The sequence below is a fragment of the Periplaneta americana genome, chromosome 4 (genome assembly GCF_040183065.1).
Source record: "Periplaneta americana isolate PAMFEO1 chromosome 4, P.americana_PAMFEO1_priV1, whole genome shotgun sequence".
NCBI lineage: Eukaryota > Metazoa > Arthropoda > Insecta > Blattodea > Blattidae > Periplaneta > Periplaneta americana.
This window is the reverse complement of record NC_091120.1, coordinates 135,473,649-135,580,003: the sequence shown is the minus strand read 5'-3', so window position 1 is coordinate 135,580,003 and position 106,355 is coordinate 135,473,649. Positions and strand designations below refer to the sequence as shown.

Genomic DNA, 106,355 nt, shown 5'->3' with positions numbered 1-106,355 from the left:
AAACTCAGTGAACTTTAAATCCTGTAAATACGAAGTGAAAAGAAATATGTTTATAACTAATTTATTACAAAAAAAAATAATAAACAAACCTTGAAAACCATCAAAGTGAGTGTATGCATCTACAAATTATAGGTAGTTCTGACGTATAGCAGGCATTCCGAATCTTAAAACTGCAACATTCAAGGGATCACAAAACAGCTGTTTACAATGAACTTGAAAATCAACGGTGTAACTTCATTGTTATAGCAGGCAAGACCCAACAATTTGACTAGAATTCTGGTACACCACAAACCACAAGTAAGATTATAAAAATGTAATTTATACAATAGGCCCCTATTTAATATTTAGAAGAATTGTCAATCATTTGTCATAAAATGTTACATTTATGTGGAGAAATGAGGGTCCATCCACACATGTGTGGCTTGCGAGAGGATCATCTTGACTGTCTGCACATGCATGGAATGTGCGGACTTAGTTACTAAAAGTCTAAACTAACCAAACCTAACTTTCGTATATGCAAGATGTGTAACCGGAGCATGAAGGAAGTTCTTGATTTGGTCTGGAATGTGCACGCGAAAATAAATCCAGGTAAGAATCACGCTGGCACTACATGAGAGGTTTGCGCATGCGCCACAGCCAAACTGTTCCTGTTGTGAGCCTCTCCTATCCACACTCCAACCATTAATAATTCTGTTGTTATGCATACAGTCTCTTGGAGGAACAGATGATATGAGAGAATTGTGTAGGTGTATTTTCAGTCCATAATACTAAAGGGAAGATTAGAGTCAATTCCCTAAGAGTCACCTGATTTTACTTGTCATTTCTATAAATTAGTGGATCTCACCAACAGATGTCCCTGACATTTTTTATGATTCTGGTTTCCTATCACACTTTTACCATGTCGTCATTGTGATTGTTGAGAAAGCTCTGCATTTGGTATCACCAAAACTCTTAGATCACCCAGTGATATATTTTTAATTGAATGAAATAGTCTTTTGTTCAACCTTTTTTTTTTTTTACTTCGCAATTCTTCACAGTATGAATTCAGGTAATTGTTGCAAGTCTCAAATACCCAATTACCTAAGTATTACATAATGTCAATGAGAACTTCACGAGATGGGTACAGTTATTAATGGTATGAATATTAGTAAGTAGTTTACATGTTCCATTAAATGAATGCTATCATTAAGGAAATCAGGCCTTGTTAGTAGTTGGCCCTTCGCCATATAATTTGCATGGACTTCGGCTAGTGACCTGTGACTCAGAGATAGAAAAGATGTAAAGGTCATGTCCGTTAGGCTGGTATTGTGTCACATCATAGTAATTGTTTCTTATGTATAGTGTCAAGATTTAAGATCTTTATTAGATCTGTACATTTACATGAAATTGTGGAATTTTTAAAGAAGTAACATTTTATGTGTAGTGGTATTGGTTATTGTTCACTGGTACAAGAAATAAAATTAATTGAACGTAGTTATGATTAAATTATTTCCAATTATAGTTAGTTATTGCTCTAGCAAATACTAACAAACATGGTGATCAAAGTGTTAGTGACGTTTGGAATTTTTGTGTTAAATTTTCTTCTGTGTACAGCTGTAAGTATGTGACATATGTCTTATAAAATATTTTAATACCGGTATATAAAAGGAACGCTTGATGGTATTAATGCCTGCAATTTCTATTCAAAATAAGTCGTTTGCTAGTAAATTTGCACTAAACGTTTATTATTTGCCATATTTGCTGATGTTATGCAAGTAGCTTCTTAAAGTTAGCTGTGTAACTTATTCATTCCAGTAAGAATCTGTGACTTCTTAATTTTAATTTAATTTATTTTTTTTATTTTAAGTAATCACACATTGCTATAGACATCGTTATAAATACGGAATATAAATGAAATAAGGAAACCCAATCTAGAATGGTATATTGATTTGTGAGTAAAAAAACTCTTATATGCTATAGTAAGGGTTTTCAAGTAACAAACGATGTAAATCTCTCAAAATTTACTACATGATCTGATAGAGGCAACTTATTAAATAATTCAATTGCTATATCCTTTCTTTTTTATTTCATCAATTTAACCTTTGGCAAAACAAGCGAATATAAAATCTTGTGAAATAAGAGTGTCATTCAGAGCCATTAATCCTAAGTAGGCTTTCAAATATACAGAGTGAGTCGTAAGTAATGTCATTAATTTCAGAGGGTTATTCTTTGAAATATTTCAAACAAAAATTTTAATACTATTTTGCTCGTTTTTGTTTCCTTTTCAAGAAAAAAAAAAAATGTTTTATATGAAACATTTTATAGCGTGGTTTTGGGAAAACCATTGATTTAATTCCCAATGTACTTAGTCAATTTAAGAGAGCAGCGTGTTAAGATAATATTACCAGTTGTTCTGCATGGTTGTGAAACTTGGACTCTCACTTTGAGAGAGGAACAGAGATTAAAGATGTTTGAGAATAAGATTCTTAGGAAAATATTTGGGGCTAAGAGGGATGAAGTTACAAGAGAATGGAGAAAGTTACACAATGCAGAACTGCACACATTGTATTCTTCACCTGACATAATTAGGAACATTTGCTGTCCAGTAACCGTTTGATTACATGGAAATCTCATCTGGCTTTAGGTTGATATTAGTAAATACAGTGAAATTTCCCTTAACGGATACTTCCCAATAGCAGATTCCTCTCAATAGCGGACATTTTAAAATTCCCCTGCAAAATAACATTGGCCCTTATAATAAAATTCTTCCAAATAGCGGACACTGAAATGTATCTCCCAACAACAATTAAAACTTCCAAATAACGGACAGCGTGAAAGAAAAAAAAAAAGAAAAAGACGGTTGTAAATTAAACGGAATTCTTTGCAACAATCATTATCGTGCATTTGAACGTTCTTGAACTTTATTGAAGGTAAGCAGCACAGTTGTTAATTGTGATACTGTACGTGAGCAGTCCGTAAGGTTCATATATATTACCTTAAGCAGTCTGTACTTTCTTAGTTTATCAAGTTGAGTGTTCGGAAGTACAGTCACATTAAAAATATCACAAAAACGTAAACGTTTGTCACTAAAAGAGAAAGTGAATATTGTAAAGCATAGTGAGAATAAGAAATTAAGTGTTCGTGAGCTGCCCACAAAGTTTAATGTGGGAAAAACTCAGGTTAGTGATATTTTGAAAAACAAGGATGTTATTTTAAAATCATACACTGAGAATGCAAAAGAAAACACAAAAAGAGTTTTTCCTACAACTGATGGGTTTGCCATTGACAATTTAACATAAATGGTTCTGCCGTACTAGAGCAAATAAGATGCCTTTATCTGGGATTTCTCTCTGGATGAATACTGTAAACAATCTCCTGTCTTCTGTACTGTACTGTAAAATGTAATGTTGAATATGTATGAGAAATTTTAATGTACTGTATACAGTACATACTAACGATTTTCAAAATAGCAGACACTTCTCAATAACAGACATTTAATTTTTCCCCGGCGGTGTCTGTTATTGGGAGGTTTCACTGTACCTATATTATAAAATAATAAATTATATACATCTGAAATATGCAAGAAATTAGTCATAGAAACGAAAACAAAAGAAAAGATACTTGAACATATTCAAGTCTATAAGTCAACAGAAATATAAATAGTCTAATGTTACTATGTAATCAGTGGATTATCATACCCGTATATATAGAAATTCTGTGAATGTAGAGGATGAAATGTTTTGACATTTCAATAATCCATTGGATCCAAGAATTTAACGACAGAATAAAAATGAATTAGGATCAGGAATAGGAAAACATTATGTAGATTATCTACAAAAAAACTTGTCATACTGGCAGAACATGACCTCTAACAAGCAACAGGATGGAACTTAGATGCCTGAATGTCATGCATCACTTGTACAACAACAGGTTTCAGAAAATAGGAACTTATGATGCAATATTATGAATGTCATCAGTTTATTCTTGCTCTTTCTTTTTGAAACCATATGGATTTTAGTTTGTTCCATGCCAGTCCTAATGGCTGCAGTTCCACGCATACAAAGTGCAAATCATGCTAGTTTTGTCGCGAGATGACAGTCCCCAAAGTACTGCATTAGCTGTGATATTCTGGAACGAATTGAAGAGCACAATGACTACTTTAAAGGGGAACACAACACGTATATTGAATGTTTTGAGTGTTGAGCTTATTTTAAATTGAATGGTATAACATTAATCTTTCGACGACAATAGTAGAGTTATTCGCAATTTAAAGGTACGGTCACACGTCGCTACTTTTGCAGCGCTACTTTTATACTGCAGCTGCAAAAGTTGCGTGTCGTGTTCACACGTAAGCCAAAAGTAGTGCGCTGCACGTATTTAGTAAGTCTATGGCTGCACGCTACTTTTCGTGCTGCGCAACCCGAGTGCTGCAAAAGTTGCAACTGGAGGTTGCGGGTCTGTTCACACGCAATGCGCTACTTTTGCAGCCGCAGTCATGCTGCAGGTTTCCATCTCCGTATTGACTTCTCAATATACATTTTGTGGTTACGTTCGCATTAAGAAACTCATGCGAAAGCTTCCTTATCTATTATTTGCTTTTCTGTCGTATCTAGTATTCAGAAATTGACATTATTTTTACTATAAAGCTTTTAAAAACGCCTATATACTTAAATGATAACCAACAGTATATTCACGTAATCAATGTTGGCAACCTTCCTGTTTGGAACTACGCTACGGAAAATTAAAAAAAAATGAATCATATCGTCACCAATTATGCTCAGACTGTGTTGTGTATTTAATAACTGTTACAAATAATTTATTTTCATCACATTTACCATTAAAATATATCCAAGCAATAAAAGCATCATTGGCACATTTGGGTGGTAACACTGGTTGCAACAGCAGCAAAAGTTTCAACAAAACCGATATAAAAAATGCTGCGGCTGCAACCCTGAGAACCCTGTTCACACGTCGCTACTTTTAAGTTGCGCGCAGCATGGAAAAGTAGCGGGCAGCAGGTTCGGCAGCCGCTACTTTTCGGGTTGCACCGTTGTTCACACGTCGCAGTACAAGAGTTGCGCAGTTTTTTGTACTGCATCGCTGCAAAAGTAGCGACGTGTGATCGTACCTTAAGATTTCCCGCATGACGTCAGTAAGCCAGAAGCTGACCTTGCATTGCAGTCTGCTTGAGTTATGTTATTTAACATGCCAGTTAATGGCTTCACGTGTTTTCATGTTTATAACCATTGTTAACAATTTACTATTCACAATAACAATAAATTAACTTCATTAACAGTGGCGGCTTCTCCCTACGTGCTAACATGCTGCAGCACGCCATAAATTATCGTTGAAATGGTATTGTTAAAAAAACTCACACAATACAAATTCTACTTATAATAGTTCCCTATTTTCGATAATAATTTAGTGTTATGGACTCAATGAAATCCATCCTTACTCTCAAACGTTTCCAACGTGCTAGCAGTGTCTGCTCATGCGCAGAATAGCATTTCACCTTGCCCCTCCATGATATTTTGTCCTGTTTTTTCACACAGCACCGTGCTCATTGTTGTGCAGCCCGGTATGCTTTTCTTCACTCTATTTTGGTGAAACTTGCTTTCTTCCCTTTTATATTCTTTGGTTTGTAGCAGTCGACGGAACAGTACTGCCTACACACCGCTAAAGATATACCGGTACTTAACTTTGAAATCTAGAAATGTTATAGCCTATTATAATCTCAGCAGATAGTTGTTTATTTTAAGTTTATTATCTACGAGTTACGGGTCTATGTTGGCATGCCTTTCCGCGGGAGTCCGTTAAAAATAGGGGTAATTTTCCACTTTCAAAACAGTGTGTGCAAGTTCATATAGCTCATTATCTTGTACTGTGGACATTTTAAAGGTATATTCTATATTTTGTGCCTAGTGTAAATAAAAATGTGTGACATGTAAGTTTAGTGTGTGTGTGTGTGTGTCCAGAGGTAGCCTAATTTAAAAAATATCTGTCTGCGTTTGTCGAATGCGCGTCATCATGCTTACGAAAAGGCACTTTTCAGTGCCAATAGGCCTAATTTATTAATTTGTGTGCACAAGGTTGAAATTTTGAAGTAAGAGAGAAAGTAAGGAATCCGTGTTCTGAAATTTATCCAAAATATACAGTAACTAGCCTATGTAACTTACACTACTGCTTGTGAAAAGTGCAACACCCAGAAAGAATGGCCCGAACGACTCCAAACTCGGGAAATGTGTAGTACAGTTTGCTACTGGTCAATAATTGATTACGTTTCCAGAGAGATGGCGTACACCAGTGGCGTATACTGGTTAAAGGGTTTGGGCTACCGCTGACCCTATTATTACACAAAATATATCTTAACAATTACTTTAATTTTAATTACTATGGTAAAACTAATAATACAAAATTATTACATTATGTTATATTATAAACTTTTTCTTTTGTAATTTCCTTGGGCTACTGCCGGTAGCCCGCAAAATACGCCCCTGGCGTACACATAGACCCAACAGTGACGTCTCTTGTGTCACGAGCAAGGTCAGTGTTATGCCTTGCACAGTTAGTGCAGAGCTCCCAAACGAAGTGGAAACGTGAAAGCTAGTGCAGGTATGCTTCTTCAACGTGAACGGGGCAGAATGGTTGGTCTTTGGGAAGCAGATTTGTTATACTGTGATATTTCACCCTGCATGCTGCTACAACAGTGATGCATGTGTGGAGCCAGTGGATAGAAGAGGATCGTACGCAGAGACGAGCGGGTACTGGACTACGTAATGTGACTACAGCACGGTATGACTGCTATCTTGTCCGTATGGCTGTGACGGACTGTGACCGTACAGCTTCATCCACAGTGTTGAGGCCACGTTGGAGTACTGCAACGTGTGTAGACCTGTCTGTAGTAACGGTTCGTCGCTGGCTTTTGAGGGCTGGACTAGTGACTCGCATGCCGTTGCGTCTGCTTCCATTGTCCAAAAACCACCAATGTCTCAGACTGCAATGGACATGTGAACGCCGTCACTGGCATGCTGAGTGGCAAAATATAGTGTTTTCGGACGAGTCCCACTTCAACTTGTCCTGCAATGATGACCGCATATGTGTTAGACTCTACTGTGGTGAATGCAATTTGAGAGCCTGCATTGTTGAGCGGCATAGCGGACAAACGCTTAATGTGGTTTGGGGCGCCATTGGATACAATATGCGATCTCGCCTCCTACGTATTCAGGGCAATCTGAACACCAACCGCTACATTAGGAAGTTTTTAGAGCCCGAGGTACGGTACTGCCCCTCCTTCAGACAACTCCAAATGCCATATTTCAGCAGGACAATTCCCAGCCACATGTGGCGAGGATTGTGCAAGTCTTTTTCGAAGAACGACGAGTATTACTGCTTCTCATTGAACATGTCTGGGATATGATTGGTTGGTAACTTGTTTGTCATAGTCCTTCAACACCCACTCTTGACGCATAAAAACTGCGTGGAGGGAGATTCCACAGGAACATATCCAGGCCCTTTTTGATTCCATGCCATGACACTTAGAGGCTCTGATTGCACCGCATGGAGGCTTCACACCATACTGAAATCTCACGATCACAGATCAGGTACAGTTCTGTAATTTTAATCATTTGTGTATTGTCATGTAGCCTAGGCCTACCTGATCTGTGGTATCAATTTCATTTCAATCACATATATCCTTCCTGGTGTTGCAATTTCCACAAACATTAGTGTAAATGTTACCTTTAAAAGCCGAAATACATCAAAACCAGTTTTAACTAGTAAAAACTAGTTTTAAAACTAGTAGATAGAAAGCAAGATTTCGTAAGATGTAGAATCAATGATAGGTCAGGTTTTTTTTTTTTTTTTGGTTTGTTTATCAAACAAAAACCTAAACAAACCAAAACTAACCTATCATTGATTCTAGATCTTACGGAAACTCTCTTTCTATCTACCTACATTTGCCTAAACTAGTTTTTACTAGTTGAAACTGGTTTTGACGGATTTCGAGTTTTAACGGTAACATACTGGTATATAACTTAATGATGAACTCTGTCGATTCATTACTCAAAACTGCTTTTTCTAAGCAGTCTTTAGAAGATAAAATTAGAATTAAAAATCTAGAGCAGCCAACACCAGAGCTCAATATTGTGCAGAAAGCAAAGAATGGTAAAAACTATGCATAGCCTACACTAGAAAATTTATGAGAACAGTAACAGGATGTGTTCTGCTTCCCTTGCCTATTATTTGGTAGCAGTAATTCATGATCTGCGACAGGTGTCAAAGAAAAAAAAAAAATGAGGATGAATTTCAGAACATGGATACCTTCCTTTCCCTCTTACTCCAAAATTCCAATCTTGTGCACACAGAATAAATTATTGGCACTGGAAAGTGCCTTTTCAGAAGTTTAATGATGCAAATTCGACAAACACAGACAGACCTGCTCCTTTTAGTATTTTAAGATAATTGTCAGTGAGATATCCGTAAGTGTACTGAAATTTTCCCAATATTTTGTAGCACGCTATTATTTTGAGGTATGAGCTGCTACTATTCATTAATAAAATCAGTGGCATAAACTTTACATGCAACTGTTATTTTGTTGTAATACAGTAATATGAAATGTATTTTCGTAATGTTGGCTAATTTTTCTCTACTCTAAACCAATACTAATAAAATTCTGCCACAAACTACTGGACCTGCGTCTGACATTAAATTATTATAAAATGTATAAACGAGCCTAACTTACCGCTTGATCAGTGTTCTATTGGAAATCGGGTGAAATTTCTGCAACTCATTTTCCCTGCAGGTGGCTCGTGAAATACACTAAACTGCATTCCAGATAACATTAATGCTGATGCAATTAACACATTGCCTCTTGGACATCGACCTTGCATTTCCTGTGAAGATCACTGTACATTATGAATTTATGACCCTCTGGTCATCCTACCTGTGAAAACGGTGGCGAGCTGGAAGTGAAAACTATTGCGTTGTCGCTTTGAAGGATGAGTACATTAATTTAAAAAATATTCTTTTTTTTGTGTTGTGTTCCGCTTTAAGCAAGTTTGTTTCTCTGATGATGCAATCTTTTACACCTCCAGAAGTCAACAGACACAATGTTCGGATTTGGGGGTTGGTAGATTGTCTCCAGAAATTTTGTGTAAGGCCATTTGAGCAAAAGATATCAATTGCCTTTCTTGTGACCATTCTTACATTTCGATTCAATACCGATTTTCGTAAATATAAAAATAATAATATAAATAATTATACATCTTGATTACACAGCTTTTAACACTGTATCACTTCGGAGTATGTATGATAAGAACTTCCTTGTGTTAAATATTAACATACCTTGTTAACATGTTTCGACCTATTTTCGGTCATCTTCGGAACTTCCGAAGGTACGTTAATATTTAACACAAGAAAGTTCTTATCATACATATTCCGAAATAAATAATTACATTACAAAGAGTTTTATGTCAATTTCTTGGAAATAAATTATATTTAAATAACTCAGTTAACGAAGCCATATTTTTATGGTTTACCCAACAACGTGCAACAGGGATGCCATTATCCAGACCTATAATTCAAGAAAAGGCTAAATTATTAGCAGAGATGTTACAGGAAGAAGAAAAGATTTCAGTGCTAGTTCTGGCTTGTTAGATAGATACTGGTAGGTATAATATAGACTTATATAGCATACCGTACTTCAGTTACATCGAAGTGGAGAAAGTATATTATATTGAAGTGCATGTTATTGTTTACACTGTTAATATTACAGTGTCTTAATTTCACTACTGAAAATAGTAGCTACCCAGGGGTTATCCGAAAAACATGTTATCCGAAATAGCTCTGCCCCTTTAGTTTCGATAAATGGGATTCTATTGATTATAAAGGTTTACTTTGGCGTGAAGTGTATTAAAATAATGAGTAGCTTTAAATTTGTGAAGCTGAAAATGCCTTAAATCGTTGCACACAATTTAATGGGCACAAGGTTACATGAAGTCGCAATTTTACCAGTACAGTACATAACTTGTAGGCCTAATAGTGGTACCGGTATGAGAAAGAAGGTCTATTTATATTTTTATCGAGTGTTTCATTATTTTTATGTGAAATGTTATTGAAATATCTTAAGCAGCCACAGGAATTCGAAATTTAAAAGTATTTTTGTTACTAGTATTGTGTATTCCTGCTAAGGTGTAATATCATTGGTATTTCAACTGGCTGAAAGGCAATTTAGAATTATTTATGAGTAATATTACTCCTGCTGGTCAGAGAATATTAATTTTATAATTTACTCCTTGTAAAGTGAAGCTGTAATTATTTTCAGATTGTCGATCCTGAAGGTGACGTAACAAAGCCACCTAAACAATGGGTAAATCTTCCTTGGCCAGTACGTGGGTCTAAGAACAGTAGTAGTGCAACTGGGGGACACATATATTACCCACCTACCTTGGAGCCTAATATTATGAGACGTATGTCTCCTGAAGATAGAATACAACATTTAAAACCAGAATCAGGACAGATTGTTACAAACAGCCCTACTACAGAAGATGATGACGAGTGGGATATTGTTTCTGATCCAAACAGTGAAGGTGGTTTCAAACTAGTTAAGAAATCAGGTCAATCACAACCATCAACTACTCAGCGAGTAGTAGACAGTGATGCTATTATCTTCCCAGATGATCCAGTGTTCAATGTTTCACAAGAACCTTCAACAAATGTACTTGGTTATGGAATGGGAAGTGGTTCGATAATTAGCACAGGAGTTTCTGTAGCTAATACTCCTCAACGGCCTTCCTCAGTTGTTTTGGGAACTGGAATATCAGGTGCTTCAATTGTAGGAAAAGGTGTTTCTGTAGGAAATCGATCTCAGAGATTTTCAAGTAATGTTCTAAGTAAAGGATTACAGAGTGGTGCTAGTGCTTCTTCAAAAATTGCAACAGTTACAGGACGACAACCTCAGACATCTCACTGGAATATTGGTCCAGCGGTTGCTACAGTACAAGGAAACCATTCACCATCAGCCAATAACAGTGATTCAGAAGAAGATTTAATTGGGGCTGAATCTAATGTTGGCTGGGGAGTTTCTGCTGCAAATCAACCAGAATTACAATTTTTACCAGCAGCACATTGGTATGCTTCTTCATCTGCTGTTAATGAGAATTTGACGTCAGTTGGTGATGGAATTGAATCTGCAAGTGGACATAAGTCATCATCGTCCTTGGGTTCAACAGTAGTTACTGCAAATTCTTCTGTGTCATCGTAAGTATACAATATGCAGGGGCAAGTATTTATGGAGATTAATTTTATCATATGTTTTTTATTTATTTATTTCTTCCTGTAACCACTACAGGTTGCCATTGGCAAAGAGTACCATGGTACGATAAATAGAGTAAATGCTTTGAGGCTTAGTGATACATTGTTGTTAGAGTGAAGAATAACAATTTGAATTAGATTGAAACACATGATAATAAACGAAGTAACGTTAAGAAGATGCGAATTAAAGTCATGGTCCATATGCATGATGCCTGAAAATAGTTATTGATCCTTTGGGTGTAGCAGGCCAAAAGATTTACAGAAGTCGACTAGAAACCGGAGTATAGTCCCACGGGCTTCTATCATTAGTTCCGTAATGACGATGGATTCCAGATGGTATTTGTACTTATAAGGCAGGCTTTAGTCCTACAAGGGCTGTAATGCCACAGATGATGATGATGATTTGTACTTATACAAATTGATGGAAAGTTCATATATATTCCTTTTTTCCTCGTGTACTACTTCTGTTCATGCAATTCGAATCTCACAGTAGGGTCTATGATGTAACCTTCAAGAGAGGGAGGTTTAAATGCAATTATGTCGATTCTTCGATTACTACCTCACTGGATATGCTGTGTACTTTTTCATATACTGAATAACCTTTGTTCCTTAAGGCAGTTGTTATTATAGATTTTACTGTATGATGCCGCGTATTTCGTAGAAGTTCACCGTGTGGACAGGCCCCCAGGACATGGGCAAGGGTTTCAACTTCCCTGTCACAACGTCGACAGAGGTTACTGCCCGAAGACCTGCCAGGTACACTATGCACAACTGACACATTCGCATTCATCTTGATCACTTCCCTCCACTCACTACAGGAGAGACCCTTGTGATTCCGGATCCACTTATTGGCCGGGGCATATTGTTGGTATAAGAGCTCGTCTTTACCTTTATCTTTTTTCTGGCTCCAGTTCTCAAACGCTTTTTCTCTTAATACTTGCCGTACCTTTCGCGTATCTACAGTGCTGTATTTGTCTAAAATATTTAGTGATTCGATGATATTGAGTGCTGTTAGACTAGATGTAATTTCTTGGGATAATTGTCTTGTAGCATGTAGGAAGGAATTATTGGATATAAGCAATATCTTACATATCTTATATGTTGTAAGTGTAATTCCCATGCTGAACAAAATAAACCTGATCCCTTGAATTTTGTGTCTGTATACAACATGTCTGTAGGAATTTCATTAGGCAGTTGCAGTATTTCTTTCAGCACACCCCTTATAATAATATCTGCATCCACTATGAATTTATTATAAATTTTTTGTGGAGGCATTGTCTGAAATGGATATATTAGACTAGGACAGATTGAGGTGTTAATGATGTTGTATTTTTGATCCGCTTGTAAGTGTGGTGAAGAAATAAGCAATTCTACATTTGTTCTTAGTTTAGTCAATGTTGAAAGAGGATCAAAATTAATCTCGTCATAAAAATTGATTCCTAGATAGTGAATGAAGTCACCTCTTTGCAAACCAGCTATTTCATTTCCAGACGAGATGTGGAAATTTTCTTCAAACAGTTAACTTTTTAATACATATGCTTTTATACTTGTTAATGTTAATATGTAGTCCGATTTCATGGAATTGTTGAACTGCGTGATTGAAGAATGTTAAAGCGGATTTTTTTCTTTACCAATGATAACAATATCATCTGCGAAGACCATTACAGTTAATTGGTCTTCAGATGGACTTAAGTTAAATCCATACTGAGAAGTCATGCAGTGTTCACTTAGTTCGTTCAAAATATGGGCAATGCATAGATTGAAAAGAGTAGGTGACAAAGGGGAACCTTATAACATATCTCTGACTATGGTGATGGGTTTTGTTTTACCATTGTTAGATTGATATTGCCTGTCTGTAAGCTGAAGACCAGATTTGTGAGTTTAGTTGGAATTGATAATGTGTTTAAGGTATTTCTTTAAGTGGTTATGACCTATGTTATCAAAAGCTTTCCTTATACCAATGAAAATAACAGCCAGATCTTTTGCATTTGTTTTGGCTTCACGTAGCAGAGAATCTAGAATTGCAGTGTTGATGTGAGTACCAGAGGAGTTGGTGAAACCTCTTTGGTTGGGGTTAAAACTCACGAATTCGCGGATACGTCAGTCAATTACACGTTCAATTACTCTTCTGATCACTGAACATATTGTGATAGGCCTCCACTTTGTTAAATCCATTGTATCACTACCTTTATGGATTAATATGGTTCGGGCTTGTTTAAACTTGGAGGGTACGAAGCCAGTTTTTATCATTCATGTAGCGATGGAAGCTATTATTTCTGTTGCTGTTTTATTTTTAATTACTCTCACAATGATGTGATCAGGGCCAGGCATTGTATCTACTGCATACTCCTTAGGGCTGTCTCAATTTCTCCAGTACTTACTGTTTCCATGAACATGTCATCCATTTCAATTTGTTCATCTACTTCTAGGGTGGAAGAATATTCAGTGCGATCCATATGATCAGGCTGTCTGTGTGTATAAGAAAAGTATTTAAATATAGCTTCAGTTGAAACATTGGTGTTCGTGGAGATTGTTGGAGATTGATTTGTATTCTTGGCAGAAATTAATGAAAATTTTGGAAAATACAATTATTTTGGAATTGGAGTATTAACTCAGTATGAATATTACTTTCTAAATAATTAACATTAAGGGTTCGTTGATTCTGATAATGGTGCAATATATTAGAGAATATTTGTTGAATTGAGACTGTATTTAACACACATTCATTAAAAACGAAAAAAACTTGCAGCCCTCAAATTAACACTTTCAAATTATTAATGAAGTATGAATTCTCCGTCATTTGAGTTCACTAATGTAATCATAACACCTGAAATACCATGTAAAGTAGGCTACAAGTAGGCTATAACAAATTCAAATGAAAAAAAAAATCTGAAAAAAAAAAAAAAAAACACTATAAAACGACGCAATAGTAATAATTTGCAAATGTGTTCATATTTCGCTATCAGAACTCTATTTCGCGATTTGTCGCGATTGTTTTATCCGCATATTATTAATCAGTATCACTAACTTCGTAAAGATTAGTAAAAATCTATTGTATGTCTATTATGTCGTGATTTTCGTGATCTCCATAAATACCCGGCCCTGACAATATGAAACTTGGAAGTAACCTCATGGAGCATTAAATAGCACATTAATATATTCATTCATGGATCATCGCCATGATAACTCAGTACTAGAGTGCTAGACTAATAAGCCATGGGATCTGAGTTCAATCCTGATTTACCCTTAGTTTGTAACTTGTGTTGGGCAAGCCCCATGATCCAGACAGCACAGGGTTTTTTTCTGAGTACTCTGGTTTCTCTGTGACATTCCATCACCATCATCATCCATTACGTGTAGCTAAAATGAAGATCCACCGCCTATGGTACACTCTGGATAGTCTCTGACAAACTAAATGGTCTACGCTTCTTGGCACTAGCAACATCTATGAGCCACTCACAGAGTTGGGGCGAATAATGACAAGTAAAGGGCCCTGTCACTAAAAAAAAAAAAACATCCATGGCAACTTATTTTATGTCACACCAATAGTCGAATGCCTAGAACATTAACTTCAGATGCTTTAGTTTCCAGATTAAAATAAGGCAAGCACCATTGGAATTTGAGGTGGAACGAACCAGTATCAGGACAGATTTCCTTGGCTTTTTCGACTATATTTATTCCAACTTGGCTTAATCATCGCTGTTGTTTTCCCAGTATCATTATAATCACCCTCGTCATGTCATCATCATAGTTATTATCTTTGTCATGATTCTCATCGTCGATATAGTTGTCATTATTATTACTTACCCCATCATTGTTGTAGTAATAATCATCGTCACCATAATCTCATCATCATCATCATCATCATCATCATCATCATCATCATCATTTATCATAATCTTGTGATCGAGGGCATCATGCCTTGGACTAGCATTATGGAATGAGCACTGGCTCTAGTCTTCTTGAGGAAAGAAATTTTCTCATGAAATTTCAGCCAGTAAGCCTATATTGAACTGTTGCCCACTCAGCATCGTAGTGAATGTGGGGAGCTATAGTGAGTAGTGAAATTTGATTTTGCAAGCCAGCTATACTGGCTGGGGAACCATTGTGCTAACCACACATGGATGTGATCCAGCTGTCAGCTGGTAGATCTTGATGCTCCATGGGCAGTTACACAAAGGATTTTTTTTTTTTTTTTTGTTCATCATCTTACCATCGACATCATTATTGTCCTAATCATTATCGTGAAACATCACCTATAACATATGTATTTTATTTTTTTTTATTGGGTTATTTTATGACGCTATATCAACATCTAGGTTATTTAGCGTCTGAATGAAATGAAGGTGATAATGCCGGTGAAATGAGTCCGGGGTCCAGCACCGAAAGTTACCCAGCATTTGCTCGTATTGGGTTGAGGGAAAACTCCGGAAAAACCTCAACCAGGTAACTTGCCCCGACCGGGATTCGAACCCGGGCCACCTGGTTTCACGGCCAGACGCGCTAACCGTTACTCCACAGGTGTGGACTATAACATATGTAATTGGTATAAGTCTGGAAACGGATTTTGCTTAGTATGACACCATTCTAAAACTGACATAAGCAAGTATTAACCTGCTTAACTATATTTCAGCACATCAGTTTTCAGCAATAAAATCTTGCGACTTATACATTACATTACAGATGTAATTTATTGGTTTATCTTATAATAAGTGCTGGAACTGTCAATTTCTGGAAATATAGCACTATACCTTTTTATGATTCCTTCATAATATACAATACGAATCATAAAATAAATGAAGATTCGCTGTTCTAATGTGCACTGTATTGCCACGAAATAAACTGAATTGCCGTGGAGTCAACTGTATACAGATCTCGTATTATATCTTTGCCTTTGTGCAACACCACAGTTTGCAGGGAGGGGGGAAGAGAGACAGCAGAAGGTTGTACTAATCTGTGAGATAAAGTATGACTAAACTCTCACCTTACACTAGTCAAGCAATGGCCAGAGCATTGAAATGAAGACAACCGGATGTCTTTTGTTTTGCTTTTAGTACTCTGATGCCCACGATCAAGATAAGCAATTTGAAACTCAATGATCAGTCACTGGCAGAGACATAATAAAACATCTGCACTAACGCTCTAATCTTGACATCCCTTCAGTCTGTGTTATCTGTCTACATTTCACAACACAAAACATTCCCACGATCAATCCAGAGGAAATGTAAGTTACACAGTATTTCCGTGGTAGTTGTCTTTGATATATAACACAAAAAGGCCGACGATATTTACCTGGATGAAACCTGTTTCCTGGCAAACGCTGTGAATATATTACTCTTATATACTACCGTACTATTTATATGCATACACAAATATACAGATGAATAATTTTAGTCAGATATTTTACAGTACCGATATCCTAAGTTATGACAGAATACAAGTTTTAAGAAATGAGCACCAAACTTACAGAAGAAGAATATGGGCTGAAATATTTAAATGGCAAGTCAGATGTCACGAACATTTGTCTTAGATGTAATTCTGTAAATTAACTATTTTATATATTTAAAATACCTAAATTCATTTTAATGAAGAGAAAAGTATGAGTAATATGTACAGTAAGTACAAATACAATTTGAAAATTCACATTATTTGACTCCAAAAGCTGTAGGCATTCCATGAATTGAAAAAAGCTTTTGGATTATATTAGAAAAGTGGTTAGAAGCAGTTGAATTGTTATAACATTATCAGTTGCCAATAATAGTACGGTATCAACAACATATGATAAAATAAAAATTTTAAATGTTTAAAATAAGACATTATTTAGGTTAAAAGATAAGTGAATATATATATATTGGTTAATTACAGTGATCCTACGAAATGCCCATTTGGCGCCACAGGACAGTATGCATATCGACCAGATTGTCGACAGTTCCTCAATTGCTGGAAAGGAAGAGGTATAGTCCAGGTTTGTGCTCCTGGAACTCTTTTCAACCCTGATACACGAGAATGCGACTTCCCAAGCAAGGTTAAATGCTTGGAAACAACACAAGATGATCGTTGGAGTAACATCGAACCAGACATAACAGGTAGGCCTACGTAGTAAACAATCCGAGCAACTACTCAGTTTTTCTCAACATTCCTATTAATTCACAAACCTACTGCTTTCCCCTTCACAATCGACAACAACAATTGATTTAAAATAATATATGAATCAATTTTGTCATTTTTTAATTTATCAATCGCCATTTCAAGATCGATTTGGTCTAGGAAATTGATTACAAAACCAACTGTCTTTCCTTTCACAATCTACAACAAAAGCTGATTTAAAATTATATATGAATCAATTTTGTCATTTTTCAATTTATCAATCGCCATTTCCACATCGATTTGATCTGGAGGTTCGATGTAAGACTCTGTCTGTAGTTGTTGGGCTTCACTTACCTGACTATTATTTCCATTACCAATAACAAAGCTCCATGTTTTGGTTTCATTTCAGCTGATGATTGTAGGGAAGTAACAGTAAGATGATTTTATAAAAACATTTCTCAGAACATATTTTTCTATAGAAAAGAAGATAAAAATATAAAATCTTGGAAGATCAATACCAACCTAAACATTTTACAAAACTTAATATATGAAGGTGATGATGATGATGATGATTATATTATTATTATTATTATTATTATTATTATTATTATTATATCTGTTCACAGTAGAAAGACGTAGTGGGAGGGAAGGTCGGATGCTAGGGAATACACCAGCACCTTGGAATGCAGTCAGACCTGTTGTACAACCACCCACCTCTGCACCACAGGTGAAGAAAGATTGTCCAATGGCTGGCGGAACAGGGCTTGCACCACATCCAACTGATTGCAGAAAATTCTTCAATTGTTGGATGGGTACTGCTCACACGCAACAATGTGGACCTGGCACCCTTTTCAATCCACGAACTTTAGTGTGTGACTTCCCTTATAATGTGGTCTGTGCTACCACTACATCTACAACTACTACTACCCCTACAAGTAAGTTATTACTACTACTACTACTACTATCTCTGCTGCTGCTTAGCCACTACTGCTACTGCTACCACTACTACCACTATCACCACCACCACTACTACCACTATCACTACCATTGCTGCTGCTGCTGTTACTGCTATCAGAAGCAAGTCGCTACTGTAGGATTGCTGTCATCAGTTTGTGGTTAAATTACAAACCTTCCAACTTCCATGCACAATGCGTGAGTCACCCGCAATTATATAGCGTTCAAATTAAAAAAATACCATTGGGTATATAGACTTCGTTTTAGTGGACATCCCCCTCTTGGTAATATAACTAAAATAAGTTATTTACGTATTTTCTAACGTACATAAAATAACGGAAGTAAACTTGTTTCATTTATTCGGTTATTGGAAATACAACGAACATTATTCCCCACATATCTTACTTTCTCCTTAAAAACTGTTTATTGATTCCTAAATTTAACTGCTTTTTGCGGACTACCCATATATGGTCGTTTCCATCCTTCCTCTGTCAAGCTGACAATATGCTACTTCATTACCGTACTTGGAAATTTTATTTAATATTTCTCTTAGTGACAGCAGTTGTATTCAAACTTCTCCTCCTAGCCTGGCATTAGAAAACAACAACAACAACTTCTCTACCTATTAAATTTGATGGGTTAGGTATTAGAAAATTGAGTGATATTTGTACGTCGGGTTTTTTAGCTTTTGCGCATGGGGTTTTTGACCGAATCAAATCTATTTTTCCATCTTACAGTGATTCGGTTCAGATCCCTTTTGTACAGAAGGCTTTGGTTCGGTGGGGTGAGGTTTCCAGTAACTCTGATCCTCCGTCTTTTCCAGCAGTTCAAAAGCATTGGGATGAAATATTAATCTCTCTTGTCAAAGAGTCTCTTCAATCATCTTTTTCTTCAGATACAGATTGTGCTCGTTTTTTGGCTCTCAAACAAAATGTTTCAGGGTCTTGGCTTTACGCAATTCCTTTCCCTGACATCAGTACCCTTATGGATCTAAAGTTTCCGAGGCTTTACGCCTCAGTTGCAAAATCTGTCACATTCATAAATTTATCTGTGGCAATATTGTAGATTCTTATGGCCACCATGCTTTCAATTGTGTCATAAGTAAGGGTCATCTCTCTCGTCATTCATCACTTAATGATATCATTAAAAGAGCATTAATATCCTCAGGGATTACATCCATCTTAGAACCTTCCAGGATCAGACAGCAAAAGACCCGATGATCTAGCTCTAGTCCCATGGCATGTAGGTAAATCCTTAAATTGGGATTTCACATGTGTGGATACACTCGCCCCTTCTCATCTGTCTTCAACTTCTAAGACACCAGGATCTGCAGCAGAGTGCCACTCCCAGTAAACACCATAAATATAAACATCTTTCAGATAATTATATTTTTATCCCTTTTGCGGTTGAAACGTTTGGATCATGGTGTAGGGAAGCTAAATCTGTTATCTTCACCATAGGCAGAAGTTTAGTGCAACTTTCTGGGCCCCTCGAAGCAATCATTATCTACGTCAGTGCATTGGTATTGACATTCAGCGCAATAATGTAACAAGTATTCTTGCAACCTTTCCTGAGTCCTCTTATTTCAATGAAATTTTCTTTCTTTAATTAATTAATTTCATCCATATGTACCTTAAACTATTTTATGATATTTAGTACCTATTTACATCAAAGCCACCGGCGTGGCTCAGTTGGTTAAGGCGCTTGCCTGTCAGTCTGAAGTTGCACTTGGGCGCGGGTTCGATTCCAGCTTGGGCTGATTACCTGGTTGGGTTTTTTCCGAGGTTTTCCCCAACCGTAAGGTGAATGCCAGGTAATCTATGGCGAATCCTCGGCCTCATCTCGCTATCACCAATCTCATCGACGCTAAATAACCCCGTAGTTGATCATCGTCATTAAATAACCAAATAAAAAACAAAACTATTTACATCAATGTATCATATTGTATTTTATTATACTTTGAACTATGTAGACAGCATTTACGTTCATGCTCATGACATTTAATATTAATTATTGTAATTTGTTGAATTTGTTAATGCAATTTTATCTTTTTATTATTCAACAATAAAAAAAAAACAGAAGACAGACAAATATATAGTCCTAACTCCATTTATGAGCAATATAACGCATTTATATTTGAAACAATGCTTAGCTTACAGTAGGCTAGATTTACTTCTGTTGTTTTATATACGTCAGAAAATACGTAAATAACATATTTTAGTTACCGGTACTGGTATATTTTAAAAAAAGGGGAATGTCCGCTAAGAAGACGCCAATATACTCAATGGTATTTTCTAAACTGTTAACTCTCTATAGCTCACAAATTCTGCTTTCCCTCATTGACATAATCATTGTGATTTATTAACTTTCGTGTTTAATGTTGTGTTGTTATTATTATCATTATTAAAGTGAAACTGGAAAAGATCGAGAAGTATAGGAGAGAGAGAAAGTGTATAAGCACATGTGTAGAATAAAATATATTTATAGGAAGTGAGAATAGTGACAATGGACTAGGTGTAAGTAGTGAGAAAGTGAAAGTGAGCGCAAAATAAGAATGAGTGAAAATAGCGAGAAAGGGTTAAAAGAAGTGAACAAGTGACAGCATAAAATTAGTACTAACATTTGAACGTTGGAACAGTAATTGAATAAAAGGTCAAAAAAACAAATAGGTCAAATAATTCAATAATATAATAATTTATAGAGAAAAATTGAAATTGAGATTTTTAGTGAATAGTAGTTAGAGGAAAAGGGGGGTGTGAAAGAAGTATATAATATTAGATATATTAGGATTAATGAACAAGTAAGAGAATAGCAAATGAAATGTAGGAGAAATACTGAAGGGGAGATTGACCAAGTAACAAAAAAAGTACATAGTGTAATTGGGAGTATTTGTGTAGACGTGTACTGCAAATAATGTGTTATTGTAATAATATGTTAATGGTGGCACCGGATACAGAAATGTGAGGTACACCATTACATGTAAAGAAGTGCTGTGAAGAAATATATATATATATCATATTATCATTATTGTTATTAAAATGATGTCCCTTACTAAATTCTCAAGTGCACATTCCACCTTTCGAAAGTTGGTAGGTTTGATATTACTCATACATGTGCATCACGATTGTCAAGAATAACATATGTACTTTTTATATTTATATATGAAGACTTCACCGTCTTCAATGAATAATCAATGACTACATGTAGTCATACATGTAGATTCCTATTATTTGAGAAAAATTCGTTCCGGCACCAGGAATCGAACCTAGAACTTCTCAGCTTTGCGTGCTGAGCGCTTTTTCCATCTGAGCTATGTCGGGACCCGACTCACGGAATTGGCCGAACTTTTCTCCTTTGTAGCATCAATAGCCTACTACCTGCATTTTAGACTTGTAAGTCATATTGCAGGAGAACGTACTTAAATGACTTTTTATGGCCATTTTCGACAACAGTTTATGAATCACTGTTAACATTGATATATACTTTTTGTATTCATATATGAAGACCTCGCCATCTTCATTGAATAAATCAATGACTATATGTAGTCATACGTGTAGTTGAAAAGTGTGCTCAGCATGCAAAGCTGAGACGTCCTGGGTTCGATTCCCGGTGCCAGAACGGATTTTTCTCCAATCATAGGAATGACATAAGATGTTTAGTCCAGTGTTTTGCCGATACAGCTGAGTGCTGGATCACTATTACTGCTGCTGATATTCTTCTCCCTCTCTTTCTTTTATTTCTCGCCTTCTAATTTCTCTTCCCCTGTTTTTAGAAACGTGTCAGAAATGTTGTACAAATGTCAATCAAAATATAAATCTGTTTGTTGCAGCTATTAACCAAATTATTCAGTTTTTAACTTAAAACGTTATTCTTGAGGTTGAGATGAAATGGATAAAATGTTGCGGAACTTTCAACATATGACGTCACTTAGCAATGGCGATGAGTTACGTCACTCTATTCTGACGTCACTTGCTTGACAACGAATCAGACACTTGCATTGAACCAGTATGGTGTTTGTTAGAGATATGAATTATAGTTCTTATTTCTCTTATCGTAGGTCAATACTCTAATAGCTTTCCAACAAACCAGTTCAAGTTATTCTATTGTAATGATGCATATTCAATAAAGAAATAAAGGAAAAATCATTAATAATACAGAACATAAATTTCATTAAATTTATTTCACTCTGACTCATATTCACAATGCTTGTAAATTAAATAAGGACCAGTTCTTTAAAATCTAGATAATTATCACAATAACTCTCACTCGAGAGCATACGTTTTACGCAATTACAGGGATTCTATGAATCTTCTGTCACTTTTTTTGTTCTGACAGTTTTTAAAACCTGCAAATGATCCCGTCCATGATAATGCAGTCATTTTGGGATGCCTTTTGCTAGAGAACAACGAACGAAAAACAGCAAGCACCAGAGTTTGGAGACATTAACTCCACTTGGGAACAAGCAACAAATCAAGAAGAGAATACGTTGGTCTGTGTCCCCTTAACACTGGCCATGACTGTCTCGCAGGCCATCTTAAAAGGATAAGCATTTTATAATCAGAAGAGTGTATGATAGACTAAGGACCTAATACCAAGACGGACAAAGAATACTTGCAATATTCAGGGTGTGAATTAACGAGGGGTATGGGGGGGATTTCTCCCCCTGTGGGAAAGTTATCCCCCTCTCATAAATTCATATTAACCTCCTGCCAGGGATAACTTCTATCCCCCTCACAAAATATAATTGTTTTAATACGAGTATATGTATTTTATAAAGTATAAAGTAAGCAAAGAAAATAATAATAGTATTTATGTATTATCATCATTGGCAAGCTGACAACAATCAATAACTTAGGAATTACACATCTTATCTTAAGCCTACTCGTGGATATAATTATTATTATGATCAAGATGCAAGACAAGAAACTCAGTGCAATCAAGTGTTCAGCCGTATCGAATGAGGATAATAATTATTTTATGTATGGTATTCTCTATCTAGGATTCTATCCACCCCTCATCACAAATCTTAATTCGCACCCTGGCTATACTGCAGAAAACTTCATCTGGCACATAAGGTGACGAAGAACATCTACAAACTAAACTGGGATGCCAGAGAGCTGATGGAATGAAATCCAAGCTAGCCATAAGCTACAGTCGCTTTCTACATTCCCTTCTTGTATTCTCAAAGTTGTTATGGTTCACGTCTTCATACTTGAGTATTTTACGAGGCACATTTTAATAGTAATCTCATATTATTTTCAGATATTGGACACCTTATAAGAGAGAGTCGCCTAGCAGGTCCCACATTGTCCTCCAGACATGCAATAAATTCTAATTCAGGAAAATCAACAACGACATCTACCACCACCACTACTACTGCTGCACCAATTACAAGAGGAAAAGTAGACTGTCCAATGCCAGGAGGCACAGGATTTGCTCCCCATCCTACAGACTGCAGCAAGTACCTTAATTGTTGGAGAGGTACCACACATACTCAGCAGTGTGGACCAGGAACTCTTTTTAATCCACAAACCTTAGTTTGTGACTTTCCTTACAATGTGAATTGCGTAACATCTACTTCAAGTACAGCAGGTGAGTAACATAAGATACATTTTCATGAATGTCGGCTTGGGTAGATGTTATCTTGTTGTTATAAAACATTTCACGATATAAAAGACACATTACACTGGTCAACAAAATTAAACATATTCTTGTTTAAAGATAACGAATGGGTGGTTCTTATAGCATTTTTCGTGCTTATTTCACATCTGTTTTCAAAATTTTTGTTATCTGTGACCTCTGATACCTTTTTCTGTGTCACTGCAGCTTGATGAGTTACGATCCACAGTCAGAAATAAATGAGGCCAGTATTCCTTAATCAGGTTTCAACATATCTAAACCAGCAGTATGCTATCTCTAATATACATATTCAAGAATTGAATTGAGGTGTAGTAGCGTAAGAAGAAAGTTGTGTGCAGTCGGAAGTTGATTTTTCTGAGTTACATTGAAGAGCAAGATTAGACCGGATTTGATGAGAGGTTTGCTAAGTGACAGGCCGAGGTCTGTGACTGTGACAGATAGCTCCGCGATCTGCAACAGGTAGCAGCAGTGATTTCATGATATTCTCACGTTCCAAGGTGGTGTTTACCAGTGGCAGCTCAAGGTACTTTTTCTGATTAGTGCCAGGACTTCCAAGTTAGAAAAGAAAAGTAACAATAATTCACTGGTCAACAATGATTTTGTTAAATGTACAATTTCTGCTGTTTCATATATAATGTCATCTGCTGATTCCAAAAACGAAATCAGAATTTTTCTACCACCCACCATTTTTTTGTAATTCTAGAAAAATTGATTTATTTTTATTGCTATATACAGTCCTTAACATGCTAATGGAAAAAAAAAAATATTTCAAATATTTCATTTTATTGCTTTAACAGTTGTGACCTATAACTTTACATCACTGTTGCTTGTGAAGTTAGAATTCATAAAAATAAATTTTATTCCTCATAAGACTGCGAGAGTTAGTATTAATTCTCAGTTGAGTTGGAAATTACAATCATGAAACAAGTTTCATAACCCGTGTTTCTTTGTTCTAATTTTAAGTTTGGTAAAAGTATCTTATAAAGTGAAACATACCTCGAAATATTGTGTAAATTACAAATAAATTTTGTTACGTTTGTGATTAATTAACTTTGAAAGCATACAGGTGAATTTTACTACACTAGTTAAAAGAGCTTATGAGTGTTCTTTTGATTGCAAAACAGATGAGGATACGAACTGGGCTCCTGAAATTTTTTGTGCTCCATGTAATTCTATTAGCCTAACCAGATGACTGAAAGGATCCCGTCATATGCCTTTTCCAGTTCCAGTGATATGCCCAGAACCTAAGGATCATTTAATAGACTATTACTTTCTATGAACCACAGATCAGAATATTACAGAGAACTTGTCAGTGAGCCGATTCAGAACTATAACGTGATGGGGTGTCATGTATCTCTTAAAATAACTTCTTGGATTCTCATCTATTTTTTTCCTTCCTCATAACCTTTGGGTAGTGAGCGATGAACATGGGGAGCATTTTCATCAGGATTTTTCTGAAATGGAAAGGCGCTACCAGGAAAAATGGAGCCCAAATATTCTGTTAGACTACTGCTGGACACTCAAAAGAAATGTTTCTCAAGTGAAGTAGGCCTATAGCCTAAAATCTATTTCACACACATTTTAGGTAAATAAATATGATTTTAGGTAAAATGTTACAAGGTATCGGTACTAGAAAAGTTTGAAGTACATTTCATATAATTACTCAAAAACCCTGAGTGATACAAAAATTTTGAAAACAGACTTGAAATAAGCACGAAAAATGCTATAAGAATCACCCATTCATTATCTTTTAACAAAGAATATGTTTAATTTTATTGACCAACGTAATGTGTCTTTTATATCGTGAAATGTTTTATAACAACAAGAGTAGTAAGAGTAATAATAGTAATAGTAGTAATAGTAATAATACTAATAAAACTAATAAATGTAGCAATAGCATACCTGTTTTTTTTTTTAAATGGGACATGACAGTTAAGTGGCTGAGCTTGAAACTACAGCACTATGTTGCCAATAGGGACTACCACACTGTCAGCTGGTAGGATTGACGTTAGGTGGCTGATGTTAAAACATTCATCAACAATTAACGTGAAGATAGAAAAACAATACAAAAATCGACAGAGAATAAGAGACGAAATGTATCAATGCTAACATTAGGTGCACAATAATTGTCGCCATGAGAGCTGTTGAGCACTCACACGTGGAAACTGTAACTCTGACAACTTAACCATTGTTACTATAGCAACAGGCCTGTCATGCTATGTGACATTCAGTTGTTTTTCTGATCGCAGCGCTAAAGACAGGTAGGCCAATAGTAGAGATGATAATAATAATGATAATAATAATAATAATAATAATAATAATAATAATAATAATAATAATAATAATAGTAGTAATGGAAAGAGTGAGTGAAGCAAGAATGATGCTGAAACTGATCAAGAAGGGGAAAAGGAATTGGTTGGGTCACTGGCTGAGAAGAAACTGCCTACTGAAGGATGCACTGGAAGGAATGGTGAACGGGAGAAGAGTTCGGGGTAGAAGAAGATATCAGATGATACTTACTTACTTACTTACTGGCTTTTAAGGAATCCGGAGGTTCATTGCCGCCCTCACATAAGCCCACCATTGGTCCCTATCCTGAGCAAGATTAATCCAGTCTCTATCATCATATCCCACCTCCCTCAAATCCATTTTAATATTATCTTCCCATCTACGTCTCGGCCTCCCCAAAGGTCTCTTTTCCTCCGGCCTCCCAACTATCACTCCATATGCATTTCTGGATTCGCCCATACGTGCTACATGCCCTGCCCATCTCAAACGTCAGGATTTAATGTTCCTAATTATGTCAGGTGAAGAATACAATGCGTGCAGTTCTGCGTTGTGTAACTTTCAGATATCAGATGATAGACGACATTAAGATATATGGATCATATGAGGAAACAAAGAGGAAGGTAGAAAATAGCAAAGACTGGAGAAAGCTGGGTTTGCAGTGAAAGACCTGCCCTTGTGCAGAACACTAAATGAATGAATGAATAATAATAATAATAATAATAATAATAATAATAATAATAATAATAATAATAATAAACAGTGGCGGCTCGTGGGAATTGAATACAGGGGGCCTGCATACAAAAATAAACCATGCAACTTACCTTATTTAAAGATTAGTTCCATGCGCCTTGTCTTGTAGGTTGCAAACTTTTGAATCATCTTCTTATTAAAATCCGTCGTTTAATCTTGTCGTTTAACATAGTCTTTACAATGGAAAACATAGCTAATGTGGTCAGTCTCTCTTCTCTCATCGTACTTCTAAGATAGGATTTTACTCTCTTCAAACACGAAAAGCAACGTTCTGGTTCGGAAGTTGTCATTGGTATGGTGATAGCTATGCGTAATAGTTTCACAACTTCTGAAAATGAGGTCTGCAAGTTCTCAGAAGAAACTGCAAGAGCTTGACTGCATCACTGATATTTCTGAATTCTTGTCTCTGATACAGCACAGTGAGTTCCGTTTTTAGTTTGTCTTTATCGAACATTAGAAAAAGCTTCACACATACATTTAGGTCATTTTCGGGAAATGAGCTTTTGTAGCATTCAAATTTTTCTTGACACAGAAGAGATGGTAATATCAGATGATCTATGAACTAGAATCAGGTGTTAGCTTGTATGATAATGAGGTCACACACTTCCTTGGCTGCCGCAATCCTTGTCTGAATCCCTTCGACCTTATGACGCTTTTTAGGGTTTTCATTTTCACAGATCTCGCTGCTCAACTGTGCACTGTTCCGTGTTGTCTGTATGGCATTAACAAAGTTTGATATGCAGAGTCGGCCTCGGTAGCATAGTCGGTTGCGGGTTCGATCCCGGCCCAGGTCGATGGCATTTAAGTGTCTTTAAATGAGACAGGCTCATGTCAGTAGATTTACTGGCATTTAAAAGAATCCTGCGGGACAAAATTCCGGCACAACAGCGACGCTGTTATAACCAGGGCTGGGCAGTATTTTGAAATACATGTATTTGAAATACATTTGTATTTTTTAATTGGTAAGGATTTTCGAAAGTATTTTGTATTTTGTATTTAAATACATAAAATTGATGTATTTTGTATTTCAAGTACTTAAAATACTTTTTTCTTCTTCTTGTCCTTCAAGTTTTGGATTTGGATTTGAAGAATGAACTTTTGTCTTATTTGCCTGCCCATTTCAGATATGCTAGCCATACACTTAGTTTTCTTGACACAACTGATTTCCTTAATGCCATAAAGAAATCTCCAACAGCATCAAGGATCAATCACCCAACACTTGCTAAATGTTCATCATTATAGAATGCGTCTAGGAGACCCAAATCCTTAGAAATGATATCAGATGTCTTGAAATATTCATTAAAGTTTCCTTGCCCAACTCAATGGAATTCCCTTTATGACTCAATCTCTCAAATACTGCAATTCAAACATGATATAAACAGTATATGTGAAAAACTGAGATTGCCAACCTTCAAAGATGTTTCATTACCTTGAAGAATATTGTGCAGTTCTGAAACCCACTGTTGTAGCCCTTGAGTTATTGCAAAATGAGAAGACCTACTATTATGGTCAACTTTTGTCCACATTAATTTCCCTCAAAAACAGATTACATATTCTGTTATCTAGTAATCTACGCCATCTATTGCAAGCAACTCCAATCCTAATAAGTTTGCTTTCATCAAGATTTAAAGCGATGTTTGATCTGACCCCAGAAGCAAATTGAGCTATTTTGGCAGCTTGCTTCCACCCATCATTGAAGATGAGATGGCTACCTGACACTGCCTCACCAAATGATAAGAAGAGGATACAGAATATGTGCGTAAAATCAGCTGAGCAGTTCTCTGCTACACCTTTGGTCAGTTCAGACAATGAAAACAATTTTTGTGTTTTCAACTAAAGTACAACAGACTTTGAAAAGCAAAAAGAAAAGAACTTATCTACTGCGGTGTATGAGCTCATACAATTCTTCAATGGCAAAGGGACAACCCTGTGCACTCTAGAGAATTACCCAACAGTGAAACAAGCTTTATAAAGTATAATACAAGTTTGTGTTCCTCTGCGCCTGTAGAAAGACTGTTCTGTTTTGCAGAATTTATTCATTCACCAGCAAGGGGATCCTTATCTGATAAACTTCTTGAGAAACTGTTTTTTTTTAAAAGGAGCAGTAATTATTCATATATAGCATAATTTCATTGCTGACTGGGAAAAGAAGAATGTTCAGTTACAGTGTTTATATAAAACTTCGAGATAAATATACTTTTAATGTTAATATAATATTTTAGATTTTCAGCAATATTCTTATTTCTTTAGACCTACATATTGTGTCGAGTATTTGAAATACAAATGTATTTTGAGTATTTTAAATACAAATGTATTTTGCTTAATTTTTTTAAAGTATTTTGTATTTGAAGTATTTTGTATTTGTGTTTGAAATACTTGGATGTCAGTATTTTGCCCAGCCCTGGATATAACCCCTGCAATTGCGAGTGTCGTTAAATAAACCATAATTTAATTTTTTATATGCAGATTTGAAACTTAGAAATATTTAACTGGCGATGTTATAGTTGGTTGTATAATATATCTACATGATATATCAATAAATGAAAAAAACTGAGCCAGAAATTGAATTCAGGATCTTCAAGAGTACGCACCAGGGCGCTTGCCTCATTTATTGTGATGTTGTTAGATGTTTCAGATTCCATTATGGTTTGAAAACATTGTAGCAATGGCTCCTTCTTCTCATGAACAACATTTACTGTTCTTATTTTAAAACTCCATCTTGTTGCCCCATCTGATGGAATTGTCTTTGAAACACATTAATCTAATACAGACTGTATGGAGATCGAGAGAAGAAAGCAGGGATACTGAATAAATTAGCAAAACATATGCGAGCCTTTGTATTTTGTTTAGCAGCTCTTTCCTTATGAGATTCAACTGATGGGCACTTAATTTCACATTTCTCCTGAACTGTTAAGGTACTGAACTGAATAAACTGTAAATATTGTACAGAATTAAACATTGTTGCACTTGTAATCTTCATCTTACGATGTTTGGGTGACGTCGCCAGTATGAAAGGATAATTCCGAGCCTTTGGCGTGAGACGAACTCGATAGCTCAGTGGTAGAGCGCCTGACTGGAGACCAGGAAGTCGCAGGTTCGATTCCCGCTCGAGGTTGTGAAGTTTTTCTTTCATACCATGGCATGATTGTGACTATAATAGTATTTAATTCATTAATATGTCACATCAACGGACGTATATACGTCACTCAAACATCGTAAGATGAAGATTACATTTGTAAAGTTTCTTTCCAGCCATAAGCAGTGCTGACTAAGATCAGACGCTATGGACAGTACTCTATAACAGAGTCGCCAGTATGAAAGGATAATTCCGAGCCTTTGGCGTGAGACGAACTCGATAGCTCAGTGGTAGAGCGCCTGACCGGAAACCAGGAAGTCGCAGGTTCGATTCCCGCTCGAGGTTGTGAAATTTTTCTTTCATACCTTGGCATGATTGTGACTATAATAGTATTTAATTCATTGTTGCACTTGTTATACTCACAACATTAAAGAAAATGTATTTAAAACTGCGTGCTACTGACAAACTGCTGCAAATTTTGCAGCGGCTGGAAACTCTGGATCCAGGGCGAGGGGCAGCAGGGGGAGGGGTAAAACTAACGCGCAAAGCTTCCGAGACGAGACTGGCAGCTCCAGGGGAGGAAGTGGCTTCACTCATAGTCCTTGTCTCTGGCAGCACCAGGGAAGGAAGTGACTTCACTAACGATTGCGTGCATGCCAATGAGAGCGGAAATGGATTTTTAATAAAGTATTTATTTTATTCATAATTGTTTCTTATCAAAACAGCATAGTTACATGCATAATTATGACGACAGATCGCCAGATACCATACTGTTTTGCTTACGCCCTTTTCAAATAACTGATTTGCCAGCAAGAAAGTTATATTGTTAGCCCTGGCATGGAACAAAAAAATATTCCTTATTTAGTGCTGCCATCTCGAATCGAGTTGTCAACTGAATGGCACGAAAACGTCCCCTGTCCTCCCACCATGATAGGTAGTTTAAATCGGAATGTCATGCTTGAATCACTCCATGAAAAACCAGTAGGCTATTTTATATAAAATTTGTAATTTTATAGCGCTGTGAATGTACAACTGAAAGTAAGAAATAATTACTGTACATTTTATTTGAGCAGTGTTATGGCACAAAGGCTCTACCCCTAAAGCTGTCCCTGGTGCTTATCCCGCGCAAAATCCAGAATCCACCATTGCATTGGTTGCTGTTCCTGAAGGATGTTTTTTACTATAGAATTCTTGGTGCTGGTAAATTCATGAAATGATGCAGTAAAATGTTGTTGCGTTGCTTTCTGGAGGAGGAGGAGGATGATGATGATGATACCAGTGATGTTGACAAGAGCAACACAATGAGAACGATAATGACATTGACAATTATTTTAAAAAATCAAATAGTAGAAATGGAAATGCCTCTTAGTCTACCACAAATTTCACTTTGTCTAATTAGGATGCACATGCAGATCTTTTGCCTCTGATTGAGGTTCTGGCTGACAGACCCAGGAACAAAATTTGAGCCACCTGAATTTTCCAAGTTCCAGTTATAACATACTGTGCATGCTCAGTGCTTTGTTTCTGGGTGTGTACATCTATTATCAGTCAGTACATCTCACTTGACAATATGTGTCAGAGGAAAAACTTATTGTTTGTATACATCTGAAGCTTGCTTAGTGTAATATGCAACTAGTCAGCGATGTATGCAATGGAGGGGGAAAGGAACTAGCCACCCTACTCCATTATCTCCTGGCTTAGTTGCCTCAAGAATGATGCCTTATTGGTGTCACTTATGAGGTTCAAACCTGTCTTCGGACAGTTGACTGAACAACAACGACTATACATACAGGTCTCTGGCTTGGAAAGTACCACATCTTCTCTAATTATTCTTTTAACAAAGAATCCGTAAAATAAAGTGTACTTATATGAATTGATTGTAATTATAACTTCAGTCACAAATTTTGAAAAAACGAGATATCAATGGAAATCATATCTTTATGGATGGCTCCATCGGCCTGTGCAGAAAGGTATTCAGTCCAGTGCTTGGAAAGATAGAAACTGAAGCGTCAGGCTCAGAGTTCTATGCTGAAAGGAATACAGTGTACAGAATATTTTTCTTTAGTTTTCTCAAAACTAGATCTAATGGACTGAAGCCCTTTCTGCATGAGACAATTCAAATATTAACTCTAAAGACGGAATATAAATACGTAATTGTGTAGATTTGTTATGGTTGTTTTTTTTGTTTTCCATTACAGTCATTGCCCCTGGGAAATTTTCCCCAAATAAACCTAATAAAACTCCTAAACCATCCATATCTGTAGCAACAAACCCTCCAAGAACCACTTCAACCACCACTGCAACTACAAAACCTACAACTGTTTCTACAACTAAATCTATGACAACGACTGTTACCACTACTGCCACACCTATAATCATTCAGAATGCGACGCTGTCAGAGAATCCAAGTGGTCAAGTGTTGAGGCTTCGAGGAGGACCAGGACCTTGGGAAGGATATGTTGAAGTTCAAGGGCCTACATCAGGTTGGGGCTTGGTGTGTGATGAGAAGCATTCTTGGACTATTGTAGAGGCTACTGTAGTGTGCCATCAACTTGGGTATGAGAGGTGAGACAAATTTATTTTACTTGTTTCCATTTGAAGGTATAATTCCTTTCTGAAATAGCTAATCGTAAGTTGCTATTGCAATTATGAATTCATAAATTAAGTCAGGCTGACGATTAATCATTTCTATTGTCTAAACTTTCTAGTACCGGTATATTGATAATTCTCTTACATAAAAGAAAATAAAGGATGCCATGTAAATGACACACACACCTTTTGTTAAACACCTACAGGTCGAGGAGAATTTCAAAATATTTACAAATATTTTAAAATTTCAAGCAGTATTTCGCCTATATACCACACTGTTAAAGCGCTGGTAGTGCCAAGATTATAAATTCTGTAAAAATTGCAGGCTATCACATGAAAAAAAAAGTGCAAAACCAAAACATTTTGTAATATCAGCGATTTTGATGGTGAGTTGATCAGAAAGAAAGTGTGTGAACTTATGAACAGGAGACAGTGCCTACCATCGATAAGATCCTTCTTACACTCAGAAAGAAAACAGAAAATATACAAAATACAAATTGTCATATGCTAGAACAACACTTTTAACCATATTCACATCCATGGGCGTCAAAAACTTACAAATGATGTGGATTTTACAAAATATATGTCTTTTGATATAATCATTCGTATATGTACTTTTCAAATAAAGGAAATGTTTGAGTATGACCTTTTTATTCTTGTTTTATAGTGTAGTGAATGTTCAATATTGATTCTGTAGAGACATGCTACTAAACTTGACCACTGCTCTATTTTTGGTTTTCCTGAATACCGTTTATAAGCACCCTTTATATTTATCTGCCATACTTGGTATTACAAACTGTCATAACAAATAATCTATTTACATTTGCATTTTTTAGAGGCGCAGAATTATCATGGCAAGGCCGGCCATTGAAAGCCACCGAAGATACTCTACGAGTTAGCGTGAATAAAGTGTCCTGTGGTGGCAATGAGGCAACCTTGTCTGCATGCCAGCTAGAGCCCCAATCAAGCACTGGAAAGCAGTGTTTGGTATCTCGAGATGCAGTTGGAGTGCGCTGCTACAAGAACTGGGTATCTCAATGCCAGCCTGGCGAAGTAAACCATGGCAAGAAGTGTTACAGACTTGTGGTTCCTAGTGTACGACATGCTCTTGAAGGGTTCAGTCATGGGGAAGCTATTAGAGACTGCAAGTCTCGTGGGGCTCAGCTCCTTGACATCATCTCTCAGGTAAAGAAATAAAAGTTAATGACACCCTATAACTTATGATTTATCAATCAAATCTAATTCTTATCTCAAGATATTGACAGTATTTGCAATAAATATTAGCTAAACAATATAAATTAGAAGCATGCAAAGCATAATAAATTATTTATTGTTTGATACACTTTTTAACACTTATAATCACTGTATAACTTTATGATATCTTTACTGTGTTAACTTTTGCAATTTACCTGGCTGAAGTGGTACCAATATCCTTCATTGTCTGAAGCCTAGTGAAGATCCCACGCTGTCTTCTGGTTTCCTGAGATGTCATGATTGTGTCGAAAAGGGTGTGTGTTTTGAAATTCATTTGAATGTTCAGGATGTGATGTGGGTGTGTTTTTGTATGTTTATAAATTTCATATTGTTCTAGGTGTTAAGTTTCTGTTTTTTGGTTGAATGTGTAGTATTTTCATGTCAGTGTTTATGTTGCTGTAGTTATGATTGGAGTTTGTGATGTGTTCTGCATAGGGTGAATTGTTGTGTGGTTTGGTTATGGCTGTGATATGTTCCTTGTAAGGGTACGTGCACGTTGGAGCAACGATAATCAATGAAAGAAACGATCTAGCAATTCTTTGGTATTATCAAAGAATCAAGTGTTCATATCGGAGCAACGAGGACGCAGGAAGCGAACATTTTGATTTGTCAGTAGAAGATATTCTATGCATCCACTTAATGAAAGAAGATAAGTAGGAAATATCAGCTGCTAAGTTCAAGGTTAATATATCTTAAATACGTATAAAATTAAACCCGTTTCTCATCCCGAAGATAGTATAAATTCGTTGTGTTGTGATTGGTTCTTGTGATCACATAATATATGACGAATAAATACACAACTGATCAATTTGCCAATATCCACAGTAATTAATTTAATATGCCGAAATAATAATAAATCGATTAATATTCGGATATATTGATAACCACCGGTAATTATACAGATTAATATTATCTTAATCAGAGATCATATGAACGACAAGACGGAAGAAAATGGAACTTATCTTTTTCGTCGCTTTTATCGTGTATCTTCGCTTTTATCGTTATTCCAATATGCACACCTCAATAACAATGCATGCTTCAATTCTCTCTGATATAGCATCGCTGCTTCTTTTATTGTTTATCGTCGCTCCAACGTGTAAGTACCCTAATGTGTTTGAAATGGTCTTTCAGTCTGTCCAATGCAGAAGTCGTTGCAGCTATCGCATGATAGTTTATATACACCTGTTAAGTTGTTTTTGTTTGTGTATTTCTGTGTGTTAAGATGTTTTTGTAATGTGTTCTATATACAATGTTGTATTTTAGTTTCTTGAATGATGATGCAATCTTGTATGTGTTCTTATTTTCGTATGTGATGTATTTGTTTTGTTCTTGTGTTTATCTTGCGTTTCCTTGTTTGAATTTAATCTTTCTTATGATGTTGTCTGTTATGTTGATGTTGTATCCATTTTCCTGTCTATATATTTGATGGTGTGTATTTCTTCCTTATAGTCTTGTTGGCTCATAGGAATGTTGATGAGCCTGTCTATCATGAACTGAAATGCTGCGTGTTTTTTGTTGTTTGGGGTGGTGGATTGTTGGAAAAAGTAACAGATCACTAGGCCTGTTATATAAAAGGAGAAGGAGAAGGAGAAAGAGGAGGAAGAAGAAGAAGAAGAAGATAACGACGATGATGATAGCATTTACTCTTGCCTTGATTATTTCTTATTGTTATTTTACAAATTCGCTAACATGGTAGAATCTGTTTTTATTTTTTTATTATTTCGTAATTAAGACACATATTCATTATTGATTACACAACTTTTAACACTATATCACTTAGTAATATATTATATGGTTATTACTTTCAATTGTTAATATTGTGTTAATATTGAACTAAGTAGTAGTTACTTTCATGTGTTAATGTAGAACTAAATTCTGAAGATGGCTCCCAAGCTGAAATTAGTCAACTAGGTACTGGTATTTATAAATTTAGTTCAATATTAACACGCGAAAGTAATCACCATATAATATATTCCTAAATAAATAAATATATTTAATTTATTGGTCTGATACTTTAAGAGATCTAACGATTGCAACACTCAACTCCAGCCCCGAAAGTTACCCAGCATTTGCTCTTAATGAGTTGAGGGAAAACCCCGCAAAAACCTCAACCAGGTAACATCCCAACCTAGGATTTGAACTCAGGCCCACTCGTTTCACGGTCATGTATGCTAACCGTACTCCAGAGTGGTGGACTAATTAAAATATTCAAAGTAGCCTCAATGGCAAGGCAAAATTTTTAGCTGAGGAAATACTTTTTAGTACTAGTAGAAGACAATAACTCTGAAAGTAAGGTTCATTTCCATCGTACTAACTTAGCAACAGGCTGCGAATTTATGGAGAATTTAATAAACATTGCATATTGTACTTGCATAAAACTTCATAACTTACCATGAAATTTTTTTTGAAACGTGTTCACACTTTCTCTTGTTACAGGAAGAGAATGATTTCATATCTGAATGGCTTGTACAATTGCATCCCAACATCACAAATGTTCTTACAGCAGGAGTGGGTGTGAATGTACAGCAACGTCCTCTGTGGGTTTGGGAAGGCTCTTCTGCAACATTTAAGTACAGCAAATGGTGGCCGGGTTTGTTCCAACACATTCTGTTATAAGTTAAATAAAGTTTATTTTACAAATGTTATTTACATGTACAATGAAGTTCATAAAATTTTATTGCATATTGGTACTACATTACATCCGAACTTTTTTCTTTCATTTTGAATTAAAAGTAGGTTGTAGATTATTATTAGACCTATATGTGACTTTGAGAAGGGAAGTTAGAATGATTAATTTGTGAAAATATGATATTTTAACTATATTCTCCTAAATTATTTGTTACAGAGGAATTTTAAAAATATTATATGCATTATTGATTGTTTATTTTAAAACACTAAACATTTCATTGTAGGTTGGGCCAACAATTTGAAAACTCCACCGAAAACTGGTAACAGGCCAATATGTGTAGTTGCAAAGCGAATATTTCCATGTGAACATGCCTACCACACAAGCGATGTTGTTACTGACACGGCTCATTCTCACGACAAGACCAATGTCAAAATGTGTGCTGCCAACTATTTCTACTGGGATACTGAAGGCTGTAGCATTACACATGGTCACCCCTACATCTGCGAGAGGCCCCTAGATGACATTGGTGAGTTTTTACGTATGTCTTTTTTTATTTTGATCGTCTTCAAACTTCTGTGTAATTTCCTGAGAATCGCTATGGTAGAATATAGTACCTACAATAGAAAGTAAGTGAAAGATATCTTGTTTTTCCCAGATAACTTTATTTCAACATCTAGTTCCCTGTATTTGATAAATTCTTAAGTTAGTATGAATTTTGTTTGTACTGAGCACAGTGCTGTAGTTGGAAATAAATTTTAGGGGGTAACTTACTGTTGAAATGTCCTTGGTCAGACTAGACTCTGTATGGACTCGTATTGCACTTCTTTTCCAAAGTTACTTCTTCGTCATGCAGTAACCTCTGCAGACCTCCTTCCAGATCGCAGCCACTATTGCATATGAGGCAAGAAATTAAATGCTGACACTGGTAGTCCAATACTTTTTAGGAACAAAAGTCTAGGATCCCTTTTACTGGAAGAGTATTCCTTTTCTTAGTGCAGATATCGTTCATTACAGTAATGCTCTTTCACATTTTTAGTTGAAATTGGAATAGAATCTATAACATGTAACTGGACTCAAGATTCATGAATGCACAAAAATTCCCTCCTCTATTAAACTGCTAGTATTACGCCTGAGCGAGTTTTAAAATTAGCGAATCAGTGCAGCAGAATTCTTGAGGTGCCACATCATAAAATTAGTGTTATGCGAAGACATCTACGCAAGTTTTGAAATTAGCGAATCAGTGTATCAGATTTCTTGAGGCGCCATGCCATAAAGTTAGTGTTAATTACTTATAGAAATACCACGGCGGTATGAAAGCTTTAAACTAAACAATCACAACTACTCCTGAAGTGCCAGACCATGGTTTCGATAAAACAACGAATGGACAAGCATTTAAGCAAAGGATAGGCCTATGAGATGTCACCTGCTACTTTCATGCCAGATGTCAAAATCAAAATGTTTTTCAAATAATTCTCCATTTCAAAATATATTAAATACTATTTATACATAATAAAAATATTTTCGAGCCTAATTTTTTCTGGTACGGTAATAGCGAGTTTTTATTTTAGATGGTACGGCGTACCGGCTCAACTACAGCACTGACTGAGCATGACAATATCATCGAGATAGTCTAGTTTTGCTTTGATTGTCCTTGAAAGTTACAGTATTGGTATTTTAGAGTGCTTAATATGTTCTATCATGCTAACTGTAATGATATTTCTGTCATTACTGTTACTACACTCACTGCTTTTGTTGCACCTCAAATTTGCAGGTTGTGTGGATGGTGACAAGTATAATTACCAGGGAATAGCTAATGTAACAGCCAGTGGTTTGCCCTGCTTCCGCTGGGATGATCCTCAGATTATTCCCAAACTGACTTACAGAGTGTCAGAGAGACAAAGAAATGCTACACTCACAGGTCACAACTTCTGTCGGAATGTAGGCAGTGATCCATTGCCTTGGTGTTATGCTGGGAAAGGAAAAACCCGAGAGCCATGCTCCATTCCAACTTGCTGGAGCAAAGGTATTTCACAACATGAGAACCAACTGTATGTTATATTTCTTCTTCTTCTTCTTCTTCTTCTTCTTCTTCTTCTTCTTCTTCAACTTTTTTTTTTTAGACGTACCAGTATCCCTGTTTTCTTTCATATAGGACTTACATAATATGAACTGACCACTGGCTGGTATTTTGCTTCTCAGCGGCTGGGTATGTCGCAGTAGGCCGCACTCATACGTTAATCTCGCTACAGTACTTAAAACGTGTATAAAATCGTAGTTATAGAAGATGCTGGAAATGTCGTCCTCCCTAGGCTAAATTGGTATTGTACCAGGAAAACACATTCCGATTGGCACGATTAAGTTTGGCCGCTATGATGTTTCTGATTCCATTTGTTCTACCGGTATATACAATATTGAATCTCACAATAATTAAAATGCTCAATTTAAGAGCAATGAAGAGTAAACAAAGTGTGTTCTACTCGTAAAAAATCGGACTGATTATTTGTCTTTGCGCTAACAGCACACCTAATTCCAACTTTTCTATCATGAAGAGGAATTTCTTTTACATAATGTGGATTTTGAGAACACCAATAGCGAGTTTTGATTGTTTACACGACCAATCAGTTGGAACCATGCCTCGTCTGAAATGAACATGAGCTGTGGGTCAATTGAACCTTCAGTCACTGTTGAAAAAACCACTTACAATAATACACTCGTGCTATTGGATTGCCTTGTTGTAAACAGTGGACACGTGTACACTTCTAAGGCTTCAGTTTTAATAATTTTATTGCTTTATGTGCAGAAGACACTGAAACCCTCACTTGTGCTAATTTCGGGAATGATTTTGTTGGCGACCTTTCAAGATGTGCGCCAATTTGTTCTAATTTGTCCTCTCCTAGAGCTGTATGTTTTCGCGTTTGTTTTTTCTTTTGCACTTACGCAGTAGACTCAAATCTGTTCACAGTATCATGAATTGCAGTTCTGGAAGAAGGTAATTGACCAGGTAACGTCTGAATAAATTCCGTGCGAACATGACGAGGTGATTCTTATTTATAATAAACTTTACACACAAAATTTCGATGCTCTAAAGTCAGCTGTCTAACATCTTCGCGAACGAATGTAGGCTACACTGTCCCGAGAGAATGGTATATTTATACTGGGGAAGCACTGCTTTCCGTGGTCGAGAAGCAAAACACTGCGCCAGTGGTCAGTACATATAAGAAGCCCTGTATAATCCTTTATTTCTGTGCCGTGTCTGTTTATCATGGACTTCACAATGGTAGGCCTACTTGCAGCTCTTACAAGAACTCCAAATTTAGACTTTTCTTAATTACATTTTATTTTATTTTTCAATCCCTCACTCTTTCTTGTATTATCCTGAATTGGCAATTTTGGTGTATGTACTTATTAATGAGTCAAGAGGCTCCAAAGATGAGCAAAGGAGCCCTCGAATTATCTGATATGTCACTGCTGTTGATGATGATTCAGAACTGTGAATCTACCTTTGTCTGTGTTTTTGGGTCCCTTTTATTTCCTCATTATTATTGACGAAAAGTTGCTGAAAAATTTCTGCTTATTATTAATTTTTTTTAACTTGCTGACTTTGCCAAGCTACATATTTATGACAACAATGAAATGAAATAAGTGTTAGAAGTTCAAAAAGTTAATCAAGAATGGAATGGTTTTGAAATTACTGTAAAAACTAAAGAATGCAATAACAACAATGGAAGAAGAAAACTATTGAACGTAAATCAATTCGTACCGTAACTATAAAGTCGATTAATTACTTGTTTATAACCAAAGCAACTCTTTGAATTTGCATACAACAGCTGTTATTTTGTTTTGAAAAAAGATGAGCCGTCGTGTAACATTTAAGAGACTTACAACCTTTAATTCTTCGACGTAAGTGCGACAATAGAGTCTTGACTGGTATATTATAATAAATACAACCGTATCTTCTGTTAGGTATTGTTTAACTAATTACCTATTGTTCGGTTATATAAAAATAAATGTAAAATTCTTCTGTCAAATGCGAGCGTGGATTAAATTTTTCAAATTCTCACAGCTCGAATAAGAGACGAGGAAAAAAATCTAGTCCCAAAAATTTGCCTCCCTGCAAGACTTGCCACCTCGGACTATGGCCTAAGGGCCCATGAATAAATACGGCCCTGGACATACATCAACTTTACGTGGATTTATGATTAGATCAGTGAAGTTCTCAGGAAATGATATTTGTCAGTTCTTGTTTCTTCATCAATATCAGTGTTATAGGAGCTAAAGCAAACATGACAATGACGCTTGTTTTAGAATCTATATTGACACAAGTCCTCCCTAATAATAAGAACTAAGAATTTTCATTCCAGCTTTCATTCTAAAAGTCTCCTCTCACATGTTCCTTATATTTTAGAAATACAAAGTTCTTTGAACTAATATTTCAGAAGTTGAGAAAGTAATCACGGTGATGCGAGGATGCAGAGATGAAGAATTTGAATGTAAACCTGGAGAATGTATAGCAAAAATATGGAAATGTGATGGAGATAAGGTACAGTATTATAATGGTATCAGTATTTACCTTTAAACTAAAATTTTTTACTATTGTTTACTTTTAAAGTTTTGGAATTTCTCGAAGTCGATGCTCGAAATGAGAATTTAGAAGTTCCATTATACTGGTATTTAAAAAAAAAAAAAAGTAAGGTTACATTAACCGACTGATGTAAGAGGATATGATTTTGAGTACAGTCTTCATCACCATTCTGAGCTGCCAGTATAGCTCACTCAGCTAAGGTGCTTGCCGGTCGATCCGGAGTTGCGCTCAAACACGGTTTTGATTCCTGCTTGGGCTGATTACCTAGTTGGATTTTTTCCGAGGTTTTTCCCAACCGTAAGGCAATAGATAATCTATGGCGAATTCTCGGCCTCATAGTTATATTTGCCAAATATCATCTCGCTATCACCAGTTCCATCGATTCTAAATAACCTCATAGTTAAATAACGAAGTTAAAAGAAAAATCACCATTCTGTAACCGTAATTGTGATGTTCTCTTTACATGAAAGGCTTGCCCAAACTGTAATCCCAGGTCGATTCAACTATCCTTCAATTATTACTTGGGGGATTTTCTGTATCTATGTAATATACACAGCTGTGCATATTGACAGCAACTGAAAGTTTAAAATTTGCTTGATCTGACCAAGAAGTTTTTCGAATGAAGGCCATCACCTTGTCTTTCTTCATTCAGAACTACCTCACAAAATTATAAATCGTAATCTGGATCATCTTCTAATAATCCATGAAGTAATTTAGCTCGTACATTTCCAAACTTAAATGTCAAATTAGACAATCCAAAGATCTGTAGGAAATGTCTAACTCAGTAGAAACTCTCTTTTGTGAGTAAATACCAGAGCAAAATATATTTCACTTACAGGGATTGTAACACTGATTTGTCGAGTACTCTTTCGCGCATTTAAGATGGTCCCAGTTTGATTAAATTTATTGCGCATTCTGTAAATTGTTAGTCTTATTGGCGGTGGTGTATTATATTCTTCAGCCCATTCTATCTAATCTTTCCACCGTTATTTGTATTTCAGTATTTTTTCATTACTCACTTTTGTTGGTCATTGGTTAAATTACTAGCTGGAACAAAAAACAAAACAAAGCATGTGTATTTTTCATATTAACTGTATATGCTGTATCTAAATGAATATCCTGATTTGGAAATCTTTCTATGGGCGAATCACAAAAGGTACAATAATCACAAGGGATTATGTAACAGAAGCAACTCACAAAGTTTAATTTAAGTCTGAAGTATGCGGCATGCCTTAGTTTCACCATCCGCACCTATAGTAGCTGCAGTTGCAGAAATGGCTCTAGGTGAGGAGCGAGTATTTTCTGTGTTAGGATTTCATTCTGCGAATTTGATGGTATCTGTGCAGTGTGACTTTCGTACGAAATTTAATCAAAACCCACCATATATGAAGACTATTCAGTAATGGTACTAGCAGTTTGTACCACTGCATACTTGTGTAAGGGCATATCACCCGGTTGACTGCCAGTATCACAAGAGATGAGTCAATTGTGTGTGGGCGTGCTTCCAGCAGAGTCTGCAGAATTCCACCTGGAGAGGCAGCAGAGAATTGGATAATATCCTGGATATGATTGTCTGGCATGTTTTACGCAAATGATTGCAGATGAAGGCTTACTGTCTGCAGTTATAAGCATTACAGCCCACTGAATACACTTGATGGTACTGGTATGAGTTCTGCACACAATTTCTCGATATCATGCAAGAGGACAACTTCTGGGACAACTACTGTAACAAATAGGTTTTTAGCGATGAGGCTACTCTTTTTTCTGAGTGGGAGAAATAACAGACGCAATGTGCGAATTTGAGGGATAGAAAACCTTCGAGCTTATGTGGAAGAAATTTGTGATACCGTCAAGTGAGGTGAGTTCGGACAGTTTTGAGACACTTTTTTATATAGTTTGTAAATAAAAATGCAATAAATATAGAAATTACATAAATTGTGGGGTATACGTCTAAGGACCATATATCCTAATTAGTTATTAATAGTTACTGATTACTGCAATTTATAGAAATTAATATAAAGTGTCTGAACTCACCCCAGCATTGGGGTGAGTTTGGACATTAAATAGTTACTTATTTATGTCTGAAGTTGTCCCACTGTGAGGTGAGTTAGGACACAATTTCTTTTTTTTTTTTTAATCCTGGGATAATAAGGATATATTAGACTAAAAAACATAAGTATTGCAAATTAAAATGACATAATTTGCATAAAAACATTCCCTTTATTCCTTTATAAACACTATAAACTTTATATGAAGGTAGGCCTGAAACGTTTCCTAATATTAAAATTTTCTCTCCAATAAGCTTAACATAATCAACTGTGAATAGATCACATTATAAATTCTTAAGAAAAAAAATCGTAAAAGTTGATATTAAACAATAAAAGCAGATGAAAGTGATGTTGATAATGAATTAAGAAAACTCTTTATATCTTTACACAATGTTAAAACTGGAACAAACTATTCTCAATTGTTATTCTCTGTTTACAAATATACACACTTTGGATGACTTTTTTGTTTTAACAAATTTCCCTTTGTCATGTGTTGGAGTTTATAACACTTTTCCAATTTGGTCTTTTGTTACGGTGTCCTCATCAGGCTCTTTTGGGAAAACAAACACTGACTTCTGTCTCCAGACAGACGTAAAAATTTCATTCCACATCCTTTGCCTCCACTTCAGTTACGACACCAACAAACTGTCTTGTAAGTTGTTTCTTCCACTGCTGATAAGTATAATTAACAACTACAAATGCTTTCAGTTCTAGTACAGCCCCTTCCTTTTCAACCATCATTTGATGACAAACATTTGAGGTTCCAGTTGTAGGGTAACGGGCATGTCGTGTTTGCTGCATTCACTTTGTTTTCCAATGTTGATCTGGAAATTCCATACAGGTCAGATGCCTTCCTATAGGATAATTTTCCCTCTTTAATGTATTTTACGGATTTTTCAAGCTTCTTCGGGTCATAATGACATGTTTGCCTAACACCTGGCATACTTTTTTATTCACGTAGCATTGTCCAAACTCATCCCACACAGTTTTCTTAGTCACAAATATGCTTACTACAAGGATACTGATAAACACTTGATAATGCAAACTGAACTGTGGCTTTCTAAACACTTTCAGGAACTGCAAAATGCACAACCAAAGCTTATCTTATATATCCCTCAGTCTACAACTATGAAAGTATCCACATTGTAAAAATCCAAGTTATTACATCGTAAAATTTTTGAAATTAAAATTAAGTTTTCCAAACAAAACCAAGCAGTGGAAACAGGAAGCATGTGTCACTTGCAGTATCTGTTAAGTGCGGGAGTCATAAACTCACGCTGTAACGTGAACTGACTGTCATAAAAGAGGAAATAACAGTACTGTCCGAACTCACCACTGCATCCGAACTCATCTCACTTGACAGTAACCCAAAAGTACCTACGGTACTTAATGTTTTCTCTATACTTCCCAAATTCAATGTATACAGATCTTTTTTTATTTATTTCTTTCTTTCTTTCTTTCTTTCTTCTGTTTTTTCTTTCTTATTTTTGTGAAAACACTGTGCCAGAATGGATCTACCTGAACATGCTACAACTTTGGCTGGTGTCTCAGCTGGAGGAGGACAGTACTGAGTTCATTTATCAACAATTTGGTGCTCTGCCTTACTTCCACAAAGATGTCCAGCAATTTCTGAACTCCAAATTATCAGACAGATGGATTGGTTATATAAGGAACAATGATGAGCAGGTCTTGTTCTGGCTTCCATGCTCCTCTGACTTAATGCTATGTGATTTCTACCTGTGGGATATGTTAAGGATTCTGTGTTTGTGCTACCGTTGCTGACAAATCTGGCAGATCTAGGAGCCTGTATTACGATCATTATCACACCAATCAATAGGGATTTGCTATCCTATACCATGTGTGGGATGAACTGGACTACTGACTTGATGTGTAAAGGGTAATGAAAGGAACCCATAATGAGCATTTATAGGGTATCAAAAAGTATAATTTTCCTATGTTTAGTGCATTGCCTGCAATTAATTTTTGAAATCGTTCATTCATTCATATGTAGCACTACTTACAGCCCATAAAGGGCCTGGGCTTCCTCAATCAATTGAAACCATTCGTCTCTGTCTTACGCCCATTGTCTCCATCTCCTGCAACCAACTCTCTGCAGATCATCCTCCACGTCCTGAAGCCATCTCAACCTTGGTCGTTCTCTTCTCATTGCTCCTCCTGGGTGTCCGTGTAGTGCTCATTTGGGTAATCTGTTTTCTGGCATACCCTCAAGATGTCCCAGCCGTCTGAGTCTACCTCTCTTAATAAAGGAAACTATGCTTGGCTCTCCATACATTTCCATTAACTCTGTATTGATTCTACTTCTGAATTGACCATTTTCGAAATGAGGGCGATATATCTTTCTGAGAACTTTTCTTTCCCAAACAGCTAAAATATTTTCATTATTTGTTGTTAAAACCCAAGCTTTACCAGCCATATAATGGTTTGGTAATTATTTTTTTCGCAGATATAGATAGTAAGCTAAATTTCAATAGTTTTCCGAGCCCAAACAGACACCTATTACCTTCCATTATTCTTGTTTCTATTTCTGACGTTATGCCATTATTATTTGTTATCATTGTGCCTAAGTATTTGAAACTTGTACAGTTTTCAATCATGTTGATAAAATATAACGTTATCTTGCGTCTCTACCAATCTTCTAGAAGTTTTTATGTATTTAGTTTTATTTTCATTTATTTCCATACCTGATCTAAATTTTTGAAATCAGAGAATTCAATTAGATATAACGTGTATATCTACTAGTATACTGGTACACTGAATACCGGTATCTACATATGCACACTCTGTATCTATATAATATTAGAATATTAGGTCATAACTATAAGGAAATATGGGTTATGTCATTAAACCGCACAATTATGGAAAACATCAAACAAAGATGTTAATACAATAAAAGCACCATATAATTATTGTTATAAATTCATGCAGGATTGTTCCAATGGTCTGGATGAACGTGGATGTGGAAGATTCCTTGACGAAGTAACTAAAATTGCTGATCATCGTCTTCAGCATCATGACAAAGAAAAATGGTTGCAGACAGATGTTCACACCTGTTCTAAACATTGTCATGAAGCCAAAGAATTCATTTGCAAGTCCTTCAGCCACAAGTAAGTTATCTGTTTTTATTTTGTTACTACAGTTGTTAGCTCTCATCAAAATAGTGTTTGATAACTACTTTAAATTATTCGTCATTAATTATCGAGATCGCGGGATGAAATCCAACTGAAAGAGATGAATTTTTAAGAACCATACAAATTCTAAGCATGACTTCCTTGCAAAGATGAGTATACTTAGAGTGCTATGTTACTCATTGGACATGCAAGAGCTCCTATAAGATAATTGGGATCCATAAACAATGGCTTACTTACTTACTTACAAATGGCTTTTAAGGAACCCGCATTTTCATTGCTGCACTCAGTGACGGCTCGTGGGTATTGAATTAAGGGGGGCTGCATACAAAAGTAAACCAAGGAACTTATTTTATTTAAAGATTAGTTCCATGCGCCTTGTCTTGTAGGTTGCAAACTTTTGAATCATCTTCTTATTAAAATCCGATGTGTCATTTAACATAATCTTTACAATGGAAAACATAGCCAATGCTGTCACTTCTCTCATCGTATTTCTAAGATAGGATTTTACTCTCTTCAAACACGAAAAGCAATGTTCTGGTTCGGAAGTTGTCATTGGTATGGTGGTAGCGTAGTAGTTTCACAACTTCTGAAAATGAGGCTGCAAGTTCTCAGATAGAAGAAACTGCAAGAGCTTGACTGCATCTCTGATATTTCTGAATTCTTGTCTCTGATACAACACAGTGAGTTCCGTAATTGATGTACTAGCGGACTTACTCGTGTTAATTATGTAAGTTTGTGCGGCTTACAGCTGTTTCGGTGCTTCATCACACCATCCTCTGGAATGAGGATGGTGTGATGAAGCACCGAAACAGCTGTAAGCCACACAAACTTACATAATTAACACGAGTAAGTCCGCTAGTACATCAATTACTTATATTCAAGTGTTAAAAGTAGTGTATGCAAGATTCGAAATGGACAGTGAGTTCCGTTTTTAGTTTGTCTTTATCGAACATTGGAAAAAGCTTTACACATAAATTTAGATCATTTTCGGGAAATGAGCTTTTGTAGCATTCAAATTTTTCTTCACACAGAAGAGAAGATAATATGAGATGATCTATGAACTGGAATTGGGTGTTAGCTTGTGTGATAATGAGATTACACACTTCCTTGGCTGCCGCAACCCTTGTCTGAATCCCTTCGACCTTACGATGCTTTTTAGGGTTTTCATTTTCACAGATCTCGCCGCTCAACTGTGCCGTGTTCCGTGCTTGCCTCATTTATTGTGATGTTGTTAGATGTTTCAGATTCCATTATGGTTTGAAAACATTCTAGCAATGGCTCCTTCTCATGAACAACATTTACTGTTCTTATTTTAAAACTCCATCTTGTTGCCCCAGCTGATGCAATTGTCTTCGAAACACATTAATCTAATACAGACTGTGAGGAGATCGAGAGAAGAAAGCAGGGATACTGGATAAATTAGCAAAAAATATGCGAGACTTTGTATTTTGTTTAGCCGCTCTTTCCATTATGAAATTCAACTGATGGGCACTTAATTTCACATTTCTCCTGAATTGTTAAGGTACTGAATAGACTGTAAATATTGTACAGAATTAAACATTGTTGCACTTGTTATACTCACAACGGTAAAGAAAATGTATTTAAAACTGCGCGCTACTGACAAACTGCTGCAAATTTTGCAGCACCTGGAAACTCTGGATTCATGGCCAGGGGTAGCAGGGGGAGGGGTAAAACTAACACGCAAAGCATCCGAGACGAGACTGGCAGCTCCAGGGGAGGAAGTGGCTTCATCCTATAATCCTTCTCTCTGGTTTCGCTCTGGCTGCACCAGGGGAGGAAGTGACTTCATTAACGATTGCGTGCATGTCAATGAGAGCAAAATTTTATAAAAAAAATTCGAGCCGCTAAATAGAGACTGTATAATAAATGTATTTCGCATAAAACGAGACAAGAGCCACAAATGTCTAGGGGTGCTGCAGCTCCGCAGCCCCCCTTCAAAAGCCGCCCCCGCCTGCACTCACATAAGCCTGCCATCAGTCCCTATCCTTCCTGTCGGTGCTGCAATAATCAGGCAAAATAATCATTTTGTTTTTTATCCATTTCAAAACCCAACTCTCGTCTATCATCGTATCACCTGCCTTGTAGATAACCCCACCTATGGCAGCATCAGCATTTTTAATTTAGGAGAGGGAACACTTGGATGAATAAACCTTTTTCTTTGAATTTCACATCATTAAAACTGTTACGGGAGCAAATCATTATTATAATATTGATTAGTGAAGTGCGAATTTTTATCGCACTTTTTAGAAAGGAACTAAGTCAAAATTTGCTACTTTTCAGGAGAGTAAAAATACATATTTTCACGAATAAATACCAGTGTACCAGTACTGTATTATAAACATCAACTTGATGTTAGAGATAGAGGGAAAGGTTTAACTAAGTTCCTTTCTTTGCCAATCAATGCATCTTAGAAGTATTACCTTAATCATATCATCAATAAAAATGAAATATTAAAAATTTTGACTTGGTTCCTTTCTAAAAAGTGCGATTCAATTATATATTATATTTTTTCTGTCGTCCTCCATGATCTAACAGTTATCATACTAGCTTTGGGATCAGGTTCATGGGCTCAAATCTGGTGTGGCAGGCGATAGATCACTTGGGCAAGATATAATCTGTAGTACAACTTCTTCCTGCTTAAGTTGTAGCATGTTAAAGATTCTAATGTTACAATGGAGACATTTTAATTGTCAACATAGACCTACTGTTCCTAACATTTGAGTCTAGATGTCTATGGCACCTGACCTATATTCCTCAGAGATATCTGGTAGTAAATTTAGGAATGATGTGAAAATTTGCGCGGTACTAACTAGTATAGCAAATACTGTTATTTGATGCTTTAGCCTTGTGTGTGCCTTGACACCACAGAGTTTGTATAATTTACTCAGGCCAGATACACGTATGAAAAAGTAGGTTATATTCTTTCTCATCTGTATATCTAAAAAGCATACGGTAAAGCTTTGAGTATTGTAGATTATCTTTGATATATTGAAATTTGCAGTACCGGTAACGTTATTCATTTTTACACATTTGACATATAAAAAATCACACACAGACATATACAGAGTGTTTAAAAATATGGGGCATAATTTCAGGTATGTATTTCCCACATGTAGACAATCAAAATAGTTCATTACAACATGTGTCCGGAAATGCTTCATTTCCGAGTTATCGCCTTCACAACATTGAAATTCACCGGAACGTTTTTCTTTTCGCAGGTCGTTGTCATTACAGAAGATTCAAAATGTCCACCTCCTGCTTGAATACAGACCTCACATCGATGTCTCAATGACCTGCGAACACGATCCCAAACTCCAGGAGTATTGCGTATGTCCTCAGAACATGCCACAATTCGATTCCAAAGGGATTCCAAATCAGGCCCCGGAGACGAATAAACCAATGATTTTAAATGGCCCCACAAGTAGAAATCGAGAGGGTTCAGATCAGGTGAGCGTGGAGGCCAAGCAATTGGGCCACCTCTACCTATCCATCGATCAGGAAACCTTCGATCCAAGTACCGGCGAGCCGTACGACTGAAGTGTGCAGGAGCGCCATCATGCAAGAAGTGAATGTATTGACGATTGATCAGTGGAGTGTCTTCTAAAACATGAGGTATGGTGTTTTCCAGGAAGTTTGTATACACCTGCCCCGTAAGTCTGTTTACAAGTACATGGGGTCCAACTAATCAATCACCAATGATACCGGCCCACATGTTGAGGGAGAACCGCACCTGGTGATGAGATGGAACAGTTGCACGTGGGTTTTCATACGCCCATACATGCTGATTGTGGAAATTTGTTATGCCATCTCGTGTGAACTGTGCTTCATCTGTAAATAATACTAAGGCAGGAAAGTTCGGATTTACACCACACTGCTGCAAGAACCACTGACAGAACCTAACTCGTGCAGGGTAATCTGCTGGTGACAGGGCCTGTACACGTTGCAAATGATAAGGATACAATTGATACTCTTTCAACAATCTCCAGACAGTCGTATGAGGAACATTGACTTGCAACGCTACCCTTCGTGTGCTGATAGAAGGAGTCATGTTCACAGCCTCCAGAATCTCCTCCTGTACTTCTGGAGTTGTAGATCTTGGTCGTCCCCTTCCCAAACCAGAAGAGTTAAATTTTCCATACTCGCACAGACGGTAATGGAGACGTGCAAATGTCTTCCGATCTGGACATTGTCGCTGTGGGTACCTCTCCTGGTACAAACGACGAGCCAGCGCAGCATTGCAGTCCGCCTTACCGCACATGAAGTGTATCTCTGCCAGCTCTTGATTTGAATACATGTCGCACAGTCTAACGCCTACACAACACTGAATGTAACCTTCGCCTCGGAATGAACTGCCAGAGTGCCCTCTTAATGTCTCCTTTGACGGCAACGACCTGCGGAAAGAAAAACGTTCTGGTGAATTTCAATGTTGTGAAGGCCATAACTCGGAAATAAGGCATTTCCGGACACATGTTGTAATGAACTATTTTGATTGTCTACATGTGGGAAATACATACCTGAAATTATGCCCCGTATTTTTGAAACACCCTGTGTAGTCTGTATATATATATATATATATATACTGTATATAGTGCATACATTCTATCTTACCTCTGATTGAGGTTCTGTACATCTATTATTAGGCAGTACACCTCACTTGACGATATGAGAGAAGAGGAACAAGTCTGATTACTGTAATATGTATCTAGTTAGCGATGTATGCAATGGAGGCCACCCTACCCCCATTATTTTTTAAGTAGGTTATTTTACGACGCTATATCAACACCTTAGGTTATTTAGCGTCTGAATGAGATGATAATGATTGTGTGCTGTATTGAATTCAATAAAATCTGAGATAGGTGCGTGGCATGCATACACTTACGGCAGTCGCACAGAAAGGCTGTTCATGAAGTATACTCCACTTGTTTAACAATGACATAGCTTTTAACAATAAATAATTATGCTGTTTTCATCTTAATGTCCTTATGGAGTCACATGCTACAGTGTCACTATCCCTAGAGCCGCCCTTGACTATGACTACAATAATGAATGTTACTGTAACAAAGTTAATAATGACAGGGATAGTGATGGTGGTGATGATGACTATGGTGTTGAGTATAACAATGTCATAAATGATTACTGTGATGACAACAAACAATGACATCGATGGTGGTGATTGTAGTGGTGATGGTGGCAATTATGAATGATTGTGATTTTTTTCTTCACAGAGCACAGGACTCAGTGTGTTTGCTGAGTGTTAGTAATGTGGGACTGTCTGGCAATTTGGTAGCGGACAAAGGCTGGGACTACTACGAGATCAAGGCTCATTCAGTACAATGTGATAACAAGTTCATATGCGACAATGACAAATGTGTAAATGCAAGTCTGGTAAGTAAGTAACCTGTGTAATTTGTAGCAAAACAAAGTAATGTTATATTTATTGTAATGTGTAATTGCCATGTTACTTTATACGCAGTATTTTCGAAAATAACAGTTGTGTTAATATTTTGCGGTGTTAACCTGTTTTATTTTATAATCCATTTTTATATAACATTTGTCCGAAGCTGAAAGTGTATAAGGATTGAATAGTTCATTATTATAATTATAATAATGATAGGTACCAGTACTACACAAGCTGAGAGAAACATAGAAATAGAGAAGATGCCCTTTCTATTATCAGTGGGAGAATGTGCGCATAAGGCCAGGATGCAAAAACATATTTTTATTCAACCATGCTATAATACGCTCATTACATATGACGTAACTGTATCTTAATGACATATATTAAAGTACTGCCATTCATTACGTTATTGCAACTATCGATTTCCAACTAAGCATGTGCGATATTGATTAATATCGTATGCGCAACATCCTGCAAGCCTTGAGAGCACCAATCCAAAATGGCAGGCATGAGTTTTGAAAGTGATGTTGATCGAATCGCTCAAATAAACATTAAACATTTGTATATCTGTCATTTTGTTTTAGGCTATATTTATATTTTTCCAAATATTAAGTTATTTAATTGATAGTAAATATTACAGGCTTTCTTAGTTCGGTTTAATATTTCTTCTTTTATTTTTACATTATGATGTATAATAATTCCAACATCTTCATATGTTTTCACCTGTTCTAGTTCTTCGCTGTCACAATTAATATGGATTGTATCTATTGTTTCTTCCATTCTACCTATTTGCATTACTTTACTCTTTTTGGTATTTACTATCATTTCATTGCTTCTTAAGATTCTTATCCATTAAACCACTCATTCTTGTAATTTTTATCTGTTTCTACTACTAATAAAATGTCATGTGCATACACCAACACCTGGCTATATATTGGCCTTATATTTCAATAACCAACTCTCAACTTTGCTGTCTTCCTTTTGCATATTTTAATTACTTCATCCATAAAAATAATAAATAGCAATGGACTCAAACTGTCCCCTTGCTTCATCTCTCTATGTGTTTTGCTTTGAGGTTAAAATCTTCAAACCAAGTCCTGCAAAAAATTAATAAATACGGCGTACATGCTTGTCATCTGTTGCACTACTCGGGAACATGCTGAAAAGAACTCACACTCGTGCCATCTGTTGCAATAGTCGAAAACACACTGAAAATATACTCATGCTCACCATTTCATTATCACTAAAGTAACAAGGTCAGATATTTGTAAAAACTCAAAATTTAGACATTTAATTAAGACGAACAAAAACAGTCGTATGCATCTTGCCTATAATGATGATCAAGATGCTCGTATGAAAATTATGAAACTCGCTTACGCTCATTTCATGAACATACTCGTGTATCATTATAGACTCATTGCATAATATACTATTATGTCAGTGGTTGTGGTGGTGGCAGTGGTATGTTTTGTAACATGCTGTTATTGATATCTTGCAAGAAATGAGCTGACCATTTCATCTAGTTTTGTTGTTAATTTTGCTTCTTTGAAATTTCACATGCTTCTCTGTTTTGTGCTTCTTTTTAAATGGTTCTTTAATAGGATTTAAGTTATGACAGCTCTATGTTCACTTTCTGCATTTGTTGTAACTATTTTTTAATAATTTCTATGAGATTTGTTGAGATATTATATAAACTCTGAGTTGAGTGGCTTGTACAATGTAAATAGGTACCGATATTTATGTTATCAACGATATAATAGTTTCACAGATGTTGAATCCAGCAAATCTTCTATTACTTTGTTAACACAGTATGTTTATACTCCATCTTGGGGAGTGTCCATTGAAATGCCCAGTTATTAATGTCTTTCTATTTTTTCTTCTTACTGTACATTCAAGTTTAATTCTTTTTATTGGAAGGATTGTATATGTTCCATATACAGGGTGTATCTATATATGTGTCCATAAATGTGGGGGCATATTCCTGACGCCAAACCATAACAAAAAGTTCATATGAACATGGGTCCGCAAACTCTTCGTTAGGGAGTTATGGGTTTATTGGTAATGGTACATATGATACATTCAACAACACACATTTACAAAAATTGCTCAAAGTGACCTTTTCCTGCTTCGATGCATGCCCTGAGCCTGTGTTCCATGCTTTGCCATACTCTGTGCAAATGTCCTGGGGTGTTACGGATTTGATCAAATCCATTTTGGATAAGCTCCCTCAGAACATCGATATTAGGTACAGGTGTTGAACACACCAAGGATTTTAAATGTTCCCAGAGGTAAAAATTCATTGGATTTAAATCTGGCGAATGTTACTGTGAATAACACAAAACAGAACAAAAGCAATCAGACAAAACAAAACAAATGTCATGACCAACTGTAATGAAGAAAGTGGGAAAAACGCAAGTTTGAGGTGAATTACATAATCAGGGGTCACTACAGGAAATTCCTTTCATAACTCCCTAACGAAGGGTTTGCGGACCGATGTGCATATGAACTTTTTGTTATGTTTTGGTTTCAGGAATACGCCCCCACACTTATGGACACACATATAGATACATCCTTTGTAAGTATTTTTTGTTGTTTCCTTCCTAAGTTCCATTTCCAATATGTCTTATGTATTTTCGCCGTCCATTTCTTTGATTGGTTTCATTTTGGCAACTAGGACAAATTTGACTTGCATAATTATACTGGTACCATATGCAATTTGTAGAGATTTGTGTGTTTTGTGGTGTAGTCTAATTTATGAAGTTATAAAATTCTTTGATTTCTGGGCTGATATTGGATTTCATTATTGTGAGGTAGTTTAATAGATGATCGGTTGCTAATTTTTCTGCTTCTGTTTTCTTAGCTGGGTCATACATCTTGCATTCCAATGATGGAGATTTCTTTTTCCCCTCAGAGGCTCTTGTCTGTGTTGCAAATCGTGTTTCATGGGTTATTGTATAGCTACTGTAATTAGTTGCTTCGATAAAAACAGTTGTACTTGTTTCATCCTACTTCAGGAGACACAGCGAGACGAATTGCTTTGCACTCCATATCTCTATAAATAAATAAATATATATATTTTTTAATTCAATGTAGTAGCATTTGACTGGAGTCATTGGCCGTACAATGGCGATTAAAACCAAAATGAAAAATAGACAACAAAATAAAGTGAACAATGTACAAAGTGAAACTACGAAGGAAGGATGTTAGAACTACTGCATTCTTTCTCTGGCCTCCCAGTATCTATCCACAAAGCTGACAGATGAAGGCGCTGAACAAGTCTTAATGTGACTTGAGTCCATGTTGTCTGAACAATCACTGAGCATGCAATAGGGGCTGGATAGTACACCCAGGCGGTAGAGGTGATTAGCCAGACAGTCATGACCTACTGCCGTGCAGAACGTCGCAATAGCTTCTCTTCTGGAGAGGGGAGAGGGGAGTTTAGTGCGTCCTTCCAGTGTTTATCCTTAATTTATTCCTCCAAACTGTAAGGAAACATTGTCTCACTCGACTTCTTACATTTGTAGATGCTCTATGGAATGGCAGCATGTTAGGATATGAAAGGGAGATAGTTGTTTCTTTTTTTGCCAGAAAGTCTGCTGCTTCATTCCCGGCAATACCGCAGTGAGAAGGTATCCACTGCAGATGTACAATTTTATATACGTTTGTGTAAAGAGGAAAATAATAATAGAGATGATTAAAATTTAAAATTGAAGAATAGCAATTTTGTACGTATTTCTGAAAAACACGATGTCATATAATTTTAATGTTTTCATTTTTAAGGAATAATTTCAAAAGCCCTGGTAAAATTACCATAAAATGTATAGTATTTGATTCCCACTTTTAAGGAATTCACGTTTAAGGAAAATCCCACTTTTGAGGAATGCATATGAATGATTTAGCGAATAAACAACCCGTTTTAACGAAATTTCGAACCTATTCCAAACGTTTATGATCGATTTTTGTGCAAGATATAGGCCTAATAACATAATAACCAGGGGCGGCCCGTCCTTATGTGCTACAGTGCTACAGCACAATGATAATTTTGGCTCAAATAATGTATTTGTAATACCACCATAGTATTTGATCTGTCATTTGACAATTTCCCGTGGTTATGTTCATGACGCGTTATAAAGTGTTTAGTCTTCGTGCCTTCTTTGGTGCCTCAGGGGGTTCGTTGTGCTACTCAAAGCTCCACATGAAAAATGTAGACAGTTATGCGCATGTGCGAAGCTGAAATCACTGCTCTGATTGGCTATTTTTACGCGGGAAAGTGCTGTAGTCAGCTTCAGCACAACACAGCTTGGAGATTGCAAAAGTAAAGCGTAACGAAAGAATGCTTGTTTGTGGAAGAATTCGGAACTATGTACAATGTAATTTGGTAATTCAAGTGTCCGACTGCTGCTGCCATCTACCTGTTGAAGTTGCTGTCAACAGCTATACTATACTGAACAAAAGAGTGTTCCAGATACAAGTTGGATTTCTATACGGAAGACCTGACTTCCGAAATATAAATGGCTGTTCAATTGTCACAATACATAGTATCCAACAATTTACAGGATCCATTCTGTGAAGTATCGAAGTTGTTAAATATTTTGGTTACAACATCAATGACCACTGCTGAGCCAGAAATATGTTTTTCTTCCTTGAAACGCACAAAAACGTTTTTAAGGAACACTATGTCCCAGGATCGCCTCACTGCTCTTGCAATACTGTCAATAGAAAAGAGTATGATGTCCAAGATGGAGGGGTTTAACGCCAAATGACAAGTTCTGCAGTACGAAAGAACGTCGTATGGACTTCATATTTCATCACTAGACGAGACTCCAAATTAAGATAAATACGTAAGTGTAGGCCTCTACAGTAGGCCGATATAGAGTTTGTAGCACACTCATTATTTTGACCACCAGCCGCTACTGATAATAACACTATTGTGTGGCCCTATAGTGTGAGTGTGGCACTAGCAGCCATACAGTGCGATTGACTTGTATGCATTGATATCTCGATTGAAAGTAAGATTTTAGAAATGCTATTTATGTTTGTATATGAAAATAGTAAATTTAATTACAGTAGGTCTACTTGAAAATATGTTGTGATTTTGTGAAAATATTCTTCCTATTGTGTGTTTTCAAAAGTTTATTATTAATGTATGTTTGCTAATAGTAAATTTTATGGGTATTAAAATATGTAAATGTAATGTACTGGTAGTTCAATGTCTAAGGGTACCAGTATTTTAATTTCTCATCCCAGCCCGTTCTTGCTTTTATATTAAGTGAAAATCCCCTTTTTAGAAAGACCTCTATGTAAGGAAAAATAATGTGGCCCTGAGAGTTCTACGTACCGGTACTGTATTTGAGGATCGTTTTTGCAAAACTTGCTAACTGTAAAAACTAAATTTTATAGGAAACACAAAAAACTGAAATAACTGCAAGTTTTGCTATAGCTCTCACATAGTAGAAAGCAAGTTTTGAAAAAACGATCATACTTTGACACACTACTGTGAAGGAAATAATAAGATTTTCCTAAGAAGCTTTTAGCATCAATCCACCAAAATCTTAATTTTGAAAATTTTGCAGTTAGCAAGTTTTGCAAAAACGGTCCTCAATTTTATTGTATCAGTATTCAAAAGTTACAATTTACAAATCAAGTCAGATATCTTAGTCTTCAGGCATGATGTCAAAGAGAAAGTAAATAAGTTAATGTCTTTTTTTGGGGGGATGAACAATAAATATTTCATTTATGTATATCTCATGATAGTTACAAAAAATAAACTTCAAACAATAGAGTTGTTGGTAACTGGATAAGAAACTGAACTATTGCTAAACATATATAACATACATAATGAGAAAATGTGTCATTTTCATGACACTGTCTATAATATAAAGTTTTATGTTTTTTATATTAAATTTTTACTTAATTATGAGATTTTAAGTTTTAATGTTATCAACTCATTGTACAATTATTGTTATTCATTTTCATCTGTTCCAGTAATGTTCTTAATTTAATTTAATTTTTAAAATTAACATTAAGTCTGATTTGATTTTATTAGGTATGTAATGGAAGGAATGACTGTGGCGACAGATCTGATGAGAAAAACTGTACTGTTGAATATCTTGATTACGATATTCGTCTTGCAGGAAGTAATGTTTCACATGAAGGCCGTATAGAGGTTAAAGGTATGTTTCAAGTAGAGGATAGCTTTTTTTTTTTTTGTTTCGTCAACTTTTCAAAGACAGGTCTAAACCTCAAAAGTGATACCAATAAGGCACCATTTATGAGGCAACTAAACCAGGAGATAATTGGGTAGGGTGGCTAGTTCCTTTCCCCCTGTAGAGTGTAATAATATTTATTATTTATTTAATCTGGCGGAGTTAAGGCCATCAGGCCTTCTCTACCACACCACCAGAATACAAATAGACATATACAAAAAAACATGCAGAGAGAAGAAGTAGATAAGAAACAAAAATGAAATTAAAAATTACAAATACAAAAAAACACAAGTGCAAAAAAAAAATAGGATCACAATGGCCACAAAAAGTACTAATGCATAGTTTGATCCAGGACTGTGGGTAGAAAGGTAACTATGATCATAGAAAATGTTATGTTGGCGCATTTCCTAGAAAATCTAAATTAATGACGTCTTCAACTTTATGGTCTATTTAGTCAATGCTAAAATGTTCGCTAAATTTGATATTGATATATCAAAGTTCCGTAATCTGAGTGCATTAAAATTTTGTAAACCATTTATGTATAATTTAAAAGCAGTTCGGCAAAGTGTTCTAGTGCAATAGGCCCTAAAGTAGTGCGGCAAAGTATCCAGGTGGTTACAATTAAACTGACAGTGTTCAGCGTGGCACAGCACAGACTGCACGTTATAGGGACCTGCTTGTGCAACACGTGATTCCAGCTTTGCAAGAACGCAACTGTGACCACACCATTATTTTCACGCAAGATGGGGCAACACCACATGTTGCTCGCCAGGTGAAAGATTTGCTGCGAGAAACTTTCAGTAACGATCACATCATCTCTAGGCAATTTCCAGATGTATGGCCTTCAAGATCCCCCGACCTAAATCCATGTGACTTCTGGTTGTGGGGATATTTGAAAGATCAGGGACATATCTGGTCTCTGCCTGATCTAAAGGCTAGCATATGACATGTCACTCTGATTTCACCAGATAATGAGCAACTGACGACCATGCCATGTTAAAAATGCAACATGTTGATATTTCCTGCCTTTTCTGCACCCATACTACGTTCTGACTGCTTACAGCGCCATATTCTCACCTGGTGGGAAAACCTGTAACTAATTATTTTTAGCATAAATTCGCGAGCGCATTGCTTAATTAGCATATCTACGAGGTTTCACACTCCTACCATCATTACAGTCCTGCTATGCCATGCTGAACACCATCAGTTTAATTATAACCACCTGTTACGAGTATTAACTGCCTAATATATTAGTGATTAAAGAAAACAACTAAATGTCTGGAAATAAGTAACTGATTGTACAAATATCAAGAAAAACAAAACAGTAACAATATCGAAACATTTGCAATAAGTTAGAATACCGGTACTCAGTGTACTGCATTGCACTCTACACAGTAAGAAAATGCTTAATAATTTAGTTTTTGAATACTGTTAAATATCGACAATCTCTGATGTCACTGGGTAGGGTATTCCACAAGCGCAATAGCGAGATTGTGTATGATGATGAATATGATGATGTCTTATGTGTGGGTATGGCTAGTATGCGGCTATTTTGCGTGCGTGTGTAGAGATTGTGATACAATGATAGGTAACTGAAGCAGGAGGCAAGGTATCTGTGAATCTAATCCTTTCCAGTTTTGTCCATTGGTTGAAATTCTGTTGCCTTAGTACTGAATTATGATATGTGCAACAAAGCATATTACAATTATTTGAGATTTATATAGCAAGTTATCCGTCTGGGTAGCTCAGTTGACAAAGCACTGGCTTACAATAATTGAAAACTTAGATTTAATTTCCAGCAATAGCAGAATGGTATTTGTGGTGAAAAAAGCCAAAGTTTCTGATGATTTTTCCCGTGATTCTCCAATTTTTCTCCTTTATTGCCATAATTTCAATAGTATTCGCCGAAAATGATGTAGAATGATGTAGTAATGTGACTGACGTACAGATGACTGAGGTATAGTAGGCCTACACTTTCAGGATGGTGGAGAACCACTGTAGTAGGGCTTCACCAAAACCTTAAAACGTGCAGACTGAATTGACATGGCATTTCACAACTGTGTCACGATAGCTGTAAGATTGCGAATCATTCCCAGTATAAAAGTTGTTATTTTTTTCTAATGCCAGGTGTTTGACAATAAAGTCATTTGACCTCTTGCACCCCAATATTTTTCAAAGATATTATCATGGTCAGCCACTGAAGCACAGATTTTGAGATGTTCCGAATCCATTTCTTGGTTTGAGTTGCACAATGGGCAGTTAGGGGACTGATATATTCCAATTCTACGCAGGTGTTTGGCCAAACAATCATGGCCTGTTGCCAATCTAAATGCAGCTACAGACGATTTTCGTGGTAAATCGGGAATTAACTGTAGTAAAAAGTATAAAAGTAGCAAACACAGTAAGCCCACTAGAGACTGCAGTAGTAGCCTTCGAGCCCTTCCTCAATACCGAAAAAAATATATATATATTAATTAAAAGATAAGGACCTCACTTCGATTATTTATTCGTAAAATCATTTTATCTTCTATTTTTATTTCTATTTTCCGTCATTTCAAATTCTGCTAAAACACGCAGTCAGATACTATGAGTATAATAAACAGGTTGAACAGTATACACCTAAGTGGGGAAACAGAATGGTGCATGAATATGGCTGCTACCTCTCCCATGACCGAGTGGTTAGCCTCTCTGCTTTCCACTCTGGGTTACCTGGGTTCGATCCTTATCTGGGTCAGGGAAGAATTTGTGGTGGCTAAAATGGGTTATTCTCGAGGTTCTCCCGTTTTTCATCACCATTATCATTGTGTTGGGAATATTATTTAGGAGTCTAAATGTTGATATCTCACAATGCTTTAATTACATTTCTGTTATTTCGTTCAAATTTGTAAGATGTTTGAAAGTTTATAAGGTGCGCGGAGATGGAAGGAGATAAGAGGTCATAATACTAAAGATATCTATACGACTATACGGAAGTAGGTGGAGGATGGAGTCTTATCCATCACGTGCGTTGTATATGTTACGAGCGTCATGCTCTCTCCTGTTCTTGACTTAGAACTACGTCTTTACCCGAATGTGGGTGATGGGATACATATGGAGTTTCGGATGTTCCAAGAAGTACAAAATTTTAAATACTTACTGCATGAAAACTATAAGAGCTACGTTAATGCTTTATTTACAGTTGGGGCATCCAGAGCATAATGGAATCAAGTCACAAATATAAACTTTCCAGAAAATTAGATTTAAAGTCTTTATGTATAGTTAATAACCCATTAAAGGTGAGTGTGATTTTAAACATCTGCACCATTACAAAGATTGTGAGGACATGGTTCCTTTATGCTCTGAAAGTAGGCTCATCTAAGGTATGTACAGACGAAATATCTCCCATTTAACCAAAAGTGGACTTCATTCTCTTGTGTTCTGAACGCTCCAGATGTTGCTTCTTAACAATATGTAAACCAATTGGACCAGATATGTGAGAAGTGAGGGGGGGGGGGAGGCGAGAAGGGGAGCGGCGAAATTGGCCATCTTTGGAGACCTCAGTGTGGTGTCGTGGTGTGAGTCAGGACCAATTGCGCCAATGTTATTTGAAATACAGAAGCGAACAATACCTCGTTCTGTAGCTTAAAGACAACGCTGTCAGTGGATAAAAGTGTCATTGATCTGCGAGTTAAATTACGAGAGATACGAGACCCAGTCTGTGAAAGTAGTAGTGAAAATTTCAAACATACCCAAGAAATTCGGAGCAAAATACCATTGCGACCAGCGGAATACACTATGAAGAGTGGCCTTCAGTACAAGGATTCAGAAAAAACACGTATGTTAGAAGCCGAACGAAAAGGAGAGTACAGAACCTGGTTGAAGGCTATGTGAGAGAGGAAATGTGCTTCATCGTGTAGTGGAATCAGAGCTGCTGCGAATACAGATGGCTTTTCCATGAAGTAATAGTTATTTATATGATTAAGATTTTTATAATTATTGTTTTGTTTTTATTGTAAGCAAAAAAGAAATTAAATGAAGAACGCAATTTATTAATTATTACCGTATATTTTTAGTGGCACATAGTATCTCGTTCTGTAGCTTAAAGAAAAAACAATTTATTTGCAAGTTGAAGTACGAGAGTTACGGGACCCAGTTTGTGAAAGTAACAGTGAAAATTTCAAACATTTCCAAAAATAGCGACTGGCGAAATGCACTAAAAGGGATAGACGAGGGTACAAGGATTCAGAAATACCTATCATACACATGGTCAATTTCAATTTGGACTTCATGTTTAATGAGAACTCTCAGTTTCTAAACTTCATGAGTTTTTGGCATCCAAAAAACAACCACTTTCGGTGGATCCTCTATAGATATGATCTTTGTGAGCCATTCGGAAGGACTTAGATGCACTCACCACATTTCACACTTCTCCTTTCATTGTCTATTACTTGCAGTCCAAGAATTCATTCCATCTACACCTTAGAAACTGCAACTAAGAATAATGGCTATCCCTTTTTTTTCAGTGTTTGGACAATGGGGCGTAATTTGTGACGATTTGTTTGGGTTGGAAGACGCAGACGTTATCTGTCGAGAAGTTGGCTTCCCTCTTGGGGCTGCTGAAGTCCTACCTCCGGGATCGTACATATCACACACTAACAAGAAAGATTCAGTTTTTCTGGTTGATGATCTCAGGTGCCGTGGCAATGAGACTTCCCTACGAGAGTGTGAATTTGAGGGCTGGGGAGTTCATGACTGCCTGCCTGATGAAGTAAGTAATTTTCAGCTATTCAGAATATTTCGTAACATGCTGCTATTGTCCTGATGCTTGAATGTATGTGCACGTGAAAATGTTTTTAAACAAGAGAAATATTGTAGGTTTAGTAGAGAAAAGACATTATTTAGGATTCGGATTTTTAGGATTTTTAAGGACCATTTTATAAAGAAAATAGCCTTTTTAGGTTTTTATAAACATTATAACACACAATCCTTTATTATACACATAATGAAATAATAATGGAAAAGAGACCAATTAACTTACTTTTTTACTGATCAGTGAACTGAAATACTTTTTCAACTGTGTTGATTACATTATGACAAGCCACATTTCTAAATTTTCTGGTGCAAATCTTTTTATATTTTCTGTCAACAATGCTTTCATCACCACAGTATGTTATGAGAGCAACTTTCATTGCCACAGATGCTGGACCCCAAGGTAATTTGCCCATAATTTTTTCCTCCTGAGTAACAACAGCACATTGTCCCTCATTTTGACAAATCCTAGATTTTGTTGAAAAATCTTTTTTTAGTTTTTGAAGACCAATCTGCACCCAGACGTGCAGACACCGACAATGTATTAATGTCATAATTTAAGCACAGTGTTGATATACAATACAGGATATAAAATCTTTACCAGCATAATCAAGAACAAATTGTATAAACATTATGAAACACTTTTCGGAGAAGAACAAAATGGCTTCCAAAAGGGAAGATCATGTTGCGATGGATATTTTACATTAAAATTATTGATGGAAAAACACCGGGAATTCAACTTAGAAACACATATTGCTTTCATTGATTTGGAAAAAACATCTGATAGGGTGAACAGAAATAAATTATTAAATGTATTAGCCACAGAACTTAATATCTATAAAACAAATCTAATTGCAGTAAGGTGTGACAATAAATTATCGCATTGGACAGAAATTCATACAGGAGTAAGACAAGGCTGTGGCCTTTCACCGTTGCTATTTATTATATATATGAATCAAATAATTAGAGAATGGAAACAATTGCCTCATGGATATATACAACTCAACAGACATTTACAACTAGATTCATTACTTTTTGCAGACGATTTAGCTCTGGTGGCATCCTCAGAAGACGAATTACAACGTTCAGTTTTTAATTTTAACAAAATTGAAATTAAATATGATATGAAAATCAATAAAGAAAAAACTAAAATTATGGCCTTCTGCGGAAAATACCCTGTGCCTAGCAGAATATGTTTAAATTAAAAAATATTAGAAAGAGTAAATTATTTTACATATCTCGGATAGCGGTACACATTATCTTTTTTCGATGAAGTAGACATTTCACAGAAAATTTCTAAATACACCAAAACAATGGGAATAATTAACAACATTATGAAACCTTCCCTAGTACAAAGGCATACTAGAATTCGCCTATACAAGACCTTGGCGAGACCTGTACTGTGTTACGGCAGTGAGGCATGGACATTGAGGAAGAAAGACGAAAGCAGAATAACAGCTAATGAAATGAAATTTATGAGATATACCGCGGAATATACGAAATGGGATCACAAACGCAATGAAGATGTAATGGAAGAATTACAACTAGAACCTGTAATTAATCACGTAAAACAATATCAGAACAACTGGATAAATCATCTGCATCGCATGCATAGAGACAGAATCCCAAAAGTCATGCTCCACTATCGTCCAAATGGGAAGAGATCTCTCAGTCGTCCAAAGAAGCACTGGATTGAAAATTCAACTGTGAGATCGTAACAGGTCATTTGGCCTAATACTTGAAGGGAAGAAGAAGAAGTTAATATAGAAATACATAACTATTAAAGCAATAAGATTAAGTTATTTAAAAGTCTTGTAGTATTAATACAGCTAGATTGTTTATCTTTTCAAGACAGTGTTTTCTTTTATTGTAAATATAATTATTATTTATTAAGCACCTACCCATTTTAGTTATTTTTGTCCTTTTTAGTCTTTCTTTAGCCTAAAAAGGCTTCATTTAGCCCCGTTTAGGTTTACATGCGTCATTTAGCCTTTTTTAGATTTTATAAGATTAAAGAGATAGGTTTGAAAGTAAATCCCGAAAATACAAAGTATATGATTATGTCTCTCGACCAGAACATTATACGAAATGGAAATACACAAATTGGAAATTTATCCTTTGAAGAGGTGGAAAAATTAAAATATCTTGGAGTAACAGTAACAAATAAATGACATTCAGAAGGATATTAAACATAGAATAAATATGGGAAATGGCTGTTATTATTCGGTTGAGAAGCTTTTGTCATCTAGTCTGCTGTCAAAAACGTTGAAAGTTAGAATTTATAAAACAGTTATATTATTGGTTGTTCTGATGGTTGTGAAACTTGGACTCTCACTTTGAGAGAGGAATAGAGGTTAAGGGTGTTCGAGAATAAGATGCTTAGGAAAATATTTGGGGCTAAGAGTGATAGATTAAAAGAACGAAGAAAGTTACATAACACAGAACTGCACACATTGTATTCTTCACCTGACATAATTAAGAACATTAAATCGAGATGTTTGAGATGGGCAGGGCTTGTAGCACATATGGGAGAATCCAGAAATGAATATAGTGTGTCAATTGGGAGGCTGGAGGGAAAAATACCATTGGGGAGGCCGAGACGTAGCTGGGAAGATAATATAAAATGGGTTTGAGGGACGTGGGATATGATGGTAGAGACTGGATTAATCTTGCTCAGGATAGGAATCGATGGTGAGCTTATGTGAGGGTGGCAATGAACCTCTGGGTTCACTAGGTAAGTAATAAGATTAATATATTTCATTGCAAGGTGCATTAAACTAAAAATTGTGTTAAAATATTCGATATATGTGGCAAGGAACAAAATAGGTACAAACCTAATAATCCGAACTCTGGTAATTATGAATAAAATACTAAGTCATACTGTAGAATTAGTAAACCAGTATGATTACTCTAATTGATATAGGATATATATTGTTCACATAATTGGGAAATGTTGGAGACAAGTTGGCTAAATTTCAAGACATGTCAAGAAGAACGATTTTTTTCAGTTGTCTTTGGGGACCATGCTAATTATGAGATTCGAGTTCATGTGTTCATACTAATTTGAGAATGGTGAATTTTTAAGAATTATACAATGCTTATCGTAGCTAAGGTTGCCATATGGATTAGTCATGCCTGGTTTGAAACCTTTCAAATATCGTTGATAAGCCATTCGGAAGGACTCTTAATGGTACTGTGATAGTCTGTAGCAAAATAAGAGGAGACATGTATTAGTTATTTTAGGTAAGAATTTTTTACTTTTTGGGCACAAATTAAAAAATTATAATAATGATAATGATGGTGATAATGAAGATAATGATTATAATGATGATGATGATGATGATAATAATAATAATAATAATAATAATAATAATAATAATAATAATAATGTTTCTGGTCTTGAAACTAGGAACACCTCTTCCAGAAAAATAAGTACCCGTAATCTTGTACGTTCAGCCTTTGCAGTAATAGTCTTTATTGTACACGAATGTGTGCAACTTTCAGCCAGTTTTTATGGTTCTGGAGGCCTGGCTCTGGACCTCAAAGAGTGAGGTTGATTGTGGAACATGGTGAAATAATGCTGATAATGGTGATGGGAAATGAGAGTACCTCGAGAAAAATCCCTCGCGCCTGCTTTATCCACCACAAATTCCTTTATGGCCCAGTGCGAATGAGGAAGAACTAATCAGAACATCATTCCCAATACCTGTCCAAGCCAGTGTAAATGTTTTACTTTTTTGCTATAACCTGATGCAGTACCATACAAAAGATAGAGTACTGTACCACATCAGGTACTGCACCTTAAATGGTATTAAAAAAAATTCCCTACATCTAAAATGATCGATGTTATGGAACATATGCTCTTAGCGCAGTAATTACCTATTTCCTACCTTTGGTTTCCTACCTTGGTTTCCTTTTGGTGCTATCTATCACCTCATGGATTTCTTAAAAGTATTTTTTCTGCACCCTGTTTAATTAAAATGACATATCTGAAAATGGACTGGTAAGATTAAGAGTCGAATCAAAGATTAACTTCAATCTTTCTCAGAAAGTTCTCAGGAGAAGTTGCTACTTAATATCTTTGATTTGACCATAGGATGCTGTGTCACTCCATATCAATTATAGCCTTATAATTCAAGAGCTACTAAAGTCCATCTACACATATAACTGTTACTTTCTTGCAGAGTGTTTACCTTGGGTGGTGTAAAGTATAAATGTGTATTGTGTTAAAAATTACTTCGTCTGACATTAAAGGTAAAGCACTGAAGACTTGTGACTTCAATTAACTTATTACATTAGTGAGATTACAAAAGTTTTCTCTCCTAATTTTTTTCTCAGAAACTTTAATTTTATTGCTAGTATTATGATATTTAAACGAAGTATTACTACATCTTCCATAGACGTCCTGTTATTTTTCTACGAAGTTGCCTTCATTTTCTACGCACCTGTACCATCTGTGAACGAAATGCTGTATTCCATCCCAGTAAAAATCTTTATTACGATTCTAGAGATCAGCATGAACACTTTGTTTCAGCTCATAATAGTGGACCGAGGTTTCATCTCCTTGATGAGTGAAAGAAAAATATCCCCTCATTTGCATAATGCTCCAGCAGCTCCGGACAAATGTCTTTCTGGGTTTGCTCGTCTGTCAGTCTTTGGTACTCACCAGGAGAAAACTTCTCTGTAATGAAGCTCTTTAACGATAGCTATCAAAGCTGGCTTTCCAATGCTTACTGCAGCACACAGTTCATGTGTTGTGGTCTTTGTTGAGTGCGTCGATTCGAACTTTGTTGCATTCTGTCACTGCCATTGCTGATGCATACAGTACTGTTACAGTACACATTTCTTAGACGAGTATGGTTCTCAATTGGACTAATTTTCTCCACAATGAGGAATTTGTTTTATATGGATATAAAAAACATTCGCCATTTTGAAAAGTTATTGTTTCACTTTCATGTGATGTATCGCATTGTCGCTACATATGGTGAAATAGAAACATCTTGTGGTCCCTATATGAAATTCACAACATTATGGGTCGCCAAGTTTGAAAGAAAAAAAAAAGAGTAGACATCACTTTCGTGCCAACTCACGTAGAACTGTAATTTTCGAAATGTCCCACTGTACCTTCAGGATAGTGATTTGAAACATTTTTAAGATAAAATGTTATAAATAGTTGAATTGAAATGGTTTGTAAGAATAGACTAGTTTTTATATATTGATTATTGGTTCCATAATACATTTTGTACGTATGGGAAAATTGAATGTGATTTTTTATTTTCACTCTCCTCTCCCTTAATTGCTGAATTAATCTCGTCTTACTAGTGAAACGTAGATCTACTCATATCTTGCAGGTGCTCTAGGGCAACACCAAGGTCGGCATAGAGATTTAGAAGTTTGACGCTTATTCCTAGTGGAGGATACTGCAGTCAGTGACAGATTTCAGAGCAGTGATTCAATTTAGCCAATTAATGGCTAGATCTAACCTTTTTAAAGTGACAATTAGCCACTAATGGCATTCCTAGCCATTTTTCTAGCCATTTTCGGTTTTCACTCCCTAATTTTTAAATTAAAAGCACAAAAGTAATTAAACTGTATAGTTAAATTTTAATTTTATTATGATAATTATGAAGGTATTTTAAACTCCCTGTTCCTCAATGATTCAATAAGTTACCACATGTGAGTCATGTATTGTCACCTACAAAGGTCAAACCTCTGATAGATCTCTGCATGTGATGCCAATGCTGTGGAGAGAAAATACCGGGAAATTACTGCGTCTCTGCTGAATCATTGTATCATTATTTTGAATTCGAGCTGCAACTTGCAGGTAGTGAGTGAGTGACTTATAGAGATTTTAGTGCGTAATTTGTGTGTGCGTATATTATGTTTGACTCCTAGAATATTGGAAGCACGTGTTATGCAGTCTCTAAGTGACTTGTGATAGTTGTTCTACTTCATTATCATGCCGAAACCACAGTATCCTCAAAATTATAGAAAGGAGTGGGAGAATATCAGACTTTAAGAAGTGGATACAGCTGGTTCCAACAGATAGAAACAAGACTTTTGTAGGTTTTGTGAGGCAGAAATCAGAGCTAAACTGTATGACCTAAACAACACACAGCATCAAAGAGACACATTTCAGCATCTCGTGCCTTTAGTAGCAAACGTCAAACACAAATTAGCTATAAGACTGTTAATGAAATCACCAGTAGTAAAAAAGCTGAAGCTAAACTAACATTGTACATTGCAACACATTCAGCAATAATGAACATTGGCCTTCTATCACAATATTATGCAATTAACACATCGTGCATCGCAGAAGAAAGGAGACAGAGGAGGTAGATGAGGATGATATTTACTTTTGCTAGATGGATCATGTATTTTTTTACTTATGCGGTTTGTTAATTTGGCTAAATTGGTGCTGAGCTAGTTCCCTTCATACTCCACTTATACACCTTGTATATACGAATCTGCGACAGGTTAGATTTGATTAGTTTAGGCTCTTATTATACCTTACATATACGATCAACTGCATCTTCATAAAAAAAATATCTTATAAATTCAATGATTTTTACTTCCAAATTACCGGAACTACCTTAACACTAATTTCACCATTAATTTTTATAAAAGTGTTAAAAATTTATAATTTAGCCATTTCTGGCCTTTTTGGAAAGCCAATTTTGCTTATTGTACTGAGTGATGGTTGGCAACACTGTTTCAAAGTACCCGTCTGTCATTTAGAAGATAGCTATCCTTGTAAGAATTATGGTGTCTGTTCTGCTACTTATGTCGATGATCTGTTCCCTTGAAAACGCAAGAATACTTGATATACAACAATTCTGCAGTGCTTGGGAAAAGTGACATAAGTCAGTTTTCACAAACCTTTTTTGATAATTTATTGACAACTTACACTGGTTTATGTCGATTTGATTTTTTTCTGTATGAATTATTGTAATGGGAGGAATACCTATGTATTTTTTTCCAAGCAAACAGATGTTCCGTAAGTTGTCAATAAATTATCAAAAAAGGTTTGTGGAAACTGACTTGTGTCACTTTTCCCGAGCACTACAGAATTGTAGTTGTTATGCCCAGTACTTGTAATAACCCATAAAGTTACAGATTTGCTCGCATGTTAGTACTTGATTTCTCTTTTTATTTTTTCCTGCGTTAATAATATCGCATGACTTATTTGTTTTTATTGTCAGGCTGTGAGCGTGATGTGTAAAGTACCAGGTATGACATGTGCGCCTGGGTACTGGCAGTGTGAGACTACAAAAGAATGTGTTCCAATTGCTTTCCATTGTGACAACATAGACGACTGTGATGATGCCAGTGATGAAGATTCTGCCCGATGTAATGTGAGTTCAGTCATATTCAATCTATTATAGTAGATACCTGAAAACACACGCGTTATAAACTTATTTAATTTTATTCTCTAGTTCTCTACTCTTTTTAGCTATATGCTTACAATTACCGTATTAGAGTTCTACTTTCAACTCAATGGAATTAATTTTTATACTTGGATATAAGTAATACTTAAGTAATGTAAGGAGTATGCCATTCTTGGACACACACACACACGTTTAAGTTGTAATAATAACTAAGAAAGTAATTTTGATGATGATGATGATGATGATGATGATGTGAACACTCAAACTTACTTTCTTAGTTGTTATTACACTTAATTGTGTGTGTGTCCAAGAATGACATCATCATCGCCACCACCACTGCCTCTACCACCTCCACCCCCACCATCACCAATTCCACCACCACCATTTTCATTCTCTTCTTCCTCTTATCATGTCATCATATGAAATAATGGAATGTTAACCTCTATTGACTTCATTTTATCTTTGAATGTTGTTTGTTTTCACTGCACTGCATATTTCTTCCAACATGCTCCTTAGCTTTATCCATTAGATTCATTGGCCTGCCAGACAGGCTTTCATCATTAAATTTGGCACTGTACTAAAAAAATGACACAAATATTTTGTTCTACGTAGTTGCCAGTAGAATTGCGACTTGTTGGAGGCTCGAACAAAATGGAAGGCCGTGTCGAAGTTCGGTACCATGGGATATGGGGGACAGTCTGTGATGATGACTTCGCTGTACCTGCAGCTAAAGTCATCTGTCGATCTCTTGGATTTGGTGGTCCAGCACAGGCGAAGAAAGACGGCTTTTTTGGTCCTGGAGAAGGTCAGATCTGGCTGGACCAGCTCATCTGTGCAGGCAATGAATCAAGCGTGTCAGAATGCTTACATGCTCAATGGGGAGAGCACAATTGTCAACACAATGAAGATGCGGCAGTGATATGCTCACCAGGAGATGTTCGTCAGGTTGTGGTGAGTTCAGTGTTATTTCTCTCTTTTAAAAATAGTCTCTGAATTAACAAAAAGTATGATAAGTATATGAAGTTTGGCAATGAAGTTCACGAATTCACCGCACTGTACTATAAACAGCTTGTGCTCTTTCTCCTTCCCCTCCTTTATTCCTTTTTTTTCTTCAGGGTAACCAACATTTTCGGTTTGTTTATTGTGTGCTCCCTCCACAAGGTTTAAGCAGGCAATCTATGGAGACAAGTCTAAACTTTTATAAGCATTCCCCTTCTGTGCTGATAACACGAAGTTTAAAAAATGTGTTGAGAATTTCTTTATAGTGTTAAATATAAATTTGCACATGTTGGCCAGTTTAATGCCCTTTGAATAATCAAGAACACATTTTTCTTTTGTTTGCCGCAGGGAAAAGTTTTGAAGGCTATCATTACAGTCTGTACTGGGCTTATTGTGCATTATCACTCCTAAACTGGGAATGATTTTTGAAGTCCAAACAGTCGATATTTTGTATACGGGGTTTGAGTGCACAAATTTTAACAGGAGGTTTTTTGTATGAAATAAAACCAATACTTCTAATGAAATATTTTTCTACAATGCATAGTTCAACCAATAAAAAATAAACTGTGTGGAAAGTTTTGTTGCCGTGTTTTCATATCTCTTTAAAATTTTAAGATTTACTGTGAATATCGCGGTAGATATTAAAAAGATGAACAATTTATGTCTTTGTCCTTTTTGCATGAAGTGAACCGTTTTTTCACAAATTAATGCTCAAATTTTATTATCTGTATGTTCTGTGTAACTAAACCATTAGTATTGTATGTGGCATTAATTTGTGAATAAACAGTTCACTTTATGCACAAAAGACATCAATTGTTCATCTTTATAACATCTATTGCGACATTCATAGTAAACCTTATAATTTTTAAGCGATATTGGCTGAACTATACGTTGTAGGAAAATATTTAATTAGCAGTATTGGTTCTATTTCATACAAAGAATTTAAACCCCTAACATACTGTATATCATGACTCAGCTGTGTGATGCCATCTGTCAGTTCAGCCTGCACCCCTTAAGATTTCAGTCGAGTTCCACTGCAGTGTCTTTTCACCCTCCGAAAGAGTACGACACTTCCACAGACTGATGCCATCTGTATGCCAGTCACAATAATACTTAAATCCGCATTATTTTAGGTGAATGCTATTGAAATTATTGTAATGGATATTGAAGTGAAGAGTGATAGTGGAATGATAGAAGGAAATGGGAGAACCCCGAATAAATCCTCAGAAACCTTGGTTTTCCATCACAAATACTACTTCACCATGGCTGGAATTCGAACCCAGGTCCGCATTCTGCCAACTGAACTACCAAGACATCCAAGAGCACGTATACCTTAACAACTCCTAAATTTCCAACCAAAGGGTAGATGATATTTTGTGGTAACCCCAAAACACTTGTAGGTCTAGAAGATCATAATAGATTGTCAGAACTACACATGCAAAGATAATTATGATAATTCTGATAAATCCTCAGGATCAAAATGGTTTCCAAGATACTTTAACCTCGCTCCATTCAATTCAGAACATTGGTATAGGCAGTAAAGGAAGTGGGGAAAAAACCAGAGGCAGTATGCTACTCCAAGATTTTCGTCTGGCATACCTCGATTTAAAAAAGGCATAACCTCTCCCTTACAACACAAACTTACATGATGTATGCAATAAATTGTTTTGTGCAGTCAGCAACGCGAATATTTGGAGCTTACGCAACTTAAATTTCTTAATAAAATAATTTCAGTTATTTACTAGATTATTTTGCAATGTCCATTGAGTCTTATCATTTAAAATAATGTTAAAGCTTCAAAGTGCAATAATAATATTAATAAAAAGTGCAACAACAAAAATGACATTGTCACTAAATTAGCAACAATGGCCACTACAAGCTACACACCATAGTCTTCTATACTGATATACTACCATCGTAAGCATTCCAGGGGTTGACTTATCAAATAAACGTGTCTAAATACACGTTGAATTCAGTTCCAAAAGACTGTGGTTTAGATTTAGAAGTAAACAGATAGTACTCTTTGCTGTGAAGAAATGTATGAACAAATTTTTACGAATCACATTTTTTCAGTGACGGTATGTCATTTTTCACTAATGGTATGTTTTCTGGCCATAGAAACCAGTGGTGGTATTCCATACCGGTACACACCATCTCACTTCCCTCACTGGGTATAGGATATCTAAGGAAATTTTTTTTCATTCTCAAATTGCCTGTCTATAGGATCAGTCAGTGAGGCATAGGATTTATAAATGGGCATTTCTTGAGTGAAAGTAACTAGTCAGCATTCCTGTCACCTTATCTAGTAGTAAAAGAGACATATTGAAGAAGACAGTTTTGAAACCTTAATGAGAAACTTGATATCTTTCATAGCAAACATTGTATTGTAAGCATTTCAAAATTTTAAAAGTATCTTCTTTCAGTGCTTAAAAATTTAATTGCATGCATGCTATAATTAATCAAAGTTATATGACTAGAAATTATACGCGGGAGATTATGGATTGATAATGGCGCAATTTAGGCTGGCCATTATGCATGCATTCCTGACCAGGAGCTGAATGAGATGCTGGGTGCTCTGTAGAGCCTGATAATTCTCGTTATGTAACCTTTCACCATTTACAAACTGCTGCTGCACCAGAAGCAGTAGGTGTTTCACCATGTGCTGGATGGAATTACATAGAGATTTTATCTTCAGGGAAAATAAGTACCGTAAAGTGGGGTGACTTTGAACGCCGAGGTGACTTAGAACAGTAATTTAGCGCCTTCCTAAATTAAATGCTGTACCCTATTGCGAAAGAACTGAACTAGTTTATTGACAACTTAAGCAGTTTTATCGCAATTGGGTACAGCATTTAATTTAGAAAGGCGCTGAATTACTGTTCATAGTCACCTCGGCGTTCAAAGTCACCCCGCTTTATGGTACGTTTTGAAGACTCACCTGCTCTCTTGGGCTCTTTATGCCTGGTACTGATACTCTGAATAACTGGCCCAAGAGAAGATCGTACTAATTTACTCTGAAGCTGAAATTCCGAAATGTTGGAGAAGTTCCAGTACACGGTATAATATCTAAGAGTCTTTTTCTGAACAGTCTCCTTGAAATGCTAACTCACATTATGCTCTTATACCAATTCATCATAATGGGTTCTAGAAATTCTTAATATTGTTATTGTTAATACGTATGTTTATTGTATTAGTAAGTTTCATATGTTGAGAATGATATAAAATTGTATTATTATTATTATTATTATTATTATTATTATTATTATTATTATTATTGTTATTGTTATTATCATCATCATTATACATCTTGATTACACAATGTTTAACACTATATCACTTCGGAATATGTATTATATGTCTTTCTCGTGTTAAATTTTACCGTACCTGGTTAACATGTTTCAGCCTGTTATGGGCCATCTTCAGAACTGTTTTATTTTTATCGTCATCATCTTCATCCTTTCAAGTAGTAGGCCTTGTGGTCTGTTATGGTCTCCAACCATCTCTTGCTGTGAGGTCTTCCAATGTCTTTTCCCTCATGGTGTGTAGCGAAGCATCTGTCTAGGTAGTGCGGTATGCTCCATTCTTTGCACATGCTGAAGCCAATCTTGTCTTTATTGTGGTAGATATTGTACAATAGGTGTTATTTCTAATTCGTCGGCTTATTATTATTATTATTATTATTATTATTATTATTAATTAATTAATTAATTAATTAAAAGTTTAATGGCATGCAACATTAGAAAATAAATTAATCAAAGAAAACAGAAGAATACTTTTTGAATCAATAAGTGATGTAGCTATGAAAGTGGATAATTCTTTAAAGCCCAAACCGTGCTCCAAAGATCATCATTTCCATTTCTTTCCAATTTTCTACAACAATAATGTGTGTACTGAAAGTTATAAATGTTGAACAACAAAAAAAATAGTGACCTACTTCATTATTACTATGATAAGAAGAAAAGAGTTTTGTTTAATAATTGTAGAAGTTCATAAACGGGACTTTTGCCACTGACTTGAATAGACTAAACTTACTTGATGTACATATTTTATATACTCATAGGTCCCCTCATTTCTCGTGAAAAACAACAACTGTATAGACTACAGTGGACTATGGTGGACTTTATGTTGTCAGCAAGCAGCTGGATACATTAAGAAGATTGATTGATTGATTGATATACTCATAGGTGAATATCAAATGGAAATCATTCATCCATATAAAGCCATTTATGTAGACCAATTTACCGACAGAATGAGCCATAGGAGGCTGTGTATTGCTACTGCTCTGGAGGAATGGTTATCCGACAATGAAACGAGTAGGTCTGGGTTCAAATTCTGGTTGGGTCGAGTTACCTGTTTAAGGTTTTGTCTAAGGTTTTCCCCCTCAGCCAACCAAAGCAGAATTGTTGGGTAACTTTCAGTGTTGGACCTCGTTTCATTAAATTGAACTTCATCTATGTATTATCTTTCAATAATAATTCTAGGTCGACTAGAGATGCAGCATATATAGTGTAGTACCGTGATTTGCATTCAGATGTCATCTATCTGAGGGAACTGCGTAATTCCCAGGGGGACGGAGAAGCTTTCATAATGGATTGCGTCAAACCAGATACTGTGTAACTGAATTGACATATGGCACCAAATAATGAATCACGATACCTACAGTAACGCGATCTTCAGGTCAGTATAGAATGTAACAGGATGTAGTAACGTGATTTATGAACAGATGGCATCAATCTGAGGAGAATGCAACAAAACTCTCATGGGATGGAGGGATGTCTTTGGTTGTTCCATGTGGACTTTGTTGGACCTCAATGTTGTAGCTGAACCGAAAGATGCCACCAAACAGTGAATCACGATACCTACAGGAAAGCGTTCCTGAGGATTTCAACAATCACCCCCATAATGAGGTTGACACAATAAGCCTCAGGATGTGGTGCAAGCCTTCCGGCCCTCATCAAAAACGGGAGGGGGAAACGTGCGAATTTTCCATACAGAATTGTTTAGAGGGACATAACGAAATGAACTATTCAAAATTGTCATTCTAACGTATTATATGATTTTAGGTGGAATTGTTAATTTCTTTTGGGTCGAAGTTTTAGACTTAGAGCATTATGATGTCGTTAAGTATTGTTATACATGAGTGCAGAGTTTGGTCAAAATAAGTAGACATATAAGCTATTGATGTTGTATGGAAACTCACAGATGCACACAGATAACTTTTTATAGGCCTTAAGGCTTTTGTTTATCCTTCTCTAGAAAAAAAATCTGAAACGATAATGTGACAGCGACGTGAGATTCGAATTCACGACCAGCGTCCCGCATGAAAGCAGATCGCACAGGCTGCACGGAACATTGAGTGACGTCGCGCGGTGGAGAGAAGAGAGAGGGTGTATTACGTCACGCGACGAGTTTGCGCGCGCATCTGGTGCTGGTAGAGAGGAGAGGGCTCTGGATTTCTCTGGAATGCCATCTCTAGAGACGGGTGGAACCTTCGAGGTTACGTCGGTGTGGTTATAAATTACGGTCGCGAAGGAACGACAGCAGTTTTCAGAGTTTTCAGTTATTCCGTCAGTGAGTAAGCCAGAGCAAGCAAGCCAGAGTTCGACTCGAGTGTGCGTCCGCATCTGCGTCAGCATCCGAAGGCCTGAGTTCGAGTGCAGTGGACCGCAGTTGGAGGGACCTGAGTTCGAGTGCAGTGGACCGCAGTTGGAGGGACCCGAGTTCGAGTACAGTGAACTGTCTCTGAAGGTCTGTGGTTCGAGATACTGTGAACTCGAGTGACTGAGATAGAAGAACTGTGAACTGAGAACTGATAGTTCTGATTTGTAAATAGTGCTTTGTAAATATTAGTTAAGATTAACAGTTCATTGTTGTTCGTACTAGTCCAAGTAAATTGTCATTGTCGTCGGTGGAGTGCTATAACGAATACTGTGTTGAGTGAAAATCCAATTGTTGACGAGAGCGTTAAGGTGAATTGTAGAAAGGAATTATTGTTGTGACGAATAAATTACATTGTTGTTACTAATAAAAGTCACACTGGTGTCAGAATCGGGACATTATCGACAATGGAGAACCTACAGCAGATCCTGCAAGCCATCGCGGAAATGAAAGCGGAAATGAAAGACGAAATGAACAAGCACATCTGTGAGCTGAAGAACGACATAAGTGAAGTGAAAACGGAGATGAAAAGTGACATAAGTGAAGTGAAAGGCGACATAAGTGAAGTGAAAACGGAGATGAAAAGCGACATAAGCGGAGTGAAAGATGACGTCACTACGCAAATTGAAAGCGTTTCAGCCCACGTAGATGGAATTGTCGCCATCGTGAAAGACGAACTCAAAGCCGATCTTGACAACCTAAACAAGAATTTTACAACTATAAACGAGACAGTAACCGAATTGAGACAGGAGGTAGACCATTTCGACGGCAAAATCCGCGATCTCGAGCGTCGTCAAGAGCAGACGAGCGAGTTGCTGGACAAGACGAGTGAGGTGATGGACAAACACGCCGAGGAAAACAAGCACATACTCACGTTGATGGACCGACATGCTGAAGAAAACAAGCACATTCTCGCGTTGGTGGATCGCCAGGCTAAAGAACAGAAACAGATAATTGCCGAGGAAGTTCAACGGGCCGTGGAAAGATCGGCGACAGAATGGAGGACCTCATATAGTGGCCCTGGGGAACCATCGCCTTCAGCCAGACATTACAACGTCAAGACGCCAAAATTCGACGGTACGACGTCTTGGGCGATATTCCGTCGCCAGTTCGAGGCCACCGCAGCACATAATGGGTGGACACCAGCGGAGAAGACTACTCAGCTGCTGACCGCGCTTCAAGGACAGGCGTCGGAGATTCTTCACAGCGTTCCAGAAGATGGGACAGCCGCTGAGATAATGGCGGCCCTGGAGGGACGTTATGGTGACCATCAACTTGCTGCAGCATTTAGGACCCAACTAAAAACGAGGGTCCAACAGTCAGGCGAGTCCCTGCAAGAATTCGCGATGGCGGTGGAACAACTGGCCCATAAGGCGCTCAGGGGCCTACCTAATGACTTCATCGCTGGAGAGGCGGCCTACACCTTCGGCAGCGGAGTTCGAGACCCGGAAATAAAACAACAGCTACTCCTGGCAGAGCATCGCACTATCAACGCAGCTCTGGCGGCGGCCCTCAGGATGGAGGCGGCCAAGTCGGCGGCGGGAGTCTCAGCACCGCACTGGATCAGGAGCGTCACGGCGACGGATGCTGGGGGGCGCCAACCGAAGCCACCCGAGCGGCAGTCAACGGAGCGGCGGAGACGACGGGCGCCCACCTGCTGGTCCTGTGGCAAACCGGGACACTTGAGAAGGGACTGTGACCAATCCGGCCACAGGCAGGAGAGAGAGGTGGCCGACGTCGAGGAGCGCCAGCAGTCAACGGAGCGGCGGAGACGACGGGCGCCCACCTGCTGGTCCTGCGGCAGACCGGGACACCTGAGAAGGGACTATGACCGATCCGGTCACAGGCAGGAGAGAGAGGTGGCCGACGTCGAGGAGCGCCAACAGTCAACGGAGCGGCGGAGACGACGGACGCCCAACTGCTGGTCCTGCGGGAGACCGGGACACCTAAGGAGGGACTGCGACCGCTCCGGCCACTGGCAGGAGAGAGAGGTGGCCGACACCGAGAGAAACCAACAGTCGCCTGAGCAACGGAGACGACGGGTGCCCACCTGCTGGTCCTGCGGTAAACCTGGGCACCTGCGGAGGAGTTGCGACCGACCTGGCAACAGTCAGGAGAGAGAGGGGGCCGATGCTAGGAGGAGCACGTCGGCGCCATCATCACCGTCCCCTCGGCTCGTCCTGAAACCGGTCGACAGAAGATGCGACGATGGGCTGATTGCTGAAGGACGGATAAGAGGCCGTCCATGCAGAGTACTGGTGGACACCGGGGCGATGCTCACTATCGCCAGACCAGACGTCGTGCGGGGCCTACCTGGGAGGACGCCGCTGCGCCAATACGAGCTACGGACTGCTTCAGGCGAGAGCTTGCCCATCCAGAGAGAGGTCTTCCTGGACCTGACCTTGGGGAAGAGGAAACTGGAGATGTGGGTGTTCGTCGCCAACATCACCGAGGACGTCGTCCTGGGACTCGACGCCATGCGGTTACTCGATGCGACGGTGGACGTCCGGCGCCGTATACTCCGTCTTGGTCGGGATGAAGTGTTCCTGATGGACGCCGAGGACCAACCCGTGGCCAGCGAGCTCTCCTTGGAGGGCCAAGTGGAAAAGCAAGATGGCGCCCACGCAGTACGAGTATTGCTGCCCAGCCAAGTCAAGGATGGGGTGGCACCACCATAGGGAGGGAGCAGCCGGAGGACCCCAAACGTTGGACCGACTAGCAGCCTACCAAGGGACTGCCCGAGACGAGCAGTCCTAAGGAGGGAGCAATGTGACAGCGACGTGAGATTCGAATTCACGACCAGCGTCCCGCATGAAAGCAGATCGCACAGGCTGCACGGAACATTGAGTGACGTCGCGCGGTGGAGAGAAGAGAGAGGGTGTATTACGTCACGCGACGAGTTTGCGCGCGCATCTGGTGCTGGTAGAGAGGAGAGGGCTCTGGATTTCTCTGGAATGCCATCTCTAGAGACGGGTGGAACCTTCGAGGTTACGTCGGTGTGGTTATAAATTACGGTCGCGAAGGAACGACAGCAGTTTTCAGAGTTTTCAGTTATTCCGTCAGTGAGTAAGCCAGAGCAAGCAAGCCAGAGTTCGACTCGAGTGTGCGTCCGCATCTGCGTCAGCATCCGAAGGCCTGAGTTCGAGTGCAGTGGACCGCAGTTGGAGGGACCTGAGTTCGAGTGCAGTGGACCGCAGTTGGAGGGACCCGAGTTCGAGTACAGTGAACTGTCTCTGAAGGTCTGTGGTTCGAGATACTGTGAACTCGAGTGACTGAGATAGAAGAACTGTGAACTGAGAACTGATAGTTCTGATTTGTAAATAGTGCTTTGTAAATATTAGTTAAGATTAACAGTTCATTGTTGTTCGTACTAGTCCAAGTAAATTGTCATTGTCGTCGGTGGAGTGCTATAACGAATACTGTGTTGAGTGAAAATCCAATTGTTGACGAGAGCGTTAAGGTGAATTGTAGAAAGGAATTATTGTTGTGACGAATAAATTACATTGTTGTTACTAAATAAAATTCACAATAATAACTTACATGTTGCTAATTGCTTGACTTACTATGCGTGTTTTCTTTTAAAATGAAAAATGCACATACTGGTTTGTAAAATATATTTTATAATTTTTTTCAGGATCCACATAAAATGGACACAGAGTCTTCCACAAACAATGTCGTGGCAGTAAATAATATACTTCCTTCTGAATGTGGAAAAAGAAACCTAGATTACATAAACCTTATTGAGGAACAGACTGCTCGTGTTGTGGGAGGTAATGAGGTTCAGAAGGGAAGCTATCCATGGCAGGTAATTGCGATACAACTTATCGTATTAGAATTAATGTTGATTAGGTTTATTTTATGTCATTTTTAAACAGTTGTTTTGTGTTGTACTTTCATCAGGCTAGTATAAGGGTGAGAACAGCAGGCAAGTCTGTTCATTGGTGTGGTGCTGTGGTCATCTCACCCTTACATGTCCTCACTGCTGGGCACTGTTTACAAGACTACACCAAAGGAGCCTATTTTGTCAGAGTGGGAGATCATGATACCGAGGTATGTATTACAGTAGCCTATATTGAGACGACATCATTATCTTCGTCGTCGTTGTCGTCCTCATCATCATCATCATCATCATCATCATCATCATCATCATCACAGCAATACAAACAACAAAAGTATAAGGAGTAGACCAATAGTTCTTACATCTTCATTCAAGTTCACTCTTTTATAGGATGGCTCACATTCCTCTTGTTCTTGGGCTTGTATAGTCGCTATGGTGACGAACTTTGTGTTGTATATATTTTTTTACACTCATCAATACTTCTAATGTCAAGCTGTGTTGTCACGTTTTCGTTGTAAAGATTATCACTAGTTACAATTACTAATAGAAATACATTAATTTCTATAAAAATACCACCACCGTCCACAGTGAATGAATTTTAAGCTGTAAGATGACTTTTCCATGTATGGTGGGTCCCTATCACCACGGCATGGCGCGTCCTCAGGTTGCGGATAGAGGAGACGGCCTCCAGATATGGAGGGTAGCTGCGAATATATTGAATAAGCAGTCGTGGACAGCCAATAAGGGGTGGTCCTCCAGCTTGGGGGTTGGGCGAAGGGCTAACAACCTATCACCGTAAAAAACAGCTTGTTACGAATCCCTACAATAAGCCTCGGAATAGGACTGATTCTCTGGCACGACCACAGCAAAGGAATAAGGTTTTGAGATTTGGCACTTGGAACGTAACTAGTCTTTATAGAACAGGAGGGGTAACATTAGTAGCTAAAGAACTAGCTAGATATAGAATAGACTTCGTGGGAGTACAAGAGGTTAGGTTAGATGGGAATGGCATATCACAAATAGGAGATTACTTGTTGTATTATGGGGAAGGAAACAATAATCACCAATTAGGAAAAGGATTCTTTGTTCATAAAAGAATAAAATCAGCAGTAAAAAAGGTCGAATTTATCAGTGACAAGTTATCATATTTAGTACTTAAGGGTAGATGGTGCGACATCATAGTTATAAATGCTCACGCCCCTACAGAAGAGAAAGACGACCTTATAAAGGATAGCTTCTATGAGTAATTGGAACATACTTTTGATCAGTTCCCTAGATATCACATGAAAATTTTATTGGGGGATTTCAACGCTAAAGTAGGACAGGAGGATATTTTTAGACCAACTATTGGAAAAGAGAGCCTACACGCAATTAGTAGTGACAATGGAGTTAGATTAGTCAACTTTGGCACATCGAAAAATTTAATTGTCAAAAGTACAACATTCCCCCATAAGGATATACATAAATATACTTGGACTTCTCCAGATGGATTGACACACAACCAAATAGATCACATCTTGATAGATAAACGGAGACATACTAGTATAGTAGATATTCGAACTTTCAGGGGTGCAGACTGTAATTCTGACCATTATTTGGTGATTGGAGAATTAAAAGAAAGATTATCAGTAGCCAAGCGAGTAGAGCAACAAGTTAATATTACTAAATTCAATATTTTGAAATTAAAGGACGAGGAAGCTAAGCAAAATTATCAGGTCGAAATTTCGAATAGGTTTGCCACTTTAGAAAGTTCCGACGAAGTTGAGAAAGAATTAGATGTTAATAGCGTGTGGGAAAATATCAGAGATAGTATCAAAATTGCAGCTGAGCAGAGCATAGGTTATTATGAAACTAAGAAAAAGAAACCGTGGTTTGATGAAGATTGTTGCGTGATAGTAGAAAGAAGGAAACAGGCAAAATTGAAATTCTTACAGGATCCAGTTGAGGAGAAGAGAGATAATTATTTCAATGAAAGACGGGAAGCAAGTCGCACACTTAGGAATAAAAAGAGAGGTTACTTGAAGGAAAAACTGAATGACGTAGAAAGAAATAGTAAGGATAAAAACATTCGAGATTTATATAAGGGTATAAAGGAATTTAAGAACGGATATCAGCCAAGGGTAAACGTGATCAAGGATGAGAATGGTAACTTGCTTGCAGACTCTCCATCAATCCTAAACAGATGGAAAAACTATTTTGCGCAACTACTAAATGTACATAGGCCAAATAGAAATGATCGGGACGAAATTGAAATACAAACTGCTGAGCCATTTATACCCGAACCCACGCTTTCAGAAGTCGAAATTGCTATAGAAAATCTGAAAAAGTACAAGTCTCCAGGTATCGATCAAATTCCAGCAGAATTAATACAAGAGGGTGGAAGTGCATTATATAGCGAAATTTATAAACTTGTACTTGCTATCTGGGAAAAGGAAATTGTACCAGAACAGTGGAAGGAGTCCATAATTGTACCTATTTTTAAAAAGGGAGACAAAACCAACTGTGGTAACTTTCGAGGAATATCACTTTTGTTGACGTCGTACAAAATTTTGTCCACTATTCTTTTGAGAAGATTAACTCCGTACGTAGATGAAATTATTGGGGATCATCAGTGCGGTTTTCGGCGCAAAAGATCGACTATTGATCAGATTTTTTGTATTCGACAGATATTGGAGAAAAAATGGGAGTATAAGGGTACAGTACATCAGTTATTCATAGATTTCAAAAAGGCATATGACTCGGTTAAGAGGGAAGTATTATATGCTATTCTTATTGAATTTGGTATTCCCAAGAAACTAGTTCGATTAATTAAAATGTGTCTCAGTGAAACATACAGCAGAGTCCGTATAGGTCAGTTTCTATCTGATGCTTTTCCAATTCACTGTGGGCTAAAGCAGGGATATGCACTATCACCTTTACTTTTTAACTTCGCTTTAGAATATGCCATTAGGAAAGTTCAGGATAACAGGCAGGGTTTGGAATTTGAATGGGTTACATCAGCTTCTTGTCTATGCGGATGACGTGAATATGTTAGGAGAAAATACACAAACGATTAGGGGAAACACGGAAATTTTACTTGAAGCAAGTAAAGCGATCGGTTTGGAAGTAAATCCCGAAAAGACAAAGTATATGATTATGTCTCGTGACGAGAATATTGTACGAAATGGAAATATAAAAATTGGAGATTTATCCTTCGAAGAGGTGGAAAAATTCAAATATCTTGGAGCAACAGTAACAAATATAAATGACACTCGGGAGGAAATTAAACGCAGAATAAATATGGGAAATGCGTGTTATTATTCAGTTGAGAAGCTCTTATCATCCAGTCTGCTGTCCAAAAATCTGAAAGTTAGAATTTATAAAACAGTTATATTACTGGTTCTTCTATATGGTTGTGAAACTTGGACTCTCACTCTGAGAGAGGATCATAGGTTAAGGGTGTTTGAGAATAAGGTGCTTAGGAAAATATTTGGGGCTAAGCGGGATGAAGTTACAGGAGAATGGAGAAAGTTACACAACACAGAACTGCACGCATTGTATTCTTCACCTGACATAATTAGGAACTTAAAATCCAGACGTTTGAGATGGGCAGGGCATGTAGCACGTATGGGCGGATCCAGAAATGCATATAGAGTGTTAGTTGGGAGACCGGAGGGAAAAAGACCTTTAGGGAGGCCGAGACGTAGATGGGAGGATAATATTAAAATGGATTTGTGGGAGGTGGGGTATGATGATCGAGACTGGATTAATCTTGCACAGGATAGGGACCACTGGCGGGCTTATGTGAGGGCGGCAATGAACCTTCGGGTTCCTTAAAAGCCATTTGTAAGTAAGTAAGTAAGATGACTTTTAATTAATATTGAAATTAACATTACTAATCATTTTAATCGTTATCAATCAACTCCAGATATGGCAACATTGTTTTATACTCCACACGTAGTTGACATGCACATGTCATTTGAAAATGTTAACACATCATTGGTAAACATGTGTCACCGCTCTTTTGTGATTAGAGCAGTATCTGAGAAGGCTTAATCAATAAATAAACTCGTATCTCTGACAGCAATTGGTTAATAATTCACCAAAGGAAGCTATACAAGGTGAATGGTTTACTTCCTTACCACGAAATGGAAACTTGACTCTTGGTGTAATGCTTCCACACACCAATTAAAAAGAGAGTGTGTTATCTGCAGTTTGACAGTCTTTCACATTGTATGTATTTTCATACCCATGGAGATGAAAACATCCAAAAACAGAAGGATATTAGGGTTAATTTCGCTGTCATGCATTCCATTTAAAATTCACCCACGAAAACTATGACTGATTACGGGATCAATGTATAGTAGTTCTTGCATTACTGTAAATTGACAAGGTTTTAACTTCAATAGTTATTAAGAGATACCGGTATTCGTTTCATGCAGGAGACGACAAAGCAATTTCTAGATGAATTTAGCAAGCAGTGCCCAATGTTTTCCAATTTTCTTTGTGAGAACAGTATGCCTCCTTCTGCATTTCTTATGTACCACTATAAATCCTGGGTCAAATAAAGACATTTTTCTGTAGCTTACAAAGAATTACGAATTAACAGTACATGTACCGGTAACTAAAAACAGTGATGCATAGAAAAATATGAATTAATTATAACTATAACTAAACTAAAAGAAGGATTTAGAAAAACAAAGAATGGAAAATCGTTTGGTAAGATAACTTGAATGCTGAACTATATAATTACTAGTATGCAGGAGTTAGTTTTATGAGTGACAAATTATTACAATTTTTAAATAAAACATATCTGACTGCAAAAATACCAAATGAATGGAAATGTATTGTAGTTATACCCAGTGCTTTTGTTCTGGAGAAAAAGGTGGCGTAACTCTGTATTAAATATATTATTTAAGGGTCATTCCACAGTAAGAGTTTCGTTAGTCACAGGACATTCAGAATGTTATATATCTAAAACTAATAAATATATTCATGTCCTGATTTTCTAGCTTTATACACCTCAAAATCTGCTACTAATTTCATATTAGTTCAATGCAGTAGTATTATTATTTACTGAGTAAACAATAATAAAATGTAGTGTTAGTTACAGGATCAAGAAATTTTGACATAATATGAAGATCATTTTCAATTCTCTAATTCATACCAGTCATAAGGAGGATAGGATTGCAATCTTAATGTGCAAGAGTACTGTCATTGCAAAACAAAATGAGACCATTCATTAATCTATTAATCTTTGTTAAAATACTAGGGGAGGAAATGTGGAATGAAGTCACATTAGTCATAGGACATGGGCCATGTTAGTTACAGGACATATTCTTCCACCAATGTAAATGAAGCCACCAAATGATCTTGTACGTTTATTTACCGAATGAAAATGACAACCTAGGGCTAATTATTTAATTTGTCACATCCGATTAAGAATTCAGATTTATAGTGACTATAGTTATCTCGGCTGGGTATAAGTACAGATTTCATATTTTATCTCTGCCTCTGTGCACATCAGATTTGCAGTGGGGACGTGAGGCAATGAGAGGAAAGATGTAATGCTTTTCAATACGCTGACGCCCACGTTGTAAGATAAGGCATTTGAAATTTAACAGTCACTGACTGGCAGAGATATAATTCGAGAATTGTACTTTCTTAATAACCGTGTCTATATCAACCACAATTCTGTCTTCATACTCTGGAAGACAGAATATTTGTTTTTTGCTCGGTCTGTCATTCTGTAACAAATAACTTCAAGTTTTCCCTCTTGTGTCACATTTTTATGTTTTGGCCAAGGTACAATTTCATACCCCATGGTACTAAAACAAAACTCCCTATTGCGTAAGTTCCTCCACATTCGGATTCATTTACAAAGTGATGTTCTTCTGCTTACAAGTTACCTATCATTAACCACACTTTCCTGAAATGAAAAACAAAACTACAAATAATTAGTCAATTGCACTTACTAGGCCTACTAATAGACTACCGTACTAGTTAAAAACTGAGCTGCAAGTTATGTTGGTTTCATTTCAAACTTAGCGTAATCATGAAAAAAGCGGTGAACCGAAAGGAAACAGCTGTTATTATTCACATATCTTCAAACTACATGAAATAAACTTTCAAGTGACATATAAAAAGAAACTATAAGATTAATTTTTTTTTTCACTGCAAAGTGATCACTTACTGTGAAATGACGGGGAGATGATTATTGTCCATTGCATGGGAAATTTGTTATTTTTAATCTCCTTTTCGTCCAACTTTAAGATTTTCAACACATAAGCAGAGGTGAAAGAAAAATTATGTTAAAACCATAATTATCAACATATTTCTCGATTCTATGATGAAAAATAAAACAAAAAGATCCTGGAATGCCATTCCGGCATGTTCTGCCAGAAAAAAAAAAGCACTGGTTATACCCATATAAAAGAAAGGAGATATGCAAAAGTTAAAAAAAAATTACAGAGAAATTATTATCTACTTAACATATGTTATAATTATAAATAAATTTACTGCAAATTGTTAAATGAGAGACTGTAGTTAAATGTAGAAAATGTTCTCTTGGGATGTCAAAATGGAATTCGGATGGGTAGATTGTGCATCGATTCATTGTTCAGCACGAATTTGTTAATTAAAAAAAAGAAGAGAGTTTCATTTGGAAAAGTGAAAGGAGGTATACTGGTACTGTGTGATATATTACAGAACACAAATACTCCAAATTTGTTATTCAAATATATAACGTAAATGTATTAAAAAATATAATAATGCTCGTTATTGCCAACATTATTCAATACAGTACTTAAGTTATATATCTGAACGAAGCCAATTATTATATGGAACGAAATGTATAATACCGGCATTTTTAAAACTAATAACAAGGAGATAAATCCTTTTCTCTTTGCCGATGACTAGCCTAACTTACAGTTGCAAATTTAGATGACAATTAAAAAAGGGGGGAATGTTTAAATTGATAATATCAAAGGATTTCGGATTAGAAATAGCATCAGAAAAATCTAAAATAATGACATTCATTGGTGAAAACCTAGTAAGAAGTAAAATAGTACTGATACTAAATAATATGTGAGCTTTTTCAAATATTTAGGCCATAATATATCTTACGAAAACGAGAAAGCTGTCCGTACAAAATTAATAAAACTCACACAAATATTAGGGATTTTAAACAACACTTCAAAACCTAATTTGGTAGAAACAATATTTAAAATCAGAATATACAACGCATTGCTCCTTTATTATTTTCTGATGGAAGTGAAATTTGGATACAAAGAGACAAAAAGAGAATACAATCATTAGAAATGAAACATATTCGAGTAACAGCAGAATATACACTTTTTGATCATAAGAGGAATAAAGAAATACTAGAAGGATTGGAAATTGAATGAGCAGAAACGAAAATATCATATGAAAACAATTATTGACTGCAATATAGGCTATTTCAAGAATTAGTGTCAGTAGAATCCAAAAATTAATGTCGAATTACAGACGAAGAGGAAGAAGACGAGGAATATCTTTGTAAAAAGACTACCATAAAACGTTCTACCGATTCTTCACCATATGGAAACGCAGAATTACTACACTGAAACTTCATATCTACTTTGGTACATCATAGTAATATGATAAAGCGTAAGTAATCACTTGGTGATTCAAGACAGGACCATGTTCCGTCGGACCCCGGCCACTTAGTCACTCGTAATGAGTGCACCTCTGTACTTGTGGTTGGACATTGTGTCTACTGTCACACATACTGTGACACAGTACACGAGGTTAGGGCAACAAAGGGGAACAGAGTAGGTAGAACTTAAAAATGAGAGGGATTCAATCTGGCATCAGAACTTGAATCTGGTGTGGCTTAATGGATAAAGTGCGAGCACGTAAAGCTGAAAACCTGAGTTTTAGTACTGGTGCTGGAAAGAATTTTTCTCCGTTCTACTGATTCTTCACCATATGGAAACGCAAAATTACTGCACTGAAACTCCATATGTACTTCGGTACATCATAATAATTTGATAAAGTGGTAAGTAATCACTTTGTGATTCAAGACGGCGCCATGTTTCGTTGGACCCCAGCCACTTCGTCACTCGTAATGAGTGTACCTCTGTTCTTGTGGTTAGACATTGTGTCTACTGTCACACATACTGTGACACAGTACACGAGGGTAGGCCAACAAAGGGGAACACAAAAATGAGAAGGATTCAATCTGACATTGGAACTTGAATCCGATGTGGCTTAGTGGATAAAGCGCCAGCATATAAAACTAGAAACCCTGGTTCGAGTCCTGGTGGTGGAGAAAATTTTTTTCTGTTCTACTGATTCTTCGCCATATGGAAACGCAAAATTACTGCACTGAAACTCCATAATGTGTACTTCGGTACATCATAGTAATATGGGGTGAATAGAGACGAATTTTTACTGCTTTTTATTTTTTTTTTTGTGTCAAAGAGAAAATATAATAATAAGAGTGTTTATTTGTTCCCTCGTTATGAATAAAAACATAAACACTTTTATTGTATTTAGTCTTTGACACAAAGAAATAAAAAATAATAAAAATGCTTCGCTATTCACCCTTGTGTCCCTATTCACCCTGTTTTACAGTACTGGATGAGGCCGAAACTGGTTTACAAAAAGGCATAGGCTTACTTCGTGAATGGAAGTGATAATGATAATGATAATCTTCTCTAGTGCAGCATTTGACGATTCTTCTTTTTCTTCTTAACTTTATGGATTAGTCAATAAAAGTTTTAGTGAAGAAGAAGAAGAAGAAGAAGAAGAAGAAGAGGAAGAGGAGGAAGAGGAGGAGGAAGAAGAAGAAGAAGAAGAAGAAGAGGAAGAAGAAGAAGAAGAAGAAGAAGAAGAAGAATTCCATTTCTGCTTCTGTTAGGGAACTCTGTTATTTTTTATCAACTATCGAAGTTTCACTGCCATATAGCATGGTCATCACTCTATAGAACTTGGTCAGAATTTCTTCCGTCTTCTTGCCTTTCAAAGTATTTCTACATATATACCATCTGTGCATCGAACTAGTTGATTCTATTTGTTGTAAGCCTACTTTCATTTATATCAAATGTGATATAACATCGAAGATACCAGTACGTAGCATTTATGCGAAATGTTATTTATGATTTTGTGGCAGATTAGTATTTTTTTAGTGTGTTTTTAGTGGATATTTTTCTTGGGACACCATTTCCTTTGTCTTTTATATTGCGATTTTAAAATTGTAAACCATCATCACTGTGCAGAATTTATGGATAAGAGTTAAATTTCACGAAATTCTTGTATGTTTGATAGAGTCCATGTTAACACTTCTGATCATACAAATTCCAGACACTTCTCACTATATTATAATCCTCCACACCTAAAACCGCACAAATGAACATTCGTTTACTTGTTGTATCAAAGCCATAACCTTTCATGTCGTACCTCGATTTCGAAATTAATGTTGATCCCTTGTTAGTTAATTGAGCTAACAGAACTGGGAACCAACCAACGAATAACAATAGAATGTTATGAAAATATTTCTTTTACAGGAAGTAGAGGGAACTGAACAGGAGTTAAATATAGACGAAATATACTTGCACGAAGGCTTCAACAAAGGAATACGTCTCAACCACGATATTGCAGTAGTTAAGTTGAAGGGTTTGGGAATTCGATTGGGTCCTGAAGTTATGCCTGCATGCTTACCAAACCATGGTATCCAATATGCTCCTGGTCTCAATTGTACTATCTCTGGATGGGGCTCTGTGAAGGCAGCTGGTTCAGGTAGGTAGGCATGGTCATGAAATAACACAGTTTTGAGCAGAAATATTAGTAGGTTTTTTAAATTAGATTTTCTTTCACAGTTTTCATTAGTTTAGAACAGTATTTTTGTGTGGTGCATTGATTGTTCTAAAATTCGGTGATATAACTATTGCTACTGATTATTGAAATATGTTACTAGTCAGTGATGTATGCAATGAAGGAGGAAAGGAACTGGCCACCCTACCATATTATCTTCTGGCTTAGTTGCCTCATGAATGATGCCTTATTAATGTCACTTATGAGGTTCCAACCAGTCTTCGAACTGTTGACGAAACATATAACTATTGCGAATCATTCTCCAGACAATCTTATTATAATACATAATAAACGTTTTGCAAGTGTCTGAAATGGTCGTTAAGTGAAACAATTGTTAGAAAAATCTAAGCAAAACAAATACATATTATAGGCTAATTGTCTTATCTTCAGCATTGCGTATGACATGAAGAGTTGAATTGGATGTGTACCTGTTGAGCAGATAAGGGGTTCCAGAAGGTAACTGTGGAGCCCCTCAAAATTTTCCAATGTGAATTATAAGTATAAAGTAACTACCATATTAAATAATTCATTCTATAATTAAAATTTTGGTTTTAATTTATTATTCTGATTTATAAACTGACTGAATTCTTTAAATTTTTTTTTTTTTTTTTTTTTTGTTTATCAAAAAGCTCTACAATTCTGAACTGTTGAATTATACCATAGTTTTAGCATGAATAATTGTTTCTACAATAATATTTATGTAGGAATATTTTTTTTGCTTCTGTTGTATTTCTCCCAACACATACACACACTTTAGAATAATTGAAATAATCAATGTTATAAACTCCAGACAAATAAAAATTTTAATCCTTAGAACTCAGTCACACCCATAAAAATTTGGCTCTGTAATATTAGATCTTGAAATTATAAATTATAGATAGGTATCCAGAAGTAGACTTTTGGATATACCACCATATCTGTGCCAACATTCATGTTCCATCATCAGGCAAATAGGTACCAGTACTTAATTCCTACATATAAATGAACTTCCATGAAAGCATTACCATGAAAGCTTAAAAACTCGTAGGGTATACAAGATGTATGGATTTATGTGGAAAGTACCGGTAACTGGAGTGTGGATAGTAGACCTCAAAACAACACAATAAGTTCGTATGACCATATGTCCTAAATATTCGATCTTCCCGAGTTACAGATCTGCATATATCAGCTGTTGGTAGTATTTACACCCCTGTTTTTTACAGATTGTGTTTAGATACAAACTCGGAGTGTGTTGACAGCCTCATTTCATTGTCGATATCCAGTACACGTCAGACTGATGGCTTCGCTGGACCTAGACAGATATTTGCACTTAGACGCAAATCTTATATACAGAATGGAAGGTAACCTTTTACAGACCTTCACACACATAACAGATCATGTCATTTGGGAATGTTTTGTCAAATAATATTTTTTCATGTGACCAATAGTTTTTGTAATATTTCGAGAAAACGAATGTTGTAATGTTGCAATGTTATAGACAGTAGCAGTGTTTAATTCGCGAGATCATTGCATCCCAGCATACTGAATGCCGCTTCAATCATCTACTTGGCAGGGGTTTTGAGAGGATGTACACACATACCGTTTTGTAAACAAAAACATATGTTGAGAATGCAGTCAAATCAAAATTTATGTAATTGTAACATGTTAATTACATGAACTATGTTATTCGTTATCTATGATGAAACGTTCGTTATTGTATCATTTCAACACTAAATTTAGTACGAACAAACACGCAAGTTAGTTTCTGTTACATTTTAAGGCTATTTCATCAATAATACAGTAGAATGAAAAATTATGCATAAAACAAAATTAATCCTTTAAATACAGTATTATTTTACATTGAGGATCACACAGTTGATGTCATCCAACTCAATTACAATACAGTGTTTGGAAGAAATAAACAACTTTGAAACTAAATGAAAATGATACCGGAACACATTAATGTGAGGTACACTATTAAATTTTTATACACCATTCTCTACAGTGTCTTTTAAAGGTATTGTTCAAGTGTCCACCAGAACTTTCACACTCCTGATCCAGTTATCTGTTACAGTATAAGTGAGCAGCTGCAGCGACATTGTGACCAGTTTCGCTATAAATTAATAACATGTCCAGATACTCACGATTAGAAAACTGTGGCATCTCGTTGTATTTCAACTGCTTCGAACTGCATGTAGCCTGCAACTAATGGCGAAGTGAATGTAAGCGTATCGTCTGCTCCGTACACCTATCTCAGCCACATGGTTTGCGTACGTAGGAAACAGTGTTGCCAGCGTGTCACAGCCCTGTTCCCATGCAATGTGTACACGGCTATTAACGCGATTTATTCGAAATCTGTGTTATTTTCCATGCAAATACTACTGCAACATAGGCATACAAAGCTTACTGTATCATCCTACATGAGACAAAAATCCTATTTTGAGCAGTTTCATGACAAACTTAATCATAATTTCAAGTTACAAAAGAATATTTTTTTCGAAAACCGCCCTTCTGGGAACAAAATATTATTAGACTTTCTTGTTTGTCATAATTCGAGATATCATATCCCAGAAGGATTATAAAAGGTTACTTCCACTCTATTGGCGGCCGGGTAGCTCAGTTGGTAGAGCAGCTGGCTACGGACTGGAAGATCTGGGGTTCGATCCCAGGTGGTGACAGGATTTTTTCTCGTTCCCAAACTTTCAGAATGGCCCTGAGGTTCACTCAGCCTCCTATAAAATTGAGTACCAGGTCTTTCCCGGGGATAAAAGACGATCAGAGCGTAGTGCTGACCACACCACCTCATTCTAGTGCCGAGGTCATGGAAAGCATGGGGCTCTACCTCCATGCCCCCCAAGTGCCTTCATGGCATGCTACGGGGATACTTTTACCTTACTTCCACCCTGTATATACGATGATTGCCCAAGTCTTACAGGTGGCCTGGATGGCATTTATAATCTAATACTGACAGGTGGGTCATTCTGCCTCAGCTCTGACATAGGTTCAATCCTCAGACGAACATTGTACTTGATAAGCCCCAGCATTCAGAGATTCAAATCCCTTCGATATCAATATCGGAAATCCTACTACACCCAAGACTTCACCTCAGCCTGTTTTTAACTATTTTAGACGGTGGATGAAATGAAGGGAAGGTGGAAATTGGATAGTGTTGGTGAAATGGTATAGGAAAATGGTAGTACCCCAAGAAAAACTCTCTCCAATGTCTGCTTTATCTACTACAAATTCCACCACTATCTGGTCAGTGATCGAAGCTTTGCAGTCTGAATGAAAGACTAGCACGCTAGTGCTTGAGTCTCAGATGTAGCAAGTGATATTGATACTACCAGATGAAGCCAGTCCATTATGTCTCTGCATAAGGAAATACGAGAGTCGTTCCGAAAGCAATGCCTCGTATTTTTTTTTTTGTATTGACCTGTAATGTCTGAGCCGGATGTTATTGGCGTTATAGTAAAGGTTGAACCTTCACGCTAATGTCCTGTTAGTTTGGTTGTCATGCGACAGATATTGGCAGCAGGATAATCTACCAAAATGGCATCTGACATAGAGGTGCATAAGAAACAAAGCTGTGTTACTGAATTCCTCACTGCCGAACAAATTGCACCTATTGACATCCATTGACGTTTGCTGAAGGGTACAGAGAGCATACAGTGGTTGCAAGCACAGTAAGTCCTTGAGTAGTGCGTTTCAATAGTGGCGAAAATGACAGTCTTCTAGGATAGGTGGGATGTGATTCTTTTGGATGTCCTGAAGTCTGAAGAAACTGTCAATTATGGTTAAGCTGAAGCCCTGAATTTCCAGAGTTAGACCAGAGAAGAAAACATTTCACTTGCAATGCGATAAAATCACCAGTTTCGCGACCACTGAGCACATTGCAAAATTTGGCTGGACTGTCGTATCACATCCATTGTACAGTCTGGACTTAGCACCTTCAAACTTCCATCTCTTTGAGCCTATGAAAGATGGACTATGTGGGCAGCAACATTTTCCAGACAAGGAAGCTGTCATCGCAGCTGTAACAAAGTGACTTGCCTCTGCTGGTTCAGATTTTTATGAGCGCGGCATACAGGCTCTTGTTTATTGCTAGCAAAAATGCATAACGAATTGTGGTGACTATGTGGAAGAGTAACTGTATGTAGCTGAAACCTTGCTCTATTTAACAGAGTTATTATGCTCTGTGTATCTGTTGTAGTTTTCATGAAATTAAATAGGAGATATTACTTTCGGAATGACTCTCGTATGATCATGGGGATTTATTCCAATTATGACATGACAATCGTGCATCTAATGTGTGAACTTGTTGAGTGTACTGCCTTGACGAGACGTTTATACATTAATCTATTTCCATACCGTCATCCTGTCAAATATGAAGATGTTTCAGAGAATAGATGAGAGGCTGGGAAATAGTGGTTCATTCACTGAACTGATTTGGCATACGGGTCAACCCAGAGAAATCGAACTGTGGCTTTGGAGGAGCATGTTCTCAATTACATTGCTGTACATCCTGGTGACAGTACCTGACGCACAGCAGTAGCAGAAAGCATGGAACATGAAATGTTTGAGGAATTTTATGGGAACAACTGCTTTGTTTGTGCACATTCTTACTGGTGCTGACTTACTACCACGAGTTGAGTTTTGTACATGCTTTCTACACATGTGCGGTTATATTGAGCACTTTTTAGCATCTATGTGGTTTCCTAAAGAGGCAGGCTTCACGAGGAATGGGATGTTCAGTTTCCATAATACACATCACTGTGCTGACGAGAATCCATACACCACTGTAATGTTAAGCCACCAACAACAATTCAGTATTAATGTCTGGGCAGGGGTACTTGGAAGTTATTTGGGTCTGTGCATTACCTGGAGGCTTGACAGAAAAATCTTACTGTAACTTTCTGCAGTACTGGTACCATATAAACATGTTATCCAAAGATGTCTCACTGGATCTTGTATGTCATATATGGTTCATGCATAGTCCTGTACGCAATAACCCATAGAGGGTCAAGGTCAACTACTCTACTTCTGGCCTCACGTTTACATGCCTTTGCAGAAGTGAACGATCATTCGACCAGTACGAGGATAACGTGTGGTTAGTACGATAATCCTTTAGTTGTTATAGCTGACTCACAGAATCAGATTTTGCTACCTACTGTAGCTCCCGAAATTCATCACGTTGCTGGGTGAGTACTGGTTCCACATACTGGGCAAAATTTCATGAGAAAATTTCTTCTTCCATGAAGACTCATTCTGTAGACACATTTTACAACCGAATTTTGCTCGTTTCTCCCCCCCCCCCTTTTTGCTAATTTAGCAATTTTTTTTTGCGTTAAACATTTTTTTTTACATAGTAAGCTTAGGCCTATATTGCCATATCGTACATTCTTCAGTCACAAAATTCCGTTATTTTATTTTCGACAGTGAAACATTCAAAATAAGTACGAAAATGGGATTGTCTTTCATGTTTTATCATGTGGAAAGCATGGCTGCTGAACTGTGAAAAATGAAAATCTGTGTGTCGCACATGCCCAATGCTTAGGTTCGTTATGCTCTAAATAAGAAATGTGTGAAAGATATTATCACATTTTCAGCAAGAGTACGGTATGCAACGAAGACTGAGGAATAATGTATTTTGATAATTTGCAGCCAAGCGGCCTGTCATAGTGTACAAATGAACATAGGCCTAATGTTTTTGATATTCCTGAGACGCTTTTCTCCATCTATTGTGTAGGCCTAACTATCTTTATTAATACCGGGGAAGCCTGGAAGCCTGTAGGAGAGTGACTGTTTTATTAACTGTTTCTTAAAAGTGATTTGCATGTTTAAATTGACATTTTTTCCTTCACGATTTACATGTTTAAATAGGTACCGACTCTTTTCATAATTTATATACTGTATTTAAATAACGAATTTTTTCACAAAGTACAGTAAGTTAGTTAAATTTACCGATTTTGGTGTATTTTATTCACTGTTTTACAGTGTCCCTAAACATCGGACATTATGTTCATATAGATGTTATGTGTTGTTTTGAGGTTTACTATTACACTCCAGTTACTTCCCACAAAAATCCATACACGCTATGTAGGTCTGTAATAGGTACCTATGTTTCAAATGTTACGTAAGGAAATATTAGGGTTTTTTAACCATGTGTTGAGATTTCGTACCTCCGACATTTTGGAACTACTAACAAGTTTCACTATGAGGGTTCTTATCATTTCCGAAATGTCATAGGTATTAAATCTCAACACTGAGCGAACCTAAGATCTTCACAACTGAATCACCGTGACATCTAAAAATCCCAAGTACAAAACATAACATAATATAGATGCAGTATTATCACAGTCTAGTATATACAGTCGCGAAGCTCAATACGTAGTAAATATGCAAACATTTGATAGTTGCTCACCACTAGGATCGCTAATATCGCCTCATTACAGGCAATGCAAAATAGAACCGTCACAGTCTATTGTTTCTAGCACCCTCAAAACTCAACGTGACTGTATATAGTAGACTGTGGTATTATGCTGATACTAGGTGACTCCAGTTCAGCTCAGCAGAACTCGATTTAACTCGACTGGACTTCACTCAAATAAACATATATAAAATTATTTTATTGTTAAGGCTGTGTTGTAATTAGCTAATCAATTACCTACTTGTATTGATTTTTTTTATAAAGATCTGAAATTATATTGTATCGTACTGTACAGGATACTCACGTCGTTTAAGGTCGACTTGGATCCCATTGTTACCTCATGAAACATGCAAAGCCAGCTTCGTATATGGGACGAAGGCAATAGGAGAGGGAATGTTTTGTGCTGGTATGCTGGAAGGTGGCGTGGATTCCTGCCAGGGCGATTCTGGAGGTCCCATGGTCTGTCACATGAACGGTATGATATAAAAAATCGTTAAATTTAGTAACCTACTCAATTGCTAATTGTATATTGTCAAATATTTTACCTGTTTGTTTCATATATTTTAACATACGATCTGATATGCCTAATGGTAAGGTACAATATTTGTCTTTGTTGTATAAAAAATAGAGCAATTGAAGATACATATTTCACTCTTCAATATGAACCAGAATTACAGCTGAATGATTATTTTATTTTTACGTTCACCGTTTTCAGACTTAAATCCTAAATACCTGAAACCTCTAATGACAAGATTGTGAAGTTAAAGTAATTAATTCTGTTATTTCAGAAATACTGTTCACAGTGGTCCCGTGTTTAGCAAAGTTCATCAACAAAACACCATGCATATCCCAGAACACTGTCACAAGCACTTTCTTACCAGATTGCGTTCACTTTGAATTTTTCTTTTACTGGGGAAGCAGTATGTTTCCACTCCATAGAGGCCTGGTTTGTTTTGGGTGTGTAGTGGTGCGCCCAGGATTCGTCACCAGTGACAATTCCTTTCAGAAAGTCATGCCCTTCTGCAACGTAATGCCTTAAGTGGTCCAAGTATGCCATCCGCTGGCCCTTGTGGTCATCTGTCAGGTTCTTAGGCACCCAGCGGTTACTAACTTTATGAAATTTCAATGTCATGCACGTATGAAATGTTGAACTGCTGAGATAAGGTTCGCAGTTGAATCTGCTGATTGTTCAAAATTGCTGTCTCAATTCCTGTGACATTATGCTGGGTTGCAGCTGTTACTGGCTGTCCAGAACGTGACGAATCACAAAGGTTCTCATGGCCATCTGTGAAGAATACGCACCACCTGAAGATGTTGCTATGGTCCATACAATCTTCCCTGTACACGCCACACATGTCCCTGTGAATCTCACTCGGGTTATGCCCTTAACCCACAAAAATCGTACAACACTTCACTGCTCTTCATAAGTTGATGACAGTAACATGTGCTCCGTCTTTGTTGCGTAGTTCACGCTTCTCTCCCTAGAGCTGCACATGCAAAACAGATTGTGTCTGTAGTGAAAACTTCAAACTATATCTCTGTGAAATGTCAACATCCCAGCCACAATACCAACGCAAAATTATTGTGCGCTACTTTCCGATCCACACTCATATTTTCCTGAGGTTTAAAAAAAAAAAGTCTGTTAAAAATTACATCAAACTGAAATTATATTCAGAATTAGATTTTGGGTATTCCACCGTGTTCTAGAACTTAGGATTACAAAATGTTTCGGAACTACATACAGGTTCCAGCATTACAAAATGTTTCAGAACTACATACAGGTTTCATCAACAGGGTAAATAGAGGGGTCGCGTAGGTACTCTGTTGGGCTCGATATGTCTCCCAAACAATAGTTTGTATTATTATTTTAATGCTTGTGTTATCCTATTATTGGTTAATCACTGTTGACTAACATATTAATATTAATAATAAATTAATGAATTAATAATAATAATAATAATCATCATCATCATCATTCCCAGTATTGTTATTATTAGGATAAGCTTTGTAAGGTCTTTGATGCTGACTTCACGATGTTCCATTAGTCACATACTTACATGTTAAGTCTTCCACACTCCACTTGAGGAACTCTAAGATCATCTTCCAAACTGACCTCAGTTTGTAGTTTTGACAGTCTAATATTGTTCCTCATTTTTTCATTCTTTCCAGAACCGTTGTAATTATTCTACCATATGTAGATCATTTGTCATGTCTAATTCATGTAAGGCTTCTGGCTTAATTTTTCATATTAGGTTCTTGAAATTTGTTATACAAGTAAATACTGTACTGGCACATATATTTTTTTAGCTATGCATTTTCAGAAACGAGGTTCTTCACTGCTTAAATTCCATAATAGTCTACTGAATAAAACTTTTAAATGTTGACAAGCACATGACACTAGCTATATCAAAGTTTTGTGAATTTGGAATTTTTTAAGTCTGAGAATTATTTTTTCACTTTAAGATATTTGACAGGGCATTGAAGACAGTGATTGCATTTTGTGTTATGATATTAATTTATTTTGTATTCTTTTCCATTAATTATTATTTTTGTACTTTTTCAATTATTTTTGTACGTTTAACAACAGAAAGATTTCAAACCAAATCATTTCTTAATAACATTTTAATTAATTATAATGAAATGAAAATTCTCTTACAATATGAACAACAGACTGTTTATTAAATAATATACCCAGTACAATTTTAGATTGGAATTTGGCCAGTGACTTGACAGAGATGGCTGGAGTTTGTGAGCAGAAGCCAGAAGCATCTGTTATAAACTATATATATATATATATATATTACGTGTATCAGATGTCCCCTTCGATGTAATTTAACTTGTAACTGTCGGTTTATGTATATCTGAAATATTTCACACACTATCAAAGGTGAAAGAGTTAAGTAGGCCACTATATATATATATATATATATATATATATATATATATATATATATATAAATAAAACATTAATGTTTAGATCTCTTTCCTGTCAAGGAACTTACGTGAAATTGTTCGTATTTATAGGTGAATTTACATTATACGGCATAACAAGTTGGGGACATGGCTGTGGAAGACCTAATAAACCTGGGGTCTACTCCAATGTGGGCTTCTACAGGGACTGGATTGACAACAAGCTAGAAGCCTCAATGACGGGGAGATAGATGATTTCTTCTCTGGAGATAGAAGTGATTTCGTAAGCTTTTTTCTAACATGTACACGAATATAGTAAAATTCTTATTTTTGTAGTCAGCCCTATTATTAAACCCAGTAGCATCGCAAGGTTGGTGTTGCATTGCTGTCTTCTGGGTTGATATCCAGCTCATGAAGTGTACAATGGACCATTTGTGTTTAAGTGCTATAGTTGAAACACATACATATATATATATATATATATATATATATATACACACCCTTTAATCAAAAGAAGAAGAAAGAAGTCAGCCGGATTAAATTTTTAATTAGTAATATTTATAATAATTATTCTTAATATTTGATTTTATGTACGTAATTAATTAAAAAAATGGCTTGTTTTTCTAGTTTGTATCAGTCAATCAGGTTTCATTCTTGATTGGGAACAGCCATTCTCAAGCCGTGGATTGGATTCAATAACATTGTTACCAGCATTGAAACTAGATATTTGAGAGCTGTCCCAACCAGGGTTTAATAATCGGCCTCCTAATCAATTCTAAATGAATATTTATATTTAATTCAATTTTTTCTTTTAATAGAAACCCTAGTCAGGTAGCCTATCATTGGAAAATTTATTGGAAATACAACACACAATTTAGGCTAAAACACAAATTAAATTTTATAAAGAATATAAATGATGATTAATTTTGCAAATTGATGGCTTCAGTGCAGTGGAGGATATCATCTCCAGGGTGCTGTCAGGAACTTTTAATTTTCAGAAGACTTCTAAGGACTCCCCGAGGGATTGTGCCTCTAGCCCCAGTCATACTTCCTATAAAGTCCCATGTCTTGATGTTATATTTGGTCCCCAAATCACTGCATCATGGCAGATTAATTGCCCGTTTTACTTCGCAGACTTCTCTAGATTGTTCCTCGCTGTTCTGAAAACGGACTGTGGGATCTAGAATGAGTCCACAATTTTTTTTTGTCTATAACAATGATATCTGCTCTTAGAGTTAGGCACCCAATTTCCTCATACACATCAGCTTATCAGTCTGGAAAAGTTCATTGGCAATCATTGAGCGAATTTTATTATGATGGTCAGTTCTTAGTAACTCTCCCTTCCGGTAAAAACCCAGTACATGGGCTAAGGTTTCTTGGTCATTGCATCTTCTGCAATGGGTAGTACCAAGGCTTCTGCCTGGGAGGGTTCTGACTGGAATAACGTTGCAGCTCATTTGATCGCTTTAGTCCATTGGCTGCAGGAGAGACCTTTCTTGTTGGAAATCCATGCATTCCCTTTCTTCCAGTGGGAATAAAATTAATACAATAACGACTTTTGTATAGTGAGTCTCCGTGAATGTTCTCGATGTTGTTTTTTTTTCTTGTTAGGAGAGAGGGAGGGAACATCTCACAAACTACGACTACCTGAGGTCTATTGTACAACCCCCTATATGGAATGAGTTGCGTGTCCACCGATCCTCTACGTGCACCAACCTAACCACTTGACCCCCTTAACGACTGGTCCCTACCACCAACAGAGTCCATGTACCACTCCTGCTTCGGCAACCCCCCCAAGGCTCCCTTAACGGTTCAAGATGGAAGTCTTCTCCTGAGAAGATCTGCCCCGGGTTCCGTTGCAGAAGCTATCCATCATCGCATGAATACAATCCACGGAGGCCAGTCAAGAGAGCCAGTTGCTTCGCAGGGCCACCTGTAGAGTGATCTGAAAACCAGAAGTAACGGGATGATGAATGAAAGGATGATAGGGGAGGAAAAGAAGTGGCGAAGATGAGTGGGGTTCCAATCGCCTGATAAAGTTACCTGATATTCATCCATAGGAGTGAGGGGAAAACCCCCAAAAAAACCTCATCCAGACAACTCGTCCTGACTGGGGCTCGAACCCGGGCCCGCTGGGTTCGGAGTTAGACTCACTAACTCCTCAGTCACAACAATGGACTTCTCAATGTTTCTAACAGCCAACCAATAGCAAGTCATGCTAGTCGAGAAATTTACTACCCATTAATTTACTTACCAGTCTGTAAGTTGAGCGAGAATTTTGATTATTTATACAGTCCTTTAGTGTGTTACTGTTTGTTAGTAACACTCTCTTTACTAGGTATAAGGAATCTCTTAGGTCTTCTTATGTCCAAAATTCGTTGTATTGCAGGCATTAGGCTTAAAAATTTTGTATTACTGTAAGAGAGAACTCTCCTATATTCTGTGTCAACAAATTGACAGAATTCTTTTAGTGTTGTTGTTGTGACTGTAAATATATGAAAATATTTATGTATTTTATTGACTGTAATTTATATGTCCATTGGAAGTGTGTCAGTAGCTGTATGGATGCAGTTATTTACAATAATGAGCAGAACGTCCAATGTCTAAACTAGAGTGAGACAAGCTTTTTCTAGTTTTCTGTACACACTTTCTCCTCTTCTCTGCTGCAGCCCTCCAAAATTTGTATCAGTGTTATCAGTGCAATATGGTACCACATTATTTAGTTTCCAAGATTATATTTCTTAATGCATTTCAGAAGATAATTAATCGGAAATTCTGAAGTTTCACCTGTCATTACTTAAAAATGTGAATGGTTTACTTCCACTCTGTCTCCATCATTTACACAAAAATATCTAATGGCAACTTGAACAAGTACTGGTAAAGGTTTGAATAGTGAATTATAATAATTACAAAATTGATAGAAGAAATTAATGGATATTACATGAATTATTATTTCAGTTTTCGTGTGGGCAGTAGATGTGTAGTCTGCATTCTTAAAACTGAAGTTAACTGAAGTTATGTATTGTAGAACGATAAGCAAATGTCACTTCTTTTGCAGCACGAACAAGATCACTCTCAGTCAGGGATGGCTTTTGGGGCAGTGCCAGTGTGCCATGACACCACCAATGAAAGAAACAAAAAATAATATCCTAAAAAGCAGTTGTAATAGTTTATTTCTATAATATACATTTTATTCGCATTTCATCTCAACGAGCACGCGCACAGATCGGGACACACTCTTGCAGTATTTTTCCGAATGTTGGAGTCAGTTCGGTGTGACACTGTCTGTGTTCATATAACACTGTACAAAAGGCTACTGATTCTAGTTTATATGCGTTTTTTATGGCAGACACTTAGCCGGATTCAATTTTACTCAGTAGTTAACATTCCGCCCACTAGAGCGCAGTAAAGCAGAAATTTCGCTAGATGGCAAAGTTGTTGGAGACATTAGGCAGGAAACCATCAAGCGCAGACTTGCACAAAAACACAAGTTAAAGTTTCGCACCAAATCTTAATGTAATGTTACCAATTCAAAACTAATATACACAACTTGGATTTGAATGTGTAAATTATTATCCATTTAACTACTGTATATTGAATGCAGAGATAGTCAGTCATGGTTCTTTTTAGAAAGATAAATATTTTTTCATATTACGTAACACTATTAAAAATAAAAACCATGGAAACTCTTTGAGATAGAATACAAATAAAAACATGGAAATGTTTTAGATACTTTAAAATAAAAACCATGAAAATGTTTTGCGACATTATAAAAATAAAACTATTGAAATGCTTTGCGATGGTGTAAAATAAAAACTTTGAAAACGCTTTGTGATACTACAAAAATAAAAACCATGAAAATATTTTGCGACACTATAAAAATAAGTCCATGGAAATGCTTCGAGATATTAGCAAACAAAAATCATGGAAATGCTTTGTGATTCTATAAAATAAAAAAACAATGGAAATGTTTAAAAATAAGAATCATAGAAATGTTTTTTTTACATACTTTAAAAATTAAAACCATGGAAAAGTTTTACGATATTGGTACTGTAAAAATAAAAGCATGAAAATGTTTTCAAATAACTTAAAAATAAAAGCCATGGAAATGTTTTATGACAATACGGTATAAAAAATAAAAACCATGAAAATGCTTTGCGGTGCTATAAAAAGAAACCCATGATAATGTTTTGAGATATTATAAAATTAAATACCATTCACACTATGAACGAGTAGCTACTGTGTGACATGCAGTTTCATGACAAAAGTATTTCAAGTGACCTACAATCCTGTAACGAAAATGTAATTTGTGACAAATGATCTGGATCCCTTATTGCATATCTTATTTTATTTTTTTCATGAGAGAATGGTAATATAATCATTGGTGTATCAGGCTGTATTACAAAAATATTTTCATTACAAATTTCCATTTCATTCATTTAGTGTTCTGCCCAAGGGCAGGTCTTTCACTGCAAACCCAGCTTTCTCCAATCTTTCCTATTTTCTGCCTTCCCCTTCGTTTCCTCATGTGATCCATATACTTTAATTTCCATATAACATTTAATTCAAATGCTATTTATACCATACTGTTTTATCATTTACAGTCATCATCAACATGAAATCAACCTCTGATATCAAATGGGCTGTTGCAATGTGCCACAGCGATTAATATCAGTGCCAGTAAAATGAGACATTGTAATATCTTGTCTTCCATGATTTCTTTATGTAAAAATAAATCCTAATCTCTAATGTTTGGGATGAAATGATGGGAGTTTTTAAAATGTTTTTGGATCTGACATATCAGTAAAATTGTAATATCATAGATAATACTACACGAAAAAAGTTCTATAAAACATATACAAATTATAAGAATAATGTCTTTATTTGATCCTTCAAATTTTTACAGACATAATAACAAAGATATGTAGTACCGTAATATGTAAATATATCTGACAGAACTTGTTTCATGCAAAATGTGAAATGTTAATAAATATAAATTAAGTATTTTATTCCGTTTCTTTTATTTCAACTCCATTTTTTAAGGAACTTCAATAAAATTCTAGTGTTTTTTTTATATTATAAAAATTATACATCTTGATTACACAACTTTTAACACTATATCACTTCGGGAAACGTATTATGTGTCTTTCTCATGTTAACAGAACAACCAGTTCTGAAGATGGCTGATAACAGGCTGAAACATGTTAACGAGGTAATGTAAAAATTTAACACGAGAAAGACACATAATATGTTTTGCGAAGTTATAAAAATTATTTTTTCTAAGCAGTAAAATTGAAATTAAATTACTATTTCTACATAATTATGTACTACTGGCAGCTAACAAGGTTGCAAGCGTGAGCTGAGACAAGATATAGAAAAGGTAATTTTTTTTATATAACTTAATTAAGTAAACTTTATTGCACATAAATAAGTACCGGTATGTTATAGTTGTGAATAACAGGAACATAAAAAAGAAGAAAAAAAAACTTGAAACTTGTTTATGGGTATTGCCTACTGACAATCCCAAAAGAACTCTATAGTCTCATATCATTATGCCATTTTCTTTTTAGTCTTCTAGGCTGGAACTTGCGGTGGATTAGTAACAATTACTCAAAGTAGCAGATTCATGTTGTTTAGGAAAGAGTGATATGGTCTGATGTAGCTCTGTCTTAGGACCTACATCACCTCAAGAATACAGAGGTTGTCGTGCAATATACCAAGGTGCACCAGATATCAGCCTCAAATAGCGATTTTGCATGACCTGAAGCAGATCCCCAAATTGAACATACAGAATGCCACACAGAGCACACATGAAATATAGATAAGTCTCTTGAAGTGTTAAACATAGTTTTGTGATCAATTATGACGTATTCTGTCAACATTGTCATTAGCTGGCTACTATTCATTTTGTGTTGGTACGCTATATATCTGTATCTATAAGGAGTTTAGTTCTTAAGATTTCGTTAGTTTCCATTAATTGAATTGATCGGTCGCCTCAGTAGGTCTTTCGATATGTCAATGTAACTTATGGTGAAGCAATGACACTTCAGACGAATCACAAATGTTATCTGAACACATAATAGCCTCATTGTTATCTATAAAGAAGTCACGTACTTAGCACTGGCGAATCATAATTACTGCATTTCCTAGGCTTGCAATCTCCTCCGCTTATAACAGGGTGCTTGTGCTTAATTATAGAATGTTTAATAGCATATAGAATTATAAACAAGAGAATTCATATAAACTTACATATCAATATGTCCCAAGACATTTTGATTCCTAGTTAGGCCTACAGTTATTTTTGTGTTGCAGCAATTCTTCCAATAAGCTGAGCTAGCATATTTTATGGTCCTAGTCAACTATTAACAAACAGTACGGAATAATATATCCAAAGATGAGCTGAGTTATAGAGTGTCTGCTGATTGTCACAACCACATTTAGTTTTATGATTTATGATAGTACCTTAGTTCTCTTAAGGCCAATACATACTATTGCAGCTTACTGCTAAACTTTGTGAAGTAGAAGTGTATACCGGTACCTATTTAAACGATTCAAAGCACGTACTACAGTAGC

The 106,355-nt window shown here is 36.6% G+C and overlaps 1 protein-coding gene across 3 annotated transcripts; it reads left to right on the top strand.

Annotated features, from left to right (window-relative positions):
- Positions 1-1,236: 1,236 nt before the first annotated feature.
- On the top strand, positions 1,237-104,791 carry teq (Tequila). Of its 3 annotated transcripts, XM_069823998.1 has the most exons (23): positions 1,237-1,595; positions 10,301-11,235; positions 17,155-17,375; positions 18,003-18,311; positions 23,593-23,922; positions 32,284-32,650; positions 33,511-33,859; positions 36,365-36,518; positions 36,841-37,083; positions 38,329-38,580; positions 40,994-41,097; positions 46,134-46,312; positions 51,583-51,742; positions 57,802-57,928; positions 62,464-62,708; positions 69,952-70,104; positions 70,750-71,088; positions 80,429-80,599; positions 80,695-80,844; positions 90,160-90,391; positions 97,168-97,347; positions 99,897-100,065; positions 101,394-104,791. In XM_069823998.1, exons 1-22 carry the CDS (start codon positions 1,533-1,535, stop codon positions 100,031-100,033), a joined length of 5,400 nt encoding a protein of 1,799 aa, XP_069680099.1. In that variant the 5' UTR covers positions 1,237-1,532; the 3' UTR covers positions 100,034-100,065; positions 101,394-104,791. The 3 variants fall into 3 exon arrangements, with proteins under 3 accessions (XP_069680099.1, XP_069680098.1, XP_069680100.1); XM_069823997.1 differs by having other exon boundaries at positions 99,897-104,791; XM_069823999.1 differs by having other exon boundaries at positions 1,252-1,595; positions 18,006-18,311; positions 99,897-104,791.
- The last annotated feature ends 1,564 nt before the right edge of the window (positions 104,792-106,355 follow it).

Bases quoted from the DNA above. Each gene is read 5' to 3' on its own strand.
- teq (XM_069823998.1), top strand. From the start codon at position 1,533: ATGGTGATCAAAGTGTTAGTGACGTTTGGAATTTTTGTGTTAAATTTT. The intron at 23,923-32,283 runs GTGAGTAACATA...TTTCCATTACAG, and splicing joins ATCTACTTCAAGTACAGCAG to TCATTGCCCCTGGGAAATTT. The intron at 97,348-99,896 runs GTATGATATAAA...TCGTATTTATAG, and splicing joins CATGGTCTGTCACATGAACG to GTGAATTTACATTATACGGC.